Here is a 144,179-nt window from a genome sequence, read left to right as displayed (position 1 = left end):
CTTTTATAAATTTAAAGCGACACATGCAGAGTGCAGAGTGCTGAGTGTGGCTGCATGAAATCTGCCCAAGTTTATTTGTCTCATAAGAGGCGCGCTGCTGCTTTACTGATTACCTTTAACACCTGAGTAAGCTGCGCGCCTGCCTGCTGCAGGCCTCGACATTTTTCCCGGCACCTTTGCGGCGATCTTTGGATTTCAGATGGCTGACAGAGAAATTGAACCGTTTGAAACATAAATGGGATTAGATGATTTTTGTTCTTCAAAAAGACTCCGTGTCCATTCTCCTCTGCTGGCTCTGCGGTGATAAAATGTCATTGATATTGATCGTCTGATTATTTAATGATGTTACCTTACAGCCATGACGTGGTGAGTGTGCAGTTTTACATGCTTTTCAGTTAAGCAAGTAGAAAGAAAAGGTAACCAGTTTTACTATAAATTTAATCTATAAAGTTAGGCAGAAGAAATTCACTAGTAAGTAAATTCCTAAAAGTATTGTATGCTTATATTCTATTTAAAAATATATTTATTAATCTGTAAAAAAATACTTTTAATTTTGTTATAAATGTAAATAATCCAATAATGTCTGCATTTGTTATGCATTAATTGGAATCTATGATTACTGCTTTCTTGGGGTTTAATACTCAAAATTCTCAATCATTAACATGAACGTTACTCTGGATATACTTCACAGGACGACGCCGTATTGTATTCCATATTTAGACATTATAAACTTGCGTTGCTCTGACACACATTATGTAACGTTATCACACCATGTCAGAGAAATATTGGATCAGATATTCTACGACAAATCATCAAACGATTCCAAAAATACGTCACTCACATTGCACCCGTTTCCCTCGCAACTAAAGAGGCTAAGCGGCCCCGAAAAGCTACTGTAAGCCCTTTCTCGGCTCGACGGAGTTGAATCTCCATCTGTGGAGATGCTTTCTAAAATTAATGTGTGCATACATTAATAGGAATTCAACCTTTGTCAGAGGCATTATCTTTCTTCTATGTCAGACTTTGTTTATCTGTCGGTGTCTGAACTTGGTGAGTTGCTGCCGTTTCCTTCCTTGTTCTGCAATCTAAACAGGAGTGACTGAAAACAACTACTGAATGCATTTTATTTTCATACTTGGTCCCGTTTTGTGATGGAAGGATTTTTTCTGTTTGTATCATGACTTTTTATCCACTCACGATATTGACTACAACATTACAGTGCATGCAAAGAAGCTTTACATGCATGCTTCCTTATACTTAAAATCCACTGATCCCGCTCTCTCTCTCGACCTCCCTTGCACATTTTTTGGATACAATCTTAACTGACAAGCTCAGCTGTTTTGCATGCAGGGTGGAAACATTAAAGACCGAGTTAATCCTCTCTGATTCCCTGCTGCTGTCACTCACACAGTCTCAGTAAAAGCCACAAAATGTTCCAGAATCAAATAACACAGCATCATACCTTTGATCCGCGTGTAATTTAAGACTAAAATGCAGTAATACTGCATCCTTTGAAAGGATTTCAATTGTTTTTGTGGTAATCACTTGGCAGATTACAAGGGTGGAAAAAAAAGAGTGCATGAACGGGGATGCTTTAGCTGCCGCACATGAAAGATGATTCCATTACAGGTTGAGCTGCCCAAAACTTTAAAGAGACATTTTGGGGTTCAAAGATAAGGGGGAAAAGGAGGGAGAGGAAGGAGGAACAGAAAGAAGAAAGCAGAAAGTTGACATGATGCCACTCCTTGCTCAGCTCTGGATGTTTATGATCAAGGTGCTTTCCAAGGTGCATTTCAAAGTCCCACGCGATTATTGTTTTGGTCATTAATTTGATGATTAATCGTTTAAAATCAGTCGGGAGCCACTTCCAAATTAATTTGCCTGCAGCAGCTCTGTAGCCGCTCATTAGCATACTGTGTTCCACTCCTTGCCAAATAAACTTGTCCAATAAAAAGATAACACGCCTGTGGACATGCAAATACCCAAATGTGATTTTGGCACCAGTAGGAAAGCGGTGAAATAAAGCGTTTGTGTGTTTCGTGGCCCACCGCTCTAATCATAAGACAGTAATAAGTGCACTTAAGACCTGGATGGCATAATGGATCTAAATTAGCCAAATTTGATGCCCTGTATGGCAGTAACATCCCAATTTAAATGTCATGAAACACTTCTATGCATCTTTTTTTGCTATCAGATGGGTATGTGTGTGTGTGGTGTGCATGTCTGTGATTTCTGACTTAAGTGATTTAAACTAATGTTGAAGCTGAAATCTAAACACTGAGTCAGAATTTGCAGAAATCTCTGCAGAAACCTGATGCCTGTTGCTATTTTTGTAGTAGTCCTTTTGTTTTGTTCTGTTTTTCTCTTTGCATGATATTTCATAACCTGACTGCTGTGCTCAAATTCTCCTCAAAGTCATGCATTTAATGCCACATCAATAGGCTAAATCCACGCAGCTTTCACTTGTTTACAGATTGTCTCCTTGTTGATGTGCAAATAAATCAAAGTGAGAGATAATGTCAAAATGATGAACAGCACACGCTGCTCGATATATCTTTTAAACTTGATTATTTCACAGAAGATTAGAAAAGGACATAGATCCGTACATCAGAATGACATTTAAATATATCTCAAGGTGAATAAACATTTCTGCATCCCAGCCAAAATGTTTATGACATGCAATATATTCAATTTATTTTTACATTTAAAAATGACGTTTATTGTTTGTGTTCCTTTAAACAATGCTGAACTGAGTAAGCAAGCATTAAAGAATCACAAAAGTTCCTTTCATAGTGGAAATGCTAATGGCATCCTGTGTGCAATTAGAGTAATGGGACTGCAATCACTTTCTTTTTACTGTTCTTTATAGTAACATTTGTCTGGTTTAAAGATCCTCTGTGAACTGTTCAGAAAAGCCTTTTTAATAATGACTCTGGTAGATATTAGCAGTGTCTCGTGCATCAGCCAAACAGGATACGCAGGAGTTCACGACTAAACATGACTGACTGGCATCAAAACTGAAGCTACGCTGGTATTATGATTTGCTAATAATATATATTTGACTCAGTGCTAAAAAGAAGCGTGGAGATGGGCTTTCATATTTTTAGTGACATTTAAATTAAAACCTCTATTTCTAAGCTAACATTAGATAGTATTGAAAGTAGAGAGGATTGCAGGAAAGGCACTGTACCAAAGCACTCACTATATAACAGATTGGTAGAGTTACCAGTGTTTTCAATTCCTGTCTTGAAGCTTCTTCAGAATTTTGGCAGATCTAGATCTGATCGAAAAACCAGAAGGAAAAACAGCTCAGGACAATAAGCCACTATTTATAAAATGAACATTGTGTTGTATTTAATGAGCCTTGAAAGTAGAGACTGAGACAGTCATTCATCAGGAAAGTGTTGAATGAGATCTCAGATCAAGCGATCCAGTCTGTTGTTTTCTGCTAGACTTCTGCAGAATCTGATGTCTTTTTGCTGCAAGCACCACATTATCCCCCTGCTGGCCTTTTAGCTAGCAGCCTTACGTGAGCCTGAGACCAGATGAACTCATTGTGCATTGTTTATTTAGGGTGCGTCCTAAAATAGTGCTCAATTTGTTCTTTATCAAATAACCCAGGGTACTGAGCATAAATACATGAGAAAATAAAAAACACTGGGTTACTAATAAAAAAAAGTTGTTTTTTTAAAAAAAAAAAAAAGCATTTTCAAACCTGTCAGTATTTTACAGTCTTATGGAAAAGAAAACAGGACTCTATGCAGACTTAGCATCCTTACTGTTGCTGTAGGAATTAAGAGGATAAATATCAGCCTTGTGCTGTCAGTCAAGCCCACTTTGTTAACTGAACATCAGCAAGTGCGAGCGCCTCTATAAAAGCAGATGTTTCAGCAGTTTGCTGGTCTGCTGCATTTGAGTATGTGTTAACACAATACCGCAGCCTTTCCAGGAGTGGACGTACCAGCAAATTAACTCGAGGTCAGACCATGCCATGCTCAGAGAAACTGCAAAACTCCCAGGAGCTACATCTCAGACTGCACATGCCTCAGTTAGCATGTTAAAAGTTAACGAAAGTACGATTAGAAGGAGACTGGGAGCAGGAGAAAACCTCTTTTTCTATAAAAGGCAGCACAGCTCAGGTTTGCAAACCACAAGACTTCTGGAACAGTGTTTTTTGAACACATGAGATCCACATTTGAGATGTTTGGCCACAGAGGTAAGTTTGACAAAGACAAACATGTCAGCACAAACACTTGACGGTGGAGTGGTGATGATTTGAGCTAGTCTTCCAGACACAGGACCTGGGCACCTTGCATTCAATGATTTGACCATGAGCTCATCTGTATACCTAAATATTCTAGAGTCAAATGTGAAGCCCAGATGGCTTCACAGACAGACAGCTAAAGCTTGGCCTGACAAGGTTTACAAGGTTCAAGGTTCTTTATTTGTCACATGCATAGTTATACAAGTATAACACACAGTGAAATGTAGCCTGACACGCTCCTCGACATGTGCAAAAATGGGGGGGGGGGAGAGGAAGAACATTATATATATAAGAAGGCAAGAAGGCATCGGTGGGCAAGGGACGAAAACAGGGCGTTGTTGGAATGCTACTATGCAAGTAACCCCGGCGGAAGGGGCTACATGAATAGGATGAGGGACCTATGGATTCTTCGATACCCAACATCCACAATGACGGCGAAACAACTAGTAGCTCAGTGTTCCAACATTCGAAAGAAGGGACTGCTCTCACAGCTAGAGATTGACGAGGTACAACACAAATGCTACGGCAAGGAGGAGTCAGGACGCCAGGTCAGGGGGGAGATATCATCACCCCCACCCGAGATTGGGTACATAGCCCCAAGTGCGATAGGAGAAGGATCGTTGAGTGCGAGAGGAACTGACCTGAAAAATAGGATCATGGCCAAGCTTGAAACCTGGATCCCCCGTAGCCGGTTACCAAGATTACGTGAAGTACCCTCAGAAGGTCTGCTAGATGATGTTAATGCAGCACTACGGGCAATACCTACAACCACGATTACCGACACTAACAAGCTGATCTACAATACGGCAGCAGTGATCAGTGAGATGCTTGGCTACAAGTTGAACAGCCACAAGGGGCAGTACCCTCCATGGAGAAGGAGGCTAGAGGGCAAGATCAAAGTAGCACGGAGAGAGGTTAGCCAACTAACGGAGTTGCAGAAAGGTGCGACGAATAAGGTGCCTAAGAAATACAGCAAGCTGTCCATACCTGAGGCCTTGGAAACTGCCAAGCAAAGACTCACAGCCTTGGCCAGCCGCTTGAGGAGGTACACCAGAGAGATAGAAGGCAGGAGAATAAACCAGCTGTTCTCCACAGAACCAGCAAAGGTGTACTCTCAGTGGCAAGGGAACAATAAGAGAACAGCACCACCAAGGCTGGAGACGGAGCAATACTGGAAGAGCATATGGGAGAAGGATGCAACCCATAACGGCAATGCTCAGTGGCTAGAGGATCTGAGGGCAGACCACAGCGACCTCCCTGAACAGGGTCCAGTAACCATCACAGTGGCAGATATCCAAGAAAGGGTCTCCAGTATGAAGAGTTGGACAGCACCAGGGCCCGACATGGTTCACGCCTACTGGCTGAAGAAGCTGACTGCACTCCACGAGCGTCTGGCAGCACAAATGAACCAGCTGCTAGTTAACGAGAGACACCCGGAATGGCTAACTGAAGGCCGGACGGTCCTGATCCCCAAGGACCCCAAGAAGGGACCGGTCCCCTCCAACTACCGACCAATAACCTGCCTCAGTACTACATGGAAGCTCCTGTCAGGCATCATATCGGCTAAGATGAACAGGCACATGGGTCAATACATGAGCGGGACACAGAAAGGAATTGGCAAGAATACCAGAGGCGCAAAACACCAGCTACTGGTAGACAGAACAATCAGCCGAGACTGCAAGACCAGACTGACCAACCTGTGCACTGCCTGGATTGATTACAAGAAGGCCTATGACTCAATGCCCCACAGCTGGATACTGGAATGCCTAGAATTGTACAAGATCAATGGGACCCTAAGAGCCTTCATCAGGAACTCAATGGGGATGTGGCGTACAACACTAGAGGCCAACTCCAAGCCCATAGCACAAGTCACCATCAAGTGCGGGATCTACCAAGGAGATGCTCTGTCCCCACTGCTGTTCTGCATAGGCCTGAACCCCCTCAGTGAGATCATTAACAAGACTGGCTACGGATACCGACTACGGAACGGAGCAGTTGTCAGCCACCTCCTGTACATGGATGACATCAAGCTGTATGCCAAGAGTGAACGAGACATCGATTCACTGATCCACACTACCAGGCTATACAGCAATGACATTGGAATGTCGTTCGGACTGGAGAAGTGTAGTCGGATGGTAACAAAGAGAGGGAAGGTAGTCAGAACTGAGGGGATTGAACTACCAGAAGGCAACATTGCAGACATAGAGGACAGTTACAAGTACTTGGGGATCCCGCAGGCGAATGGGAACCATGAAGAGGCCGCTAGAAAAGCTGCAACCACCAAGTACCTGCAGAGGGTCAGGCAAGTCCTGAGGAGTCAGCTGAATGGTAAGAACAAGATCCGGGCCATCAACACGTACGCCCTGCCCGTGATCAGGTACCCTGCTGGGGTAATAGGCTGGCCAAAGGAGGAGATAGAAGCCACTGACATAAAGACAAGAAAGCTCCTTACCATGCATGGAGGGTTTCACCCCAAGTCCAGCACCCTGAGGCTGTACGCTAAACGGAAGGAAGGGGGCCGGGGACTGGTGAGTGTCAGCACCACAGTCCAGGATGAGACAACGAACATCCAAGAATACATTGGGAAGATGGCCCCAACTGACCGAGTGCTCAGTGAATACCTCAGGCAGCAGAAACCCAAGAAAGAGGAGGGAGACGAGGAACCATCATGGAAGGACAGGCCCCTGCACGGTATGTACCACCGGCAGATAGAGGAGGTGGCTGATATCCAGAAATCCTACCAGTGGCTGGACAAAGCTGGACTGAAAGACAGCACAGAAGCACTAATCATGGCAGCACAAGAACAAGCTCTGAGCACAAGATCCATAGAGGCTGGGGTCTATCACACCAGGCAAGACCCCAGGTGCAGGCTGTGTAAAGATGCCCCAGAGACAATCCAGCACATAACAGCAGGGTGCAAGATGCTAGCAGGCAAGGCATACATGGAACGCCATAACCAAGTGGCCGGCATAGTGTACAGGAACATCTGTGCCGAGTATAACCTGGAAGTCCCGAGGTCAAAATGGGAGATGCCCCCAAGGGTGGTGGAGAATGACCGAGCTAAGATCCTGTGGGACTTCCAGATACAGACGGACAAAATGGTGGTGGCTAACCAACCGGACATAGTGGTGGTAGACAAACAGAAGAAGACGGCCGTAGTGATCGATGTAGCGGTTCCGAATGACAGCAATATCAGGAAGAAGGAACACGAGAAGCTGGAGAAATACCAAGGGCTCAGAGAAGAGCTCGAGAGGATGTGGAGGGTGAAGGTAACGGTGGTCCCCGTGGTAATCGGAGCACTAGGTGCGGTGACTCCCAAGCTAGGCGAGTGGCTCCAGCAGATTCCGGGAACAACATCGGAGATCTCTGTCCAGAAGAGCGCAGTCCTGGGAACAGCTAAGATACTGCGCAGGACCCTCAAGCTCCCAGGCCTCTGGTAGAGGACCCGCGCTTGAAGGATAAACTGCCCGCAGGGGCGTGCTGGGTGTTTTTATATATAAATATATATATATATATATATATATATATATATAGTATATACATTGGGTGAATGTGCAGTAGTAGCAGCAAGCAGGTGAATTCTGTACATTAATATGAATAGACATCTGACTATTTTACAGGATAGACAATATAAACATATTTAAAATTAAAGGAATTGAAATGTACATTGTGCCTTGGTTTAGAGTGTCTGGAAGAGTCCTGTCTCAGTCAATTATAGATGATGTGAGAGGGCGGGTGTGTGTGTTTAGGGCACGGATGGCTTGGGGATAGAAGCTCCTCTTGAGTCTCTCTGTCCTTGCCCGGAAGATGTGGAACCTTCTACCACAATGCAGAAGTTGGAACAGTTTGTTGCCAGGATGGGACGGGTCCTTCAGTATCTGCGCTGCTCTAGTCCGGCATCTCCTGGTGTAGGTGTCCTGAAGCGGGGGGAGAGCAATCCTGCAGCAGCGTTCTGCTGTACGGATCACTCTCTGGAGAGCATTTTGGTCCTTCACACAGCTGTTCCCAAACCACGATATCATGTTCTGTGTGAGGATGCTCTCCACAGCACCTGTATAGATAATCCTGAGGATCTTTGGAGAGACCCTGAACTTCCTCAGTTGTCGTCGGTGATACAGGCGCTGCCTAGCCTTTTTGGTCTGGACCTGAATGTGGGCAGCCCATGTCAGGTCTGAGGAGATGTGGACACCAAGATACTTGAAGGACTGCACCCTCTCCACTGGAGCTCCATTGATGATAATGGGCTTGTAGTCTCTGTGCTGACTCCTTCTGAAGTCCACCACCAGCTCCTTGGTCTTGCTGACGTTCAGCTGGAGGTGGTTGTCCTGGCACCATGATGCCAGATTTTGTAAACCAACTCAGGCGCAGACCAAGAATCCTTTGCAAAAGTGCGTTTATTTACAGTGGTAACACCAGGTGATATATGCATAATTTGTTAGGGAAAAGGGTCCTGGGCTCCAGGGTCTGAGGGGAAAGGAAAAGGGCCCCTAAACACACTCCCACTCACTCCCACTCCAAGTCCAACTCCTCACCCGTTTCTCTCGCTCACATGCTCGTTCAATATCACGAGGACGGGTCCAGGGAAGAGCTACACACACACACAGAAAGTCCAGTTAGTAATAAATCACACAAAGACTCACAGATTCTGATTAGCAGACTGCAGAATGACTGACGCTGATGGCTCAACGATCCAGCGAAGAGTAGCGTAGGTCTGCCATCTCAAGAATCCCTCCTGATTTACTGGAATGAGCGGCAGGTGCGATGATGAGCACAGGTGCGTGGGCCAGGGGCGGGAGCTCCCAATGAGCACCGCCGCGGCAGAGGAGAGAGAGAGAACGAAAACAAAAACAAAACATGTTGCCTAAGACGGAGTCGGCCGGCGAGGCACGGGGACCATGACATGGCCAAAGTTGGCGCATGCAACAGTCCTGTGGAGCACACTGAAGACAGCTTTGAAGAAACAAATTCCCAAAACCTTCAATGAACTGAAGCAATGTTGCAAAAAAAAGATTAGGCCAAAATTTCTCCACAACAATGTGAGAGACTGATAGAGCGAAATAGAAAACAAGTATTTCAAGTTGTGGCTTCTAAAGGTGGCTCCACCAGCTGCTGAGTCAATTTCACAGGACCATGCATCTGGTCCACGTAGTTTTTTAAGACTTGGGAAACCTGGTGAAAAAACATTTTCTATATACTCTAATAACTATATATAAATCTCCAATAATTGTTTATATAATGAAATGTACCCTGATCTTTGTTTCCTTGTATAAAAGTAAAATAAAATCATTGCTTTCCATGTCAGAAATCTCAGAGTGAAAGTAAACCGCAAAATGATATTTTCCTTAAAGGTCTGCTACAGATGGTTAGCTAACACACAGTTACATCCAAAACCAGAAGCATTTAAAGGAAGACTTACTGACTGTATCTGGCATTTGTTTGGGTAAGGTCAGATCTATAATTCAATGACCTCACTTAACTGCCCAACCTATTTAGTGAAAGGCCAGTCTCTATTAGACAAAGACATGTATAGCACTGTGGACAAACGACATGTATTATTCAAAGGACTCCACTTTCTCCTCTGCCTCAGTAACACACAGACAAAATCTCTCCTTTCTGTCCCTGAAGTGTATCACATAAGGGGAATTTACACCAAACACACAACAAGTAACACAACTCCAATGGGATTTGCAAAATTTTAATTTTTTTAAAAAATGAGAAGAAAAGAAGAAGTTTTGTGGGGTAAAAAATGATCTCTCATTTGAATCTGCTTACTAACACGACTTGAACTATGAAACACAATCATGTCATCAGTGGATGGGTCTTTAAAAAACGGAATAAAAAAGACTGGGAAATTGTGCTGATAAAAACATTTTGTATTCCACTTCCTGCACTGACCCATTATTTATGTCTGCACAAAATATCAACTAGCTCGTCTAACTGTGCTGAACTGTACTGAAATAAACATTTGCAATAAGAAACTAAAAGCCTGGAAGTAAATATTACAATCTGCACTCTTGCCTGGCCTGAAATTTAATTAAAAAAAAAGAAGAAAAGACGAATAAAAAAGAAGTCAGGTGTTGCTCTGCCATGTATCCGTGGGACTAGTTTTGAAACCAGGAGAAAAGGCAGTGACAGAAATGTGAAAGTCCTCTAAACAAACCTTCTGTCTCATTTATCCATATAAGCAGAACTGCTGCCTTAAAAATGCATTCCCTCACCAACATATATTGAAGACTTTAATGGGATTTATTGGTTGGGCAGCAAAGGTTATATGGTCCGCAACTCTTCTGATTATGAATTGTGATGTTGACTATCATCTATCCATCCAGAGGAGTAGAGTACCCCCAGGACAGGTTACCGGCATATTGTAGGGCAAAGCCATGGAAAAGAACAACCAATCAGATTCACCTCCACTCCCACGACCAACTAACCTAGCATGCACGAGTTTGGTCTGTGGGAGAAAGCTGGAGTACTGGAACCCATTGCTGCCCAGGGAGATCATGCAAACTCCACACAAAAAGGCTTCAGGATCCTCTTGCTGTGAGGCGAGGGCGCTAACAAGCACAGCACCGTGCTCCTCACTAGGGATGGGTACCGGTATCCGGTGCCATAATGGCACCGGTTCTGACATAAACGGTAGTAACCAGACCGAAAAGCAGCGCACATTTCGGTGCTTTATTTCGGTGCTTTTTTTTCCTGAGATGTCATACACTTTAGATTCTAGCCAATCATTTTACATTTCCGAGGATAGTAGGCGGGTCCAGGTATGTACGTTCAGTTAGAGCAGAGCTACAGATTAAAAATGCCCAAGGCGAAGCGGTCAAAAGTCTGGCTGTACTTCACAGCAAAATATGCAAACTCAGCAGCCTGCAACAAGTGCTTTAAGCTGATACTGTGATACTGTCAAAGGAGGTAACACCTCAAATCCGATGAAACACCTGGCGACGCATAGCGTTTTTTTTAAAAGCCGAGAAATGCGCCGTATTTGATAGCTTGCTGCGAGACCTCACACGGTGCACATCTACTGCGGGTGTGGTGCCTATTATCGGACCCGGAGTCAGCAATATCCCACCAAAAACCCGAAGAGGAGAGTCCTGGCCCCTAGCCCTGCCAGTGTAGCAGAAATGATGACGGGTGATGATGGCACCAGCAGCCGTTCTTCTCTGCGTGAGTAGCTTAATGTTGTTCGTGTGTAATTTACGTTGAGTAGGCTAAGCACGTTATTACATTAATGCATGTAAGGTGAACTAGCAAACACCGTCGTAGTTACATGCTGCTGTCTTCTTGTTTGATGGCAGATACTCCCTTCACCCTGGCCAAAAAGGCTAAAATGACCAAAGAAAAAGTGGAAAACAGTTAAACATGAGAGGTTTTTGAACAAAGTTTGTGTTTTTTCCATTGTTTAAGCACTGCTTCCAGCCAAGAGTGATACCATATATGCCCCATAGCTGCAGAAAAGGCTAACATTGTTACCTTTTTACAAAAAAACAGCTGAACATGAGAGGTTTTTGGACCAATTTTGTGTTCTCCATTCTTTAAGCACCGGTTTGAGCACCATTTAAGCACCGGCACCGTTTCAAAAGTACCAGTTTGGCACCGGTATCGGATAAAACCTAAACGATACCCATCCCTACTCCTCACTTTAGATAACTTTATTTGTTTTTACTCTTATATTTGCTAAAAAATGTTTACCTATATATGTTTGTACAGTGCATTGCTCCTACATGCAAAAAAGAGAGTTTTCAAAGGACTCTCTGCAGTCCGGTGAAAACTGAGCGCACCGATTCACTAGTTGTAGAGCCACCTTCTAAAAGGTTTAATCAAAATTACAGACTGTAAACTTGATTAGCAGTGGCCAGTAATGAAAAAGAAGGTGATGGTGTGTGCATGCTGCTTCAAGACAAACAAGTGTACTCAGTCAGCATTCATGCAAATTAAAAAGTGCGATAACATACGGTCGCTTTCCAGGCTAACTTCTATCTAATTATTTCTCCACACTTATCTGTAAGAGCCTAACTTCCTCTCAGGGCCTGCGAAGTTTGGAGTAACTCTTTGAAATGTCTAAACGAAGACAAGACTAAACATGCATCATCTTCATTGACCTTTAAAGACAAATCCCTCCGTATCTTCGACGCCTAGAAGCGGTTCAATTGTCCCTTAGAGAGCGGGCCTCATGATGGGCAAAATCAATAACTGGTTTTCACACAACATTCATCTTGGTGTTTATGTTTGCCTGATCAGCAATAGAAAAATCACTGACACTCTGCTCAACTCTCACAGGCCCCACTCAGTAATAATGCTGTGTGCTAATGCTAATCTGTTATCTTGTGTGCTCTGGCATTTTCTGCTGTGGAGTGCCTGATAATTGGCTGCGCTGCCCTGATGTTTGCTTATTAAAGCTAGAGCTTTGGTCTTCTGTCTCTGCTTCATGTCTTTAATTCGCACAGACCCTCTAACACACTCTGTAATTAGGATATTCACATAGCACTGTTATGAGCCTTTTATGGAATCATCTCTGTATTTCTTTAAGGCATGGACACTGGGAATACCGGGGAATAACCGCATGTCTTCGTGCCATCACCTTAGCTTCACGTATATTCATGTGCTGGACGTTATTATCTTTCTAATTGTCCATGCTGAGATTAACGAGTTATGTATTTGGTAATTACTTCACGGAAAAACAATCCATGTGTATATTTCTTACATCCTCCTTGCTGCTATTACACTTCAGACATATGTTAAGGGCAAGTTTTGCTTAGCGCATATAAAATGTAGAGTAAAAACGCAGATGTTCTTGCATTTTAAAGTGTCAGAGAAGTCGGACCCAACTGAACTCGGTGACAACAAATGAAATTGAACAAGGTGGAAAAACATGATTGGAAGCGTCAAAGGTGCAGATGGGGAAAAAAATACATAATTTGAGGATGCTGTGCCACATTATTACTGAGTAGTTCCCGTCAAAGTCTGCATGACACACAGGAAGATTATTTGGTCTGACACTGAGACTCCAACATCTGCATAATAACTTAAAAGTGGGATTGAAGTTTTTGCTTCCACACATCTTGCCTTCTCATCTCTTTCCACAAGACTTTAGTTTTCAATTAACTCTCGCTCATTAACATTAGGAACTGGAACGCTGATCTATCTCCTGGAGAATCTCGAATGCTTCCCGGGCTCACAGAGCCTCACATGATTGATGCACCTTCCTCACTTTCAGTCACAGAGGCTGAGCAAAGGTAATAACCAGACCGTAACCTTCTCAAAGACATTTCCCTTTGTCTTGGACACCTTTCTAATGCCACAAACATTCAGACCCAAACGGGCATAGAGAAGAAATACAGCACATTCACAAACATACACCCCTGTCTTCTGGCAAATCACAGCTGTGAGTCAGCTATTGGAAATGTGGCGAGTAAGGCAAGCACTTGATATGCAGGCATCTGCTTTGTGGCTTATCTCCACTGCTCAACTGTGCAGAGCAGTTGCTGCTTGGCTGGCCCTGGAAAAAAGCTTTTTCTCGATTCTTTTTCTCTCCTCCTTTCGCCTCATTTTCTTTGCCTTCTTTCCCAGTTTTGGGGGTTTCTCTGGCTCCCCATGGCTCTTAATTGTTATTTTGGAAAAACATTATCGGAATAATTTCCAATTATGTCAACTGTCATCAAATGGATGATTCAACCTTAATGTGAAAGATGGTCCAGTGCCATCGCAAATTATGTTAGTGTTGAGGCAGTGTCACTGATAGGAGATAGAGGGTAGGACGGAAAGCATGCACGTCAGGCAAGGAAAATAAAACGTATCCTAAAGTACAAGACTGGTAACTAAGGTAAGTAAAAGCAGAAATTAATGCCAAATTAATCCTAATTAATCCCAGTGATTATCTCCACTCCATTTCATCTGGTCACAATCACTCTTTGGGTTTGATGGTCTTGACCTCGTCGATGTTTTCTCTCACCACTATCTGTAATTTGAAAGACGTTCTTCAAGCAGGCAATATTTTTCTTTCTGAATTGCTTTATTGTGAAGAGAGATAGAGAACATCAGCTTTTTTCAGTCATGATTAGACACAGACTGTATAACAATATTTCCTTAATATAACGGAGCCTGTCTTTTGTGACAACAGAAATATGCTAATTTCCGGTTCAGCTGTAGGTCAAACTCTGTTTACCCGAGTGAGCCACTTGAGTTCTCTGTGCACTACATTTCTGCAAACAAACCAAAGGTTTCATGTCGGTGCAGCCTCCTACATTTCATAAAATAAGAAAAAAAAGGTGCCGATTCAGCTGACTACTTGCTACCATCACTGGAATTTTCACCACAGTGTTCACACTGTGTTTATTTATTTTAAAAACACATAAATTATAGCCACTTAATTGGGAAAATGTTTATGCTGAATTACTGTGATTACCAAAAAATTGTCTGTTATTCATTTTGTCCCAATTCATTATAGCAATCTATCATATTGTTGTGATACAGCCACAGTATGTATTCCCTGGTATCTGGGAATGAAACTGGTCACAAAGAGGATGCTGCAGAAAAAACATTCTTGCAAATGCTTTGGTTGGTAGCAGGTTGTCGCAGTTGTCCATAGTTTGCATGGAAGATGCAAAGAGTGGTGAAACTGCAGTGAAAGCTTTGAGAAGTGCAACACAATCTGGAAATAGAAAATTAAATTTGCACCATCTGGAGCGTGTTGGTTGCGGTGCTGAAGCATGAGTTTTCTGGTTTTTGTTACACTTTTTTACCACTGCTTGGCTAGTAGTTAGTGTGTGTTTACAGACAAATCAGCAACTTCCATGCAAACTACAGGCAACTGTGGCAATCTACCAAAGACCAAAGCAATCACAACAAGGTTTTTCCTGCAGCATCCTACTTTGTGGCCTTTTTCACTTTGCAATCACTCAACAAGAAACCCTAGCAATCAGTGGTTGCCTTATGGTTGCTAAACTGTCTCTAGTTCTGTGTAAAAGCGGCTTTGTTCTATTGACCCTACTGCATCACACTTCCAAATTGGTAAAAAAGTTCAAGTCAAATGTTTAGTGATTGCGCAACTGCAAATATTCTGGAAGTAGATTGCTTTTGACCAAGAATAAGAAAAATAAGTGACATAAACAGGAGAATGAATTTAAACATGTATCTGCTTGCAGTCCAACCTGAGAAACTCTATAAAACAAAAGTTAGTTAATTAGAAGAACTTTGCATTGGTCCAGATCTTTGAATTCATCCGGTCCAAGAGTGTGACTTTGTGAATTGAAATGCTGGTTTCTCAAATGGTCCAAAACGGATTCATCATCCGTTGGCAGTACTAAAGCTGTTGTCATTGTTTTTTAGTGGTGATCAGAACCAGTAAACACACTTATACTGGAGACTGGAATATGAATGATTCATCACAGATTTATCACAAATGTCAAACTGCAAATGGAGGGGATTAAAAGATAGTGTTAGAATCAGGTTTATTTCATAAAAATACAAAGAAATATAACTTTAATGACCTAGTTAACATCACATACATTATGAAATCATGATCTGTGGATCAAACAAACGGCGAGTTATAACATCGATGGTTTAAGTCTTCTTGATACATTGTTGCCTTTAGACATTTAATTATTAGGAGAAAATAATAAAATTTGGGGTTTTTTTTGAGTGCATGTTTTCTTTAGCAGTTTGACTTTCCTTCTTTGAAGCATCAGAGCACCAGTTTTCTTCATCCCATGGAGCAGATCTGAAATGTCATGGAGAGCGTAAGGAATGATCCGGCTCAGGCAGCGGCTCAAATGAGAGATTAAAATATTAAAGTGAAGAAAAAAGTTTAAGATTTCCACTGAATGGGTGAGAATATCCAAAGTCAAATCCTTACCAGTTTTGAATATGGTATTATAATCTTCTTGTTCTTTAAAGGACACAAGAAATAAAAAATAAAGCAACATCTTTGGAAACGCATGGGGGCTTCTGTGCTTTTTAGATTTTTATCCTCCAATAACTGTGGACTTCTGCCATATCAGCTCCACTGGTGAGAGTAGACCCATTTTTGGGGTGCTCAAGTCTAACCTTACCGTTACCGTTTGCATTAGCAAGTTCAAATTCATCTGATAACACAGGATCATTAATGTGACTTAAAGAGTGTCTTTGGTCTTTAGATAGTGTCAGAAATGTTAGCTTACACCAGCTATATCATTATAAGTACAGTTTTTACTGAAACATATTCCGATTATAGTTATATAATGGACATAGACATAAAGTGTAGACTCTCAGTTTAAATTTAAGGGTATCTGTATTCAAATTGGATGAAAGGTTTAGGAGTTTTGGCTCCTTAACATGTGCCACCCTGTTTTTAAAGGGATCAAACGTAATTGACTCAAAGGCTATTTCACAGGCAGGTTTGGGTAATTCCTTCATTATTTCATTATCAATTAAGCAGATAAAAGGCCTGGAGTTGATTTGAGGTGTGTGGCTAAAGGAGCTCTCCGTGCAGGTGAGACAAGCCGTCTGCGAAAACAGAAAAAACCCGTCTGAGAAAACGCTACAGTGTTAGGAGTGGCAAAATCAGGTTGCTACATCCTGAGAAGTCTGTGATTATTCATTCTGAATTATTCTTAGATAGGACAATAAGTGATCTAATTAATTAAGTTGCTTTTGAAACTGCCATTGTAATGTAATGTGAAATCAGCATGTTTCATTGGCACTGTACGCATGACTTTACAATGCATATCTAAAAGTTTGATTCTAGCATCGCCTTTTATGAACTCAAATCTAACTCGATAAAATCAGGCTGACTGAGTTAGAAAAAAAGACATCAAATCCACAACAGGACAAAAATCCCCAAATAACTGTTTTTGACAGACTGACGGGAAACCGTGAGCCCTTTGGCATGAACTACAAAATGTAATTATTATGAAGGGACTCCAGCGATGTGGTGAAGAAATGGTCATGGTGAGGCAAAGATGAGCTTAATGTAGCTGCACATATGTTTTAATTCTAAATGTTTATGCATTGAGTTCCTGTGCCGTTTAATAATCTTTGCTATCATTCAATAATTCACCCTCAGGCGCGACTGAATCCATTCTGAAGTATAACTGAATAACGCTGATCATTATCATTAAATAGCACTGAATTGTTTTGTTGCTGCTTCCTCAGCTTAATTTCTACCCTGCCCGAGGTCTAGCTTTCTCTAAACCACAGAGTGCATGAATTTATTTTTTACCTGTGCATATTCTTTATATAACCTTTCAAACTCTCCCTCTTTCTTTTTTTTTTTTATCCCCAGGCCTGTGTAACAAGGAGAACGTAACAGACAAATGATAAGAACTGTTTGTCAGTTATTCCCAGTTCACAGCCATCCTATTACCTTTTTTATGATGGCTTCTGACACACTTCCTCGTGCCCACATCTATCACTTAAAGTTTTCTTATGCTCTCCAGCAATAATCAGGTTGCTTGTGCCGTCTTTATGTAGTTCATTCAATGTCGTCTAAGGACGGGACAAGATATTTGTAGTGTATTTATAAAGTGAAAGTGGTTGTTGAAGCTTTTGTCCCATATATTAATAAGAGAAACTCAAACATGGTGTTAAAATTGTGTATAGGTTCATAATATACAACATATACAGTACTGTGCAAAAGTCTTGAACCGCCCTCATTTCTGTATTTCTTAGCCTCAAAGGAGCCTTCCTTGAAATTTGTCTTGAGCTATAGTTCTCCAGGCTTTCTGAAAGGTTTTGGAAATAGGGAGAAAAAAGTTGAGGTATGCAAAATTACACAATGGGACAGAAAATCAGAGGTCTCATGTACAGAACAGCAGTAAGTGCCATCTGTAAAACACGGTGGAGGCTCTGTCATGGCTTAGGGATGCATTTCCACCAGCTGTGTTCTGTGGATCTTGCCAAAATGCAGGAAGATTACCATCTATAAACACAGCGTTGTATAGTGGATAATCATGATCCCAAGCAGACCGCCAGTGTAGTAAAAGCATACCAGGATAGAAAAATCCATGACTGACAGTGCAACACTGTCAGTCATGTATTGGCCTCCCCAGAGCCCAGACATCACATTATAGAAACAGTGCGGGTTTATCTTGACAGAGAACAGAACAAAAAGCAGCCAACATCCAAAGAAGAGCTCTGACTGTCCTTCAGAAAGCCTGGGAACTATTCCTGCAGACTCCTCACAGAAAGAAAGCTTGCCTAAAAGAGTTCAGGCTGTGCTGAAGAATAAAGGTGGCCATAGCAAATCTTGAGTTTCAAGTTCATTAAAATGGTACAAGCTCTTTTTTTTTTTTGCCTTATATACTATATTTCCATGTATGTTTGTATATGTTTAAGTAAATCACTGCACCTATTTCTCATTTTCCTGGCAAAATATAAAAAATTGAGGGGCGACTTAAGACGTGTTGCACTGCACTGTATACTGGACTTAAAATAAATAATATAATGCTACTGAATTTAATTAAATTTCCCTCTAACTCTGGTAGTAGGTCTCTTTTTCTCTTTCTGTGCCTCTTGTTTGATGCCTCTGATTGTTCACTCTGACTTCATTATGCATGTTTATTGAAGAAATAGATTCACAGACACCATTAACTTCTCATACACACCGAAATGTAAATGCTAATTGAAATAAGGCTCAAATTACACTATCTTGGAGTGGTAATTTACCCCAAAGTATTTTCCCCTCTCAGTGTTTGTAGTGAACTATAATATAGTTATTCACTGACTTAACAGTTGGTTGTGGAAGACAAGTGACACTGAGTACTTCTCTGGAGTCAGGCTGAGAGCCTTGGGGGAGACTTTTAAGTGCGAGCCTGGAACAGCGGCTGTCTGAAAATGTTTTTGGTGAGATGTGGTCAGTATAACTGATTGTGTTGTACTTAATGGATCACAAGACGTGTGTCAAATGACATCTGTCCATAAAAAGGATTTTTTTTTAATGCAAAGCTGCAAACTGCTATGATTTACATAAGGATGAATAAGACAATAACTGCAGGTTTTTATTGCATATCAATCCACCTGTGTGACTTTCATTACATTTGACAATGGTGGCATGAAATATGGGTGCAGTCCAGTGATTGATAATTGCTGTAGTGTGGCCGCCTGCCTGCCATCTCCACTGTAGCCTGCCAATTCATCAGGCATCAGAGGCAGATTGGCCTGATGACTGATGTCTGGGTCTGTCTGTGACAAACCATGGCTGTTTGCGCGCTGCTGCAACTAGACACCACTCACCTCGCAAATCTGCCTTATTAGTTGAGGCTCTCGAACCTTGCTTCAAATAATAACACAAAAGGGTTAGAATTAGTTTGAAGTGCCTAACCCTTCTAAAACTTCAAAATTAAATGTAGTTCAAACTATAGTCTCAAAGTTTCAGCTTCTTTGTGTGCTATTAGCATTTTTAGCCCTTTTAGCAATATATAAGCAGGTCCTAACAACTGCGTTCTACACACTGCACCTCTGTAAATAAGGCAAGGATTAAAGCAACCCTCTCTGTTATTTGCTGACTGACTTCCTCTTTCAATCCATCATCCTCAGGTAGCGACTGGTATTAAACAAATTAACTGCTGCTCCAGTGAGCTTTGCTATCAGATAGCCATGACTGAAGGTTAATGACGTTGTTGTGCAATTGGGAAATTAGAATTCAGGGAGGACATCACCTAGCATGATGCCCTGTTATGAACACGTGCCCTTTGACCGGCTCTCACTTGTGTCACGCTCTGGAAGCCTGACTCTTACGGGCACGCGGTCTGTTAGAACAGGTGGCGCCAGATGCTCCATGCTAAACAGAAACAACATCATTAATCAGGGCAGGGAAAGGTGTTGTTAGTTTACTTTTCACTTGAATTGTTTATTACAGTAATGTTCACTGAGCAGCCAGGGTGGCTGTCATACAATAAATTAGCTGGCAGTCAAAGCAAAGGCAAGCAAGATTCAGAGGCTGACTTGAGTGTGCCTAAGGTGGCTTCAAACTGAACACCTGGCTAGAGTGTAATTTGCTGCACAGTTTCACACTGTATAGTAGGTCCCAGGATTGTACTTCTCATTATTTTGTTATGTTTGGAGTAATATTTGTGTGTGAGGATACTTTGCTGCTGGCAAAATGGTACTTACAGGACTCCTGACCTCAGAGCCACTCTTCAGCATCTCAAATTAATTGCTTTCCCTGCTTGATTTACTTTTACACCCTGAATAACATTCCCTCTTGTGCTACCATGTTGCTTAACTCTACACAAGTCTTGTGCATTGTTAAAGCCCTTTGCAGCAGCTCTATAATTAGGTTTTCTGTATTTCTCCGTCAAAGTGAACCAAGCAAAAAAAAAAAAAAAAAGCAACTAAGGAGCTTCTCCTTTTGACAAATCCATAACTGCACCAAAACATTTTTTGCCGCAGGTTAATTGCTGCATTTGAAAAGTCGACCTCCTTTGCCGGTCTTGAATGGATCCTTTCTTTGTCTCCTGTGTGCCAAACATGAAAAGAAGAAAAATAAATAGCTAGAATCCTAAGGGTTGGCAATGCCAACAGACATTGTGCTTGGCTCGGTGCCTGGTTTCAAGAGAGAACTCTTTCATTTGCAGCAGGCTTTCCTCACTCAACAGGAGGATAGAGGTGGATTTTCCTCTAAAGCTCCAGAAAATCACTCCTTTAATTTGAAATCTGGGTGATTTTGTCACTTAAGACTTTAGTGAAGAAATGTTACAACTTTTCTCACATCAGCAGCTTGGTGTGCACCATATTTAATTTGGGATCTTAGTATAATACAGCACTGCAGCGGATTCAAGTGGGTGTTCATGTATCATTAACCCTCTTTATAACTCCATTACTCCCTGTTATTTAAGGAGTTATGGAAACAACTCATAGGGAACAAAAATTCTGGTTTAAAAAAAATAACAACTGCAAAAAGATCTTTCATTGTGGTGATTACTGCTTGTAATGCAATATAGTGCTTTAGACTCCATTTCTGAGTACATAAACTATGCCTTAGGCAGGCGTATGCAGAAACCTTTAAACAGAAAAAGAAGGCTCCATCAAAAACAATTCTCCCGTTCACCGATGATACGTGGATTACATAAAACCTTCTGATGCAAGTCTTTGATAAACTTGAATGAATTTGCATTGAAATGTAGAATAAAAACTACAGAAGGCTGTCGACTCGAACCATCCACTGAATAGTTTGCAGGAAGCACGATCAGAGACTTTATAGTAGTTGTGTATTCAATACAATATATTGAATTTGCACCATATTCACAGCAGTATCAGTTCGGGAAGATTCTGTGAAAGCCTGGAAGACAGAAAAAAGAAAAATGATTTTGCACAGGGATTTTAAACATGCGTTACCATTTCTCCAAACTGACTGTGGGAAAATAGCTCAATTTTAACCTCATCTGTCTGCACTTGTTTCCAGAATAGTTCAAAGATTTTACTTTTTTACTACTTCAAACTTTGATTTTTGTGATGAGTTTCTAGGTGAAATTTTCTGCTGATGACTCCTCTGTGTAGACCCTTTTGTGTATCGGTGCTGCACAATGGTGGACGCCTCCTCTTTGCCAGCTAAAACCTTCCTGCAGCTCCTTTGGAGGCACAAGCAGTTTGTTTTCTGCCTAGAAGGTGTGTGCGTGTGTCTTATGTGAAAGTTGTGTGGGGATTTGCAAAAGTTGTTAAGACTCTTTACCCTGAATAGCGCTTTGTACAATGTGATTCCAACTATACTATGATACAAAGCAAAAATACAGTTAGGCACACGATTTTTGTACTTCTGTTTCTGTACACCACCAAAGTGCATTTTAAATGAAACAATGAATATGTGATTAAAATGCTGCCTTTGGACTTTAATCCAAAGGGTTTAACAAAATATTTACACAAATTTTTAGGAATTGGCTCAAAATTAATTTGACAAATAGCAGTTGGTAATAGTGTTACTCATTCAGACTACATCCAGGAAACTTCAAGCTCAGTGGAGCAGGAGTTTGAAGCTGTGATTGGCGCATGCAGGGACATTATCAGCTGCATTTCCTTTGCATTCTATTGGTGAAACATTCAGTTCGAAGATCAGTTGATCATGATCATTTAAATGTGATTAAGATTAGAATTCAATGAACTGCGCAGCCCTACTTCTAAATAAGATATGAAATAAATCCATCCAGAGAAATGGCAAAAACTCTAGGGGTGGCCCGATCAACAGTCTGGTACAATGAATGCACTGCAACAGCAACCCCAAAAGGTCTGAAAGAACACAGACGGCAACTAAAGCAAATGACAGCAGAGAACAGAGTTTGTTCTGCGGTTAAGAAAAACAACTTTACAGCATCTAACTAAATCAAGAACGCTCTCAGGGAAGTAGGTGTATCAGAGACACCATCATGAATGCTAATACAGAGAGTTTACATCAAGGTGCAAACAACCGGTTATACACAAAATCAACTGACTTTGCCAGAAAATATGTAAAAAAAAAAGACGCGGCTCGTGATCTGAAGCGCACCACGCTTTGTGTCAAACATGATGGAGCCAATGTTATGGCATGGGCATGTTTGGCTGCCAGCTGAACCACTGGTGTTTATTGATGATGTGACTGGTGATAGAAGTAGCAAGATGTATTATGAAGTGTACAGGGCTATACTCTTTGCTCAGTTTCAGACAAAATGCTGCAGCACTGACTGGTCAGATGGTTAATGACGCAAAACATAACTGCAAAAGCAACCCATTTGAGATATTCAGTGATGTTAACCCAATAGAGCACATGCTTTTCAGGAGTTACGTACAAAATTTAAGGCAGGTCTTTGTCCATGAAATTATGGTGCTAGCTGTAACCTAAGTATTTGTAGGTTAGCACTACCTACAATTAGGTTTGATGAAAAAGGCTTAAAAGAGCTTCAAATAACGCAATACATGTTCTACAGGATACAAAAGGACAACTGAAAGTGTAGCTACATGCACATGTGACAGTTTTGATGGTGGGATGAGCAGGTTAGTGTGTGTCTGTGGAAGGCTGGGTGATCAGAGTACTGTGGGAACAACACTGCTGCAATTGCAGGTGGTGCTGCTGACACTAAAGCACTGGAAAATGGCTTCAGTGGCTGAGAAGCAGTTTTTTGTGCTTTAAGGGGTCAAAAGGAGCCCTCTTTTGGCTTTTGGCTTGCCTTCACACTGAACAGAGCCATCAACTAACAACCATCACCGTCAGTCAAATGACATGTTGCAGCTTTTCTTTTGCGGCGGGAGAAGGGAGATGAGGAGGAAAATCTTCTGCTGGGCCTTGAAAGATCGACAATACTGTGTTCAGCGCAAGGAGACATTGATTGCCAGTCAGCGATGAGCCTGCCAGTCAGTCTTCATCTCCATACTCTTGAGAATGTTGACGTCTCTAGCTCGATGGCGGTGTTTGCTTATTTTTAACGTTCGGTTGCTTTCACTCTGCAGATGATGCTTTTATCCGGCAGGCAGGGCAAAGTTTGCCAGTCACATTATTAATTCTTTGAACACTGGATAATTACAACAGATTAAAAGGTATATAAAACAATTCACAGTGTGATTAAGTGCATTTCCACATGGCACAATCAATAAAGCAGCTAATAAACACAATTAGCAAAACATTGATTAACTAATCACTCAATTAATTATTCATTATTCTCGCTGTGAACACTGAATAAATTTCACAATCTATGAAAAGTAATTAGTTTTGCAGACTAATATTGTCATTCTAATTCACCGTTGCAAAACACAGTCTGCAGTTACAACATTGGCTTTATTGGCTGGGTTAGAAATGTCCTCAAGTGTTTTTCTATGGCATCAAGACAGAAGCTCTTTATTATACAGGCTGCATCTAAAACCATGTAAAACTTTCTATTGCCTTTTTCAGGCTTGCATCTTTTTGTTTAATTGGAAATTCAGGGGAAAAACATAATCATTGCAGGTTGTCGGATGATGCAGCTATCAAGTAATGGAGGGAGGGGTACGATGCTGACACATCAGGGTCACTTGGTGATCATCTAGTTTTAACCTTAAGCTCATACACGGCCTTTGTATAGCCAAAAAAGAAAACACCCCCCCCAGCTCTGGTGCTCACTTACCTTTTATTTCCAATTGGATTATTGATCATTGGTTTGTTGTCTTGATAGCATTAAATAGACACAGAGTGAGGTTTCTGAGAAAGAAAAGCCAGAGAGTAATGATTATGCCACAAGTTACTGCTCTTTCTTCTTTTTCTTATGGCCTTTTCAAGCTGAACTGAGTTTGCCAGCACAACATCAGTGCTTTGGCCCACAATTTCAAACATTTTATCTCCCAGTGAGGAAGAGGAGCAAGCAATTAGACCCATAAATAAGAGAGAAGCCCTAAACCAAAGGATGCCAGCTAGCTTGTTTTGTCATTGCACCAAGTTCACAGCAAGGTCGATTGTTAAATGTGGCCTAAAAAAGCTGGACTGTGGTGAGGATATCACGGTTGCACGATTCAGTTTCTGTATTGAACAACTGCGTCAGAACATACATGCCACACTGTCAGTTTTAATGATTCATGTTATTCCTATGACAGCAGATTTCTTGCTGCTGGAGTTGGCCTATTTATCACTCCCACTGTAGGCAGTAAATGATGTCTTGCATACTTTATCCAAAGGACAATTGTCACCCGTTGTAGCCCACCATGGAGCGTTGTTCCAAATGCATAATTAATGTTCTGCAATTAAGTAGGATCAAGCAAGCTAGCTTGGCTTTTCATTATGCCTGATAGTTTGGTCTGCTCCCTCTGTGTAGAACAAATATCAACAAATGTGATAATCTGGTATGAGATGTTACTTGAAATCATCATGTTTTAACTGGTCAGTGTGGAAATTATAAAGTTGTACTCACTGCTTATACTATTTTTAATTTATTTTACAACTTTCAATACTAATCAGCTGGTCTTTTGTAGTTAATTTTTAGGTATTCGGAATCAATAAGTTTCAGCACATGAAACTATTATTCCCTCAGACTAGTATGACAGTTTGGATGCTTAAAAAACACCAAGGTGGACTGAAGTAAAAAGTTAAGGCAGAGCACCACGTTTGGGCAGAGTTACACTTACAGTAAGACTAAGAATGAACTCACAGTTATTCACAATTATTAATCATAAAAGTAAAATGATTACATAGTTATAAAGATATACTTATAAAGATTACTTAATATGAAAACTTTAAACACATAGTTTTTACAGCCATATGTTGCCGTGCAATCACTACAAAGTGCACCATCATTTTAGGAAAGCACAGTTTGCTGCACATGCTGTTCCACCTGTGTCGGTCTAATCCTACCCTGCAAAAAAGATACAAACAGAAGATGCAAAACTTTTTACCTGTGACCCAGGTGGCCTCTGAAGTAAGATCCTTGCTACTTCTTAACTTTAGATTACAACTGGATATATTTACATTAAGTCCAAAACAGCTTTAAAGTATCTAACAAAGATAATAATATGCTGGCCTCCAAACTCATAAAGGGGGTTTTTGCTTGGAAATACACACTATAAGGACAAACGTACTGAGCCACCTACACATTATACCTACAAGAGCTGCTCAACAGATGTTAAACAGATGGTAGAAAATTTGTTTTCATTAGCTCGCAGCATGAAGTTTACCACAAAATCAAATGAGATGGATACCAGTGCAGTTTTACATGGACCTAATTATACAGTGGCTAGAAGTTGCATAATAATAATAATAATAATAAAAACTTTAGCAGCTTTCACAGATTTCAAGACCACTTTCAATCGGCCTATGAGCTAGATCTTTTCTCTTCATGTTTTCTCCTCATTGGATTATTTCCAATTTGTCAGCCATAAGAGCAGAGTCAGCAGGAAAAGCTGCTAAAACCAGGAGGCACAGCAGATACAATTCAGCAGTACGTTTACACACATTTTTAGTTTTTAAAAAAAGTCTTGTCATACTATCATCTGATGGTAATTTTGCATTCATTTTGGAAACCCTTAGATATTGCCTTTGCCTGTAGTGTCATCAAACTGTAGCCGATGGGTTCCTTAATTAGGTGGATACATACCTGCACGTGGCTAGCATAATAACTACCTCCTACAATCAATTATCATTGTTTCCATTATCAGTTTGATAATACAATTCTTATTCTGTAATATATAGATGCAGGAATGTATTCCTCTGCAATAATTTAGACAGTGGAAGACATGAGGAGATGCACGTAAATAAGATAAAAGCAGAAGATAAACTGTTGAGGAAAGAAATGGTCCAATAGAAAGGAGCAGCTTAGAAAAGTGCCAAACAACAATTCTTAGGAAAATAAAACCTTGCAGGAGAAGCTGTCTGTCTGTCAGTGAACATGAGAGCAGAAAGCTAAAGTGTGGCCTCCACAAGGCAAATGAGAATATTAGCTTTCTTATCCACCATCTCTCTTCTCTGGAGAAAGTTGACAGTTGAGCAGGTCACCTCTCTTCAACTGAGCGGGGCAAGAGCCTCTGCTCTTGAATACAAAGATCCCAGCGTGTGAAAGGTGGGTGGCAGAAACAAAAAAGGCAGCCAACTTGAAGATCTCCTCAGCAAAAAGGACAAGCTGATCAGTAGGGCCAGAGAACAACAGAAAACAAATAGCATGGTGATACTGAAGGAAAGATGGGCAGAGGGAGTTCCTTCAGAAAGAAGATGATGTTCTCTGAGCTTCCAGATGAAGCTCTCTGACAAACTGCAACAGAGGTGAACAAGATCCCAGCAGCTGGAGAGGAGGCAAGATGCTGCTGGTCAAACATGTTTTGGATCCACAAGGATACACAGAGAAATTTATTAAATTAATTAATCAAAAGTCAAATCTTACAGTTACTTATGATATTTCTCCAGCCCAAAATGTATCTTGATTTGAATTTTCAGCATTTGGTCTATTACTTTTCTGCTTTTGCATTTTGTCAGCCATACTGTGCAACCATAAGTGATATTGTGCACATCATAAAACAGTATTACCTGTGATGCTTTTACACAATCTTTAACCTGGTAACCTCAGGATCAGTTTTGAGGAGATTGCAGAAACACGTGGCAATTCCATTTTCAGTGTAAGGAAGATGACTCCCTTACTACTATGTATATTATAATTTGTATAGTACCTTATGAGGACCTTTCACTTTACTAAAAGCACCTTTTTTAGCATCGCACTTTAAGCATAGATTTGCACTTGAAGAACATTTGCACACAAAAAGTTTAATTATTTATTGAATATTTATTGTGTATTTTAAAATCAGTTGGTAGCCTTTGTTCCAGGTCCTGCACAGTTGCTCCTCATCAAGAAATGTGGTGGTTGTCTGTGAAAGGGAGAGGTTGTGGTTGAGAGCAAATAAGGTCTATCAGTAAGGAGAATTAATGCAAGTGTGTGTGAAAATCTAGAAATAAAGGTGGTGCAAAATGACTGTAAGATGTGATCAGTTACCTTTCTTTCCTGTGTCCTCTCCAGGGTGTTTCTCACCTGTTAATTGAATTATGGTTTAGCCTGTGACAGCTGAAAGTATGTAGTTGTCGTTAGATGAGTGAATGGTTTTGTGAGGACAGCTATATTGTGAATAAATGCCTCATTCCACTATACTTGTCTTGGTCTGCCTCACTGTAAATCCAGCCTCAAAAGCCCACCCTGTTACATTCGGTAAAGGTACATTTAACTAGAAATCATATGAGACTGAACAATAACAAGGCATGAAAGTGTTTAATTAGCACTTAGGAGTAAATCAATAACAAAATACTTATAAGCCTCTTTATTCACTTTTGATAGTGAAATGTTGTAAAACTGTTGTCATTTTCCCAGTGAATAATAAGAATTTATGTGCCTCCACTTTATTAGTTTTAGCAACTCAAAAACAACACATGTGCCTTGGGACATGAGCTAAATGGGAAAGAGGGGGCTGCAGAGTTTATAGTATGGTGGAGCTGTATGCTGTTGCGTGTGCTGAGTGATGAATTCTATTAGGGAGCCAATTAGAGCAACATCTGAGTGAGAAGCATGAGGATGAAGAAAGCTATTCATCACTAGACCTACAACAACTCTGTAGGTAATCATAGAAATACTCATTCATCTTCAAACTTACTGAAAAGGGTAACTTGTGTTGCTTTTTTTTTTAGCCCATTGTCACCTCTGATTTAACAGTGGTGTTAACAAGGACTGTAGTCAATGACAGAGTGAGCTGGCACAGAGTATTGCTATAATGGGATGCCATACAATATGGAAGAAGGCTTTTTCTTTATTATCAGTTTAATCCTTCTCTTCTGCCCATTTCTTTGGCTCCCCAGTTTCTGCAAATATTTCTCCTATTGATTTTTCATTATACAAAAATATTACCAGGATCCTGCATTTCTTCCTCTGTCTGATGGAAGTTCAGTAAAATGTTAAAGAGAGGTAAAATAGTGGCTCACCAAGAAAAGTTTTACATTTCCGCTTTGATTTAGTCACGTAACAGACCGCCTTTCTTTATGAAAGCGAGAGCGAAAGCAAGAGAGGATGTATGATTTGTGTGTGTGTGTGTGTGTGTGTGTGTGTGTGTGTGTGTGTGTGTGTGTGTGTGTGTGTGTGTGTGTGTGTGTGTGTGTGTGTGTGTGTGTGTGTAAAATATTTAGTGAAAGGAGGCTGCAACAAAAGTTACCACAGGCGTCTCAGTTGTGAGTGAGCCATCATAATGACTACAGCTTGCTGATGCTTGTTTGTGACACTGGTAGCATATCAGATGTTAGATCCTCAGATGTTAGTAAACAATTAAGCAAATACAAGTAATCTGCAATAAATTACAGGTAGTAATAAAATAAACTACTAACTCTGTTACGCTACGTCCGCACCTACACGGGTAATTTTGAAAACGCAGCTGTTTCGTCCACACGTAAACGGCGTTTCGAATCACCGAAAACTGAGATTTTTTTTAAAACTCCTTTTTTGCGTTTAGGTGTGGACGAGGAATACAGAGTTCGTCATGCAACGTCAAAGGTATGTGCCCTTTTTCACGTCACGCTGTGCACCACCTTATTGTTTACATGACATGAATTGCAGAATGGCAGATAGAGACAAAATGCTGTTACTGTTAATCTGACTATCTTCAGTTTTTACACGCTTACATACACACACAGTTACTGTCCCTCCATTTACAAAGGCAGAGGCATCATGGTGTGATTATTTTAAGTGTAGTTGTTTTTTTCCTGTGTAATAATATTCAACATTGCTATCAATACATTTGTCAAAAAATGCCTCTCTGTGCAAAATGGGTTCAAAAACATAAACAGCTGTGGGATACTGTTTGTCTGTGATTTGAACAGGGGGAACAAATCGTGGCAGGATCCGCCTGATGTTATATGTATCCCGCTGTACTTTTACTGTATAAAGAGCTAACATCTCCAAAATGTCAGGAGTAGTTAGTCATTATGAGAAGTGTTTGTGAACTAAAAATCAAGAATGTGGGATACTGTTTGTCCGTGATTTGAAGAGCCCAGCGCTGCTCCCGAGGAAGGGAAAACCAATTATGCAGGGGAGACCTACCTCTGCACTTGTGCCGGTGAAATCAAAGGGCAGATATGCTTCACCATATTTTCTAGTCTGTGGCTTAGAATGAGGTTGGTTTGGAAACATATTCAGCTATGCTTCATCTCCTGATTTGCGCTAGTGGAGGCGCCCCGTGCTAGCAGTGTCGAAGCGTTGTTTTTTTTGTTTTGTTTTTTCCTTTTTTCCTTCCTTCTGTATGTAAATTATAAGTGCCTCTACACCAGGTCCTTTGACCCCAAAAGATGCTATTTGATTATGTGTACATGAAAGTCAGCAGAGTTAAGAAATATTTGAAGAAAATATTTGAAGAAAACACAGTTGGACACTTACACACTGAAAGATGAAACCACTGACAGCTCAATTCCAGTTTTAATTTATTTCCCACATGTGGCTTTGACTAAAATGCTACATCAATGGTCTCCTATACAGTCAAGCAATTTTATTAGTAACAAGCAACTTAATTTGAAAAGCATCAAGTCAAACGAAGCGTCTTCATTTTCTGCATATTACGGGCCAGCGTATCTGTATAACAAACTAACACACAGACCCATGAATCTGTGTGCCTGGCTTCTTTTTTGCATAAATAAAAATGCAGTTTTTAAATGATGATTTAATTTATTAAGAGGAAAAAAGTTTTCCAAAGCTACCTGGCCCTGTGTGAAAATGTAATTACCTCCTAAACATAATAACTGGTTGTGCAACCCTTGGCAGCAAGAACTACAAACAAGCCTTTGTTATAACTGGCAACGAGTCTTTCACATCATTGAAGAGGAAATTTGGTCCACTTTTCTTTGCGGAATTGGTTTAATTCAGCCACACTGGAGGGTTTTCGCCAAAGCCTCTCAATCAGTGTCACAGGTTGGCAGTGTAGCAGGCAGGCCGTGGATCCAAATTTAGCTTTAATGCTGAACTCTTTCGTAAACACAATCTCTGGAAAACATGGGACAAGGAAACACACTACCTAGAAGGAGGATGTGACTAAGGACGAGGGGAGACTCTGACAATAAATAAATAGAGTCGAGAGGAACAAGTGGGAAAGACTGTGGGAACAAATCAAGGATAACAAGACAAAGGAAGTTAAACTCACCAGACAAGAGACTCCCAAAATAAGACAGGAAACAACATGTGCTAAGACAAAAACTCAAACATAAGGACTAGACACAGAAAACAACCATGAAGACCTGCCTGGAGGAACAGAATGAGATCACAAATAGGAAGCTAACAAACGTATAACCATCCTAAACAAATATCTGCAGGCACAAATAATAAAGAGACTCAAATGTACTAGAATTACACAATAAACAGAAGATTAAATAGAACTAGAACATAATCCCTTCTCAAAACCCCAAAGAAATCCTAAACCCACAAACTCAAAACTCTGGGCTCAAGACCTGGGGACCATAAATATCAAATATAAATCGTTACTTTGACTAGACCACTCCAAAACCTTATATTAAAAAAAATGTTTTATTTATTTTTCAATCCATTCAAAGGTGGGCACAAACTGATGGCTTGACGTTCTCCTTCGGGATTTTCTGGTAGAGAGCAGAATTCGTGGCTCCATCAATTACCGCATGTCGTCCAGGTCCTGAAGCAGAAACCGTCACACTAGCACGACCATGTGTAACTGTTGGTTTGATGTTCTTATTATGAAATGCTGTGTTAGTTTTACACCAGATGTAACAGGTCTGGCAGTAACCACATCTGGGTGTTGCTAGTGAACTTTAACTGGTTAATCAGTATAAATTGATGATTTAACAAAGAGGGTTGTTACTTTTTCACACAGAGCAGGCAGGTTTTCAGATTTTTTTCTCTTAATAAGGGACTGTAAAGCACTGTACCATATATGATTGCTGTTTCAGTAGTCCAGTCGTCTTCTCTTTAAAATCCTCGCTGGTACTTGGTGGAATAAATTTTTCTTCTCCTTTGAATGTTGCTATAATTGAATCTTCTGCATCACAGATTAAGTGTGGGGAGTGGTGGAGATCCCAACAGATTTTTGGTAGCACAATGCTCTGGGGCGCTATCTGTAACCTTCCAGACAGTAACTTAATGGTGGCAAGTGACAACTGAGCACTGTTATTCAAGGCTGTCAGAGCTGGAGATGCAGGGTGCTGTTTAATATGCATGGACTCACTAATTACAGCCCTCTTACTCTAATGATATGGCCTTGAGACCGCCATGCTGAGGAATGGGCTCAAATCTGCATTCCTTTGACACACACGAGCCACTAAAACACACAACAGAACACCAGTTTGAATCGATGTGAGAAAGCCCTGGAGCAAATCAGCATGAAAATGGAAATTTGAGAAGGTGCCGGTTGTGTAGATTGGCACAACACATATGCCACAATAGATACATTATAATAAAGCCTATAAACTAGAATTAAAAGACCAAAATGTAATAAAGAGACTGTCTGGCTACATGTGGGGATAGGAGCAGAAGACCAGAGATGACTAAAAACCACAATACATGAACATGCCCAGAGAAAATTATAATGTCAACTGGCAGATCAGTTGGGTAATTGGGGTACACGAGGTGCTCATGCCGTTTCTGATCCAAAGCTGACAGCAGGACATAAACCTGGGATGCTGCCTAGCACACTGTCACCCAGTGTCAGCGAGAAATCTGAAGTCCTCTCTTCTCCCATCCATCTCTCTGCTTTCTTCAGCTCCCAAGAGAACACTGCCACAGCTCCCAAGTGCTCCCTCTCTGTACACACACAATTATCACCTCTTCCCAATATGTTTCCATTCACATGAAACATTTGCTTCTGTTGCTCTTTCGCTCTCATATGCGTACACCCGCCGGCACTTTCCAAAGGCATTTTGGGACCTTGTTGCGGCAGAAACTTTAAACATGTGGAAGCAAAATATCCTTTATGAGCCGGGGCAGACTGACACAACAATGCGGTGACACTCTTTGATAAATACCCAGCCAAAATTTCGAAAATACATTTCAGCGGAAAACGCTGCACATTCAGAAGCTGCCCGGTGTCGTGGGAGGTGACTGCATTGTGTTTGTGAAATGCAAATTCATAATTCACACAAGTATTGCAGTTCCCACGGTGTGTTTGTATAGCCACAGATTGTGTTGGATTAATTTATGAAGGGGTGAGTTTTTACATATTTAGTTTTTTATTTTATTTTTTATTTTTTTGTATTAGAAGTCTTATATCAAATCACTTTTTATTGTCACATCACATGTGCAGGTACATTGGTACAGCACATGTGAGTGAAATTCTTGTGTGCGAGCTTCACAAGCAACAGAGTTGTGCAAAATACAATAATGTAAACAAGCAAAATACAAGAATGGCTACATCTGAAACTAATAAATATATGTACAATATATAATAGTATATGCATTTCTGGATGTGTATACTAAATATTTTCCTACGTGTGTGTGTGTGTGTGTGTGTGTGTGTGTGTGTGTGTGTATACACATATTTTACAAATTAAATAGAGTAAACAATAAATAAAATATATAAAATAAAATATACAGAGTTGAGACATGTGCAAAACAGTGGCATTACTGTACAGTATGGAGTGCATAATGTTAAAGTTCCAGTAGTGAAGCTGAGGTGTCTATGACGTGTTCAGCAGTCTGATGGCCTGATGGAAGAAGCTGTCTCTCAGTCTGCTGGTACAGGACCGGATGCTGCAGAACCTCCTTCCTGATGGAAGTAGTCTGAACAGTTTATGGCTGGGGTGACTGGAGTCCTTGATGATCCTCCCCGCTTTCCTCAGGCACCGCTTCCTGTAGATGTCTTGGAGGGAGGGAAGCTCACCTCCAATTATCCGTTCAGAGCACCGCACTACTCGCTGGAGAGCTTTGCAGTTGTAGGCGGTGCTGTTGCCATACCAGGTGGTGATGCATCCAGTGAGGATGCTCTCAATGGCACAGTGATAGAAGGTCCTGAGGATGCGGGGGCTCATGCCGAATCTTTTCAGTCTCCTGAGAAAGAAGAGGCGCTGCTGCGCCTTCTTCACTGTTTTGTTTGTGTGTACTGACCACGTAAGATCCTCAGCCAGGTGTACGCCAAGGAACCGGAAGCTGCTCACTCTCTCCACAGCAGCGCTGTTGATGGTGATGGGGGTGTGTACTTCTCTGCACCTCCGGAAGTCCACTATCAACTCCTTTGTCTTCGCGACGTTGAGGGTGAGATGCTTGTGCTGTTCTGCTGGAAACTCCAGCAGAACAGCATGAGAGAGGTGTGGAGGGGCATGAAGACCATCACTGGATTCAGGCCAACCAACAGCAGGGGAGCTGAGGGAGGTGAGAATAGAGCCAATGAGTTGAATCTGTTTTTCAATAGATTCAACACCACAGTGTCTGCTCCCACCCCCACAACCTCACCTGTAGTCAGCCTGGAATCCAGAGCCACACCACTGTGCCAGCCTCTCTCTTCACATGTTGCCTCCTGTGAGATTCCTGACACCCCTCCCCCACCCATCACCTTCACTCAATACCAGGTTGAGATGCAAATGAGGAGACTTCACTCAGGCAAGTCTGCTGGACCAGACGGAGTGAGTCCCCTTGTCCTCAAGACCTGTGCCCCCCAGCTGTGTGGAGTCTTTCATAAACTGTTTATGCTGAGTCTGAGTCTGCAGAGGGTCCCGGTGATGTGGAAGACATCATGCCTCGTCCCTGTACCAAAGACGCCATGTCCCAGTGGCCCCCAGGATTACAGGCCCGTGGCATTGACCTCCCACATCATGAAAACCCTGGAAAGGCTCATCCTGGACCAGCTGCGACCCATAGTAAGACCACACCTGGATCCCCTTCAGTTCGCTTATCAGCCTCGTCTCGGAACAGAGGACGCCATCATCTACCTGCTCAATCGTGTCTACACCCATCTGGACCAGCCGGCGAGCACTGTGAGGGTCATGTTTTTTGACTTTTCTAGTGCTTTCAACACCATCAGGCCGACCCTCCTGGATGATAAGTTAGCAGCGATGCAGGTGGATGCTTCTCTGGTGTCCTGGATTGTTGATTACCTGACAGGAAGACCACAATATGTACGTCTCCCACAGTGTCAAATCAAATCAAATCAAATCACTTTTTATTGTCACATCACATGTGCAGGCACACTGGCACAGCACATGCGAGTGAAATTCTTGTGTGCGAGCCCCACAAGCAACAGAGATGTGCAAACACAACAACACAAACGAGCAAAATACAAGAATGGCCAACCTGAAACTAATAAATATATGTACAATATATAATAGTGTATGCATTTCTGGATGTGTATACTAAATATTTTCCTACGTGTGTGTGTGTGTGTGTGTGTGTGTGTGTGTGTGTGTGTGTGTGTGTGTGTATACACATTTTTACAAATTAAATAGTAAAAAAATAAAATAAAATAATAATAATAATAAAATATATAAAATATACAGAGTTGAATATGTGCAAAACAAGTGGCATTTATATACAGTGTGGAGTGCATAATGTTGAAGTTCCAGTAGTGAAGCTGAGGTGTCTATGAAGTGTTCAGCAGTCTGATGGCCTGATGGAAGAAGCTGTCTCTCAGTCTGCTGGTACGGGACCGGATGCTGCAGAACCTCCTTCCTGATGGAAGCAGTCTGAACAGTTTATGGCTGGGGTGACTGGAGTCCTTGATGATCCTCCCCGCTTTCCTCAGGCAGCGCTTCCTGTAGATGTCTTGGAGGGAGGGAAGCTCACCTCCAATTATCCGTTCAGAGCACCGCACTACTCGCTGGAGAGCTTTGCAGTTGTAGGCGGTGCTGTTGCCATACCAGGTGGTGATGCATCCAGTGAGGATGCTCTCAATGGCACAGTGATAGAAGGTCCTGAGGATGCGGGGGCTCATGCCGAATCTTTTCAGTCTCCTGAGAAAGAAGAGGCGCTGCTGCGCCTTCTTCACTGTTTTGTTTGTGTGTACTGACCACGTAAGATCCTCAGCCAGGTGTACGCCAAGGAACCGGAAGCTGCTCACTCTCTCCACAGCAGCGCCGTTGATGGTGATGGGGGTGTGTACTTCTCTGCACCTCCGGAAGTCCACTATCAACTCCTTTGTCTTTGCGACGTTGAGGGTGAGATGGTTGTCTTGACACCAGTGGGTCAGGGCGCTGACCTCCTCCCTGTAAGCTGTCTCATCACCGTTGGTGATAAGACCCACCACTGTAGTGTCGTCCGCAAACTTCACAATGATGTTGGAGCTGTTAGTGGCTGTGCAGTCGTAGGTGTAGAGTGAGTACAGGAGAGGGCTCAGTACACACCCCTGTGGAGCACCAGTGTTCAGTGTGATGGGGGATGAGGTGATGCTGCCAAGTCTGACCACCTGGCGTCTGTCAGACAGGAAGCTAAGGATCCAGCTGCAGAGGGAGCTGCTCAGTCCTAGATCCTGCAGTTTCCTGTCCAGCTTCGAGGGAACGATGGTATTGAATGCTGAGCTGTAATCTACAAACAGCATCCTCACATACGTGTCTCTCTTCTCCAGGTGTGACAGGGCAGTATGTAGTGTCAGGGCTATGGCATCATCAGTGGACCTGTTGTGGCGGTATGCAAACTGTAGAGGGTCCAGTGAGTCGGGTAGTGCAGAGCAGATGAAGTCCCTGACCAGCTTCTCGAAGCATTTGCTCACGATGGGGGTCAGGGCTACAGGTCGCCAGTCGTTCAATGAGGAGATGGTGGAGGATTTGGGTACAGGGACGATGGTGGCCATTTTGAAGCAGGCTGGGACTACAGACAGAGAGAGGGAAAGGTTGAAGATGTGCGTGAACACTCCAGCCAGCTGAGCCGCGTACATCTTATATGAAGATGTACTGGCAATTCCATTGAGACAGTTCTGACTGAAATTGAAAGCAATGCATCCAAATTGTTCCCCAGCCCTCAGCAGGGATTCAGCTCCTGGAATTCCGCAGCTCCGTGCTGCACCGTGGTTAGCAGCGGGGGAGGATACAGCATTGTGAATGCTTTCTGAAGCCATATCTTCACCCTGCTCTGCGGGTGGTTTTCACACCCACAAAATGGATCAATTATCCAATCTACAGGCACCCATCCACACCACTCTCACACAATTAACTCAGCCAGACACACGTCAAGAGGACTAGATGATTTGGGAAAGGCTTCCTCGCTCATAAAAATCGATCGAAAATGCATACCCTCTAAACCTTTTCTAAAAATAGCACAAAAAAAATTCAATTTTACTCTAGCGCTCCTTCAGATCCCATCTTTGTTCCCCTCAGCACACGCAGTGATCCCTAAAATCTGGCAAATATACCAAGTCCAAACAGTTTGGCCTAAGACACCACTAAAGCTCCCAGACTGCAGTTGTTTTTACAATCACAGCAATGAGCCACTCGGCAAAGTCATATCTGTGACAAAGCGATACGCTGTAAATGTGAAAGCCCCCTACTGTTCTTCTCATGTGGCTGTCATAAAACATGGTGTTGCTTTAATTGCTTTTTGTGCTGAGATGTAAGGGACATGAAGGAGGGGAGATAATTATAATAAAATGAATAGATAATTAATGATTATGCTGCATAGATAATGTCATTACTTTTGGTTAATTTCCAGCTTAGCCTAACACATGCAGGGACAATCCTTGGACTTTGTTTTTAAATGGAGTAGGACACACCCTTTAGGTTTATGTGCAGTGGCTTCTGCTTTAATAATACAGGTTGTATTGCATGAAAAATGACACCGCACTAAAGTGGGGAAGGGCAGCTTTGGAAACTAAAAAATGTTGGCTCCATATTGTAACCTCAGATTCTAAGAGCTGTTTTGCATCTGTATGTATGACAAGTGTGTTCAGAGCAACATATTATGCAATTTTTAAATAGCTATTTTTACAGTGATACACTGAAGCAGACAACTATCTATTATTTATTTATTTATTGTTTTGTTTTCTCAAAAGAGAAGTCAGTCATATTAACAAACTACTTGTAAGTTTAACCTAAACCTAACTTTATTTTTTTCTAATAAAGACCTCCCCCACAGCCATTTATACCACAACAAAGCAAAAGAGTTCGTGTTTTTCACTACCACATTTGTTTCCAGGTAAAAGTGGAGTGAAGTTTCCTTTAATATGTTAAAAATATGTTATTAAATAGAAACAGGTGGTTTTGCATTTTGCAGCTCTGTTTCGTGCTCATTACAAATAAACTACCACAGGTAATTGAGTGGTAATAACCATGTTATTGCGTTCTTGGTTCTGCCTTGTTACCCTACTATTACCACTTTACCAAAGAAAGTGCTACCAAAAATTTGGTTAAAAAATGTTTGTTAAGAACAATTATGTGTCCCTGTATATGTACCTCCATGTAAATTGAGTTTGACATCCCTGCTCTACACCAACAGAAGCCACACATTTGATATTCAAAGTGTGCTTTAACACGCAGCCAACATATATTCTTAAAAAGTATTTACAATCCTCAAGCCTGACAGAAATACACCACATGTGTTGTTCCACAGCGACAGTGGCAGTCTAGTGAATACCTCATTGCTTGCAAGCTTTGTGCTTTGCTTGTATAAGCTGACATGCAACTGGTCAGGTTGTGTATGACGTGTGCTTGATTCACAGCGGAAAAACTTGGCACACACTTGACACCTGCTTTTTGCTCTGTTCAGAGTTAACATATAAACCTGTGTCAGAGCTCCGAGTGATGACATCATCTTTATGCTTGATTTAAACCGCTACATGTGCATAAACCTGCATGACGGTAATCTTTAATAAAGCATGACTCGTTTCAAAGCTATTTCTTCAAAGCTGGGACATTAACTAAAATGTAAATAAAAACAGAGTGCAATTATTTGCAAATCTCATAAACCCCTATTTTATTCACAACTTTATATAGAAAAGCCAAATGTTAAAATGAGAACATTTTAAGAAAAATATTGGCTCAACATATCTTAAAAAAGTTGGAACAGCAGTTTGTAAACATGGGGGAACTAAGGAGAGCAGCTGCTGAACCGTTGGGAGAGGAATGTAGTCCCATTCTTGTTTAATATAGGGTAATATAATACCCTACATCCTAATAATGCAGCTGCTCAACAGTCCTGGATATTCTCTGCTATATTTTTTGTTTCATGATGCTCTAAATGATTTCCATTGGTGAAAGCTCTGCACTGCAGGCAGTCGGTTTATCTCCTGGACTTTTCTACTACACAATCATGCTGTTGTAATAGATGCAATATGCAGTTTAGTACTGTCTTGCTGAAATATGTAAGGCTGACCCTGATAAAGATGTCATCTAAACTGCACCACCTGTTGCATATACCTTTAAGCATTAACAGCGCTTTTCCAGATGCTTTTCTCAATGCACGGCCCATGCAGCGATTTTGGGCATCCAATAATGATTTTCGCCTGTGTCCCTCACGCACAGGGATTGTCTGAATCTGTTGACGACGTTATGTATTGTAACTGAAAAGATATTTAATGTCTTCAAAACAGTATGTTGATGAACATTATTCTGAAATTATTCCACACTTTGTAATTGCAGTTTTTGGCAGATCCTTCAACCTCTGTCCATCTTTACTTCAAGAAACTCTGGCTCTCTTTTTAGAAACAAGAGCTGGAGAACCCCACAGCTTAAATATGGCTAAAATTAATTTTTTGTTGAAAAATGCCTACAAAATATAGTTTGGCTGCCTATTAAAACATAGCAATAATTTTCTTTTAATACAGAAATGTAGCATGATATTTGTAAAGGATTTAGTGGGTATGAAGACACCTTTAAATGGTCCCGATTACTTTAGAAAGGTAACATAACATGTCCTCACTGTTGATTAGTGATTATGGTTATTTCGTCTCTCCAAGCACAGATAACTATACACACAAACTCAATGAACAAATACAAAGCTGTGACAAACCACTGGACCTTTCAGCCCTGATTTTATAGGCAAAGGTGGACACTGTGCGTGAACTTGTGTGTTTGTGGCTGTGTGAAGGTAATGAAAAGAACAAGAAGTACTGCAGGAGAGAGCAAGATGGGGGGTGGGTGGAGGTGGGTGGAATCCTGGGTGAAGGACAGAACTGCCTTAGCACTCTGTCACTCCAACAGCCAGGTAAGCTCATCATGCTCTGAGATGATCATCAAACTGCAAACATGGAATAACAATATCAGCTGGGCTACATTCAGTGATCCTTACAAGAATTTATAAATGACATAGTTACATTGCGGCAATTACTTTGAGACAAACTTTTCAGAACAACTCACATTTCCATTAACATATGTTCAGCCAGACATTTTATTGCCTCCCTCGATTTTTTTTATTGCTCCAGCAGATGTTCTAGTGGCTATCATCAAAGAGATTTATGCAAGCTGATTACAGCCAAAGAGTCCCTAGAACTGAATAAACATATTCAGGCCGGAAATGGACCCAGGCTCCTTCTGTAGCTAAATAAGGTCTGGTCTCCTTTGGTCTATACAGCTTAACCCACATGTACTGAGACACTGGGAAAGGTGTGACACACAGGACTTGAAAATATAAAAAGTTGTGCTCAAAAACTGAGTGAACTGACCTTGAAAAGTAAATATTGTGTTCGTAAAGTCATCTCTAACACACAGGCAGTAAGTGCAGGAAAAGTGGCTTCATATTAAGACTTGCTTTTCTCTTCCTTTCTCTTCTTTTCTCTTCACTTTGACTTTGCAGCACATTGCAGAAATTTGCTTTCTTGCCATCTCTGCTACCATCTTTTATGCATTATTTACAAAAGCATATGTTTTTGCTCTGCAATTACAATCGCCTGTCTTCATATTCTGCGTCACTGTTGTTAAGAAGACTCCTAATTATTCAGCTTTGCTTGGTTTTGCTTACACTGAACTAAACAAACCCGGCACAAGTGTTTGGGATTTTAGGCAGCAATGAAGAGTTATGGCATGAAATGTAGCACAATGGATTTGAAGTTTAATATGATGCATAAAACAGGCACTGGAAATATCAATACCCCAACCAAAGGGGTTGCTTTCAACACTTGAATCACTCTCTCACCAGTTTGCAGAAATTTTCAACCGTAACATTTTGGTTCCTGAAGGTTAGCTACTAATTTTCAAAAAGCCCAGTAGAACTTTATATACATATTAAAATGTCTTCACACAGACCTAGATCAAACTGTTTCTGCTGCTGACTTAACCGCAGACTAAAAATGCCGTCCTCTTTCCATGTTTGAATATTCTGACCACCAATAAAGAAGAATTGTAACGACATACCGCCCTGAACACATTGTATGAAAGGGGGTCATATTCCTATGAGAAAAACGAAACACATTCAGTTACTGTATGAAAATTATCATTATCAAGTAAATTTAACTGTGACTGTGCTTACTTAGAAACTGGTAAGGCCTCAATCACATAGGCCCGGTGATCGACTGGCGACACCATGGCAACCACTGGTCACTAGAGAAAAATATCTATTGCCTGACCGATTGATGAGTTGTTGCTGGAGGTTGCTGTATGTTGCTAAGTCAAATTGGTCGTAAATATGAATACAGTGCTGCACCAGAAATGTTCTTGCGATTGCTTTGGAAGTTTGCTGTGATTGCATACAGTTTGCATGGAAGACATCAACTTATCTGCAAATGCTCGCCAACTACTTCCTGGGTGGTAGTGAAACTGTCTCCTTTCCTTTCCTGTCTCCTTTGTTTGCCTTTAACATAAAGGCTAAAAGGAAGAGCTTTTATTTTGAACACTCTTTAGCAAGTGTCTGCAAACAAGTCAGTCTTCCATGTAAACTAGGAGCTACTGTGGCAATCTGCTATGATCCAAAACAATTGCAAGAAGGGTTATGGTTCAGCACCATGTACCTCTTTGTGACCAGTGTCACCTAGGGACTGTCAGCAACCACTCAAATTCAAATTCAAATTCAAATTCAAATTCAAATTTTATTTGTCACGTACACAGTCATACACAGTACAATATGTAGTGAAATGCTTGGACAACTGCTCGTGACCTAAAGAGAACAAAAAAGGAAAAGGCTATGAATAAGATAGGAAATAAATATGAAAAATTAAAAAGGGTAAATTTAACTAGGAAGGAATAAAATATAAATTAAGGTTAAAAATGAAATAACTGTACAACACAAATTAGAATGAAGGGTAAATTTAACTGGGAAGAATAAGATAAAGATAAATATATAAATTAAAGTTGAAAATAAAATAACTGTACAACAAAATACACAATACACAATATAGAACTATATAAGAATGTATGAAGAAATCTAAATATAAATAAATATATACACAATAACAGCAGCTGTACAAGTATTAACTGGAAATGAAGAATATAGTGACCAGTGTTGTGCAAAACCAAAGTCCAGAAAGTCCAGTGTGTGTGTAAGAACCATATGTGTGGGTCAGTACTGTGTGGTGGTGTGATTGAGAGACCGTATCGCCTGCGGGAAGAAGCTCCTCCTCAGTCTCTCTGTGTTGGTCTTCAGGGAGCGGAATCGCTTTCCTGACCTCAACAGAGAGAACAGTCTGTTGTTGGGATGGCTGAGGTCCTTCACGATCTTCCTGGCCTTGGTCCAGCACCGCCTGCTGTAGATTGAGTGCAGGTCAGGGAGCTCGGAGCGGATGGTGCGCTCAGCTGACCGCACAACCCTCTGTAGAGCTCGTCTGTCCTGCATGGTGCTGTTCCCGAACCAGGTTAAGATGTTTCCCGCCAGGATGCTCTCTATGGTGCACGAGTAAAAGTTCCTGAGCACCTTGGAGGGCAGTTGGAAGTCTCTCAAGCGTCTGATGTGGTAGAGACGCTGACGGGCCTTTTTCACCACGGTGTTGATGTGACAGGACCATGACAGGTCCTGCGTGATGTGAACTCCGAGGTATTTGAAGCTGTCCACTCTCTCCACTGGGCACTCGTTGATGACGGGGGTCTGGTAGTTCCTCTCCTGCTTAGTGCTGAAGTCCACTATCAGCTCCTTTGTCTTACTGACGTTTAGAAGGAGGTTGTTCCTCTGGCACCAGTTCTCCAGATTCCTAATTTCCTTCAGGTAGGCCGTCTCGTTGTTATCAGAGATCAGGCCCACCACGACGGTGTCGTCAGCAAACTTGATGATGGTGGTGGAGCTGGTAGTGGCCACACAGTCATATGTGTACAAAGAGTACAGCAGGGGGCTCAGAACACACCCCTGGGGGGCTCCAGTGCTGAAAGTGGTGGAGGCTGAGACATGTCCGCCCATCCTTACTGCCTGTGGTCTGCCAGTTAGGAAGTTGGAGATCCACTGACACATAGATGAGCTGAGTCCCAGATGCTCCAGCTTGGTGGTGAGTGTGGAGGGAATTATGGTGTTAAATGCAGAGCTGTAGTCTATGAAGAGCATTTTAACATAATTCCCCCTTCTAGTGTCCAAGTGAGTGAGTGATGTGTGGAGGAGATGAGAGATGGCATCGTCTGTGGAACGATTTGGACGGTAAGCGAACTGTAGTGGGTCCAGTGTGTCTGGTAGTGAAGAAATGATGAAGTCTCTGACCAGGCGTTCAAAGCACTTCATCACTACTGAGGTGAGGGCTACAGGGCGATAGTCATTGAGAGAAGCAGGGTGGGGTTTCTTCGGGACAGGAACAATGATGGACTCTTTGAAACATGTGGGGATCACCGACTGAGATAAAGAGATGTTGAATATCTCAGTGAACACAGGAGCTAGCTGGTATGCGCAGTCTCTTAGGATACAACCTGGGATGCCGTCTGGTCCTGCTGCTTTCCTGGTGTTCACTCTCTTGAAGGCTCTCCTTACTTCATGCTCGGAGATGACGAGCACGTTTCCGGTGCTGGCAGTATCTTCCTGTCTGCAGCCGTTAGCGCCGCTAACACTAGCATTGTTGGAGACCTTAGCTGCAGCCTCGAAGCGAGCATAGAAAGTGTTCAGCTCGTCTGCCAGAGTCACGGCCGCGTTCGTCATACCGGTTGTTGGTGCTTTATAGTCCGTTATTGTCCTTAGTCCCCGCCACAGGCTCCTAGAGTCACTCTGTTGGAGTTGTGACTCTAGTTTCCTCCCGTAGCGCTGCTTCGCCTCTTTCACCGCCCTCCGCACGTTATATGACGCGGCTTTGTACGGGTCCATGTCCCCCGTCATGAGTCCCGTGTTGTAGGCAGCGGTGCGGGATCTCAGAGCGTCGCGGATGGTTTTATCCACCCACGGCTTCTGGTTGGGAAACGTTGTGATAGTCTTTGTCTCCACGGTATCATCCGCTAGTTTCCCGATGAATCCCACAACCGCTTCCGTAAACACGTTGACGTCATCGTCGGAGCTGTTTCTGAACATGCCCCAGTCTGCGTCATCGAGTGCGTCCTGTAACGCGGCCACCGATTGATCCGTCCAGCGCGCGACCTTCCTCTGAACCGGAACTTCCTGTTTCAGCCTTTGTTTGTATTTTGGCATGAGGAAGATGGCGGCGTGATCACTGACCACTGACCACTCACTAACTGGTCAGTGAATACACATCTTTCCCTAGTGACCAATAGTTGCCAGGGAGTTGATAGCTGGTCTCTAGGCTTGTGTGACTGAGAGCTAACTTAAAAGCCTTTTTATTCTCTTTTGTCACTTAAAGCAGGCTTCTCAGGCAGATGTTTATCTACAAATGCTTCCAAATTTTAATTTTCATTTATGACACTTATTGGGAACAGGCTTAAAATTTATAAAGCACTTAATTTAATTTAGTTTAGCACCTAAAAAAACCAGTTGTAAGTTATTTCATAGTCACCAAAACACTTCCCAAAATCATTCATCACTGACTAAGAAGGTAATTGTAACTGGAAGCAAATTCATTTCCTACACACATTAAACCACAGAATGGTGAATTTCAAAGTTTAAAAAAAATATTAGTTCAGTTTTAACTGAGCAACGAAACTCAGAAAGGTCAAGGCTGGTTTATTGCTGTGTGCGCTTGTCTCTTTATTTCCACATGTTCTCCTGTGTCCTCATGTACCTGCTGCCAGTGTTGGGAGTCTTTAGTGACTGTGAACAGCTCAGGCCAAGAGTAACAGCTGACAATGTTATGTGCTTGTTCCCACTTTGTGCCTGCACCGCTGAAGGCTGCGAATTAAGCAGTAAACAGGCTGTTTGTCTACAAGTGAACATTTAATTAGAAACTTTTGACTGCATGTCTTGAAATAAACACACAGTCCCAGGTGGCCTGTGCGGGCCTGTGGCATGACCTGTCTATCAGCATTCAACTCCTGGAAGCACTCACTCTTAAACGACTCAAATTCATTATATAGACAGACAGCGCTAGGGACCACCAGGTGTACTGCTGTTGTCTTCTGGGTTCTGAGTTGGAAACATAAAGCACAGAGAAACAGAAACAACACAAATCAGCTACCAACAAACAACCTTGTGCATTAATTTAAGGCCATCTCTTGACTGGGATACCTGTGGTTCCTATCGCAGTCCAAACGCATGTTTATTAGGTTATCTTAATGATTCTAAATTGACAGCAGGTCCAAATGTATGTGTGTCTGTGTGTGTGTTTTGTTTCTATGTCTCTCTGTCTTGCCCTTGTACAGTACTAAAGACCTGTCCAGGGCGTACCACATCACCCATGCTATAGCCTTAACATGTGAGCAAGCGCTCTGTCAAGAAATACTGCTTCTGCATGTTGTTCAGCTGTAGCGCTTACTTTGAAATATATCTCAGTTTTTTCCACAGAGTTTATATTTAGACATTTTTGAAAAAGGCATTGCTTACCAGAGAAGAGTCATGCATAATAGGATTTCATTTTATTTATTTTTTCATTAAAAGCTTGACTAAAAATAGTTTCCGTGTAACTGCACGGATGTTCAACAACAAATGTTTTTGTTCCAACATCACAGTGTCCTCTGAGTAATTATTGTCTCCTGTTAGCAAGCAAAAATCTTATCTCTTACTGACACAACACTATCCTTACCAGTCCACAGGGAGTCAGCTGCTTTCGTGATTAGCATTCATTGAATACAGAAAGGACTGATTAAAAACACTAGAATTATGTCTCCCGCAGCACGGTTGAAATAATTGATTTTCTGGGGGGAGTTTAAAGGGGATTTTTGTCCTCGATGATTGTTTAACCAACAATGATTGATTATTTCAACTGGTCTGAACCTGTAGAGAATAATAACGCTTTTTTTTTTGTTGTTTGCAAAACCAAAGACATGTGAGGTTAAGTGGGTTTTAGTGTAAGAAATATTTAAACTATCTATGATACATCAGCACTTCCTAACTGAGATGATTTCTTTTGAAGACAAGGAGGATGTTGTTAGGTAATAACATTATTATGTGCGCTGGGACTTCATTGTATCGTGTCACCCTCTGATACCAGTTCTGGATGCTTTATCAGAATTTATTATTACTCAACAAACCCGAGCCTTCAAGCAAGCATTGCCAGTTTAAGATATCAGAATTATGAATAACACCTAGTAAATCTAGCACGCACTTATCTATGAGTTGGGTCTGAGCTGGTGTGGGTCTGTGAAGCACCTTCTGCTCCCTGTGGTCTGCTGCTGGCTAAGCCTTTGTTCATTTCACGAGCCACCTTGGCCACACCATCATCATTTATCATCTTTCGCTCCTCTTTTCCTTTCCTCTTGTCTCCTCCACCCTTCCCCCACATCCTCCCATTGTATTTTTCTACCTTGCTTTATCGCCACTCTTCGGCTACCTGGTGCTCCAGTGTTTGTTAAGAGCTGATGTAAGAAGATATCAACAATAACTAATGGCAAGAATTCAATAAAGCTGACAAATAATCTAGCGGATACCAACAGATAATCCTGCACTGCACTGTTATGGGCCACAGTCAACAAGAATGTGCTATAAACTACAAAAAACAACAAAAAAATAGACTCATACCAACTCACCAATCTAAGCCTCCAGCCCCTTCTAACTGATTAAATACAAAACACAATAACATCACATTTAATATTCAACCACCCAGTTTCTTCCAGTTATCCAGTTACTCAATTTAGTGTCATGGTGGGAGAGCTGGAGTCTATCCCAGCTGCCATTGGGTTATAGGTGGGGGACACCCTGGATAGGACACCAATCTGCCACAGGGCGGATACACAGAGAGGCAGACAGTCATAAACACTCATGTTCACACCTGAGCATCACCAGTTAGCCAGTGCATGGTTTTAGACCTGGAGAGAACCTATGCAGACATGGGGAGAACATCCAAACTCTGCAGAGAAAGACCCCAGACTGAATTCGAACTCTGTGAGGTGACACTGCTAAACACAGCATCGCCGTGCCGCCCATTTGCTTTTCCTATATTCCTTTTAGTGGCAATGAAAGTGAATGACAAACGAGTTGCACTCAATTAGCTAACAAAAAGATGGGCTCGAGTATAGAAACTAAAGAGGAATTATTGATATGAAAGAAAAGAAAAATGACTCTTTGTCAGCATCACAAATCTACATGGTTCAAGATTTCAGCAATGGCAAGAGCCTCCCTCTGAGATTAATTATCAAGCTGCCATATTGCAACATTTGGACAAGACTATGATTCACACATAGATCCATATGCTGCAATGTCTTTGTTTTTTGTTTTTTTAAGAAATCCCGTTGAAAGTACCTCTGTGGAAATATCTATTGTTGACTCGTCCTGGGGTTCACTGTTATATTGCATTTTTTCTTGCCACCTGACTGCTGGGATTTGGAAATCGCACTAATATAATAAGGATAATACTAGCAAGAAAGTTTCATTGCAGTTTTATCCATCATTTTATCTGACCTTTGCCCAGATACTGACAATACTGACTTTAAACCCATTGTAAACAGCTTTGGGGGGAAACTAGCTTTCATTGAGCTGTTTGATTTATAGAATGTAATTTATTGATCTGTTTTTCTTTCTTTGATCAGCTTACTGCTACCCTACTGACACCACTGAGACCCACAGCCAATGACAATTAAGCAAATATTTGGGTAGTCAAGGAAGCCAAAGTACTTTACCAGTAACAAAAACGCACAAAAAGAGAAAGTCCACAGAAAGGGAAAGCCACAGCCGGCTGCTGCACCACCCTGTGAGTCTGAGCCTGTATGCCCCCTGAAATTTTTACATCTTTGGTAAAAGGCAAACATAGAATTTAGCGTTCAGTAGCCGAAAGAATGTGTTTTTGTGCTTTCATGTCAAATGTGAAGTGAAGTTTGCAAAAGGCACAATTAGATACAAAGTCTATACAATTAAGCCAAATGAGATGAGGTCGTCCCAACAATCCAGCGGCACAAACACTCAGAAATGGATCGCATGCTAACTGATGCTGTTTCAGGGCAGCTAAAGATGTAGGAACTTGAGATGATAGGTCTGTACTGTAAGTTTGCTGCTGTGATGCTTTTTTGTAATGTTGCCTCTTTACACCACCACAGTGGATGTGTAACCGGTGAATGTGTCTCTTCATTTGACAACGATGTACCTTCTCAAGAGCGTTCTTGTCTTGGCTAGATATCGTGAACCAAGAAAAGCATGATGCAATTATCCACTTTAGTTATCTTCTGTGGTCTTTGAGGCCTGTGAGCTTGTCAGTGCAGTCCTTTTTAAAGAATTTATCAAATTATTGATTTGGCCACCCCTGAAGGCTTTACTAGCATCTCTAGCCTAGTTTATGATCAGTGTGACGTCATCATCGCTTCTTCGCTGGTTTTGGTGCCTGAGGGCACGCCAGACTCGGTGCAGCCTTTGGATAAATGATAGGTATTGCCACTCAGAAAAATAGGTCTGCATCGGTGCGGGTATAGGAGCAGAATAAGTCAAAACAGAAAGCAAAGAAACTGTAACCTTTTTACTTATTTATTTTTGAGTTTTCTTCAGAAAGTCTCATCTTTTCACATTTTGTGATGGCATTTTTGGCTCATGCCAGCTCCACTTAGCACGATAATGACAAGCATAAACTATTTGTAGTGATGAAATTCTTCATTTGTGTCAATATTTCTTTGGACCACATACAGTAATGAGAATTCCAGTCAAAAACTAACAAATTCTGGTTCAGCACTAACTCCACATCATTTATCTGCGTAATATTTCATAAATAGAAAGGTAACAGACCTCACATAAAAGTGTTTGAAAATGGGAAACTTTGTATAAAAATGGCTGTAATTCCTAAACAGTTACAAACAATGCAAAACTTCAGTAAACAACCCTTTGAAAAAAAGCTGAAAATCTGCTGTTCGAGCCCATATTAAATGTATGAATTTAAACCCATTGGTCTACATGTGATTCTACTTAACTCTAGACAGACAACACTTGGGAAAAGTAATTGAAATTGTGGAACATCATAGTAGTTTTGAAAATTTGCTTCTGTGACTTTTTTGCCTAACGGTGGGATCATCCCTAACACGATTAAGTACAAGTTAAGGCTAGGGAGAAATTGTGTCATAATATGTGAAATAAAGCACGAGATAGGACATGTTTGTTAACATTTTGCCTGCCTGTTGCAAAAACCATGTAGGACTGCAAGTTCCAGAAGAGATTGCATTTGCCTCTAATTATACTTTTGCAGTAAGTTAATCAATCAGTTAATTGGTAAGACAAAATTGAAAATTAACATTTTACCGTGATATTAAAAATCTCAGCACCTTCCACTGTTTGACTTCAGATATACAACCTCAAAGTTGGCATAAAGCTTTCTCTCCTCTTTCATTTAGACAAAATTATTATTATAGGCATCAACTGGTGCACTCTGCCCCAGAAAACTGAATTTGTCACACACCAGTGGTACAACTACACAAATCAATGAGTAGGTCAAGACTTTTTCACATCACACAGCTTCTAGACCAACACTGCCTGCAAGGGAGATGAGAAAGCTAATATTGGAGAGTCGTGTAATGTTATGTAACAATTTTTTTCTCCTTTCACAGATGAAATTAAGATGTCAAAATGTATCATTCTTAAATACAGAATTTGATGATAGCTGGTGTAATTATATTTAATTTAGATTATTTTATATAACTGGATTTTTATTGGATTTTACCCTGATTAACTTTTTTAAAGAAAATACATGCTTCTCTGTGACATTTTCCACTGCACTGTCACTGAGTGCAGTGTAACTGCTAACTGAGTGAAATGTACCATGAGCAAACACGGTGGTTAGTCACAATGTGAAAACTGTGCAGGCATGTTTAAGGGTGAGATGATCTTAGCAGTTATGCTTTATCTTTAAACACTGGGTCAAATATAAAAGGTCATCTCTCTCCACTCCACGGAGCTCACCTGGCGTTTCAGCGGAAATGATCTCTGTCCATGCCAGCTTACAGTGGGGCATCACTGAGCACAGGATGAGGGCGGATAACATTTTTACACTTCCACAGTTGGTGAGGAAGTGAAAATTAAAAACCAAAATACATATTTATAACAGTTATAACCTGAATGACCTCAACATGTTATTTCAGCTGACACGACACTTCAGTTTTTCAGTTTCTTTTCATAAAATTTGCAGATTAACTACTTACAATTTGTTATTTTTTAAGGACAAAATGCATCTTTTATTTTACAGCAAGTGATCACTGATTCTGTATCATGTGGACCTTATGATTTACAACTTTATAATTTAAAGATTAACGTCACTAAATAGACCCTGTGCACAAGAAAATGCTAACTTCCTGGTTTGAGACGGGATGTAGGGTTGTACATTTCCGGTAGCTTTACTTTGCGGTCAATCGCTACTGCGAAGATATACTCCAAAATCATGTCCAAAACTCGAAAACAGAAAGATCATGTTAAGTTACAAAGAGCAGAAGGTGGGAACACTCACCACTGTTGTGTCATAAAAAATCTAATGATCAATTTTGACGTTTAAAGAGTTTAGAGCGATCAGTTGTTTACATCACTCAACACAAGCAGAACTGCATTATTGCAGCAGAAGACACATCGACCACATTCAGAAGCACATCTCTGTATAGTGACTGGTCTTATGATTTAAACAGGCAAATGTTCAGCATTCAAACTACAGGTGAAGAATAGTCAAACCAGATGTTTCCCCGTTATGTGATATCAGCTAGTCAAGTACACACCTACACAGCATGTTAACAAACCCTGAAAAAAAGCCACACAAAAAAATGAATGATTGCTGGTAAGGGTTTCTATACATTAGTATTTACGAAGGGTATGTTGTGACTTACCTTCACAATTACAGTGGTCCCTCGCTATAACGTGGTTCACCTTTCACCTTTCACATTGTGTCCTGCGTCCTGATCGCTGCAGACGATCTCCTCTGTGACGTCTCTCCTGTACAGTACAGAATCGCTGCATCAATCGCCTGCAGTGTGCAGGCGATCAATGCATGCGAACAGCATGTGGAACCTGCAGAAATCAAATTGGCTCGTGATCTGACATATGTCAGACTGACCCAGTCAGTCACCGGTGAGGGCGGGAAAATGGTCCCTAGCTGGTCGATTGTTGCGTCTCTTCAGTAAATACAGAAACAAATTTTCGTCCAAGTATTAAGTGTTTTGTTTAATATCTTACTCTTTTTTGCATGACGAAATATTTTGATGTCATGTGGATATTAAATTTTTTATCTTTTAAATATAGCATATTTCCTCAAAAATAATATTATTAGCTAATGACATCTCCCTTACCTTTCAAAATACATGTAAGCTGTGATTCTTGCATCATTCCCCATACAGTATATCAATCTAAAATAACCCCCTTTTTAGGCGGTGGTATGACATTGGTGACTCTTACTCCTGCGCTGGTGTTATTACCCGCAGAGTGCCAGTCCACAGTGTCCGTGGCACCCCCCCCCCCTTCAACGTGGCTAATGAGGTCAAATGACGAATTACACAGTCGGTTAAACAAAGGGGCTCGGGACTTCATCCACAGAACAGATTGCAGAGGGTATGTTAGTGCAAATGCTGTGAAACAGCAAGCCATTGCTTGCTTCATGCTTGAGTGTATGGGAAGAATGAAGGAATGAAAGGCATGTGGAGGAAACACTGAAAAAGAATTTGCTGAAAAGTGGTTAAAATAAAGGACTACACGCAGATGTAATTCCTCTCAATCCTGTAACTAGAGCAGAAATCTGCAGACCAGGCGTAGCAATTCAGCAGACATTTAGGTTCATAGACAGTACAGCTGCCCCTCTTGGGCTGAGATTAATTGCTGGATGGATAAAGCTACAGTGATTGACAGATGAGGAGAAACACTGAAGGGACTGAGAGAGATGAATGTGGAGCAGTTCGGAGGGAAATTAGTGCTGAGTGTTTAAAGTTTCTCAGATTATGGTTCGCTGGAACCAAATGTTTGGAGTTCATCATGCAAAATATGATTGAAGGTCATTAGAAGTTATCAATTAACACAATCAGTGGATGAGTTGTAGTCATTGTAGGTGGGGTTTTTATTTCCTGTCCTACTGACGCTGTTAACCCCCAAATACGTATCCTGAGAGTGATGCTAGGAGTGTGCGCTGCACAATATTGTGTCCGGTGTCCTTATATTTTAAAATATTCACCCCAAGGGCAGGTAGCTCACGTTGCATCCATCTTTAAATCTAATAGTGTGCCAAGGTAACAAATCATGTTTGACCCCGAATGTTCTATAAACAGCATCATGTATGCGCTGTGAAGCAAAATAAGAACAAAGTCAGGCATCAATTGCACTCAATTTTACAGCTTTGTTGAATGGATTACAGCCTTGGCATCGACTCGTCACCTCTAAGACTGTCAGGTATTTTTATTTGGTAAAATTTATGTTACCTTCATAAAACACTTTTGGTAATTTCCAAACTTTTCTGTAATAGTTAGTGCACCAGTATGAACAAGCTCTTTGACCAAAATGATATTTTTAATGCTAAAGTGTAGTTATTGTTGTTATCCATGAATTTTCAAATTTACTGTTTTACAAAAGAGCAGGAAAAAATTGCAAAGCACGTCATTATTTTTTGATTACGATGCCAAATTACAGTTATTTACTCCCATTCCTGAACAGAAAAATTTGTCTTAGTCATTGAATGTTATGATTAATTAATGTCTGACTTCTCCGACCTGTTTGACGACTCAAATTTGGGTAAAAGGATATGAAGTCAGTTTGCTGACAAACAGATAAAAAGTGCAGAAAAACAAAAAAAAAAGTCTTATTTCTTTACAAATTCAGCAACATGAAAACAAAGATTCCTTGAAACCTTACTTACTGACTGTTAAAGAGAAAATGATTCATTGGTTAATCCAGAAAATTGGCATCAGATTAACATTTAATGAAACTTATTTACAGGATAACTTTAAATCTCCTCTATATTAGAATTTATCTTCTGCAAAAGTGGTGAGTGTTATTCGTTTCTCCCGTTTTGTTTGTGTTGTATGTCAAATATAATTTGCCTTCAATCTGATTTTTCACACCGCACCCTATTTGCATAACTCAAGATGCTCTTTTTCTTTTTTTTTTGACGAAGAGCCCAGGACCTAAAATGACATGCTGTATTGCCAACAAACATAAAACCACGAGTAGTTTATGGGTTATCATCTCGTGGAATTATTTTCTTACTAGCTCCAGGTGCAGGGCCAGGATAAAGGCAGCCTATTGCCAGAGACCCAGACAGCTAATGTAGCATAAAGAGCAGCTCAAAATTTGCCCGTGGACGGAGCAACCCTTTCTTGTAACTGGGTCTTGCTTAATGAACTACAAGGCGCCTCAAATGACAAATAAATTGTGTTTTTTTTAAGCCAACACGCTGCTCAATGCATCACTAATAAGGTTAATTTGAGTCCCAGTGGGCAAGAGGCATTAGCCTAAGTGTTTATCCGCTTTAGCACTGTCCCCTGTTAGAATGACAAAAAGAAAGTGTGCTGGCAGTGTCATTATAATGACAGTAAGTAGAAGGTGAATGCCTAATTTGCACATGAGGTCTGAGCCAAATGAACAGGAAGCAATCGTGAATTACTCTCTGTTTTGCGTATGCAGCAGAGTAATATACTTGTTGTGAGTGCATTTTTGCATGTTTTAAATGAAACTCATGCGCCTTGATGGGGTTTTTTTGTTTTGTTTTTGGGGGGTTGAGGGCACAGACTGTAGGAGTTAAATTGCCTCTAGACAATGAGCAATCGTGAAATTTAACTGAAGATGAAACAGCAAACAGAGCAGAACATGTGTAATGAACGACTTCATTGAACTGGCTGTTTAGTTATGTGCGTGCTGTTAGTAAAATGTATAGTTCCAGACCTGAATGTTCCCAATTCCCCAAACTGATTACAATTACAAATGTAGGTAAAGCCGACACAGCGCAATACTTATCTTCAGCCAAATGATAGACTTCCTTAATTAAAAATGGCAGACTTTGAGACTGCTGTTGAATGAATTATTTCTCTGATATTCTCCCACTGCCTCTGTGCTACTGAGTCAAAGAGGCGGTTTATGTAGCTAAACTGGAGGCTGCTGTTAAATTCGCTAAGGCTACTCTTGCATACAGTAGGCTAGATAAGCCTCATTTGAATAATACCCATGTAGCTCTGCTGCTTTATCTCCGAGTTTACCCATCAGAAATGTGTGCCGTTGTGTTTATGAAGTTGTCAGATGGCACAGCATCACTGCTGATCAATAACAAGCTTTGGGCACTGCATTGTATGATATTATTGACATCCCTTCAGACTCGAAGATCTATAATAAGCTTTGCCTTTGCTGAGAAATTGACATTTTAAAAAATTTTTCAGCATTTTTGTGTGTTTGTGAGATTTTGGAGGGAGCAGAGCGAGCTACACTGTGTAGCGGGTTACAAGTTTCATGGGAGTTTTTTGTACAGTAGCAAGAAAGTGAGTGGCTAAGCTTTGGTTCGTGTGTGGGGGTCCAAATCCCAAGTCCATTAAATCACTCTATAACAGATTAGCGGGAGCCTATTAGTTGAAAAGAGTTGTGAGATTTTCCACTCCCACATGTATTCTTGAAGTCAGCGTGGCACCTTCAGAGTCTACATTACCTGCTATAAAACCAAACAGTTTTAGAGTGAAGAGTAACAAGCCAATCTCTGGAACAGGATGTAATTAAGAGAAGGACGTTGGAGGCGATAGTGAATCTTTATCTTACAAATCTCAGGTGGGTTTGTGACCTAGAAAGACACACAGAGGAAGAGGGAGACAGGAAAGGAAACAAAGTTGTACAGGAGTATGTCATGCTGCAAAAGATGAGACATAAATGTCCACTATCGCGAACAGTTCTGTTGAAGCTGATCGCAGTTGCGGGGCAAATGCAAACCAGTAACAATAACAAATGCACAGAGAAACCGAGTCCAAGTTTGCCACTGCAGTAGGAGTATCTGAAGATGGATATTGTCTGATGGGAGCCAAAAACTATTTTGGGAGCCTGAGCCCCTGAGTTGTCCCTGGGCACCCTCTGATCAGCTTTGTCATCAGGTGTGAGAGTGACTACACAGTCAGTAGAAGAGTGCAGATGCATCCTGACACTCACACTACAGGAAAGTCGCTGGCACGGTTTTAGAAAAAAAGAAAGAAAAGTGGAGTTTTCTCTGTGTCCTCTTATCGCTCCAATTTCTGTAGAAACTGGAAACATGAAGTGCAGAATTTCTAAAGATGCCATCCTTGGTCACTTGTTTGTGGATGACAGGTGTGTTGTTGTTCTATATAAACTACGTTAGCCTACTTATGCATTTTAGGATAGCTCCCAAACACAGCAGAAACAAATGGGTGGATTCTTAATCTGATAAAAGAAGGCGATGTGCATTTTTTTCGACCATTGAAATATGACTTGAGATTCCTTTATGCTTAACAGTGCATTTTCCGTTTGTTTAACCTCGCTCCTTCGCGTTCCTCGACTGTTTATTTCATTTCCAATCCCCTTTGCCTTTTCTGCTTACCTTTCCCTTTTTATGTTGCGCGGTGGATCTAGTGAAAATGAATTCTGCAGCGCGTGCTTTATTGTTCAAACACGTGCGCGTGTCGTGTGTGTGATGAAGTCGTGTCCTGGAGAACTTTTCGATGCGTGCGTCAAAAGTACGTGAGGACTGTGGCGCATTGGACGGCCGTAGTCGGTGGTGAATGAACGGGAGGAGGAAGAAGATCTTACATTAGCTCCTGCCGGCTGCGGGGACTCAGGCAGTTGACAGAAACCCAGGCAGAGGGACTCAGTGAGAACAACACTGACAGCTTTTTTGGGGAAACACGGGGCGACAAATGAAAGCCAAACAAAAAATCAATTAATTATTATTATTTTTTGTATCTGTTTGGCAACCTCTTGTTTTCCAGAAGATTTTTACGCAGCGCAAAAGAGTACAGAAAACGCCGCAGAGATGAGTGTTGCGTGGTTTTACGTGCTCTTGAAGGATCATCTCTCTTGATAAAGGGACCAAAGCGGACAAAACAAGGTTGCCCGTGATATTTTCTAAAAGAAGATTGCAAAGGTGGAGCGATTAGAGAAGGGCTGATGAAGGGACTATTAATCCTTTCAGTGCATCAAACGTGCCAAGGGGTACTAGAAACGTTTGGATGGAAATCGGGCGAGTGTTTGGAACTGTTTTTGGTTTTATATGAAACTGGTGATTAGTAGTTGTTGTGACACATCTGGAAGGATTTTTTTCTCTCTCTGAGATTTTAATAAGGAGTAAAATTTCGCTTTTTTTTAACCCACCACCGAAAGGTTTGATAACATGAGCGATATCTCTGCGTGAATACTCAGAAACTTACATCTCTATCTTTTTTCTCTCTTCAAGTATTCCTAATCTAAATGGAATTAGTTGAGCCTAAAGCCGTTTGTGAAAGGAACAGACATGCTACATGGGCACAGCTTCCATCACGGTAAGACATCCGTATTCACCAACTGAAGCACACTTGCTGAAAAGCTCTTAATGTTTGTCCTACCCAAGCGCAAAAGCGGCATGATAATCTTTTAATCAGTTTAGACGGACTGTAAATATCAGAGCAACAGATCGAAATCAACATAGGAACAAAATGGTGATTCAGTAGGGATAAACAAATATGAGATGAAAAACGGATGCACCGCATCCTGCAACCTGTAAACTCACAGTGAAGGTCACAGTCTTAAGTTTTTTTTTAACCTCCAGTTTTATTTATGGCAGGAAATAGTCATATTGAGATTGTTGCAGTTTGTGATGTGGGCCTATCGTTTAAAAAAATATATAATTTTGAAGCCTTTGGCTAAAAGGGGCTTTATATAGGTGTAGTCTTTGTTGGAAGAGACTTTTAGTAGCAGCCTGTAGGTTATGTTCTTACGTGACCTATAGGTTGCGTGATCTATATTATTATTATTATTATTATTATTATTATTATTATTATTATTATTATTATTATTATTGGAGGTATTGTGTGTTTTTTTAATTCCTTTAGGTCGGGACCAGGTTGTTACATTACGTACATAAATACAGTATTAATACCTTTGTTCCAACCTAAATGAAAAAAACAAACAAAACAAAGACAAAAACTAGTGTAATTAAAAAAAAACAAAAACACCCCCCAAAAAACCCCCAATATGAATTCATCTTTCTTTCCTTACAGTTGTTGCAAGTCTACTCATACTTGGGTTGTGTGGGGCAACAAAGAAGGATACAGCAGGTAATAGCCATCACCAGCTTGTCTTTTTGGTGTCCAAATGTCCTCTGTTCAAATTTTTATGTATATGCTTAACACTATCAAATACATAATGTATGTGTGTGTATATTTCAGTGAAAAACAATTCTGGAGTGAAGCCTGCAGGTCAGTGTGGAACGTGGGTAAAGGAAGCAGAAGGAGGGCTCTTCACTTCTCCCAATTACCCAAACAAATACCCCCCAGACACAGAGTGTGTTTACATCCTTGAAGGTAAATCATCTCTTTAAACACAGCAGTAGTGAAGAAAAAAAGCCAACGCGATCTAGCTGTTTATTCTCAACTAAAGCACTACTGAGGCTATCCTCAGTGAGTGATGATACACATTGGACTGATTGGCAAGCCTAGAAAGCCTTTTTTAAATATAAAAACATGTTTTTTGTGTGTCAGTGCACATAGCCTCATTAATGTAGTACCAAAGTGAATGTGGAAATAACATCTCTCGTTATTTAGAGATGACTTGACTAACAGCCAGAATTTGAGTTGAGCGCTGATAATGAAAGAAGCTGAATGTTCATCGATGAAAGCATGACTAATAGTTTACGCCATTCTTTGTGCTAGGTAGTAATTATTTCCATTGTGTCTTGCAGCTCCCCCAAGGCAGTGTATCGACCTACACTTTGACGAGAATTATTCAATCGAGTCCTCTTGGGAATGTAAATTTGACAACATTGAGGTACGAGATGGACCGTTTGGCTTCTCCCCGATTCTCGGACGGTACTGCGGTCAGCACAGCCCGCCTGACATCAGGAGTAGCGGCAGATATCTGTGGATAAAATTTGTTACGGATGGTGAACTGGAAGCAGTGGGATTTTCGGCAAGTTACAACTTTACTGCAGGTATGATTGTTTTTGTAGCTTTTTAGGCTTTTTTTTAGACTTCCTTTATAAGCATATTCAGAGTTTATAGCTCTAACAGCAGGTTCCCAAGTGAATAACGAACATCATCTGGGGAGCTCGGCCTTGATATTTGTGGAAGCCTCTTAGAGTGTTATTGATTGTCTGTCTGCACACGCTCACTGTTACCATTGGCATTATGCTGTCATTGGCTGGGACACTCTTGTGACTGGTTGGCTCGCTCTTGTTTTTCTCTCTATATGTGTAGAGACATGGAACGGTTTCATCAACACTGATTCACAGGGAGAAGCTAACCTATCTGTAGTGTCGAACACAAACCTTGGCGTTTTTTAATTTACCTCATCTTTGGTCGTGATAGCATTACTGAAGCAGCATGAGGATTGGTGACAAGGAATCAGGGCATAAGAATGATTTAATATTCACTCACCCACACTTGACTGGGTTTAATAACACTGTCAACTTTTTTTTTTTAGTGAGTCAAAGGCTTGAAAGACATAGTGCCAGGAAATGCATAGAGTATGCCAATTTGTCTCCAAACCTTCTGGGGCATTTTACCATCGGATATTTGAGCGTGTCACTGTTTAAATAATGAACACATGCAGTACATGAACCTTTCATCTGAAAAACACGCTATTAGCTGCAGGCAGTTGAAAAGAAAGCTATTGGGGTGAAAAGGGAGAGAGCTGCAGATTTATCTCCGATTGCTTTGTGGAAATCCGAATGGTGAAGCTGTTCATAGGAAATTGCGGGTTTCTACTGTATATTGACAAAGCAGCCTGGGGATAAACCCAACTTTTACCTCAGGGAAGGGTTTCAATTTCATGCTGTTCATACTGACTCCTCTTCACCTCAGCGCACACTGCAGTACCATAGCCTTGCCCATCGTGTCATTCTGTTCTGTTGGCTTTGGTTTATCTGAGTAGGAGCACACCATTAAGCTCGCTCATTTACACAAAGATTCTTTTGTATTTATGTTCGATTAGCTTTACCAATATTCTTCAAAGGCAGATGTCAACTCTTGACCAAAATTAATAATTATATATGAGATAAGCACTGTTTCCAAAATGTTAAAGGTGATCATAAAATGTCAAAATAGTAGCATTTTCTGAGTTTTTACCCTGACTAAGTCTGCATAGCTTTGTTTCCTAATGGGTGTGAATAAGAATTCACATGCGGTAATTGCAATTAACATCTGTACTGTAATTTTTCAAAATTGCTCTGAAAAAGAGTTGCACATAAAGGATGTTTTTTTCATCCCTGATAGTTAAAGACCCCTCTTTTTTCCCAGCGGTGTGTAATTCAAGTATTGTTTCTCCTTCCTGCTTCTTATGGGAGTCCTATTGAAAATTTGCTTAGAGAACAGTGAAAAGCTTTGCCTCTTGACTTGATAGGACATATCTGAGGCATATGATTTCCATAATTAATGAAGATAAAAGTCTTGAATTCACTCGACTCGATACTCTGAAATATGGCAGTGTGAATAGTGTCTCACATCTGCAGCTGCTCTGCTAACCATGCTAATTTACACAGCCCTCCTCTCATGAATGGAAGCAAAAGAAAAAAAGATGTGGCAACAAAGCTGACATGAATCATCTCCTCTCACTCTCTTTCCTCAGTCATTTTAGCAGCTGCCAGATAAAGAAAAAATTGTGCCTCTCCTTCACATTCTGCTACTGTCCTTTCAGAGCTCTTGATGACTAATTCGGTTAATACAGCAGCCAGTGAATGAATAACCAATGACTGGAATCTCCAGTATCTAATGTCCTATCATAGATCTTGAGGTACTTGAAGTCTGAAGGTGCTATGTATTAAATTTTTATATTTATATAAGAGATTTAGCAGACAGTAGAGATCCAAATATAATAGTCTTTGATGCACTTAATGTTCCTGTTGATGTGACTCACAATTTAGTTGTCAAACACGTTACACCAAGATTCTTCATACTCAGTGTATTGTGTCACAGAACTTGTACAGCATTCTTTTTTCCCCTCTTCAAACTGTGCTGTAACTTGTTTTTTGCAAAGAAATCAAAGTTACGTTGGGATTTGACAGATATTTTGGAGGTATATGTACAGTAGCTTCCGACTCAATTACTTACAGTCACTCAGACACATTTTTAATTACAAGATTGCCTGGCACTTTTGCAGGATTTATAATGGAAGCTTACCAGGCCATGGCAAGCTGCCTGTGTGACTCACAAGCGAGCCACCTGACTGAATTAGAACACCTGACACATATAGAGGTTCCTCACATGACATCACTCATACCTTGCACGAGAGTTGTCCGCCATATTGGATGTGATACAACTACCAGTTATGAGGAAGAACTGTGTATTCCACATGAGCTGTTACTGGATGCTCCTGGCTATCACTAAGCACAATCAGTTGAAAAGAGAGGGCTGCACCAAAAACCTTTTTGGGATAGGTGAGACTGGGTCAATTAGCAAAAACAAAGTACTAAAAATTGAAAAAGTGTGATGCAAAGAGGAAATGGAAAGCATTTGTAAAGTCAAGTAGGTATGTGAAAAAAGAAACCACAAGGAGATTAATGGCAACACATTTTTCTTTCACGTTGACTGCCATCAACCTCCAGCAACCACTTGCCAACCAGTTTGGGAGCATGCGTATTTTTCTTGCAACGGGTGGTTGGTAGATTGGCCCAGTCCAGTCTCGAGGCCTGTCTGACTTGGACCTAATTTACTTGGCCTTACATTCTCATACATCCAACATGGCTGATAAGTTAACTTCACCTACTTAGCTGTCACGTAAATGCAAAACCTCATTAGGTTCCCCAGCTCCCCAATTGCAGCCATTTGAGACATGGCCTGTATAACACATAAGTCACTTAAAGTAACATTAAGAAAAGGATCTATGTGTGTTTGTGTGTACTGCATGCAGAAACCTTGACTTCCACGCAGGCTCTGTAAAAAGAAACTGCTTCTGAAGAGGGAACAGTGACAATGAGTTACAGACAAATTTCTTAATCTCACTTTGAATTAGAGGCAGAGTTGATGATGCATATGTCTTGCTGTTTATGCAAAAGAATGAAGTTCAGACTTGCTAGTCATGCTATTATCTACTGGCACCCACAGTGCAAGAAGTAACCATTTTGCAGCCTTCACACTAAGCTAAAAGGTTATTGGTCATACTGGCAGTAGCTTAAAGACATGTGAGTGGCTTCAGTCTTGGCAGCGAACTCTTTGCAAGAGAGCAATTTCACCAGCGTATTTGTTAAAATGTCACACTAGTTTCTCAAAAACACCAAAATGCTGTACACTTAGTCTTGACATGTAATCTTAATACCACTTTGAAACAGCACGCAAACCTCAGTGTATCTCAGAATTGATCACATATTGCTCAGTAATCAAGTGAATATATAAAAAAGCCTGTTTAGCCAGAGGGGATTGAGACTAAATAGTGATCAGCAAATATTCCAAAACAAAACTATTTTAAGAAAGAAGAATAAGGCCTGAGGCTTCCTGCGTTATAACTTATGGTTTTATTTTTGTGTTAACCTGCCTTTTTCATTACAGTGCCTGATTATACATGTATTCATGGCAGAACCATAATGTAATTGTGAACTAGTGACGAAATGTAAAAGTGTGATACTGAGCCATTGTGTGCAAAAGCCCGTTGTGTGGTGCTATGAAAGAAACTATAATGAGCGCAATTTAGTTGTCTGTCATAAAAGCCAGCACAGTAATAAGCTTGTTATATTTTAAAAGCACACGTGAAGTTGTGGCCAACAGATTTGCATCATCCGTGGAGGTCAGCGAGAGAGCTAATGCATTAGGTTGACGGGCAGCCTTCTAGTAATATTGTGTAATATAAAAGTACAACGTGTGCAGCAGGGGAAATTACTCAGTGGAGGAGCTGTGGTATGTGTGTTTCTGTGTGTATGTGTGCATTCAAGACTGCTGGGGGATTTCAGCAGCATTCTGCTATTCAGGTTGTCCTAGGGCGCCGTGACCTTGGACCCTTGTGGACTGGTAGATTAAGTGGTGTTTCAGCACCTTAAGCGAAAGCCAGAGCAAATAAAAGCTGCAAGTTCTCCCGCCTCTTGCTCCCTGCACTCGGCTGTTTGCAGAGCCAAGACCTGGAACTGAGACAGATGCTGTGTGGTTTGTGATAAAATATGGAGACTGTGGTGCTCCATGAAAAGCGACCATACATTTATAATGTTGACTGTTTTAATGGTTTTCGTTCGATCTTTTTGAAATGTGCCGCACACAATCTAATATTCCTCATCGTTTAAATTCCACAGGAAACCTCAGATGTTAATCGAACATCTTCTTAATGTTTTCTTCTATTTAAAATTTTAACCGTGCCTGGTAATCAAGATGACACTGAGCGATCACAGTGCTTCAGAGCCAACCGCGCTCTAACTGGGCTGAGAATTATTTTGAAATGAGTCAAATGGCATTTAGTATTATATCTGGAATAGGATGTATGGGCCCATCACAAAGGAGGCAGGGTCATGAGATTGAACCTAGATGGGCTCAAACAGGAAAATTGGAAATTGAACCACAGAGATCGACTTGTCTCTCTTGGAAGCGGCTGAGTACAGCGACACCATCGCTGGGGCTGGGTAGAAAGTTCAGTAACTTCCCAGTAACACATCTCTTTCCAAAGCCATTTGCCAGCAACTGACATTTAAATGTTTGAGTCACATTTTATTTAATTGCATCCACCAAACTCTCAGAGTGAACTTTCTAAAGACACTGACATTCAACAGACAGGCAAAGAGAGGTAAATAATCATTCATAATAGTTGTAATTTATGGTATTGTGTGTGGAAAGCGAAGTCACATAGGTGTTTTAGGCTGTAATAAGGACAGTTTTAGGGGAGTTTGTTCAAAGTTTGCCTGTAGAGAGAAGTACAGGTCTGGAGCATATTCTACATTTGTCTGCAAAAACTCACAATATGTCATGAAAGTGTAAAAGAAAGACAAAAGTGGGAGTCATGGAGTATCTATCAGGATCGTATTATTATGTAGCACTTCTGTGATATTCAGTAGTTTGCAACACAGTTATTTGCCATCCATCACAATATCTGTGTAACCGGAGAGGGAAAAATAACCCTCAAGTGACCTGAAGTGTGTATTTATCCACTGCACCATAGCAACTGATCTACTGTTTCAACCATTCAGTTATGTGTCAGTTTAGTTAACCAACACCCCCTATTGGGTCCCACTGGGTAACCTTCTTATTTCTCCTTCTCCACTGTTCACTTTCTTCACATTTATTTGATAAGCCCCACCACAGGAAGTCATAATGCAGTGACTCTAGTAAGTCTGAATCCATTTGAGTAGCTCCATAGTTTGTGCCAATAATTAGCACGATGAAGCAGTACAATGTTTTGCTGTATCGAGGTATTGAATGTAATTGTTGTCTGGACTGCTCTCTCCTGATAAGCATTTTCTTCCCCGACTGCAAACTATTGTTAGCTACTGCAATTGTTCCTCGTAGCTCTTTTCTCCCGAAAGACAAAAAGATGATGCTTTTCACGCTACAAAATCTTTTTCAAGTACTAAACATGTATCCAGTTGTTGGCTGATAACACTTAGTTCAAACACATTTCAGTCTTGTAGTGTGTGCATGTGAGATGCGGTCCACTTGCCATCATAAATCTAATAAAAACATTGTCAAAGTGGTATAGCACCTAAGGTAGTGGGAGTTAAATTTCATTTTCCTCGGCCCAGCAGTGGTAGGGTTTCAAATTCAGTGGAGCACAGAGAACAGGTAGAAATGGAGAGAGAAATCTCCCATGGTACACTTTTGGGTGTTCCCTTAAGACCTCAGTGTGTTTGCCTGAATAAGATTCTTGCATGTAGTCATTACTAATAAATCACAAAGCCACCACCAACAACAAAATGATCTCCCTCCTTATGTTTTGCTCCAGTGCTTATTGCCATTAGCGCTGCCTACAGTGCAGGACACATTCTCTGGGAGTTTCTTTTCTGATTGTTCAGGGCTGCCTGCTGTTTCTCTGATTATTATGGGTCTTTCTTTTCTTTACTGGAAACACATGTAGGTGTACTTTTTTTTAACACACTCCCCATGTGTTATATTGTTTCACCAAAGGAACGCTATCAGGCTAAAGGCTTTAGCAAATAGAAAATAACCTGTGTTAAGAGAATAGGCTCTCCTGCGTATTTTCTTTTCTAACTTTTTGTTTTTGAGTGGTGGCTGCCAAACAAAAATCTAATTTCAAGAGGAATCTCATGCGCTCGCATCAGGTGAAATACGTCAAACGACAGGTGGTACGTCCGAGCTCAGCTAAAGACTCCCTTCTCTCTGCGCTGAGCAAAATGAGACGGATTGAGCGAGTTAGCATTACAGGCACACCTCTTGCAGCTGTGGATGAGGTCAGCCGTGCCCTCGCTCCCCTCATCTCATCTCTCTCTGTTTTCAGCTAGCACACTACCTCTTTTCTTCTCTCCTATTTTCTCTCATGCTATGCATGGTTCACACCAAGTTTATGAAAGGGAACAGCACACAATTCTTGCGCTTTCTGTGATGTGAAAATTGCAAATTTACATGCAATTAAAAGGTAAGTCTCAAATATTAAAACCCCGTTTCTATCATTCCGATTTATGATATTTACACCATATTGCTTAAATAAGATACTAACTTGGATTTTTCCCTTTAATTACTCCCTTTGTAGAATTACGGTTGGTAACTAGCTGGTTTGTTAGTGGTTTTCTCACCAGCTAGATATATAAGCTATCTTGTAAAACTACATATGTTGGAAAAAAGTGATTGAACTTAGCTGTGCCGCTTTCTTGTGTGACTGTTCATCTGCCCCACTCAACTCCTCTCACATCCTTTGCTCTGATATTACACCTTGCTCCTTCCTGCTCAGCAGTGGAATCTCAGCACAGAGTGTTCCCCAGCTTATCAGACAACAAGCCTTCACTCAGGGGACAACCAGTCAGAGTTTATCGCTCTTGTGGAACTTAACTCACTGTCCAGCGGGATGGCTGATATTTACGTCCTCTGGCTGTTTCAGCCACTCCTAGCCAATTACGCTGCAGATCAATCAGCAGCTCAGCCTGCCTCCTGCTTCTATCCTCTGTGGCGGTTTGTTAGCCAGGCCTGCTGTTCAGCTACAGATGCTTCTGGGGTCAGGGCATCTCTCTGTTGTAGCTGGAAGTCTGCAGTAATGTAAAGCATGCTTGGTGTGGGGGTTTATTTGTGGTGTGGTGTGGGGATTGGAGTGGGGTGTTTGTGTGTGTGTGTGTGTGTGTGTGTGTGTGTGTGTGTGTGTGTGTGTGTGTGTGTGTGTGTGTGTGTGTGTGTGTGTGTGTGTGTGTGTGTGTGTACATGTGTTTTTCTACACCATGCAACTCTCCAATCTGTACCAAAATCTTGGCTGCCTTCCTGTTCAAACCCCTGTGTCCTTCCTGTGCGACATCCACAATAGAGTGCTCTATTGTGTATGCACGCTGTGTTTGCTACATTGTGCACATGATGCATATGGTCTCCACTGCATTGGAAATTAGCTCGAGTGTTGTAAGGCTTTTTTTTTTTTTTGCATTCTTCCTACCTCTGTAGGTATAACAGCTTGCCTAGGGCTCTTTGTTTCATTAGCCTATCGCTGTGGTGGATCCATGGCTGTCATGCCGAGAGCCCGACTCTCTCCATTATGCTGTATTAGGCAGGAATGAGATTGAGCTCTGTGTTTTATCTCTGTACACATTAAGGCCTCAACCCATCGAAAACGTCTAAGAGAGTTATTCCCTTAAGAGCAGATTGAAAAGGTCTTTTGATTGTTGGAAGGTGAAGGAATTTTGTTTGTTCATCACTCCTGATTTGCACCTCTGATTCCATATGGCATCACAGAGCAGACTGCTTTGCGTGCTTGATGGATTTTACTTTTATTTTCATCTTCTCATCAGTAGGACGCTTCCTCAGGGATGAATGATGAACGTTCTGTTTTCATTATCTACACTTTTGCTCCCCCATTTTCTTACATCCAGTTTGGCAGCGGCTTGGACTTTAAATTCCCAGCTTATCATCTAAGAGCAAATGTCCGATTCCAAAGGGACCTAAATCACATTTGGCTTCTGGGTAATCTAATAGGTAATGGCAGGCTTTTGTTTGGCTACTGGAAGAATGATGTCAACAATGAAGGAGGGCATCCATGATGGGATTATGAAATGTGGAATGTCAGTAATCCTCGTAATATTGCAGAATAATAAAATAGTTGCGGATTCAAGCAGATGGCCACACCAGTATATAATATTCCCTTATAGAAAATGACAATAAAACGAGTTAATGGTACATTTCATGAACTAATAGTGCAGCTTGGGCCATATACCAGCTACTCTACTTCATACACTGCTGAGACCGTGATGGAGGTTTAATGTATATCATTACCATCTGTTAGGCTTACGGGCAAACCGTGACAAGTGGTTTATGGTTTACAACTGAATGAGTTTCCTCCTATTTCAGCTTATTTCATGTATTCTTCTTTTCAAGGTTCAACCAAGGAACAAATACTCAACATGATTATAATGGAACAAAATGTTTACACAAAGCAGAGCGCAAAAGATAGACTGTATTATGTTCAACAAAACTTGAGTTTGCCCGCTTAGTTCAGCTGCCTCATCCTGCCTTTTCTTATGTGTGCAGAGGGTTACTATGGCGCCCAGAGGATCCATTAAGTGAGCTTGCAGGGTCCTAAACTGTTCCTATAAGAAAGGCCAGTTTAAATTGGACCGCTTGTCGTCCTAAAGGTGCATGTGACATTTGGTTTCATAGAGGTGTAAACCAGATTGCACGATGTTCCGTGTTATTTTGTCTCAGTTCACTTTTTGCTTGAGCTGCCAAGCATTTTTCTCGCTCTGCATCCTCGAGTCGCACACCTTGACAAAACTGTCAAAATGACAAACACGAATCTCCTTTTACCCTCGTCAAAGCTCGAATTGCTCATTCGTCTACGATTTTTGAGGTTCACGCAAGAGAATTTTATTTCCTTCTCAGACCATTGACTGTACACCGGCGTGCTCCAGCAGCTCATTTAAAGCCATCTTCTTTCAGTGAGCGACTGAAGTCTTTCTGGCAGAATGGAAGGACGTGGAAAAGTCAGGAAGTCAATCGTGTGTGTTCGTCTGCGTTTCTTTCTCAAACTAACACTAACAGTGTGTTGACGGCATGGCCTTGCTGGCATTTTCCAATTGGCAAGCTCGATTAATCACGGCACTCCTATACAATGCGACGCACATGGCCACCCACTGTTGCTGGCTCTCATTATTCCCCAACACGGGAAAATGTACAGCACGGAAAATGGAGGCAGAGAAAGAGCAAGACTATACAGGAAGGGTATATATGAGTGATAAAAGTAACAGGGAGAAGAGAACAAGAGACAAAGATGGAAGAAATTAAAGGAGGATTCAGTGATACAGAGAAAGATTTGGATTGCTGTGAATAGGTTGTGGCTGCGCTGTGAGGAAGACTGATAAAAGACTGGGGCTGCTCCATGTCCCCTCAAGGCTTCTGCTTCTATCTGAATATTCATTGAGCTGACAGTGGCTTTTCTCGCCACCATCTATAAAAGGATGCCAATTGGCTTTTACCTTGTGGCTTCTAATAAGCCCGTGTGCCTAACATGCATACAAATGACTCTTCGTAATACACAAATGCACATGCTCGTTCCTGTAACCTTCTCACGAGCAGCCTCAAAACAACTTAAAGTACCATGACGGTTTACTCTCAGTAAGTTTCAATTGCTGTGCATTAAAGATATTACATTTTTTTTAAATGCCACTTGTTTGGCTGAATATCTCCGGGATTGAAATTGAGACTTGCTGACTTTATCTGCTTTCCTGCATGCAGTGTGATTGCTTATTCTTTCTTAATAATGAAATATCTGATCTGCTGCAGGGGTTGGGGGGGGATTGTTTCAGGAAATCCTTCAGTTTGTCAAAAAGCAGATTATTCATCCATTCAGCACATTTATATAATTTTTATTCAGATATGATCCAGGATAGTCAGGTTTGCAGTGATTTTTTGTAATCACATTGCATCACTTTGCTCGGGGTTGCAGATATCTTTGTGAGAATAAATGAGTTCGCTGGAGAATCTGTACTCTGCAGGTACAAGATCTTTCCTGTGTAAACGTAATTTTTAAGGCTGGCTGTCACTGTCCACGTATATGGCCGTAGACATACAATCTTGTTCTTGTAGCGTGTGTGTGTGTTTGTGTGCAGAGGATATTTCTCATCCAAGAGTTGAGTCAATCTGGATTTTGGTTGGGCGAAACTGCTCAAATCTGTATGCTGCTCCTAATCCCTGTGCACAAACACAGACATACACTCTGGACCTCCGCTGAGCAGCTACATCTGAACCCTCAGATCTAAAAATCCTTTTCATTTTGTCCTCCAGTTTATTTGTAGGGGTAGTGTTGGTCCTGGGTTTGTGTGCTGGCAGCAAAAAAAAAAATCTCCATGTTCGTAAGGAGGAAAGCCGTGAAGAATAAAATGATGGGAAGTAGCTGAGCAGCAGGGCTCTATCTTCAAGTGGAATACACACACAGCACAATGCTGCACACATTTTGTCCGTTTTATACACCGGACAATCTTAAATATTCAGACGTAATCCGTTTTGGGGCTCTGCTGGTAAAATGTAGAATTCAAGTGCGATTTGAATCATAGTCCTTTCCCTAGATAACTGGGTGCCACAAGGACATAATTTCCTTTTTCTTAAATTAGAAAAGATGAGGTTGAATCTGCAGAGCTCGGCTGAAAATTTTGTCTCCCTCTGGGCAACACTGTATTTCCTGGTATTTCAAAAGTCTGCCAGCTTTTACCTTCTGACTTAGTAGATATTTCACACTCTGTCTCTGTTGTAGAAAGGGAGATTATGTGTGTAGGTTGCTGTACCTGTGGGAAATTACTTCACCTACCACTTCAGAGACATTTGACTAATGTTTTTGTTGCTTGACATGAACTGAACCACGCCACATGTAATGAAAACACCAGAGCACAGCGAGGTAAGAGGGCTGGAAACAGCATTATAGGGTCACGCGTCAGAAGGAGAAATAAAGAAGAGTGGGAGGTAGAAGATGAGATTAGATTTAAAACCTCCCTTACAAAAACTCCTTGTGTGTTTGTAGCTTATAGGAGAGATTGACTGTGATCAAGAAGAAAGTCTGAGTCATTGATTTTATCGTGCTCTGCCTCTGAAGAGCAGGGCTTTGTGGAAACTTATATTGTAGTAGAAAAAGCTCAGTGAAAATGCCTAAATTGAGTGCTTGGAGAGGAGGGCTTTGGTGTGGCTTAAATATTCATTTGCTAGTGGCAGTAGCTCTGGAGTAAGGTTTTAGCTCCAAGCAGTGGATCTCTTGACACACTATTTGTCAAACATCAGTGATTTTTGCCCGATGGGCTGATGCAAAGCTGATTTCAAAAGCATGGGGTTTGAATGTTGAGTTACACGAGCATTTATTGTCCTCCTGTGGAGAAAGGTGCTTTTGTGTCTTAATAAAGAGGTTTGCTTTAGCAGTTTAGAAATGATAAGTGGTTTGTTAATGGCTGGGTATGCTATTTCTGAAAATCCGTCATCCTATAGCACTGCATCGTCTGTGCAATTGTTCTGTTTGATTGTTTGTTTGTTTTTTGGATAAAGTTTATTGTTGTGTCTCAAATTGTGTACTTCCACTCCCAAAGCGTAACATTTTACACTAGGTGACAAATCGTCGGTATATTACGCTGTCGGCCACCCAACACGTCCCTAATGAGGAAACATGGGAAGCATTTGGAATGAATCTTCACGTGTGTTTATTTTACTTAAATCGCTTTGGAAAAACTATCTAACATGATTAAGGTGGTGGTTAACGTTAGGGATAAGGTTGTGGTTAGGGCTGGAATACACGGCTGGAACGTGTATTACCGAGGTAGCATCATTCTATTCGATTTCATCGACAATCTGGCGTGTAACATTGGAACACGGAAGGTCACCTTTTGTGTTCCCATGGGACGTCTCGGGACATGAGACGTTAGCCCTCAATGGATGTCGTGTCTTGGCAATGCAGAGTAAAGGGAGGGACCACCAAACATGCAGCAGGAGGACTCTATTTAGCCAATACTGATGTTGTCATTGCAAACCAGGAAGCTAACAATAGAACAAGGTTGTTATAGTTAACTAAACTAAAACCTAAAACTAGATTATTATGGCAGAAATAGCCTTAGTTTTGTATTTGTTAATCTGATAAAAAAAAAATTAAAAAAAAGATTGTCACAAACTACCTGATATTGTTTTTATGGACATGTTTATTGAGGCTTTGTATGTCTTCTGTTTACGTTGGAATATCTATCATATAAATGTGCTAATAATTTAAAAAACACTAAAAATTAACATTAAAACTAATAAAAAGTAAACTGAAAACCACTCTGGAAACTAACCGAAACTAAGCTGAATTTAAAATAAAAAGTAAAAATGAAATAAAATAAAAACTAATTAAAGAAAAATCCAACATGCAATAACTCTGCAGTGGAAGGCTGCAGACCTAACACAAACACTACATTACAGAATTAAGAGGCCTACAACAATAAGTAGATACATAATGACAACAGACAGAACAACAAATGAGGGATTCATGAGTTGGAACGGGCAAAGTGTAAAAGTGGATTTTGAGCTTCGATTTAAAAGCAGAGATTGAAGATGCTCTTTAAAATAAATGTAAAGATCCAAATGTATCACATGAACAAAATATTTTCAGTCTTTGTTGGCAGGCATGTTATTTAGGGGAGACTAATTCATATTCACGACTGCAGTCTACACAACACCCAGCTTTGTTGCCGTAACACATGTGAGTAATTAGATAATGTATTCAGTGCGCCACATGAAAATATCCAGAGAGAAATATTATATGAAGGCATCGACTCAGAATGCATCCTGAGCTGTCAAATACTGGTTTATCTGGTTTTTTTCCCCAGTTTGGCAAGACACCAAGTAAGCATTTGGACATTAAGTAGCTGCTGGCTGTCCGTCAACTTTTCCTGATGTCAAATCATTGTTGGAAAATACTTCCAAAAGGAAAGTTCAGGAACATTACCATGACATCAGTTTGAAGTACTTCTTAAGCATCGCCTAGACTTCCCTTTTTAGACTTTTTAGCAAGAGACGCTTTGTTTTTTATCAACTACAATAAAGTGACGTAAACATTTAAGTTTCTCGATAGAAAAGAAGAGAAAGGAAAAAGCACACCAACTCACAATGTCATCTGACTGAGTTAACTCACTTCACATATGCATCATAGGATTGCTGATGTCATAAGTGTAGACATCTGTAGAAAGATGTTCATTTCACCAATGAAATTCAATTTAGGTGTAAAAAAAAAAACATAAACAGCTTAAAAGTTTTTATTTATCAAAAGAAAAAGTGGGAACAAACATGGTCAGGTAAAATATTGTGTGGACTCCATATGAATTTTTCTTTAAAAAAATATGTTGCTTTTTTGCAATTGTTACACACTGAAGGACGACAGGGTTCATTCAGGTGCACATGAAGATTTATTGCGCTGAAACACAGCAAAACAATTCAGTGTTACTGGCGGCTTCCATTGTAATAACTGGCCTGCGTTACTTTTGTAGCATTATGTGTAATGGCCACGTATTAATCAGCCCTTAACACACAGAGAAAATGACCAGTAAACAATAGACAACATAACATGTACTGGCTGGTCTATTTCCTATAACTTTAACTGAAACCAGCTAACAGTTTCCTTTCACATTACTGATGGAACAACACGGTTACAGAGATTAATGCAGGAGGCTAACATGACTTAGCTAGCGCACAAATGTTACTAGCATTACCCACAGATAACGTGAAACAACTCCCTTATTAGCTCACATTAAACACCATATAAACAAGAATTACACTCCAAACATGTTAAATAAGTATCAACTTTACATAAATGTATGTAGTTCTCGTATATTGCTCTCACCTGAAACACAGCAAAACAATTCAGTGTTACTGGCGGCTTCCATTGTAATAACTGGCCTGCGTTACTTTTGTGAAGGATTATTTTGCCAGTTACCCGTTTGGCTGAGCCGCCACTGCCACCTACTGGCGAAACTAAATATCGCCCTAACATCACATCAGGTGGGAGCAAATGAGCTTTTCGCTCTGTGTTATGATGCAAACTATTGTCACAACAAATAGCAAAAAAAGATGATGGGGGGTGGGCACGAACACATAAGGAACACATCTGAGACTTGTTCTTAATGCTCAAAATACTCAGGGCGCCACACAATAATTAGATCCCTATTTTTCACTTTGTAACAGCCTGTTTGAATTTACCTCAGTTCTGCGTAGGACCACCGTTGGCATTCGTCCTTTTAAGCTTCAGTTTTTGCTCATGAGGATGTTGGGACTTCAAGCATGTTTTCTGCGTAACTCTTGTTAGTGTGAATGCTTGAAAAGCATTCACAGTATTGTTCTTCGAATCTTTATTCTATTTTATTATATTTTATTATTATGGATTCCGTACGTTTTTTGTACTCTATCTCCTTCAAAACCGTTCAACTTAGAAAAACCATTCAAACACCATTAGATTCCTATTCTTTTGGACATGACTGCTTCTATTTTTCTCATTTATAACATTTATATTTTTAATTTTATTCAACTTTTTTCAACAAAAATTTCCCATGTATTTCAATGGGGAGACCCTTCAAATTCTCATTCAACTTACTCATTTTTAAACTGTATCTACTTCCACATACGTTGACATAGAGCCACCATTCAAACTTTAAAACGAAGACAAGACATTCAACTATTCAACTTGTATTTATCTTTTCAATATCTATTATACTTTTTCTTCAGTTCCAGTTTAAGTTTCATGATGTTTTTTCACCCGTTTCAGAGTTTATAATGGGTGTGTATGGGACGGAATGTTGGGGCTAGAGTGAGGCAGCTCAACTGCTAGAGTGAGAGGAGCAAAAAAATTAATCTTAAAATCTTTTTTAAAACTGCTGCTGTGTCCGCAGCGTTTGCTCTACAGGTATGATTTTACCCTCAAAACGTAGCCATGGCTGTCCTCTTTCATCCAATGTGTTTACTATTGTACTAGGTGTTATGGTTCTTTCATAAATGTCACCAATGCACAGCCTCCTCCCTCCAACTCTTCCATAGACTCTAATGTTAAAATGGCTCAGAAGGTTCGTTTGAAAATCAGAAGAGCATGGTGTCTTTCCACTGTCACCACGTCCATATAATAAACTCCACAGGCATGAAAACTGAGAATTAGGTAGACTAGACATGGCTGTCGCTCACAGTGAAAGAATTTTGTCAATACGACATGTACTTTTCATTTGGGAGCGATTTGTTTGGGCCTGACTTTTCTGTTCATTTTAAGCAGCAAAAGTGAGGCGCATGTCTGTGTACGTGTGTATGGAGCCATTGGGTGCGGTCACTATAGCAACCAGGCTCACACCTGCCTGCTTAACGAGCTCTCTCTCTCTCTCTGCCAAGATTCATCTTAAACACTTCTCTTTCAACTGCTGCTGTGTCCACAGTGTTAAAGCCATCATTTTACCCTCAAAACGTCGCCATCGTTGTTCTTTTTCCAACATCTTGTCTTTCAAAGCTCAGAGATGTAAACTTTTTAAACTGTGTGGGTCCAAGTGGAGGGATCACATTTTAGTCATTCAGTGATTCAAAGAATATGACCTTTTAATATTCATTCAGATGTTTTCTGACTCTAAATGTTCTTTTCTCATTTCTTAGGTTTTTCTAATTTACAATTAAAACATTTTCAGCTTTTTTCCAACTTCTTCTGTGTAACCTTCAGCTTTTAGCAGTTCAGCACCTTTGTTTTCAGGTTAAATTCGTTTTTTTTTTTTTTTTGTTTTTTTTAAATCTCATTCAATATTTTTAACTCAAAATTCAGCAATTAATTCATTTCAGTGCATACATTCAGATTCAAGCATTCACACTGCAGTTTCTTCAGAAAATGCACTTTCTAGTTATTATTATTATTATATTTTATTCTGTATTCCGTACGTTTTTTGTAATCCTATAACTTCAAAACCGTTCAACTTAGAAAAACCATTCAAACACCGTTAGATTCCTATTCTTTTGGACAACACTGCTTCTATTTTTCATATTTTTAACATTTATATTTTTAATTTTATTCAACTTTATTCAACAAAAATTTATAATGTATTTCAATGGGGAGACCCTTCAAATCCTCATTCAACTTACTCATTTTTAAACTCTTACTACTTCCACATACATTGACATAGAGCCACCATTCAAACTTTAAAACGAAGACAAGACATTCAACTATTCAACTTGTATTTATCTTTTCAATATCTATTATACTTTTTCTTCAGTTCCAGTTTAAGTTTCATGATGTTTTTTCACCCGTTTCAGAGTTTATAATGGGTGTGTATGGGACGGAATGTTGGGGCTAGAGTGAGGCAGCTCAACTGCTAGAGTGAGAGGAGCAAAAAAATTAATCTTAAAATCTTTTTTAAAACTGCTGCTGTGTCCGCAGCGTTTGCTCTACAGGTATGATTTTACCCTCAAAACGTAGCCATGGCTGTCCTCTTTCATCCAATGTGTTTACTATTGTCCTAGGTGTTATGGTTCTTTCGTAAATGTCACCAATGCACAGCCTCCTCCCTCCAACTCTTCCATAGACTCTAATGTTAAAACGGCTCAGAAGGTTGGTTTGAAAATCAGAAGAGCATGGTGTTTTTACACTGTCACCACATCCATATAATAAACTCCACAGGCATGAAAACTGAGAATTAGGTAGACTAGACATTGCTGCCGCTCACGGTGAAAGAATTTCGTCAATACGACCTATACTTTTCATTTGGGAACGATTTGTTTCGGCCTGACTTTTCTGTTCATTTTAAGCAGCAAAAGTGAGGTGCATGTCTGTGTCCGTGTGTATGGAGCCATTGGGTGCGGTCACTATAGCAACCAGGCTCACACCTGCCTGCTTAACGAGCTCTCTCTCTCACTCTGCCAAAATTCATCTTAAACACTTCTCTTTCAACTGCTGCTGTGTCCACAGTGTTAAAGCCATCATTTTACCCTCAAAACGTCGCCATCGTTGTTCTTTTTCCAACATCTTGTCTTTCAAAGCTCAGAGATGTAAACTTTTTAAACTGTGTGGGTCCAAGTGGAGGGATCACATTTTAGTCATTCAGTGATTCAAAGAATATGACCTTTTAATATTCTTTCAGATGTTTTCTGACTCTAAATGTTCTTTTCTCATTTCTTAGGTTTTTCTAATTTACAATTAAAACATTTTCAGCTTTTTTCCAACTTCTTCTTCTGTGTAACCTTCAGCTTTTAGCAGTTCAGCACCTTTGTTTTCAGGTTAAATTTGGTTGTTTTTTTTTTTAATTTCATTCAATATTTTTAACTCAAAATTCAGCAATTAATTCATTTCAGTGCATACATTCAGATTCAAGCATTCACACTGCAGTTTCTTCAGAAAATGCACTTTCTAGTTTACAATTGTGCTGCTCTCAGTTCTGATTGGACAGATGTTTCTGTTACCATTGCCACTATACTGCTGCGCATAACAGCTTTTCTTTCTTCTTCTTTCATCTACTACCTGAAGGGGATTATCTGCCTCCATTCGTACTTCAGCATCCCGTAAAAAATTGCATTACAGAATTATTCAGATCCACGTACTGTCTTTGATTAGGCAGCTATGTTAATATGTTACTTGGCTACAGATATGCCTTCTTGACACAAACCTGCCCATTTATTGGAGAACACTGGCTAACACGAGTGCTACAGTTTGCTGCGGCGTGCTGGAAACAGTGTTTTGAAGTTCCACCTTTCTTGGTGTTGGCAAATGTTGAGTCTTAGATGTTCTTTGGTTCCATTCAATAAAGGAAACACGTGCACATCACATTGCGTTTGTTAAAACACCAAGCTTCAGGTATCACTGCTTTGAACGGTACTCTGAGTGTCTGTTGGTAGAGAAGAGATAATTCCTTCCCTCTGCTGCCAGCGCACCACCTCATGAAGCTTTATTTGAAGATTAAATCCGCAATTTTCAACCCATAAATGGCTCCTTCCTAAATGGCTTCCTCCTAATGGAAGAAGCCATTTGTGTCATGCCATTTACGCCAATGGCATGACTTACAGCGACAAAGGCGGGTGTTGTTGGTTAGACAGTTGTGAATATAAATTAGTCTCCTCTAAAGAATATGCCTGTTAAAAACGAGTGAAGATGCTACGCTCACGTGATGAATTTTGAAGCATTGATTTCATTTTTACCAACTTAAATTTGCCCTTTTGATGCCAACCATACAACTATATTGATAATGTTAATTAAACAGCCTCGCAGAGGTTAGCCCTTAAGGTTTGGCATTTCTCAAAGATTGGAAACTGTTGTAATGTTTTTACAATTTCTTTTAGCACAGCTTGTGTTTTGTCAGTGCACTTGGAAATCTCTTTTGGGTTTTCTCAGTGCAATCCTGATCAGGACTTTTCTTTTCATTAAACGCGACAGGGATTTCATCACCTGGAGGCAACAGCTTGCCTGAGGTTTAGATGTGTGAAGCAGCCGCAACTTTAGTAATTTCCTAAACTAGCAGATGGGATTATAAGATCGGCATTATGAGTGACAAAAGAGTTTACATGAGGGCAGGATATGTAAACGAGTAAGCGCTTCCTCTGTAGGGTGGGTGGTGAGTCCTTATTTAGGCATATCCGATTCCCACCTCTGTCACTGGACTTTAACAAAAAAAAATCGCTGCGAGCAATCGCTGCTGCACCGCGGCCGGCATAATTAGCCAGCGCACCAAAGAGCAGTGTTTCATTACGCTGGAGTGAGATCTTTATTTGATCTTTCTCTTTTAGAACATTTCCCTGTTAATACCCCTTCTGATGCCTGATTAAAACTCACAGTAATGTGCATACAACACCCCCCCTACACACACAGAGACATGCAAACACACACACACACCCTCTATCAGACACAAAAAGCCAATTTAAGAAAATTAAAAATCTTTTAAAAGGATGTAGTTATCTCGCTTTTTTTTTTCCAGCGGACATCTTTATGTAACTCAATTGATGCATGACTGTTTCCATTAACTTCTGAACCCTAAGTTGGTATAAATATTCTTTTCAATTTAGATAGCGGTGAGTGGTGAATGGGGCGTTACGTTAGCATGCATGTAGCGCGTCGACCTCCACGACAATTCTTGACGAATCCTTCATTCTTTTTATTGCATTAAGCCGATGTTGCTCTCTGCTCTGTCTGCGAGCCCGGACGACCAGCTGTCTGTGGCGACGCACAGATATACAACGCAGCTCTTAATTGCGGATTGTGATATTGCATGTGCAAATCCTTCGCAACAGTGTGTCATTTATTTTTTCCCCCACTCATTCTGAGTCATCTCGGGCAATTTGCCTTCCCCTTTCTGAAAGCATCTTCTCCTTTATCCACGTTTTATACAGCATCTGAGCAACCTTGTATTTTTGCCCTCAAACTGGTTCCTCTGAGGCTTATAGCATGTAAGCACTTGCGAGAAAGAGAGAGGGGGAGATAACGACAGTCTAATAGGGTTTATCAAAGTCAACCTGAATACTCTAACAGTCTGGGCCTGGACATCAAAGCCTACTCTCCACTCCACTGCCAACTACTCTGGGCATCCGTCAAATAGCCAAGCAGGGGAAAGCCTAAATTGACTTAACTGGACAACGGAAATGTTTGTATTGTAGGGACAGATACTCTGATGAAGGTGTAATCCCAGCCTGTCAGTGTGACTGTGAATAAACCTGACATTTTGAAGAATTAACTCGCAGGTGTCGCAAGAAGCTCTGTCCTATTTGAAACTGTGTGAAAGAGTCAGGAAGCAGCCGTGCTCATCAGTAGAAAATGCCAGAATGCCGCAAGGTCAGCCCCAACATACTTTACGACATGGTATCGATTCAAGAGGAGATGAAAGGAAATGCTGTGTGATTTGATTTCTCATTCATTGGTCTTAATTCCCCCTGACACACACTGAGAAACACACGGTCCTTTTGATTGCAGTGAATCTGACCAACAGGGTTATTCTCTCTAGGAGATCAGAGTGTTTCTTCCCATTTTTATGAGACTTCAAAGGTTACATGCAGAAATAAATGCAGCTCATATACAGTATGAATATATATATATATACATATATTCATCCTCTGGTAGCTGTGGATACACCATAATCCATCATGAATCTGCATATTCGTGTGAGTCATGCAGAGCAATGTTTGCATACTTTCCTGGCAATAAAAATTAAACAAGATTCTGAAAACAAACACAGAGGCTTTGCATAGTAAACCCATCTAAGGGATGAAAATCCATTATGTGAACTGTACTTTGTACTCTCCACAGGTCACAGAAACAGATATTTACATACGGCTGATCCTGCTTCAATTTGAATCTGTAGTATCGCTTTATATTTTGCCACTCGTAACTGCGGCTTTCTGGTCAGGATTGACTTCTAATTATAAGTGGATGTAATGTCTAATGTCTGGAAAGTCGAGGTTATTGATGAGATAAGGTGACCACATTGACTGTGTGTTACAGTTTGTGGTGACGTAGTGCTGGCACAATGGGATCTGTCTTAATTGTTTTAAGTTGTTTCCATTAAGTTGTTTCAAATGAACACAATTTACAGTCTGTCTGCGCTGAAGCCATTGTCTGTGTGATGCTAGCTTGTGTTTTACATGTGCTCTAAACCCATAAACACACCCAGAAGAGCGTATTTGCTCTTCAGAAAAAGACACAAAGTGTACAATATTTTTTATACTACTGCTACATTTTATTCCCTGTGAAACAGGTTACTGAACTGCAATATGTTAACTAGCAGGATTAGCAAATTAACAAAAACTACAAAGTACACTGGAGGTTGATTGGATTTCCATTATTTATTTGTTTTATTTATTTTTTAAATGTTTTTTGTCATAAGTATTGAACAGGTAAAAAATTGTCCTACATAATGTACGCTCGACAGTCATGTAGCGGATTTCATTAATCAAATTTCATTCCGGTTGATGAAAGTTTACAATTGAAACCACCACACTGATCCTTGCAGGATCACCAGAGTCAGAATAAATCATCACAGATCCACCAACGCCTGCACAAAATCCAGTGGCAGTTCATAGTGTAATAGTGGAGATGTTTCAGTTTGTTAGAGCCAAGTAAATATGGGGCCAATGCTGCATGTGTGGACCACAAGCACCAAAAAATCAAAGTCAAACTGGGTCAACGCGAATACACAGGAAGTCCACCAGGTAACAGTGAAAGTCAAAATCTGAGGAATCTAAGGGATTGTTTGTTTTTAGAAGGAAGCAAAAAATGACTAACCCTGTTATAGACTGATGACTTGTGTCGTATGACAGACGGAATAAGCTCTAAACCATGAAACCCTGAAGTGTATATGCAGTTAAGAAAATGGATGGACTTTTAGCCCAAACACTGCGACTAAATTTTCTTAAACTAGTATTAATACTGCCATCAGTATCAATTCCAAAACTCGAGTGTCAGTCAGGTTATCTCCATCACGAAGATTTATCAAGTGGCAGGCAGACCAACACTGCCGTCCCCAGAGTGCGGCTGCGAGCAGATGTTAAAAATCATAAACAGTCATTTTACATGTCATCCACATATCATACATTTCTGTCATAGTGCAGCTACATAGATGCAGTGTAAGCACAACTACAACGGCCAGTGCAGGCGTAGCTCACACACGCAGTGCACCCACACCTTAACTGTATAGTTATTGATTGCTCCTCTCTATTTTGCTGAGACAGATGCTGTTTCTCCCAGGATGGTGCTAGACCACTTGGCTGGTGGCTGGTTTCCTGCTAGAAAGCTATCCTTCATCAACAGCCATATGCAGACTCACGCACACACACACCCATACCTCGAGTCATCACATCACTACTAATGACCTGCCTCTCTCATCTGAATGTAGACAGCTCGCAAACCTTTTTTCCCTTTTTTTCGGTCTCTCTTTGCTTCTGTCAGGCGCTGTTTTACCCACTCCCCATCACTAGCTTTTCCCATTTCTCGATACTCTTTAATAGCCTGGATTTCTCTTTTTTATCTCTTCCCTACTCTCTAGCTCCCACTGTTTCCCAACACTCTGCTGTTTCCATCTCCTCTTTCTACTCCAAACCCCTCTGTGTCTCTGTTTCTCACTTTATGTTTCTCGACAGCCAAGGCCATTTTTTTCTGCCCTCGTCAGTTTTTGTGTGTCAGTCTGTTTTTTATTTTACAGGTGGACAGGTGCTACCCTGGCTGTGTCTCTTAGTATCACATTGGGCAGCTCACTATGTCACAGTAGATGATTTAGTAAGCGTAATGCTTGTCTCCCTTTATCTACAGCACTAGAAATGCATCATTTCAGTTTAGAGCACAACTAATTTCTATATATCATCATGTAGCATCACAATTATGTTTCACTATTGATTAATATGTTTCATTAGCAACTCATTCATTATTTTAGTATAAAAATTACAGAAAATGTAGAAAAGTAGTTCCAAGACCCAAGAGAGATAATTTCAATCATCAGCGTGATTTTTTTTCTCTCTGAAAAATCTGATGTATACAGTCAGACACATGCAGTGCTACTGTGAGCAATTAATTGCACATAAATGGAATTTTTAAAAAAATATTTAATGAATTTTATTTATTAATTTACATTTGTCAGAATGTTTAATAAACACTCCAAAATTAGGATTTATAACAATTATTTCCTGGTTCAGGCATTACAGGGTTAATGTAAAGAGCCAGCTAGCTAGCTAGCTAGATAGCTATCACCTGTATATAGAACTTATATAGGTGCCTGACAACAGACCCAACAGACTCCCCATGCAGACTGATGACGTTAACATTCCTCTGCACTGCCCTCTTAGTCTCCTTGCTAACACCTTGGCTTAAAAAACATGTTTGATCATTCTCAGGGTTTAATCCTGACCAGAAAACCTTCAGCAATATACAGGGAGTGCAGAATTATTAGGCAAATGAGTATTTTGTCCACATCATCCTCTTTATGCATGTTGTCTTACTCCAAGCTGTATAGGCTCGAAAGCCTACTACCAATTAAGCATATTAGGTGATGTGCATCTCTGTAATGAGAAGGGGTGTGGTCTAATGACATCAACACCCTATATCAGGTGTGCATAATTCTTAGGCAACGTCCTTTCCTTTGGCAAAATGGGTCAAAAGAAGGACTTGACAGGCTCAGAAAAGTCAAAAATAGTGAGATATCTTGCAGAGGGATGCAGCAGTCTCAAAATTGCAAAGCTTCTGGAGCGTGATCATCGAACAATCAAGCCTTTCATTCAAAATAGTCAACAGGGTCGCAAGAAGCGTGTGGAAAAACCAAGGCGCAAAATAACTGCCCATGAACTGAGAAAAGTCAAGCGTGCAGCTGCCAAGATGCCACTTGCCACCAGTTTGGCCATATTTCAGAGCTGCAACATCACTGGAGTGCCCAAAAGCACAAGGTGTGCAATACTCAGAGACATGGCCAAGGTAAGAAAGGCTGAAAGACGACCACCACTGAACAAGACACACAAGCTGAAACGTCACGACTGGGCCAAGAAATATCTCAAGACTGATTTTTCTGAGGTTTTATGGACTGATGAAATGAGAGTGAGTCTTGATGGGCCAGATGGATGGGCCCGTGGCTGGATTGGTAAAGGGCAGAGAGCTCCAGTCCCACTCAGACGCCAGCAAGGTGGAGGTGGAGTACTGGTTTGGGCTGGTATCATCAAAGATGAGCTTGTGGGGCCTTTTCGGGTTGAGGATGGAGTCGAGCTCAACTCCCAGTCCTACTGCCAGTTTCTGGAAGACACCTTCTTCAAGCAGTGGTACAGGAAGAAGTCTGCATCCTTCAAGAAAACATGATTTTCATGCAGGACAATGCTCCATCACACGCGTCCAAGTACTCCACAGCGTGGCTGGCAAGAAAGGGTATAAAAGAAGAAAAACTAATGACATGGCCTCCTTGTTCACCTGATCTGAACCCCATTGAGAACCTGTGGTCCATCATCAAATGTGAGATTTACAAGGAGGGAAAACAGTACACCTCTCTGAACAGTGTCTGGGAGGCTGTGGTTGCTGCTGCACGCAATGTTGATGGTGAACAGATCAAAACACTGACAGAATCCATGGATGGCAGGCTTTTGAGTGTCCTTGCAAAGAAAGGTGGCTATATTGGTCGCTGATTTGTTTTTGTTTTGTTTTTGAATGTCAGAAATGTATATTTGTGAATGTGGAGATGTTATATTGGTTTCACTGGTAAAAATAAATAATTGAAATGGGTATATATTTGTTTTTTGTTAAGTTGCCTAATAATTATGCACAGTAATAGTCACCTGCACACACAGATATCCCCCTAAAATAGCTAAAACTAAAAACAAACTAAAAACTACTTCCAAAAACATTCAGCTTTGATATTAATGAGTTTTTTGGGTTCATTGAGAACATGGTTGTTGTTCAATAATAAAATTATTCCTCAAAAATACAACTTGCCTAATAATTCTGCACTCCCTGTAATATCAGTCAATAAATCTGCTTATAAAGGGGGACACTGACTTGATACAGTCCAAAGTAGATCATTAGCAACTGTGATAAAAGTAATTTATGCTCCATTTGTATTTTTATTATGTTCATAATCATTTTTTGCCATTATTATTGGCTCGCTGCAGAAACTGGATTTCTGTCAGTGCTTCAAGCAAATATGAATCAGTTGTGGAAATCGAAACCCTGACACAATCAATCCCAGTGGTCAGTCTCTCTCACCTCAGATTAGTTATTTTGTAAACTGGCATTAAGGGTGACCTGAGCAAGGCTCAAATCTATTTGGCTTGTTTTGAGTGGACAATTTGACGAACAGTTTGTAATACTAAGAGTAGTAAGAGTAAGATGATTTATGTTGAATCACAAACACTTATCGCTCGCCTCAAACCCGGTATACAGGTTTAGACTCAGAAATAAAATCAAACTCATCAAAACCATCTTTGTTTCTGATTCCACTGATCTAATAGCCTCAAATTCTGGTTTGTTCAAAATAAAACCTTCAGTAGCTTACTCTACTGAGTTAGATGTGAAAACATCAGGGGAAAATGAGAATCAAAGCAGGTAATCAGAAAGATAGGAAATGAAACAGCAGGTAGAGCCTGATTGTGTTTTTTTTCTTCAATGTTTTTTAATTTAATACTGCAAAATCTATTGAGGGCTTAGCCACTTGTGGCTTACACTAAACAAGGTAGCTAGAAAATTACTGTCTGGAGACTGACTGACTGACTGCCTGACTGACTGCCTAATATTACGTTCCCATTCAGAGCTAAATCACTTAATGCTATTAATTAAAGAGATCAAATATGTTTGGTTTAATTTCTCCCCTACACGTACATGTTGCTGTCTCATCGTGCCTCCCATGTGCAGATGTGCACCTGCACGGCTCTGCAGCTTTGTCACACAATTAGCAGTTTGCATCATAGTGGATGAGTAGTGCCACATGTACGATATGGAAAGTAGTGGCGCTGCGCTGCTCTACACATTCTGTGCTGTATGTCTGAGTAGTTCTTGTGAAAGATATCCCACTAGGATGTGAATCGCTGATTGCTTGGCATGCTTTTGACAAGTACAGACAGACTCGACTGTGGCTTTCGCTCGGTTCAGCAAGGTGCTACTGAGCACCGCTGTGTCTCTGACTTCTTTTTGTGTGCTATGTTCAGCTTAACCAGCCGCACGATTCATGACAGATCTAAGGAATGTGGAGCATTTTGCAGAAAAGGGAATTGAGCTCGAGTCCAATTGATCTCATTAATTCTGAATTTCTAAAACTGATTTCTGTCCTTTGCAAATTGCAGTGAAGTACAAAAATCTTCCTAATGCAGGCAAAGTTGTCCTTTCAGTTTGCACATGCTCCAACAAAATGTTGAAAACATCCAAATACTAAAAATCTTTGTTAAATTTCACCACTGCTCAGCCCCTAAATGATGCTTTGGGCTGCCTTCTTATCCACAGAAGGCTCCCTTGTTTTCTAACAAGTGAACTGTGACCTGTTGAGTAATTTGGTTGTGGGAACCACAGTGGGAACAGCTTAACCAGCAGTAATCTCCTCATCTGGCACTATGTGGTCTGTCAAACACAAGTGGGGCTTCATTTCACTTACTCGTTGGCATCCATCAAAAATGGATAGAACTATTTTTAACTTGGCATATGCGAAATAATGCATGTGAGGAAAGGATAATGAATGATCATAGCAGGTGTCAGAAGTATTCTGGTATAAAGCCTTGGGGCTAAGGGAAAATTGGACTGATCTTGCTGTATTTATTTATTCATGCTCAAATCTGGCAGACATGTAGCAAAAGCTATGTTGCAGAACAGCTTCCCTGCTGCTTAGAACCTTACAGCTAGTGCTGAGAGCTAGTGCTTGGCTAGCTTCCTGTTGCCTTCTTATTGTGCCGGTGGCAGGCGAGAGTCCCACTGCCAAGTAGGCCTTATCCTTCCTTAAAGCTGCATTTATTATTTTTCGGAGAAAAAAGTATCACTGCTGCTGCATGAGGCTTTTTAACTGCTTCTAAATCAAACTGGATATACATATGAACTTCCAAAGTAGTTTTGCATGTTAAAAATCCAGCAAAAATGAAATTTTTATGTCTGTGTATTCCTCTATTCTGTGATAAAATCTAATTTAAAGTAATTCGTAGGAAATCAGCACCTCTAATGTTGTGATTGATCTGAAATGTCTACGCTAGCTGGAGGAAGGTAAGCCTAATTTTTGAATTGGTGAAAAGTTCAGGAAAAGCCTGAGAAATCAAATGAATTCAGTTGATCTGCCATGTTTCAACAGGCAGAGAGCTGCACTTTCTTATTTTGCACATCCTACACCTATAAACAAGCGCACACTACCTGTCACGGAAACTGTCAGAATCAGCACTGACAGACAGCTGACATGTTTTCATTCCAGTATTATTAAACTATTTTAAGTATTAATGTCAGTCCCGATATGCACAAGCGGTTCCTCTGTGTGTCTTCAGCAAAATCAGGAAACCTTAAACTGAAATCTATTTTTTAATCTCCCGTGCGGCTGCAAAGGGCGCTGAGGATACTGGTAATGGATACTATAAATTATGTAGCACAGTGCAAGTATTTACTGTACCTTTGTGTGCACAGCTACTGTGCATACATATGCATATCCACTACACTCACAATCCTTAGACAAACCCACCCACACACACAACCCACATAAGTTAATCCACTTCCACTTTCAAATTTGCCCTCATAAAGCTTGTGATGCAAACTCATAAAGTGGCACTTATATGACTTATGAAGCTGCTGATTTAAAAAAAACAAAGTGCCAATCTGTGATAAAAGTTTTACGAAGTGGAAGAACACTCATATCTTTGTCATATCTCTGTATTCTGTTGCGCTTTATTGGTGTGTGAGAAGTTTGTGGAACAGTTATGCACCTACTGGCGCCGTAAACTACACGATCTGAACTGCTGAGCATGTTGATGTTTGACATTTCAGGTAACGTAAGACGGTACTTCAGCACATGCTGTCAGTATGGAAAGTGTGACATGGAGATATGCAGAGGGCAATGGAGAAGAGCTTGAGTGGTTTTAGAGTTCATTTAGGAACCTTGTTATCAACATTATGTGCTCTGCAGCTTTGATTCAGCTTTACTGGTCATCACCATACTCATATATCTGACAGTGAGAAGTATGTGACTTGAATTAAAATGGCTGGCTGCAAATATCTTGCAAATGAAACTCACTCTGCTGGCTGAGATTGGCAGACTGAACGGTGTAAGACAGTTAAGATGCAATTTGCTCACACGGGCAAAAAACCTGTGAACAATCTGAGGTGCATAATTATTACATGCGAAATGCCATCACGGAAAGAAAGAAAGAATAAAATAGATGAGATGTTGATCATTTTTTCCCCACTTTTTTTATCGTGTGAGTAATTAAAATTTCTTCATTTTCAGCAAATTGCAAACAGCTTAATTATCATTGCCAGCAACTGCCACTTGTCATCATGAAACGATGCTGACTGTCTTGCAATATTAAATTAAAGCTGCCCTCTGGAGTTTTTGACCACTATTAGCACACAGTAGTTTTTTTATGAGTGAGTCCTTATTTGATTTCAGCTGTGCACGTGCACGAGGGCAAACATGCGGCTTTTCTTATCAATTACTGACTAACTATGTAGGAAATGCACCCGCACGGGCAGTGCAAATAGGAAATCGGCACATCCATTTTCTTCCATGTATCCAATTCAGGGTTGCACCGGGGCTAGAGCCTGCAAACAGAAAATAATATAATGACCACCTTTGTTTTGGTTAATTAATGAGAAAATCCTACAGGAGATCTTCAAGTTACATATTTTAGTGCGTGCTGTGCAATTGATCTATAAATGAAAACTAACAATCACTGATAGATGATGAGAGCGTTTTATGTTAATTTATGTTTGTAATTGACGCTTGCATCCTTTTCTCTTGAAACTTTTGCAGGAGCTGCACATTTGAGTGTAAATAAGGGAAATAGAAGCTGAAGTGCTCATAATATCATAGTGAAAGTCGGATTCACATGGCTGCCCATCAAGTTGGGTGTCTCGACAGAGATGTCACACTGCTAACAGGCCGGCATCCCTGCTGCAAAGCGATGCGAGGCATGTGTGTGTGACACGTTGAAATGATGCAAACCTCTGGGCCTCAGTCTGGTGTCTTTGTTTCTGGGCTGTCATCATTCTCATGAGTCCAAGGCTGCTGACCTTAGACCTTCACAGTGACAGCAGGACTTTGAAACAACAGACCTAGAAGCCCATACTAAAACTGGAGATGTCAGACACATGAACTCCAGGATATGGAGCTCGGATGTCAAATAGTAACAGAATACGATGCCTGCATGGGACACTCAATTTGATGGGGGGGGGGGGGGGGGGGGGGGAATGTTGACAGTGTGACGTATAATGGTGCAAAGACTGTCGGTTTGACATTTGCAACTCAAAAATGACGGGCAAAGGCAGGAAGATGAAGGAGGGGAGGGGAGGGGAAGAGAGGCTTTCCTAACCCCTCTCTGTTCTGCACCATGGGATAGAGAGCACAAGCAGAGAGAGGTTGACGGGACAGGAAGGAGAAAGGCTGGCATGTTGACAGCTGAATTCTCTCTTTCACACACACACACACACACTCACACACATTCTCACAGGTATGCATTTGATTACATAAACTGAGTAGAGCTGATTTTAATACACAAGAGGTGTTTACTGTATATATTAGGCCTCACTGCTGACTTCTGTCAGAGGTCTGGCATATGGCTCTTCCCAACATAATTTGTTGTAAAGAAAAGTAGGTGCCCTGTCAACACTATCACCTTGACGAGTGAACTATGAAGCGAGCTTTTAGAATGCAGAGTGCGCCAGCAGCTCCCCAAAGAGCGCTGCTAAAATATTTCAGCAGGATATTATTAAAAGTGTACTGTGGGAGACGAGAGAAAGAAAAGCTATCAAAACAAAAAGTGCAGAGCCCATAGAAAGGACCCAGCAAAGATTACAAAAAAACGATAAAACTCTGGAAGTTTTATAGATTGAAACAAACTAAACCTTTACTGTAACGTTTTGGATGATGAAGGAGAAACTTGGCCCAAGCTTGCATATAAAGCAAAGTACAGCTGAAAGGGGGAGGATGCATTGTTCTATTATGCACTGCCTCCGCTGAGAGTGCTATGATCAAAATTCTGCAATTTCACTTTGTCTGCGAGAAATGAAAATTATTGTATCAATATCCACTGAAACCATTTCTCTCCTTTTATCTCCCCGAGACAGAGAGATATTTCAGTATCCATGGGGTTCAGTCCAGTGGCTCACAATAGAGATTGGAAATAGACAGGTACTAAAGAAAGGTTCATGGGGGGAAAAAAACTGAAACAGGATATGAACACGGTCCAAAAAAGAAGCAGATCCACATTCAGTAATTAGACCTTTCACCCCTACTCCCAAGCCTCCAAGTCCCCTGGGTTTCCAGGCTTGGCATCACTACATTTCACGGACACTGTAAGCACCAGGGACACATATAGATTAGCCCTCAAGGGTAGTCTCACACTGAGGCTATTGCTCCTGACTGATTACAGATTCAGCTCGAATGTTCCGCTCCCGCTTCAACAAAAGATATCAGCACCAGGGGTTAACTCCACTGGATTCATTTCTTTCTACAGTCACAGCGAAGATTATTGTAAATACTCACCAAATGCCATCACAGGTGTCTCGCAAACCTTATTTACCCCATTCGACAACTCTATTTTACGTTCATATGCGGTTCTAAACTTTTTTTTTCTCCTCGTTTGGAGCCAGGAGTTTAAAATGTGCAGCTGCAGTTCGAGTTCAATAAGTTTCAGCAATTCATGCTCATCTCTCAGATTTGTAACACTGTCAGCCTCCATTTTTTTCACTTTGTCTTCACAGGGACATGATTTTCACGGGAGTATAAAAATTGAGGGGTTCTACTCCAAACTCAAGTATGAGCCGCTTTGTGGCTCTAGAAGACGAGCGATCTCGGAGACATCAGAACATGCTAACAGGCTGAGAAAACCAAGTGTTCAAGAACGCTGTGAATGTTTGTGTTGCGGGTGCTGATCAGTTTGTAAGGAACACTGAAAAGAGATGGATGTGCTTGTGCATCGGAGCTTCCAGTGTGAAATCTGGCAGCAGTCCAGTCTTAGTAAAATGCATGTCAGTGGCCTTTGCCGACTGAATGATGAGCCCGTCACTAATGATGTGTCCATATGGGAGCATGGGATGAGCAGTCATGAAAGCAATGACAGAACACAATACAACAAAGTGGAACATCTGGATGCTCAAAGCTGGAGACACGCACCAATCTTGAGAGCGCATGTGCAGCCATGTAATTGGATAAAGGATCCCTATATATAAAACACATTCCTACATCCTCACATTGAGAGATGGGGGGAAAAACCTGCTTGAACGCTCCCTGCAGGAGCTCCCGAGTACGGTTTGATCAACCACAACATTATAACGATCTCAGTGAGATCCATCAGCGCTGACAGTGATCACTCATGCCCGCTGTGATGAGGGTATGTGACGCTCAGCCATCTCTGCCCTGTAGCACAATGATGGTGAGAATGGTGTGTGAGGAGAAGATATGGACAGAGTGCTATGTGGGTGGCTTTTAGATGACAGTTCATCAGTAGCTCTGTGTGCATGTAGATATTTGTTGCTGTGCCAACAGGGACTTAATCAAGTGTCACTACAGTAAGTGGAGCCGGAGGTATATTTATGTGTGCGAACCTATTTGTGCCTGTTTGATAAAGTGGAGGGATTAAACACCTTGTTCCGTTGTAGTGTGTAAATCTCAAGTCTTTTCCACTGTGCAGGTGTTGATTTAATGGAACAGTTCGACATTTTGGAAAATAAACTTGTTCAGTTTCTTGTCAGCACAGTAAATATGAAGCTTCAGCGAGCAGCCAGTCATCTTACGGGTAGATCTTTGTTAGCGTTGGACAGAGCAGGACAGCTTTCACCCCCTGCACTTACGCTGTGTAGGATTTTCTAACACTAACAGACTATTAGTGGTAGCTTCATGTAGATAGACACACGGTACAGTGCAAAAGTCTGAGCCAAAGGCAAGTATTCTTCAGGAGTAGTTCTCCAGGCTTCTCAAAACATATTTAAAGCTCTTCTTTGGATGTTTCTGCCTTTTGTTCTGTTCTCTGTCACGGTGATCCCACACTGCTCGAGTAATGTTGAGGTCTGGGCTCTGCAGGGCCCAATCCATGACTGTGTTCCCTTGTGTGTTTTTCTATTCAGTTGTGTTTCCTGCTGTCAATGGTTTTTAGGACTGACAGTTTTTCTTTTGTCCTCCACTTTTGTTAAGCACACATTGCATACCATGCAGATAGATGGCAATTTTTCAGCTAATAGCTCTTTGGTACGCATAGGCAGACTTTGTGCAGACTTTTTAAACACTCATTAGGTGAGTGTGTAAAACCTCAGCTAAAGAAATGGAAAGAATGCATGTGTCTTTGTGACAGGCTGCTGGTAATACAGTGTTTAAAGATACAGTTTTAAACCGGTTCTTTGCTAAGTTCTCTGTTATGTGTAGACCAATAGCTAGTTCATCACTTGAGTTAGGGGCCTTTATGTTTGAATTATTCATAAGTCAGTGTTAAGTGGTCGAATACAATGAATGGACTAAAAATGAGGGGCAAAATAGCCAATGTCCAAAGAAAAACTTTGAAAGACCTTCAGAAAGCCAGAGAACCATTGCTCAAGACTCACTCCTTAGAGGGTGACCTCTAAGGAGTGAGTCTTAAGGTCATCCGAGAGGTAAGCCATGAGGTAACACCATTAACGTTATATTTTTAACATGAGTAATTGACATTGTGCATGAATATTTCCAAACCTTAATCTTTTCCTAAACTCTGCGTGATACCCTGGTATTGTGCACTGAGGATATTTTTTAAGCTATACCTTTAAACTTCTTGGCAATCAGTCTTTTTTTTTTTTTTTTTTTTTTTTTTTTGCCTGTCCCGTTTGGCTCTTTTGCCATCAGAATTATTGTCTAAAGGCAAAGAAAGATGCCCAACGGATTTACTTTACCAAATTGACCATCCCAGCCTTGCCGTAATGGTCCATTTGATTCACCTTTTATTGTTTGTTTGTTTTTTCACTTACTGAATACGGGACAGACTTCACTGGAGGAAAGAAGGGGAGAAAGAAAGAGGGAAAGAGAAACAGCTGAGAAGAGGGACGGGGGAGAAGGGCAAAAAACAAAAACCAACAGAATGAGCAGAAAAAAAAAGGGGGGAAAAATGCATATATCAATCACCTGGGTCACCTGCTGAGAAAGAAAAAAGAAAGCAAGCAGAAGAGAACAAGAGTAATAGAATAAACAACATCACAATGATATATGGGAATATGACAGTAAATACTAAATGTTAAACATTATTGTGCAGCACATAAGATCAACAGAACACAGTGTGCTTTGAGGTAGGAGCCAAAAAGGGTGTAGTTTGTGGGTGTGATCACCCGTGTGTACACCTGTGAGCATGGACGCGCTTGTTTTTTTGGGTTTTTTTTTAAAAGGTTCCTTCATGTAATGACCTGCTAGAGGGTGTGGGGGGGCCACAGCCCCGTCCTCCAGGGCATGAAGCAGGTATAAGGGAGATCAAAACTCCAGACATCCAGAGGCCCCCAGAACACAAGAGACCAAGGAAGACCAACAGAGGGGCAGCCGCGCCACTGTCCCAGAAAGAGCTGAGGAGAGTCCCAGATGAGGGCTCACTCAGCAGCCGCGGAGCAGAAGCCAGGGGGAGTTGCACTGACGCGCCCATGAGCTCCGCCGGCAGCCAGCCGTGCCTGAGTGACCGAGCCCCAGGCTGAGAGGCCGGGGGCACCCCGCCTCCGAAGTGGCCCGAGCGAGCCCCAGGCTCCAGGCCCCGATAAGCGGCCGCCAAGGAGTGAGCCGGTGTGTACCTGGACGCCCACCCCCGGACACAAAGAACCACCAACGCACCGATGTCTGAGGGAGTCCGCCACTGGCAGGGGAAGTGGTGGTGGGGGGAGATAGGCCTCCAAACCTTGGAGGGCCTGGGATGTCCCCAGAGAGGTGCCGTCTGATACCCAACCTGACATATAGACACAGACATACAGGCACACACAGATACAAACATCCATTCCCACCCTCATGCTCTCATATGCACTTACTCCACACTCAACCAACGTGGAGACAGACATAAAGAGACGCTGTACACACGATCACACTCCCCAAGCGTACTCTACGAACCGGGTCTAGGTACCCTTGCCCCTGGAGGGGGGAACTGCACCCAGACCCAGGTGGTGTTACCCTTTTCCCTGCAGTGGGGGGAGGCAGACCGCCCCGACTCCGCAGCAGCAGGGAGGCCCCACACTCCAGACCGCAGTCGGACGGCCAACTCCTCCTCCTAGCCCCCCTGCTCCAGCAGGTCGCAGAGAATGGGGGTGAGAGAAGACTCCAAACCTCCCTCCACCCGCTCATAGCTTAAAGCTATGCTGTTTGTTATCGATTGTTGTCTTCCACTGAGATTGCAATTAAGGTGAACAGTGCGAACCTGCGGAAGTGCTGAGCTTTTAGACCCTGAACAGTATGAGAAGAATTGACGAATAATCAAACATCCTAACCTGGTCTGCTTCACTGAGTCCAGCAGGAATGCTTCTGTCAGCTTTTTTATACAGTGTGGTAGCTGCTGTGAAAGACATCCACCTCTGTATGGATTTTTTACTTGCAGCACACTAACAAGATTTTCCCAACAGGTCATCATTAGGATAAAATGCGAGACTTTGGCAGAGGTTTCTGGGTTAGAAAAATTAGCTCTCAGTTGACATTCAGCACATCCAGAATTTATCCCAAACAACCTGGGTGAATTTATAATGTGACAGATGCATGTCGAAACCTGCCATTATGGGCACAGGTCAGACATCCTTGGCTTCATCTTTCACACAAACCCTGATTATCAGTTCATTGTTCGACCTTTATTACTATTACTACCATTAAAAAGGGATAAAAGGCAAATAAGGTATGGGTTCAGAGTGCTGAACTATGTAATAGAATGAACATCTAAAGCAAGTCACATTTCAGTTCACATTTCAGGCACTGCAGTTTCTTCATTGTTCCCAAATTACTGGCAATATGAAGTCAAACACGTGGGTCACCCATTACTCTCTCGTCCACACTGCTGAGAGCTGTTTGAAACGCTTTCAGTGCGCACATAGAAATTTAAATTCTATTAGTATGTAACTATGGTACCACTCCACCCTCCAACGGCATCCCCCTCTCTATCACTGTTGATTGCATTTACTTATTTGGGTGTAATGGAACTGGCTTGAAAATATGCCATGCTGCATGGAATAGCTCTCTGCCTGGAAATATGCCATCATTATGCTTAACCACTCTGGGTGATTACCTACCTGCCAATTTCATCTGATTCCATACTTCATGCGACATATTGGGGAAGAAGTGACAGTCTATGATGTATAAAAGTGAATTTTCACTAAACAGCATCCTGTGAAATGACGGTCACGATGGACGTGGAGTCGGATTTGGCAGTTCGCTGCCAGTCACTGAATACGCTCTACAAGAATAAATTGCTGACTGGCATAAATATTTTTTGACTGTTGTGGCCTTAATGCGCAGTCATGGTTGGATGGGTGCTATATTTTAACAGGCTGGGGTGTGTTGGAAATAGACTGTGTGGAGAAAGTCAAGGAGGGTGAGCAAGATAAGGCCAAGTAGTTTAGCCCAGAAACAGCGAGTGTGTTACATTATTTCTATTACAAACCCAGTGAGACCAAATGAATGCAATTAAAACCAATCAAACCTGCCTGTTTTTTTATGAAATGATAATTATGTAGAACCATAGGAAATTAACCTTTTTTTAATCAAATGGCCAGTGATTTAATTAGAGGGTAAAATGTCTGTATGTGACCCAAGCACTGGGTGAAGAAAGCTCAGCACTGTTATCCTGCAGGCTCAGTTGGGATAGACTCATACAGGTCTCATGCAAGCAGCCCACCATATAAACTAACCACACAGATAGCAGCGTGCTAAGATATCAGAGCATTTGTGACAAAAAGAGTGAATAATGGACTCTGGATATTACTCAGCTGCATAGAATTACAGGTCAAAACGAGAATAAATGCAGAGCACCATCTTCTGGATGTGTAAAAAAAGGTTTGCTGGTAAATTTGCCACATACACTGTTAAAAGTAGAAATACACTTTTTTGTTTTTTATTCCTTTGGTAAACACCGGATGCTACATTTTCCAAAAAGCTACTTTATAGCTATTTTCCAGGAAAGAAGAAAAACACATTTCCATTCCAGCTTCTCAAGCTCGACAAAGCTCCTTCTGAGTATATTACATAACAGTTTGCCTCCATGAAGCCCTTTGATGTGTACAGTCAGCGGAGAATCCCTTAAAACTTCATAAATGATGTGTGTTTTTAGACAGATTCCTCTGTTGGTCTCCATAATTGATTCAAAATATTCATCAATTTATTCACCACTGGTGTAAAATCCTAACAGTAATCCAGCACTTAGGGCCATAAAAGTGGATTTTAGCTGCTGTTCACCAAAGTCACTTCCTAATTAAATTACCTCATTCTTTATTGTTAAAAAAATCAATCAATTTCATCAAGCTCAAAGTTTATAGCCTCAAAAACATGTCATTCTCTCTGTATTCTGACTGTAAACTGTACTCCACCCTGCCAGCCGTGTTTCCAGAAACAGATTTTAGAAGTAGCTTGGGTAAGTAGCCCATATGTTGTTGGGATTATGTTCTCAAAGGGAACATGAATGTCGGAAATGTATCAGCATGGCTGACAGTTGTGACTGTTACCAGAGCTGTAGATTTTATAGCTTGTTCTGCCTTTGTTCTAATGACCAGATCCCTTAAGAGCTCTTGTTGTGCTACTCGGCTGCACTGGTGGTGTAATATTCTTAATGCAGCTGTCAATCCTATTATGGTCCGTCACTTTTGTGATGGAAAAGTGTAAGCAGCAGTCTGGGAGACAAAGTCTCAATCTGCGTCTTTCTCTCAGTTTCTTAATCTCTCGCTCATAATCCCTCATCCACTGTTAGTCCTCTCACTCTCTCCGTAATTAAAGATTCAGCTGTCAGATTGCAGTTTTACTGTTTCCACCCTCATTCTTCTTAGGTTTCACCCTTCTAACCAACTGACGGTTTGTTTAAGAGCTAATGCTGCACACAGTTTAACCCTGTAATTCTGACTAATCTTAAACCTGTTACCGAGCTAACGTGGAAAAAATAAATGCTTAGCAATCCCCCTTTCATGTTTTTGCATTGGCTACTAGTTGAAGTATGTTAGCCTGTAGTTTATCGCCCCGCTGGGTCAAATTGCAGCCTGTTGTTGGTATAGAAATGTCTGTGAGCCATCGATCGCCTCCCCGGGCCCTCTGGAACAGATGCACAGCGGCAGTGAAAATTGAAACAGGAGTCTGCTACCACTCATAATTCCATGACAGTGAAATGAAACACATCTCAAGAAAGCAATCAGACTCTTAAATTACCTTTCTTGAGGGGGGCATTGTTTGCAGATCAGCAGAACTATCCTTGCTCTGTCCCTTTATGTCACTGTATCGCTCGCTCAGTCTCTCTCCCTGCCTCTCAGACACTCTGCGTGCAGTAATGAGTGGCAGAGTGGCGATGTTGTGTTGATTTATTGCATGGTTGCCCAAGTGGAACCTGGATGGAATTTGTCTGTCATTGGGGTGTCACTTAGATGGAAACACCTGTGATGCCTAGGGACAACTAACCGCTCCATCAGGAATGGGTTCCCGACTGAGCTATCAGCCTATCCTAGATGCATGCACACAAATTTACACAGGTACACAATCGCGTGCGCTAGGACTGAAAACAAAATGCACTCTGTACTGACAAAGCTACACAGTCTTTACTGTGAATAAAATATTGATTTATTACCATTCTATTTTTATTTTTATGTTACGAAGCAGCCCAGCTTTTTCAGAATTGGGTTCACAACATGAACCAAAGTGCTTTAGCTGCCCAAATCTAACAACAACAGGCTGTATATAAGAAATAAATATGGCCTCCAGGTCTGAAACGTGAAGCCAGCTCTGCAATTCTTTCTAAAGACCAAAGGAGGGAATGACTCGTCTGCTTGAAAAAACTGATTATACAGAAATCTGCTTACTTAATCTATATTTCTAAGCACTTTTCTATTTAGATTATGATTGCAATTGTATAACATATAGTGAGCCACTGATAAAGAAAAACTGCTAAAGCAATTTAGTTGTATGGAAATCTCCTTTTCACTCCATGAAAAGATCAGTTTTGTTACTTTAATAGAATATTTTGCATAGATCCAGTTATAAAAGATGATTTTATAAGTTAAGCTACCCCAGAGTAAAATAGTTCAAGCTCTTCCTACCAATATACCACTCCAACACTGCAGCATGCCGTTTCTTAACAACACATGCACACATACCTAAACAGGATGGGGGACATTGTTGGCAAGATGCAGGAGTAGCGTTGTATCAGCTTTGTGTCCTTGTCATTGTTCCCCGGGGTATTCTGGAAAGAAAGAGGAGGAGAGAAGGAGGAGAGCAGTTAACAGTTTGATCAATGGGAGAGATGGAAGCACATGCACACACACGCACATAGAGCTATGGGCACACACAACCATAAACAGATTTCTCAAATCCATCAGTGTAAACAAGAAAGGAAAATAAAGTAAAAATCCATCCCAGTGACTGAATTCCCCCAGAAATCTGGATGGACACATTTATTCAATGCGGCATATACACTGTGAGTTTCTGTAACAAACTCCTCACACTAGCAATGTTAAAGGAGCATACTACACTCCAGAGGATATGGGGGCAGAAAGATGGATGAATGGACCATTGAGCATATTTATTAATAAATATGATTTTTTTTCTCTTCAATGCCGATGTGCTTAATGGTCTGTAGCGAACAAAGACATTTCAGCCTGTGAAACCAAAACTAATTAAGACAGTAAATGAACAAAACACATAATTAAAGACATTGCAACACTTCAGTATATTTTCATAATGCGATTCTGATTGAAGAGATTTCGAGCTGTAATCTGCCAGAGGTGCTTCTGCGATATGTCTACATTTGCTCATACATGGAAAGGTTGCAGAGTAGATTATAAAAGACACCCCTTATGGTATTTTTGGCTGTGTGATTTTCTTAGGAGCTATGTCTCACCATGCCTGGATGGAAGGGTAGTGACCAAAGTTATCAGCTGAACCAATCTAGCTTGGTTACTACAGTGCACAGGTACCTGCTAATAAGAGCTAAAATGTGAAGAAAATTATACTGGAATGTTATTAGCTGAAATAATCTAACTGCACACTTCTTAGGCTGTCTGTTATTTTAAAAATAAGTGCACAGCAAGTCATGAATTTGTGAGATAATTACAGTTAAAGCACTAAAACACATTCTACTTGAGTAATTTGAACTAGCTAATGTACCCCAATGGACTATAACACCTTGTGTTGGTACCGTCTGTACCAACAGAGCTGTTACTCAAAGTAGCCACGGCCCTTTTCATGCAAACTTTAAGCCTTAATACAGTTTAAAGTGGTAATTTATCATACAGGGGGTTGAAGTAGTATGCAAACATTGTTTTTTTGTACTGAAGTTCAACATTTTGTAGGAACTGCCTCATTTTTGGAGCTAAACTCAAGTGGCCACTCTTGGAACAGCAGTTTTTGGTTCTAGTGGAGCGGTCCCCAACCTTTTTTGTGCCACGGTCCGGCCTTTAAGGTGTCACGGATAAATACAACAAAATAAAATCAGTACCGGCACCAAAAAAAAGAAGATTTATTCATAACACATGGGAAAAGATCCAGGGAAACTGAGTTAATGATAAAAACGATTAAAAAAATAATGCTAAAAACCAATAAAAACCCTGAAAACCATAAATTTCACACCCGAGCCTCAACTATCGCAGCCTGGTACCAAACAACTCACGGACCGCTACCAGTCCGTGGCCCGAGGGTTGGAGACCGCTCTTCTAGTGGACTGTCTTGATATGAGGAATAAGTTGTTACAATTAAGTCCACATGTGTGAGTCGTCTTAACTGAACACTAACTTTTGAATACTGAAAAGATAACAGCTTATGATCCAAATGCAACATGGTGAATGGTCTCAATCAAGGGAGAGGACTATGGGACAAAAAGAAGCCTTTAGAGGTTAGAAACAAACGAGATGACCCTGAGTGTCATGTTTTCCCTGCTGAAGTGTCCTTGACCAAGACACTGTATCTCTGTCTGCTTAAAGAGCTTTTCTATAGTGGTTTTCCTTATGGAGATCAATAATGTATCGCATGAATCATAAATTCAACCACAAGGACAGAGATTCCCCACCTCTTGTAATTTATATCTCTCTGAAAACGATGTAACAGTCAGTTCTGCTGACACAGGATTTTTCTTTTTAAAAAAAGACACATTTCTGGATACTGATCACCTCCACTAGGAAATACTGAGGGTTAAGTGCTTTGCTCAAGGGCACTTGAAGTAGAGGTGGTAGTCACTAGCTGCTTTGACCTGTATGGATTTTATTTTCTCAGCTACAAGCTCATCCTACTCCTTTAAAGAGTATAATTTTACATTTGCAGGTCAGTGACATCCTAGCCTATCATTTTGTGCACCATAAGCACAAGTTGAACTCTTTCCATCTGTCTTTTTTCCCCTTTGCAGACTAGCTCAATACAGTTCTTAGCAGGCACATTGATGTGTGGCACTGGGATACACATCAGTGCTAATCACTGTTTGGGGCAAAGACCCAGCTCACTGGCCGTGTCACCAGGGTGTGGTGAATCCTATCAGTCCCCAGCAGATATTGCCCCCCACTTTTTCTCAGCTACTCCTCTGTATAGTTGGGTTGTCATCCACAGGGTCAACAAAGCACTGTTGAGTGTGTATTAGCTATATGGCTAATCTTTACAGCTCCGTTTCATTGAAAGAGGCTTTCACAATAGGCTTTTGTTTGCTCAGGGAAACAGTCCAGCATGTATTTTGCCTTTATAGTTGAAAGCTGGTCAAACTGCAAGAACGAAAAGTGCACTCAAAACAGGAAGCCGTGAAATAACGACACCGGCAATCGTCTCTGCCAGAATTGTTCTTCAGATTGAACTGATTGAACGGGCCAGACTGTGGAAAATCTTTTGTTTTCAGGCCCTGACTTTCTCACTCTGCCTCTTCCTCTGCTTGTCTTTTGAACTCAATCCTCAGCTACGGCTGGTGTGATTAATGGCAGCCATTCATTAACTTGATCAACCACTTTAGCAGAGATTATTAATCAGATGCTTATTTAAATGTCACCACCGAGCAGCTGAGAGGAAATGAGGCCACTGGGAAATGGAGTTTTTGTGTGTGGGCTGCTTGTCTGTGTGTGTGTGTGTGTGTGTGTGTGTGTGTGTGTGTGTGTGTGTGTGTGTGTGTGTGTGTGTGTGTGTGTGTGTGTGTGTGTGCGTTTGCGCACTGTGCATGTTTACTTGCTGGAATATTTCCTCACACTGCTAACCTTGAACTCATTCATATGCTGTTATACATGCATTTGTGGGAGCAGCTAATACTGAAGGGATATGTAGCAATGGAGCCTAATGTTCAATTCCAAATGAGACGCATTGTGTCTCATTAATAAAACATTTTGTTGTGCCTGCATTATGAAGAGCATTACAATACTTATGGGATTGTTCAGTTATTAGAAATTCACACCTCCTGACAGCTTTGCAGGGCTCTGCTTCATTTCTATGTGTGGGCCTAAAGTATAGGCTATATGTGCTGTATATAGAAGATTTATAACATTTATCACTAAACATGCTGCCAAATAGGGATAATCAGGACCTACGTATCATTTGTTTCAGAAAGTTTTACCACAGCAAATTCGTAATGATTGTTTTCGTGTCCAGAGTTGCCACTGCCAAACTGCTAGTACAAACATGTTTTGAAGAAATGTAATGAGCAAATTTGAGCTGGCATTTGCAAGCTGCTCATGTTTGCTTTCACATACAGTCCAGACCGTGTGTATTTTCACAGCTACGTTTTTTTTCCCGCTCATTGGGGGCTGTGCTTCAGCGCATTCAGTTTGAAATGAAATATTGGATATTACACTGAAGTCCCTGGTCTTTGCTAAAATTTGAGCAGGATTATGCCAATATTGAGAGAACTGTGTGGGAGGTATTTTCACACATAAGGGCCAGATTTTTAGGGATCTAAGTGACATGAAGTCAGAAAAAAATTTAATATTCTGTGGAGAAAAAAAAAGAGCAAAAACTTCAATGACAGCCTGAAGTCTTTGACACACAAACCAGGCCCTTTTATCTTCCCTGGTGTTGCTCACACAGACCTTCAGCTATTGCTTATTGTGGGGAAGTTTTTTCCATGCATGCTTTTTTTATACAATGAACTCATCTATTTGTGGATTTTAAAGTCGTATTCCTTTACACGGTCACATTGTTACTCCTCACAGTCAGAATAAGTTTTCTGTGGAAGCTGTTATCACAACCTTTAGTTACTTTTTAAAAAATAAATGACAACTAAACACCACGTGAATATTTGCAAGTAAAATGTGTGGCTTTGTGTGACCTTTAGATGTGCTTTTTTAAAAATCTGATGGTTAACAGTGTACTTTAACCCAAACGAAGATCTAACCCTAATCAAGTAGTTTCTGTGGCTGTGTGAACAAATAGTTCTAGCGCCTGACTTTCTTCTTGTGGCTGCTCCTTTTAGGGGTCGCCACATCTACTTTTATCTCACCCTATCGTTAACATCCTAATTGTTGTATGCCTAAACGTAACTAAACCAGGAATAAAAATGAAAGCAAATAGAAAGTGTAAGCAGAAATTAAAAATACTCCCAGACTGGAGTCTCCCAAGTGAATGTCTGGTATGCTTGTGCCACCTTCAGCCTTCCTGCCTTTAATGAAGAAGCTTATGCTTGGCTGCTAGTCTATTCGTTGCCTCACTTCCTCTTTTCCACTCTGTAAAGCCGACATCATTGCTGCAGTCCAATGATCTATCTGCCCGCCTTCTTTAAGCCAGTCAGCCTCCACTCTGTATACTTTAACTTGCGCTGCTCCTCTTTCATTCTCCCTTGCAGACTCCTTCGTCCAAACCACCCCCTCCCCATCTCCGGGGGGTCTGCCCTAATTCCCATCACCACTAGGATTTCATTCTGCCGTGATGGGCCATCAGAGTCAAATCACAGAATACCATAATTGTGCAGAGTTCCTCAAATATTCAAAGACTCAAACTGAAGTTGAGACCTGGCACTTTGTTGTAGTACTTTTTTAAGTAGCCAACTTAGCATGCAGATTATAGCTTCTGTGAATTCTGCTCTGTCTCTGGGAATTGCAGTGGTTGTGCTACCTTCTCTTTTTTTAACCATACCTGTTGTACATATAATAATATGCAAAAAAGCTGTTTGTGTGGTTAAGATTAAACTGTACGCTGGAGGTGTTTTTCTCTTTAAGTTGCCTGTGAATGAAGAGCACATATAGGACTTAAAGTCTGCATCCCAGGCTTTAAAGTGAGCAGTTCTGTGCTGCAAAGGGTAAACGCAGTAAGTCCCAGATTACACTTAGACGAGCTTTATGAAGGGAGGAGAGGGTGTGGCCAAGTGTGGATGTGCTCTGAATCCAGCTTGCTTCGAAAGCATTTATACGATAAAGCAGGGCCTTTAAAGACACTGCAGCGAATACGTCTGCAGAGAACGCACAGATCCCACATGTCAGCTGTCTGAGCTGAAATCTCTATTTTATGATATTTACCTTCAGTGTAGCAACACACAGAAAGAGCCTTCTGAAATGTCCCATTCACAGTGTAATCAGTATTAATAGTACTGGTGAGCTGATGCATCCAATTTAACAGGGTTAAATCAGCTGCTGTGGAAGGAGTACACTTCTTCTGTATATGCTTCATGAATCATTCCATCAATCCATGTAATTGATTAAATTGATTAATCAGCGAGGGCAGAGAAGGTGATGGATGGCGAGAGGGATGGGACCCATCAGAATAAAATTCAAGAGCTGAAGTTTAAAAAGGTCAAAGGTCACACAAGTGACATTTATAGGCATAGCACCCTCTTCGTTCTTGATGTTAGGAATAACCTTTATCAAAGGTTCATGAATGTGTGTGTGTTTGCCCGAATGTGTGCGTGCATCGCCATAGATACATTCCACTTAGGTTTCTTGCCCCTGTGATCGTGTTTGGGTAAGTGATGCCAAAGCCCAATAATAAATCTGTGCCGCAACTATCATCGATGACCTGAAGGTTACAGTTTCATTAAGTGTCTTCCACTTTGATTTTCTCATCCCTCATGCCCTTCTGCTCTCCTGCCTGCCTAACTCCCCACTACACCTAGTAAAGATGCTCTGAGAGGCAATGTAGACACGGATAATGAGAAGGGGGGGGGGCTTTCATAAGTGGTGCAGTCAGCAGGCTTTGAGGAATGCATTGACATTTAAGGAAATATACTGATTACCTTTCTGATCAGCCTAGTTTGTTATTGATCCTTGCCTAGTACACGTCTGCGTGTTTGCAGATGCAGCGCCCAGATGAGATAACAGTTTAACTCTGTTAATGCCTCTTATTACTTGATAAATGTTGATATCTATCATAACATAGTTTTATATTTCAGAGTCTATAATTACTCCATCTTTAAGGTGATCACGAGTTAAATATACTTGCCGTACTAATTAACATCAGACCTTTGCAAGTTGGCTGATATCCACACCAAGGCTGCCTCAAAGTCAGTCCACAAGAAGAAGAATCAATGCATCATATTTTGTTTATTTCAAACTCCCGTGTATGAATAAACAATACCTGCTTGTGTGTGTGTGGATAGAGAGCGAGATCCTCCTTTTACATTCTTGTTTTTCATTATTTATAGTATATGTAAAGATAAAATGAGCTTAAACGATCAATGGAATAAAGATGCTGAATGGGCTCTAAATGTGTGGTTTTTAACCGTATACAAAAACTAGGCCACACCGCTTTCATTTGCAAATTTAACAAATGTTATATTACATTACAGCAAATTCACATGTTTTTCTTGTAAAAGGAAAAAAAATCACTCATAATATTGAAGCATATGGCATCTTTCACCACTTCTCCAGATGGAAAGACGACAAGTGGGTGGATTTGTTTGAAATGTACAAGCAAAGCATTGCTTTCTCCAAAAGACAAAAAACATGTTTACTACCACTTAGCTGTCCAAGGCCAGAGGAGCCACTTTTAAAATTGCGTGGTATTCCCCATTCAGCTTTTTAGAGATTGAATCATTGAGCCTAAGTTGAAAGCAACAATTAATCAGGAGGGAAGTGTAGTAAAAGCCTCAGGAGAAACTCTTGAGTACACTCTAAGCACGTCTCCTGACTGCTTTTGTGCTCACATGAATGTTTTACTGTCCCAGACGGTGTTAAAGTGCCAAAGAGAGAAGGGGTTTCGGCAGCCTTGCTACATTTGTCACAGGTATTCAACAGGCTCGTCTTCTCACCATTTGGGGAGGTTCCCATCTTCTGAATCTGTGAGAACAAAGCAGAAATTGAGCCAAGAGTGCCTATCTGAATCCTATCTGTTCCATCATTTGACTCCCTTTTTTTATATCACCGCAGCACAGGCGTCGGTGCAATGTTTTTCCGAGTCCGAAGTGCTCACACTCAAGTACCGACTCATGTCTAGACAGAAAAATTAGGGCATACATACAGACAAAAAAAAACTTTGACATTTAGACAAGGTGTTCACGCTGTGCAATCAGACCTCATTTTCCACACAGAGCTCAGTCAATGGTAGCCATGTCTCGATTTGGCAAGGAACAATCAGATTTAATGTGAAGCCTTTTTTTGTGTTTCTTGTTTCTGCAGGCTCTATCCTCAAAAGAATGCAGCCCGAAGATCACAGCTAACGGCATATCTTTGAAAGCCCAACCGCTCTGTTACTAGGCTGGAATAAAATGGGGTCTCTGGGAATGTATTGTAATTCTGTGGAGGTTTTACATCAAAGAGAATGCTGTATTTCAGGGCAGGTGACATGCAGTGGTGTAATAGTGGAATGCTGCATCAGAAAAGTAGCCTAATAACTTCATTGCTCTTTCCTTTTATTGAGAAACAATCATAAATAATCACACATCGCATGAATTTTAGACGCGTTTAAGCTTCACCGGTTTGTGCTTATGAAATTCTGATAGACTGAAAAAACACACACAAACCTCCTTGACAAGATACACACACTGAAATGATGATGTGAAAGACTAGTGAGAGTGTTCAAGAGTCAATTTCTGTCTTCTGTGAAGTCATCTGAAGAGTGATATTGAGTCTTTGGGGATAAGAGATGAGACTGTGATGTTGCGCTAGCAGGAGGAGGGAACACAGCTCAGAAAGGCTGGCCTTGTTGATGTAATTTATTGCAACATTATTCAGGAAAAACTGCTAAAAAGCTCTCACTTGAAGCTGACTTTTTAAACTTTGCGTGACACGTTTCTTATCACGTACAGCTGGGAAGTTGAGTTTGATTTTTGTTCTGAATATGTAAAAGTTTGGTGGAGGATTACCGTCACAGCCTCGCAGTCTGCTAAAATTTTAAAACCTTTCTTTAGGACACATTTAATGTTTCTTCTCTTCCGTTTAGGTCTGTTAAGCCTCAGTTATGCTTTGTTCTGGCACTGCTAAATGGAACAAAAATGAGACTTATGTGGTGAGCTCAGGGGAGCCGAGCCCAAGAAATGTTATCTTTGCTATATACTTTCCAGAGGCTTACAGCGTCATCTGCACAGGAAGCATTCATCTGAATGTCATGAATTACTGGATACGCATTCATCCACTGATTTGCAAAAAATGTAATCTAACCTGAATTGCTTTGAAATATAGCTAAAATAAGTGATGTTGTGTGTTAGCTAATGAGCTATGCTAGTGCTACCATTATCCATGCAAGCTATCTGATGGTTAAAACAAAATTCCAACCCGAATGAACATTTTTTTAAACACTGGCTATCTAACTGAGAAAGATTCTTCAGCTCTGACATGTTTGTGCATTTAGCTATTTGTGTTCCAGTAGTAAAATTAGAAAAGTGAGGATTTGTTATGCTTCCTAGCAAGGTGGAGTCATTCATCTACCACTAGCAATACAGCGCAGTACCAGTTTTCAGAATCAGAATCAGAATACTGTATTGATCCCTAGGGGAAATTATTTAAAAACAAATGCTTTATGCTTTTAAAAACACTTCTGCAACCCGTCGTGGGTAGAGACTGGTCAGGGCTCTTTATATGGCTTATTTAGCAGGTCACAGATCATAACAGATTACAGGTTTCGCAGTTTTGCTAACATTTGCATGCAATGCTGCCATCGTGGATTGTAAAGTCAGGACTCTCAAAAGTCAGGATTACCAACATGGACCTTGAAATGCACCCCCAAGCAGGACATTTTTTAAGAAACGCAAACATCTTCATCATAAGTTACTAAACACAATTGGTCACCAATTTAAAAACAATTTTTGCCTTTTAAGGGTGTACTTACGATGTGATTAATAATCGTTGATGATCTATAATCGAACAGATTTTTTTTTATCACAGTTAATTTTGATTTTTGTTTCTTTAAAGAATAATATTACATGATGCTGGTTGCATGTGATCTGTCGCTACCCAACCCTGATTGTGAGTAAATACTGACTTGACGGTGACCTCATGTTGGCATCAATAAGTTGGCTGCTACACTTCACAAAATCATCACCTGTCTTGGTTTAAAGCCAATTACTGTAAAATACAGCTGCAATGTCCTGATAACAATATTGAATTGAAGCACAAGCGTGCATTTGCCTCAATCCTCCAAATCGTTTGATTTTATTCAGAGCAATATCTGACAAACATATTAAGAGGTTGTTTTATTGTACTGCAGGACTTTGCATGTGGGTGGAGTAGATTTCTTTTTGTAATTTTATCAAACTACTCTAAGGAAACAAAAAAGCGTTTTTCAAATACTCCACAGATTAAAAAAAAAGAAAAAAAAGAATTGCCACTCAGTTTGGTTTATTCATCCTGCTTTATCAGTTTCTAAAACGTTGGTCCTTTGGTTCAATGATTTCAGCTAGACTCGTTATCATGCATGCCCTGCAACGGTTTGTGAGCTCACACTTTCCAATGTTGTAGATGTGAACGTGCTAAAATGACAAACTAAACAACTGTATAGTAATTAAAATGCTAGCATGGTGATGTTAGCATATAGCTTAGTGCGGGTTCAGATAGACAAATAGATACTGGAGCACTTCCCAGTTTAAAACATTAATGGCACAGCTGCCTTAACAGTGTTGGTACCTGTAGTTAAAAAAATATTTTTTATGTTGCTTTAATGCTTAATCCACCAGTGCAAAGTGCAAAAGTCACACATAACCAGATGTTATATGGAGAATATCTGGAGAACTTCCTGTTGGTGACTTCAAAGAGGAAAAAGCAGCAAAGCATTCAGAGACGCTGAAATAATTTATACGTGAGGACAGCAGTTTGTTGTCTTTGCAGGAAGTTCCTCAGTACATAGATAAACCTTGTTGTGTTTTCCTCTGTAATGATTTTGATTTTGTAATCATATATTAAAAAATAATTTCCCCCTTCCTCTATTCTGCTCTCTCCTCAGATCCAGACTTTGGAGACATGGGAATACCCCCACCTCTGCCCTGTAGGTACACTCCCTCTCTCTCCCGCTTTCTGCTTTCTTTCTCTCTCTATAGCCATTCTTCTTCTCTTGTCTCTCTAAAGTGTATTTATGCTGTTTTACTATCACTTATATACATACTGTGTGTTGGTGCATGTGTTATACCTCTTAATCATCGGTGTTTGTCTGCATGAACCACACATGTGTGCATGCATTTGTTTTGGGTGTGTTTATACATATGCGTGTGTTTCAGCCTGTCAGTATGACATGGTTGGCCCAGAAGGTATCGTCGAGTCTCATCAGATCACCAGAGACGGAAAGGCCGGTGCCACAGAGGCCGTCGACTGTAAATGGTACATCCGTGCCCCGCCGCGCTCCAAGGTCAGTGACGTAAACTACGCTCCCATCAAACTGTGAATTTGATTTGAAGCCAAATTTTGAAATGTCACATGAAATAAAATGGAAATGAAATTGTGTCCCCATTAGCTGAGCTGATGACAGCACAACATAGTTACATCAGAAAGACTAATGTTCAGCTGACAAATCCTGGATGTATTCCTTGTGAAATTTCCGGCTTCTGTTGAGATATTGAGGATATTTTTTCTTAATAATTATCTGTTTCCTTTCTATATTTCGCCACACAGGCAGTAAGATCAGGGGTTGCATCAGGAAGCTTTGATATTACATGTCAGTTTGTCTGCAGCTGTCAGCAGTATCCCGACGAGAGTGTTTGTGGCTGGGGGGAGGACTTGTTTCCCCGCTAGGGTCAGACAGATAGGCAGAAGGGTTTATTTGGGGTCAGGCCCATTTTTTTAATCAGTGAGCTGTTGCCAAGAGGAATAGAGGGAGGGAAGAAAAAAAAGAGAGCGCTGCAGAAGGAGAGAGGACTGAACAAACAAAGAGAGGCAGGAAGCGTTACCATTGATAAAATAGTGTTGGGTTGCAGTTTGACCCTGAGGCCTGCAACAGCCTGCATTTGTTTTCCTCGCCTGTGTTTTGCATATACAAATACAGGACATGCATATACATGCACACCTTTGCTCCAACCCCTAATACACACTAGACATGCTTCCTTATCTACTAGAGGTACCTGTGCTGCATTAATGCATGGGATTAAGTGTTTCCTAAGGGCAGAGCAGCAGTGCAGGAAAAGGCTATATTTTACAAATGCTACCACCTCTCATATGATTCTATATGGTTTGATCCTGTACATCCATGACTGCAGTAAATCTGCTGCTCAAATAGTGTTGGCCCTCTTCTGAGTGCATTTGGGGGGTTTGATTTGATAGCATAAGGCCACAATTTTACTTTGACTTTCATGGTTAGAACAATTCTTTGAAGGGCAGGAAGGAATTATGGTGTCTGCATAGTTAAAATGTTAAAATATTTGATCTCCCTTGTAATACTAAAACTATAAATCGTGACCTTAAATAAACCCATGTTTTATATTACAGTGTCTTTTGGATCTGCGCGTGTCTGGCTTGTACGTATGTGAGAATGTATTTATAACTTTGGTCATGACGGGCTTCTTTAACTATGACTCACTTATGGCACAGACATGTGGTTCATTTATATTTATCTTCATTATGCCACTGTAGAAAGTCAGATGACCAAAAGGACTGGTTGTATGTAAACACTTAAAAACAAAATGTATATACATTTAATAAATATATATACATTTATTTGTCTTCTTTGCGAGCTACATAGAAATCTGTTCAGTTTTAAAGACAAACAAAACCTAACCTGTAAGCTTTGGGTTTGATGTTTACCTGGAATACAGTAATGTTAGGTGTGGCTGGTGATGATCACCAAAAACCATACGCATTTAAATTGTTATTTAAAAAGAGACATTTAAGGCATTTAAGGGACATAGTACATGTTTGATTTCTTTGGTCAATAATTTAAGATCCCAGTTGTAATGCACATTTGTAACCTACTGGATTCACATCTTGGCTTTCGATCTAAATTTACCCGGAGGCTCATTAGTTAGATGGAGCCACTCTCCTAGCTTGGGAGTCACGGCACCAAGTGCTCTGATTACCACTGCACCGCTGTTACCTTCACCCTCCACATCTTCTCGAGCTCTTCTCTGAGCCCTTGGTACTTCTCCAGCCTCTCGTGTTCCTTCTTCCTGATGTTGCTGTCATTCGGTATCGCTAGATCGATCACTACAGCCGTCTTCTTTCGCTTGTCTACCACCGCTATATCCGGTTGGTTAGCCAGCACCATTTTGTTCATCTGTGTCTCGAAGTCCCACAGGATCTTAGCTCGGTCATTCTCCACCACACTAGGGGGGGTCTCCCATTTTGCCTTCGGGACTTCCAAGCCATACTCAGCACAGATGTTTCTGTATACTATGCTGGCCACTTGGTTATGGCGTTCCACGTATGCCCTGCCTGCTACCATCAGGGCCATCTTTAAACAGCTTGCACCTGGGGTCTTGCCTGGTGTGGTAGACCCCAGCCTCTATGGATCTTGTGCCTAGAGCTTACTCCTGTGCTGCCATGATTAGTGCCTCTGTTCTGCCTTTCAGTCCAGCTTTGTCCAGCCACTGGTAGGATTTCTTGATGTTAGCCACTTCCTCTATCTGGCGGTCGTACATACCGTGCAGGGGCCTGTCCTTCCATGACGCTTCCTCCTCTTCCTCCTCTTTCTTAGGTTTCTGCTGCCATCGTCTCTCAGTTGGCAAGAGATGATATGCTATGATCATTATAATAAGATACGACAGCAGGATATGAAATAGTGACTTGCTCTGACTTAATGTTAATAGGAATCAATTACGTACATGCATTGTTCAGTTATTCCAGGGGGTGAGGTAAGGTAGCTGTATTGTCAGCTTTACTGTGTCACTATTAGTTTCACTAATTCAGTGCTTATTAGTGATGCCATGCTATTATGGTTACTGTAGAGATCTTTTAAGATTTATAGAGTACACATTAGAGAAGCTATTAAGGCATAGTTTATATCAGATGGAAGCTTTGATTAGGTTCACAGTATTTTTTTCTACACAGGCTTTTCATACTGAACTGCAGGCTCTCTGTACTGTACACACACACACACACACACACACACTGGCTTATGCTATGACTGGCTGATAATGGTTCGACTGTTATTCATGGGCACAGTATTTGTTCTTATCTGGCATATTCCTCGGGTCGCATATTTCCTGCTAATGCTCTGGTTTCCCTTCAGAAATGACCTTCGGATTCAGCTGTTTTGAAAACTCAAGGCCACGGGAGTTATACAACTGCATCAATCAGGAGACTTACTCTTAGTCGTCACATGGAAGCTTACAATAAGTGTTAAATTGAAACAGCTATTAGCAGGGAGTCTTGCCAGGGTTAAAGGTTATGCTTGATTTTTTTTTCTTTTTTTAAAAAAATCAATTGATGCATTGCCAGTGAGCCATCAAAACAGACAAGTCAAGTTTGTGTGCATCACATGCATCCTCCGTTTGTGAGTGAATATGTTAGTTATGTGCATGAAAGAGTAACAAAGCAAGCAAGCCTGGCAGTATGATGTATTAGTTTGAATAAGTGTCACATTTCGTACTGCAGAAATGCCTCCGAGGCCAAGTCATGGGCCAGAGGCTGACAGTCATTGGCACTGATGGACAAGGCAGCAAATCACATTTTTAGTACAACTCTATCTTCTGTAAATCACAGTCCTGAAGCTCCCACCTGCACTGCAACTATTCGCACTCAGTTACACATAAAATATAAAAAACCTACAGTTTCTCTCTTTGGTTCCTCACTACCTCTGTCAAGTAGACGCATGCATGCTCACATGCTGCTGCAGAGAGGGGGACTACATTACTGTGTGTACGCATGCATGGAGGTCGCACAGTGTGTAAGGCAAGGTGTTCATCTCCCTATGCTTATACACTACTGCACTACACCCAGTGTGCCAGAAACAGCAGAGATAATGACATCCTATACCGGAGGCTCTAATTAGACTGCACCGGAGCACTCCAGAGAGAAGCCGGGAGAAGGAGGTAGGAGAGGACGTGGAAGCATGAGAAAGGAGGGAATAAGGGAAAGCAATGCTTAATAATGCGTTTTACTGAAGATCTTAAATATATAGGGATGGAGTTTTGGGGGTGAGATGGCACATGGCAGATGGCAGAGAGAGGGATGGAGTAAAAAGGAAAGAAAGGTGGAGACTGACTGAAAAACATACCTGCAAGTAAGCAGTAATGACCATGTGTTGTTGCCAGAAGTCACAGCAATGCACCAAATTTAATACCATCACGTTACTTTACACCACCATTCATCCTCCACTTCAGAATAGATTACCCTTCACTAGGATTCACAGTGATATACATGTCTAATAAGAGTAATTTACAAAAACTTTGAACTGAAACTTATATTTAAATTTATAAACTCTTCCTATCACCACTGCTCTGTTTTTTTAGGTTCTTTGGGCTATTTTGGACAGCTGTCCAAATTCAGCGCAAACTTATTAGCTGTACTGAGGGATACATTCAGTTACCTCATCAGTTTCTCTGTTTTCCACAGAGCATCTCTGTCCCGTCTGTTTTACACAGTCTGGATTTTTCTTGCCCGCGCTGTCTGACACCTTCTACATCCTTTCATGATAATGGTCAAAATATGGACATTCATTCTGACTGTAATGAACAGCACGCGCTGTTACAGACACCCTTTAGCAACAGAGAGAGCATATTCTTCCCCGGTCAATGATGGATTCGGCGTCATTATTGGGCGCTGCAATCAATGAAGAAGCAGCCTATTTCCCTGCTGGAGCCAATCTCTCACCGTACAAATTGGTGATTGTATCTATCTTATCCGTTGCTGTCATTCTGTGTTGTGATGCCATCTGCACTCAGAATTTTTCTTCATCATCGGCCTGTTAGGGCTTAGGAGCCACAGAAAAACAACATCAGAAGCTTTTATTTGTGAATTTGTTAGTAAATGTTATATATTTGTCACATAATGAGGCCGTCCTGTTCACCTTCCAGTCAGTGCTCACAGTAACTACATCGGTCAGATAATGAGTTTGTGTATGCAACGCCTGATCAAAGACAATACTGAAAGGATTTTTTTTTCACAGACATGCACATCCTTATGGCCTGCCATACAAAAGTACTCGAGTTAAGCATGTTAGAATGCTACAATATTAGAAACTCTCACCCTAGAAAGCCATCGGCCAGTCTGAGGGCCAATTTTTCAGCTTAACTGGTTAGTGTGCAGGTCACTGGTTAGTCTTTCATAAGGGTTATATATTTAAAATTAAAAGCTACATTTTCACACGATAACTGACAATTTTGAGATATCAGCAAAGGAACTGATTGATTAAAAGAAATTGAACCAAAAACAGGTGAAACGGAAAACCAGAATGCCTCCAGTATCAAAGGTTTTGAACCTTGCCACAGCTCCAAGACTCTGTACACAATTTTGTGACAGTGCATCCGTTCAGATATTCTAACGTGATCAATGTGGAGAAGCCCCCTTCTTCAACACCATCACTGTCATGCTTCCATCCAGAAACAGTCATGATGGTCAAGACTGGGAATTATGCTATTTAATGGCTGTAGTTTTATTGCTTTAATTAGCCATTAGCACCAATTGAAGTCTATGCCAAAATCCTAATTTGTTCATTATATCAACATTGTTTTGCATTAGCAATTAGTCTCCGCTTGCTGAAAAAGTACTTTTATCGGTTACAGATGGCTGAATTTAGTGCATTCTTTGTGCTGTAGGTGGAAAACTTCATGTCTAATTCTCCCACCATTCGCTGACGATGAAACGACGGGGCCAAGTGTCCTAATTAACATGCTCATTGGTGCTTTTACCAATTATTTGCCTCTTCAACTCTAGAACAGACAAAGAAAAAATTGGCAGAGAGTCCCTAACTGTAACCTTAACCTTCACTATAACCTTAAAATTTTTGCATTAAATCTGTCGTCTTTGGTAATCTGCCATATGGAAAGGAGCCATCATCCACGTATTATAAATTCTTTGTTCTTAGTCAAAGTCATTTCTGGCAGTTTTCCCTTAATCCAAAGTTTTCCTTGTTCTTAAAAACTTAGAACTTCTAAACTTAGAAACCTTTTTATATTGTACTACAATGTCAAGTGACATTCGTCTCAGATCACTAACTTAATCACAGCATTATCCCAACTGCTGAGAAACCAAATTTTAGGCACTTACTGCATGTATCTCCAGTCTAAAGCTTTCAGTCATATTTTATGCTCTGTACTGGAAATCATTGTAATATTGACAAGAACACAACAGCACTCAGTGGCGTCAGCTTAAGTGTATTTTCAGAGTATCCCCCCCTCTCCCAGTGTAGAGCCATTAATATGAATGTAATCTATACACTCCCTGGGACAAATCACTTTTAGTCACATGCTTCCTATGTGATTGAGTTTATAACTGGATACATCTTTGCATCAGAAAGCCTGCAATGAATTTGACAGTATTTAATTCCACAATCGCAGTATAGGAGAGAAAACGCTTCCCCCATCCCTGTGACAGTATAGCTGAATATGATTGTTTTTTATTAGACTGATTATTGACATCAGTGTGATACCTCGAGAGAGCTAGCTTGTTTTCCCCCCTCTAGTCCATTTCGCTTGTCATGTTGTTGAAGCCAAGTTGACATTGCAGGGTCCATTATCCTGCTCCATCTGCAGCTTTTGTCTTTGGGTATTTAAAGCGTCAAATTTTCCTGTCACAGTCCAGGAGCCGTCCGCTCATTAACCGTAATGATGGCAAGTGCTGTGAGCGGCCGACCAGAACCATAGCTGTGATTGGGGGATCTCAGCCTGATGAATGAGTGACAGAAAATGGTGCGGAGACAGTTAGGAAGTGCAGAATAGCTACTATGAAGAGTCAAGGTGGATAGCAAGGTGGATATTTTACTCAACGAGCGATTGTTAGGATATTAAAACAGAGCATGTGTTGTATCTGTCTTAGTTGCTTCATGAATAGTTAGACATAAGGTAAGTCTGTTTAAATACCAAATATGTCCTTTGGTGTATAAGTTCTTTGCATTTTAATTTTAAATGATGACATCTTTTTTTCGCTTAAATATCCAAAACTGGTGGCAAAACGTCCAACATGTCCTTAAAGTTTAACAAGGTTGTAGGTTTTATGTAATTCTTTATCTCAACAGATATGGATAATGAGTGCAAAGCTAATAGACTCCGTCTGTCTTTGAGTCTTCATTTGAAATGCGTATGTAATGACTTTGTGCTAGCTGCTGTCTGTCAGTCTTATTTCATTACAGGGCTGCTATATCAGGCACTTGGATAATGACTGAGATGCCCGGGCAGTAATAGGAAAGAGCTGAAATCTTTTCTCTCACTTGTCTCTCCTCTCCGCTGTTTGCTTCACATCTTTCTTCTGTCACCTCCAAATCTTACTGTGTCCTTTGATTTTCCTCGCCTGATCGCTTCTTTTTCTTTCTCTTCTCTTTGTTGTTTTTCCCTCCTCTCTGCCTCCTCGGACAGATCTACCTGCGTTTTCTCGACTATGAGATGGCAAATTCCAATGAATGCAAGCGCAACTTTGTGGCAGTGTATGATGGCGGCAGGTGTGATTTTTTTTTTTGTACATCTTTAATGTGACATGCTCTTGTTGCACAAGAGGGCTTTGTTTTAAATCTTCAATTGTATAAATCACTTCACTCACTTTACTTTATCCTCATATAACAACTTTGTGCTGTTCATGAGCTTCTGATCTGAAAACATGAAATTGAAGTCGCCTAAAAAAAAACTATTTTAATTTAAGGAAAACTGTTTAAATATTTTAGCTGAGTTAAAGGGTAATCACATATTGGCTTTGTTGATGAAAGCTAGATAAAAAGAATGATGCTACTCATGTCTATATGGGAAATACAGATGAACTGAGCTGAATGACTGGAAAGGGTCAAGTTACAGCATATGTAACATCACAACTTCATAATTTCCATTTATGCAGTCAAAAGTGGGAGTCTTCTCCCTCAATAAACATGAAGCAATAATTTTGAGTAACATGCAATGGAAATATTTTAAAAGGTTAATTTATTCAAATAATTCTTTACTAAGGGAATTGTGCTTGCTCTAAACTGAATGTATACCAATCGAGTTAATCAAATTTGATTAAATGTAAAATTTTTAAATTGTAAAAAAAATTACATGGAAAATTTACATGCAATTAAATTATTTAAATTCAGGAATTTGGGCAGGATTTCTTTTCAAGTTTAGGCAGCAAGCTTTAAAGCAGGGGTGTCAAACTCGTTTTATGTCGAGGGCCACATACAGCCCACTCTGATCACGAGTGGGCCGGACTTTTACTACAGGTTTAATAGAGATATTTCATTATAAGAGAAAGAAGGTCAGTTCCAACAGTACGTCTCAGTCTTTCTACATGATATATAAATGCTGCTGTAGCAAATGAAAGAAATGTGTCAGCATGACTGTTTGGGCTTTAGCTGTAAGAAATAAATGTGTACAGTTCAAAAACTGTCCTGTAATTATAACACTGAGCTTACAGACAATGTCAAAATGTCTAAAACTTATTAAAATACACTTAATTGTCCAAAAATGTAAGACCTCTTTCACATTTTCTAAAGCTATCCATTAGGCCCGACTGGGCGATTCTGGCCCCTTGGCTTTATGTTCGACACCCCTGCTTTAGAGGATCTGGATGCTGGATTTTATTAGCTGTGGGTAGAACCAGGTCAGGCTATCCATTCCAGTCCTCATGATAAGCTACACTAACCAACTGCTGACTGTAGATTTGCAGTTTAAGGACAGATATGAGAGCGGTATTGATCTTCTTATCTAACTCACAGCATGCAAGCTGCACACTTGCTTCTCGCGCACTTCTCACAAACAAGTCTATTAATATAAAGTAACCTGTTTTTAATCTCCAAATAATGAGATTTTGAAATCCAGATTAAAGAAAACAATATTTGATACACTGAGATAAGGATATAATTGAATCACTATCTACTACACACTTGAGCTCAGCGGCAGTTTATTATCTTGAGAGATTCAGAATATTTAGCAGTGATCAGACGATAACAGCCCAGAAAAAACAAAACCAAACATTAAAGTACCACGACTGCTCTTTCCAACTCTGTGGATTATTAAGATGCACAGTGACTGCCTATGTTACTGGATAATAAAGTATGCATGCTTATCTCATCCCGTCATGTCTCAGTTCAGTGGAAGACCTGAAGAGCAAGTTCTGCTCCACGGTGGCCAACGACATCATGCTGGTTTCCACGCTGGGAGTCATCAGGATGTGGGCAGACGAGGCCAGCCGCAAAAGTCGCTTCCGCATCCTTTTCACAACCTACCAAGAACGTAAGCTGATCTTTACTGCAGTGTGATCTTCCTGCTTAGGCAGCTTTCTTCGTCTGGTCTTTGCTTAATTGCAGTCGCCAAAATAAAAGCACGTCCAAACTGTGAGATTTCTGCACTCTTATAAGTTTATGTAAACCTAAGAAACTTGAGTACAAGATCACGTTTGGTCTGTGCAGACAGTGCAATGCAAATACCTGCTGAAACACACACACACATGATACATTATTACGTCCTCTGATATTTGTTTTTCATGCTAAACCCCCCGCGGTGCAGTCATAATAACAGCTGGTCGACACATCGTGCAAACAAGGCTTTTGCCTCAACTAGATTTTCTTCTTAATTGAGTGTCGATCAGTGTGTAATTTCATGCTGCATTCCCGTTGGTTGCCTAGTAATCGCAGGTTATAGAGGCATTTACATTTTCCCACATTTACATTTTCCCACACTGTTCAGTTGCAGAATTATTCCAATAACGAGTTTTAAAACACAATCAGAGATATCACTGTGATTCTTGCACATTGGTCATATTTCATCTGGAATCTTTCGTCATAGGAAATGGTCTATAATGAGTTTCCATTAAGATTCATAACAATGTAAACAGCAGCAAGCAGGAAACCACCGAACACCATTTCCATCACAGGGAATCTTGCCTGTGGGTAAATGTGAAGATGACAGCACAGGTGGATTTGAGTTCAGCTCTGCTGCATTAACACAGGTGGAGCATCTGCACCAGCTAATTCCTTTGTTTAAAATATGTAGAGACTGTGACTGCACCAAACCTACAATATGTTCACATCTACCTGTCTTGTTTCAGAAAAAAATCAGTTTGAAATTCACACAAGCACACTCAAAGTCTGTCTATTTCTCATTCAGCGGATTTTCATTGATAGAGATAGTCGTGTGGAGAGGCCATTCTTTGTACTAGCGACATGAAGGAAGAGGGTCTGGGGCCCATTAGTCTACACCGTGTCAGCATCAGTCGGTGCCTTTTAATGACAAGGACACGAGGAAATAGGTGCACGTAGCTGCACACTATTGAGCGATTTCAGAAACTGAATGGAGCTTCTTTCTGAATGTAGATAGGATAAGAAAAAAATCTTAGAATATTATTTTCAAACTGTTTACATGAAAGACTTACTGCATTTTAAAGTTATTTTAATGCTTTTTGCTGCCATTTCAAAAGGACTGGAACCACTGACATTATCATTTGTGAGAAGAACCATTAACTCATAAAAAGAGAGGTTTAATAAAAGACTGAACTGCAATCTGTTTATCACTTTACACACCTGCACCTTGTCTTCATTGGCTGTTTATTGTGTGCTTGTGCTTAGCTTAATCAGTAAGCAACTGCAATAGCGACAGAGTTGTTTACGTTGTGAAGTCAGTGTCCCCTTTGTGAGGCCCTTTCACCAAGCAGAGCCAGGATGTGCTGTTGCCGGGGCAACGCCTCTGCCTAAGTCACTCAGGCGATCCCCGGCCAGACCTCAGCCTTTAGAGCAGCATCCACCACAGCTCAGCAGCACTGCAGCAACCCTGTCAACAGTGAATGCACTAATGTACCAGAGCTGCGAAAAACGCAAACAATTAAACAATTCAGACTTTGCTTGTTTTACACTCTCAGGACAGATGTATTTGCTTCTATTTGATGTGTATAAAGTGGTGTTCTGTGTTGGGAAACGTACTATATTGTTTTTTATTAAGATGCCAAAGCACAGTTAATAACATGTATTCCTGAAGAGAAGAGTTTGTTTTAGCAGTTAATTGTTCCCCTTGACAATAACATTTTTGGTTTTAGCAGATTTCTAAAAAGTTTGTGGGTTTTTTTATGACAGGTGGTCTGATAAATTTGAAAAGCACTGTATTTGATATTGTTAGACACATTTACTGAACAGGTGCCCTCGGGTCTATTGTTTCAGTTACATGAACAAAACATTGATTTTTCTGCTGTTTGTTTTTGATGAACTCATCATATATTCCGACTATTTAAATCAGTCATTGAACATTTATGTGAGATAAAAGATCCCCCGTTAAACAGCCAAATGCAAGCTTAGAAAAAGCAATGTCAAAATATAGTTTAGATTTAGTTTTAACGAATAAAATTACTTTTTATTGCACAGAAATGTAACAAAAAGAAAAATGAAAGCTCAGAACGGCAAAAACCAGCTGATATGAAAACAAAAATAATGGCTTTCATGCCCTATGTGATCACTGCAGATGAGTGACTCTGCTGTGCGCGCATGCAGCTGCTTATAGCCCAATTGTTACCATAAGTGCTCCCCAGCCATGGAGATCCTAAACCATTGGATGTTTGTTCCCAGCCATTGGTTCCCAGTGGAACCAGCGGCTCTTAGAGTACCGTTCAGACCTGCTGACACCCGGCAAACTGCTCATGTGGGAAACGCAATGTTCTCAAACACAAACATGCAGCTTTACCATCTGTGAAGAGTTTACACCTGCTGACACTAGCACTGAACTTTACTGCTTCCATCCTCTCTCTCACATACACACACATGCACGCACACACACAAACGCATAAACAGCCCTGCTATGAAGGTAGTATATAGTTACAAATGTGAAGCATAAGTGATACCTACCTCTACCCAAGAACCAATTATGTCTTAGGTGATAAATGTACGCTTGCGACATCTCAGCTGTCAGCATTGTTACGGCTCATCTGCAACACGTCTCCCGGGTTGCAGATGGAAATTTGCTCTGGCTTCACTACACATGTCACTTTTTACCTATAGGAAAGCTTCTTTACTGTGTGCATGAAAGAGTTTGAGACCAACACAATATGCTAATGCCTGTCAGCGTGCTTGGTCTTAGATTAGATTATATCAACTGTAGGCACTCTGTTGCTTTGCAGTTAGAATGCTTTGGGAGGATTGTGGAGAGACTGTAGTGCTGGACATTGTAAAAAATCAGTACCAGATGCACTCTGCTGGGTAGTGTTACTGTATTTATTATCAGCAGTATTGAAATCTAGATAATCATAGCAGAAAATAAAAAATAAGCATCAAAAAGGCCGTAGAGTAACAGAAAATAACTCTATGGGTAAAAAAAAACAAGACTCAGGTAGGAGCTGACTATCCCAAATCATAACACGTGAGAGCTTGCATTATTGCAGGTGTTACCATGTACCAAACAAAAAAGATCTTTATTAAAAAATCACTTATGACAAAAAACAGAGACTCATCAAACTCATCTCATAGAAATATTATAACTGCACTTTAAATCAAAACCCCACGAAGCAGACATCTACAGTAGATTGAATTTAAAGATTCATGATAACCAGGTGTTGCTTATAGCACTTCACTGCAGACACCTCTTTGCTCTTAGACCCCGCTCTGCAGAGACACCCAGACTATTTTCATCAGCCACTCATTTACGACTTAATTTATGCTTCCAGCAGCGACTGTGGACATTTCTGTGTGGGCAAAAGAGCACTTTTATTACAGAATGTCTTGAAATTAATTTAGCAGGAGATTAGTGTGGATCACGCTCTTTATAACATCTGGTCTCACCCTGCCTTGAGTGGAAAACGAGAAGGCGTGGGCTCCCTCTGGTGGCTGTTAGCAAAAACAAACTGTCACAGCTTTGGTGTGGAGTGTACTACATGACATAAAGGATTAGAAAAACAGACTGAGACTGGGGGCAGAAAATGAGAAGAGGAGTATTAGAACACACACAGAGAGCCAATATGACTCAGGAAATGCTGGCAAAGGCCCAGACAGGATGGGTTACAGAGAGATACAGATAAGTCACTCTAATTTGGTGTGTTATTATTCACTTGGGATGAGAGCTGGGATGAAAACAGCCATACATCACAGCGGTAACGCTGTCAAATAGTCCCCAGTTCTGCCATACCACTGGCAAGCTGCTTTAGCACCAGTGCCAGTGTTGTGTGTGAGTGGGGAGAAGGTGAGAGATAAAGACAGAAAGTAAGAGACATGCAAGAGACCAGGGAAGGACAGCTCCTCTGCAACAAAACAGCCAGCAGCTAAACAGAGCCATTCTGTTCACATGTCACTCACTTTTAAAACACAGAGAAACTGAAAGCGATCCTGCATTACTTCTGCTTTCTGCATCCTTTTCACATAAAGCTGCATGGAGCAGACATATTCAGCTTTGTATGCTTTAGGGATACTTTTGCAAAATAACAGGAGGGTCAGGTGATACATATATAGGTGATCTATCAGAAGACATCTATCAGTTACAATGAATAAATAGTAAAAAGGTCAATATCTTATCTTTTAATTAACTTGTTTATTTTTTAATTTCCAAGTAACACAGTTACAAAATTACAACCATGTGTGTAAATGCTTTAGACTGGTAGAATGGCATCAAATAGTTTATACAGTGTTAAACAGAAACCTCTTACTTAACACCCAGAAAATGGTCCGTTTAGATTTCCAGGTTCTTTTTAGAGAAAAGAGACTTTCTCCTAGCAACCCAAACTTGCCATACTTTGCCCTGGCAAGCCTGAGATGTAGATGTTGTTTTTCTGAACATCCCAAGGTCTCATCTTGGGATGATTTTGCCAAGACATCAATTGGGAAGACTGCAGCATTGTCCTAACACTCAACTGAATGTTGCACATCTGCTTTTATAGAGGTGCTCAAATTTGCTCGTGATCATTTAATCAAACGTGTCTGATTAGCAGCACCTGGCTGCTACTTACCCTCTTAAATCATAGGGAAGCAAGAAGGGTGTACTCAGCTTTTCATCTAACTACATACAGTAATCTTTTTCACGTGAACGTGAAAATACAGTGTATAATAGCTTGCAACATCAGCACATTGATTTGATGAATTTCTGAAGAATGGCTCTTCTTCCTCACACTGAGACAAAACACGTGAATGTTGTGTCTCCGACAGGTCACACCATGGGGGCGGGTGTCACGGTGAACAAATAAACAACATGCAGTATAAATAGAAAGGATTTGTTTTGGGTGTGTGTGTGCAAATGGTTGTAAAATGTCATGACTTTTTCTCCAGACACCCCGCACACTCACCCGCATACAGCTCGCACACATACGCACACATACGCACACATAACAAGAAATTCATTCATATCCACAAGTTGTTTGAAGAGGAGGGTGAGAATGAAAATTCATGAAGAACAGATGGGTTCAGGGGAAGCAGGTTTGAACTGAGTCTGAAAATCTGCCACGCTGGACTTCTGCTCTACTTCTTATAATGATCAGTACAGTAGCGCATGTAATTGTCCTTTGTGTTTGCTATTTTTAGAGATGGTAAATATACTAAAAATTGCATTGAACTTGTCCCGTGAACTGAATGTGCAAATATAAATAAACTTCTTTAATGTCTTAATTGCTCATTGTGCTCTCTCCCCTTCCAGCTCCATGTGATGCAGATGCCTTCTTCTGTCACAGTAACATGTGCATAAATAACACACTTGTGTGTAATGGCATGCAGAACTGTGTCTACCCCTGGGATGAGAACCAGTGTAAAGGTGAGATGTTACGTGTAGTTATCTGACCTCTCATGTCACAGCTTTAGCAGATCTCCAACAGCTAGTCACAGCAACACACAAAGATAGGAGTGGATGTTTAATGTTTCAGCACCATGGAGAGTGACACACAGAGAAACCTGCCACTTCTTGCTATATGCCACCCCCTTTCTTCCTTCTCCCTCTCCTCCCTCACCCAAATTTGAACCCATCGTCAAACTGATCCAAGCTGATGCCCCTCCACTGTCCTTTGTAGTCCCGTATTTTGAGCTAATGCCCATTTTTTTCATTTCCTCTGTCGCTCAGTCCTTCACTCCTCTCAGAATTGTAATGCCACCAAATCCATACATTGATCCCAAACATCTTATTACTGGCTGTTCATAATTTATAATGAGGAGGTTTGCTGATTGCAGTGTCCTTGATCTTATTCAGTAATTTAAGAAAGTGGAGTAAGAATTGACTAGTTCAGGTTTTTTTTTCTTTTTATAATGCAGCATCCTTCTTATTCAATACATGTATTTTTTAGACTATTAAAGTGTTTTGCCTGGTTTGCAAGTAAGATGTGTTCTTGCTATATTATTTTTTGTATATATTTTCTCCCTCAGATCGAAAAGTTGCACAGAAAAGATGCTTGCGTATTCTGAATGTGCACTCTAACCCTCTGAAGCTTTAAGCAGAACCGCTGACAAATTTTATCAATTAGGTAAATCCTGCGTGACCTATTACTCACTCAGACTACCAGATACCTTTCCAGCCTACAGTCTGAGTTTGAAATTGTGCAGAAATCAGCAAGAAGAGGGCTTGTCTCTCAGACTCCTACTCTGCTCTGGTAGAGTGTTGGCCCCACATTTGTCCTCATTAGCAGTAAAATGTCAAGTTTCATTTCTTTCTCCTTTACATGTCTGAATGTAACCATTTGCTGTCATTGAAGCTCAGTCCACTGCACTACAAGTTCATAAAGCATTTAAATGTCACCCTGATTGGCTCTCTGTACTGTGTGTGTGCGTGTGCGTGTCTTTATAGTAGCCCGTGTTATAAATAGACTAAAGCTGTGATCCTGTAATAAAATATATGTCCATCTGTTTGATAATTCATGGAAGTCACTTAATCTTAAGCTTAAGCTCTTTTAAAGGACATACCAGACCATTTGCTCATCCCATCACTAATTCCCATTTAGAAATTCTTCTAATGTTATGTATAATTGGTCCTTAAATTCAGACAAAAGCATGCTTCCAATTTCAGTGTAAGCGGCAGCTTTCATGTTGCTATCTAGCTAGGCAATTAAGGCAATAACCACTAAAAAGTTTCATTAATTGGTTGACGATGCACATCTCTAACTGATGTTATAATGTTGTAAGACAGCTTAAGTTAAAATAAAAACTCAAGTCTAAAGTAAAGCATGGCAAAATCTCTTCATCAGACATTTTTGTTTTGTGGTTTAGAGATTTTTTTTTCTTCTAGCGTCTACAAATTTGTGCTGACCTGGTTAATGGTTCAGTTTGGTTGGACTCGGATAGTTAGAAGTGGATACTGTAAGCAGAAAATCCTATAGAGCAGGACTGAGCTGTGTTAGTTCACACTGTTCCCCCACAAAATAACCAGTATGAAATCCTCAGAGTGATGCAAAATGTGCTGGTTATCAAGGCTTGTGCTGTACTACAGTAAACAAGGCATGCTAACTAACTTGTATTATGCTTCATTCCCTTTCTCTTAGAAAGGCTTAAAAAGCATTCAGTTGTGTTTGTCTTATTTGCACTTGGTTTTAAAATGTTACCACAACCTTTGTATCCAGTGTCAATCACATGTCCCCAAAGTGTCAAGCTGACTTTTGAAGATTTCTGCTCTGTCTGCGTGACTTCTACTAAGTCATTTAACCATTATTTTTTTTCATCCACCTGTCAACAGTCAAGTGCAGCATTTGTTAGGATTGGCTTGCAAAGAAATGAAGTGTTTCAAGAATCAATATGGCTGTACGGGCTGTTCTAGTGGTTGAGCTGGCAGGACGAAAGTCATTTGTAAAAGGGCATGTGATGAAATAAAAAGGAAACAACAAACAAAGTTTTATTTTCATTTTTTTTTCCTTAAAGACCAAACAGATACAGTGATGTGAAAACGTGTTTGCCCCCTTCCTGATTTCCTATTTTTGTATGTTAGTCGCACTTAATTGTTTCAGATTATCAAATATTAGACAAAGATCGCACAAGTAAACACAAAATGCCGTTTCTAAATTAAGGTGTTTATTTTTAAAATCCCCAAAAGATAGACCAAAAAGTAGGCCACACATCATGCCACGGTCCAAGAAGCTCAGGAACAAGTGAGAAACAAAGTAATTGCGATCTCTCAGTCTGGAGAAGGTTATAAAGCCATTTCTAAAGCTGTGGGACTCCAGTGAAGACAGAGAGCCATTATCCACAAATGCCAAAACCATGGACCAGTAATGAACCTTCCCAGGAGTGGCTGGCTGACCAGCACAGAAATGACTCATCCAGGAGGTCACAAAAGACCTCAAAACAACATCCAAAGAACCGAGGGCCTTACTTGCCTCAGTTAAGGTCAGTGTTCATGACTCTACTATAACAAAGAGACTCGGCAAAAATGGCCTGCATGGCAGAGTTCCAAGACGAAAACCACCGCTGAGCAAAAGAAACTTAAAGGCTCGCCTCAGTTTTGCCAGAAAATATCTTGACGATCCCCAAGACTTATGGGAAAATACTTTGTGGACTGACGAAGCAAAAGTTAAACTTTCTGGAAGGTGTGTGTCCCATTACATCTGGTGTAAAAGTAAGACAGCATTTCAGGAAAGCAACATCATACCAACAGTAAAATATGGTGGTGGTAGTGTGATGGCCTGGGGCTGTTTTGCTGCATGGAGGACTTCTGCTGTCTCCTAAAACATCCTGAAGGAGAATGTCCAGCCATCTGTTTGTGAACTCAAGCTGAAGCGCACTTGAGTTTGCAGCAGAGCAATTATCCAAAACACACCAGCAAGTCCACCTCTAAATGGCTTAAGAAAAACAAAATGAAGACTTTGGAGTGGCCTAGTCAAAGTCCTGACCTGTCCAGTCCTGTCCGATTGAGGATTGAGATGCTGTGGCATGACCTTAGAACAGCGGTTCATTCTCGAAAACCCTCCAGTTGTTACTGCTATGGGTGGCTTAGTTTAGAGAGAAGGTGAGGGTTTATTTACAGTGTGGCACCAAGTGAGAATATCTACTTAAATACAGTGAGACAGATAACACGGGGCTCCAGGGGGTGGAGGGGGGCCCGAGGGGAAGGTCCAAGGCGGGGTACATACACTCCTCTTCAACTTAATCCACAACTCACTCTGAATGTCCACTCCAAAATGCTCACGCTCACTCACACACATCCACAGAAATCCAGACGGCAGGGAATCTAGAAGGCGAGGCGCTAGGTAATGTGACGATCCAGCGAGGAAGCAGCCTCTCTTGCCAACTTAAGTAGTCTGCCAGGATCAGTGTGAATGAGCCACAGGTGTGTGTTCAGGGGGGGTTCAGAGGCGGGGAATCAAGGTCCAGTTCCACCCTGGTGGGAGAGGCGAAGACAAAAACCACACACACCACGACCTCTCCAGATCTTGAGAACCATGACAGTTTTTCTCTTTTTCACACAGGGCTACGTAGGTTTGTACTTTTTCCCCCATTATATTAAACACCTTCATTTAGAAACTGCATTTGTATTTACTTTTGTTGTCTTTTTCTAAATTTTGTTGATGATCTGAAACATTTAAGTGTGACAAACATAGAAAAAACAGGAAATCAGGAAGGGGGAAAAGACACCTTTTTACAGCACTGTATGTATGTAAATATGTGGCCTACAAAAGACATGTGGCCAAATGTGTGAAGTGGTTAAATGTTTGAATCACAGCAGGTCTTGGCGGTTGTTTTAACTTATAATCATTGCTGACCACTTCTGGTCTAATTGCCCGAGATACATTTTAAAAGTAAGTTAAATCAGGCTCTTAGTGTTAACACTGTACACTGTTTCCTGGAGGGGTTTATCTTAGTAAATCCCTCAGGATTATATTGCATTCACATAAAAAAAAACTTTACCTTTTTTGTTTTGCTGTTTTTCTCCCACACTACAGAAAAGAGGAAAGCCAACATCCTGGACAACCTGAACAACACTAATGGGACCATAATTGGCGTCACCTGTTGCATTGTCTTCATTCTCCTCATCATCTCTGTTATTGTCCAGATCAAGCAGCCACGCAAAAAGTATATCTTGCGACGTGAGGACTTTGACCCCACCATGTTCCAGGAGGTCTTTGAGCCACCTCACTATGAGCTGTGTACGTTACGGAGCGCCACCACACCCACAGCGGCCTCAGCAGACTTAGTCGACCTGGCTGAAGACTTTGAGAACTACCACGCCCTTCGCCGTGCCTCTTCCCGCTGCGTTCACGATCACCACTGTGGCTCCTCCTCCAACCCCGGCTCCGCGCACATATCCCAGCTGTCACTCAGTGCACGAGAGAGCCGGGGCAACTTGAGCGCCCGTGATGCTGCGGCTGCCACTCTGCTCACAGACCTTCCGCAGCCTTCCATGGCAGTGCGGCCGTTGTTGCCGGCCACGGGAAATCGCAGGAGCATCTTGGTCATGAAGCACAGCTACTCACAAGAGGCAGCAGACAATGGATGTGACCTGGACGACGACCTGGAAGAAGTTCCCACCACCAGCCACCGGCTTTCACGCCACGAAAAGGCAGTACAGCGGTCAGTATCCATAGATTTCTGATCAGGGAAGAGCAACAACCCCAGAGTTAACTATGGGGATGTTTTGAGATATATGTGGGATATTTACATTTATTTTTTGCATTCCTTTCATTTTAGCTTCCTATTTTCGTTTATTATTTTGATATTACAATAACCTTTATTTTTGCATTGATCCTTGTTATTTCCCCTTTTTCCTACATTAAAAACATTTTCTCAAAGGGCTGCAATACAAAGGACAAATATGTCTTTGTCCCGTCTTGCATGTTAATCCTTGAAAATGTAAAAAAAAAAAAAAAAAAAAACCCTCTTCCGGCTAGCTTTTTATGAATGTTGATTCACAGCTTTCCTACTCTAAACTCTACTGTGCTTTGAGGTTTGTCAGAGATCTTTAAGAAGACACAGACCTCAATTTAGCAGATGATAACTCTGTAATCGTCTGGTTTGACAGTTTTCCACAAGGGCTTGAATCGGTGCCTCACAGAGATATTTAATTCACTGACATCTATTCAAATGAATGCAGTTTGCTATAAAATACGCATTTGTATTTCTAACTGTGATAACTGAAAAAAAAAAGATAACTTGTAATCTCTATCCAGTAGCACATTATTTTGGCATGAGCAAGATTTTCTATAGAAAAAAGATTTTACTCTGTACTTGTACCGTGACTGCTTGAAAAGCAACTGTATATGTTTACAAAATCACTATGTGAATCAGAGTACATTTGTTTTTGGGTTTTTTGGAGGAAAAACTTTAAAAATGCAAGGTTTTCCTGCATGCACTTTCTATGTGCTCTGTGCAGAGTGTTTCCAACTGAATTAATTTTCTACCAAGTCTGCATGCCTGGCTCTCAGACGCCATCAAAGCACTAATGACGTTTATTGCTGTTTTGTAGCACATTATGCATTTTGATCTCTCTATGCAAAAGGAGTTTGATATTAAATGAAAGAGCCATGATATTTCAGGTTCTGCCTCATTGGCTCTTTGAGCAAACATGAATCAGAGTACAACACCACTAGGGTCTAAGAGACAATCTCAAGGTAAGCACCCTTATCCAACAATCAACATCTTTATATGTTGTTGTGTATCCATCGTTTGCCCAGTTAATATATACTTTTATGTATTTTATTTTTCTGTGATTTTTGTTTTGTTTTGCGCAGGTTTATATTTTATTTTATTTTTTTATGTTTATGTTTGAATTGTTCATTTTCACCAAGATGGTTTTCTTGCTTGCAGCCATCTTGGCCGTGTTGAGTTTGTTTGAAGTCTTTGTGATGCTCAAGTTTACTGTATGTCCTCTTCCCCTTGAAGGCATACATTAAGTCACTCAGTGGATATTCATTAGCATGGACTTCTCCAATTTCATCTTTAGTTGGTGCTGGTATCAGTTAATATGTCTAACCCCTTCCCAGCTCTCCTTAGTTAGCCTACGGAAAATCATACTTCACTTAAGTTCACATAAAGGCCCAAAAGGGAAAAGCACACACTCAAATGTTTTTATTACAACATCACATTACATGCTTTAAAGGAGGCACATTGAGATGATGTAAATATCCTGTTAGTCTTTACTTATCACACACTCATAAAGAAGTCCTCTGTAGATTTGCATGATCAGTGGTAGTATTTGATTTTGTGTTTGGTTAATTGCGAAGCGTAGTGTTTATAGCTGTGTGTAACATTTGATGTGCGTATGCTCCTTAAATGTGCTTTCATGAAGTTGCAAAAAGCACCATATGAAACAACGATAGCAATGCATACATTTGAAATGTATGTAACTTTTCTGATTCATATTTGAATTTAATTGACAATTAAAGTTTCATTTGGTTTAAATGTGACTCAGCGATATATAAGATCATGCTTGCAGCTTCATGCCTGCGTAAGATGGAGTAGCCACATAAAATGCTACCCACTGTTTTGTCTTCTACTGTGAAAAAATGTGCTGTCCTGATATACATATGCGTGTTTGTGTGTGTGTGTGTGTCTGCTTATGTTCTGCATTATGTTGCATTGTCTCCATCATGTAGACTTCTTGAGAATAGTGCAATCCTGGATCAGTACGAACGGGCGTCACTGACATATGAAAAAACGGAGCGGAGATTTACACCAGCATGATGCTGCTGCTGCTGCTGATGATGATGATGAAGGGACAATTTGATGAAACAAACTAAATGTGCAAAGATGAACATGAAGACTAGATGAAACTGCTGCAGATGCAAAGTTTTGAAAATCGTCTCTTTGCTCTACGTTCGGTAGCCAGTGCAGATGTCTCACTGCAGAAGCTTTGGACCTTTACAACAAACATCATTCCTGAACTTTAGATTTGGGACATTTAGAAACATATGTGTCATCGTAGATTCTCAAGTGATCAGGAAATTTCAAGTTTATTTTAAGCATGTATTTTTTTGTAGCATACATGAGTTTGATAGCCAATTATAGGTGCTTGCGGTTTGTCAAATCTAGAAAGATTTACATTAGTCAAAATTGGAATTAAACTAATTACTAACCTAATTGAATTTAATTCTATTGGACAACTGTTTATTTGGTTAACAGCTCAAAGTCCAGTTTTATGACTCCTGCATGCTTCTTCTATACCCATTAAAGCATTAACATACTAACAACTGAGTATGAAAATAACGCATCTACTAACAATACTTAAGTCATACAGGAATAAGATGTGGGTTAAAAGGTGTTTTCAAAATAGATTAATTACACTGCATGTTATTGTGTGGCTGAATCATTACAAAGCAGAGCTCCAATTTCCAACATAATAAGTTCAACTTCTTAAATGTGCTAACTTTCCAATAAGCATTTTTCTTTAATTAATTTTTATTTATTTTTGGCAACTTTGATTCCTTCAAATCTGTTTAACTCCTAATTCTCTTACTTACTGTAGAAGCTTCATATCTTTGTATTAAAACAGGATTTTATACTAAGGCAAATTGAAAAAGTGAATGTTTTTACAGTTACTCGAGTTATCTTTCAGGGCTGATTTTACTGATGCTTTATAAAATAAATAACACTGAAGCTTCACCTTTCCTTTCCCTTTGTTTTATTGGCCTTTGGTCAGTAGTTCCTCTGTCCATTAAGCGTGTCCTCAATCTGTCAGCACACCTCGTTCTCCTCTCACAACCAATTAAATGTTGCTCCTTTTTTTTTCTGCCTGACTTGCTTCTGAGGAAGCGCAGACTCAAACCGGAAGGATTTATTTCACCAAGCAGTACACTTCTTTTCAATCTCTGAGAGTTTAAATAATTCCGGGTAATCAAGGTATCTGACAGGCAAGTTAATTGACTTTTTGTGATGCGTTTATCCAACTCGATCAGAAGTGAAGGATTAGCCTTGCACTCGGATAACACTTGCTACTGGCAGGCTGGTTAATATAAGACGACGTGCACTATGTGGAGAGTAAAATAAGTGGATCTGAGCACAGTGACACATGCAACACATTTCTTACTCACTGTCATTGTGTCCTTACCTGTATTTGTGGGAATTTGAATTTACCATCTATGTGTTCATTATTTTTCTGTGTTTAGTGTCATTACTTACATTCATACTCTCCACTATTTTTTTTCCTTCCGCATACACACAGCCATGCACATAAATATTCCTGCAAATAGCGAATAAAATGCTTTTCTTTTCTGTACACACATTTGCACTGCCTGGTCTGTGTGTTGTCTCTCTGCTTCACACGTCTGTCAACAGACATGTTCAGCACAGGTACCATATCCATGCTCTCTCTGTTTTGTGTCTTCTTTACTCTTTCTTTCTCTGAAAATGGACACACACACAAACACACACAGTCTCAAACTCATCCGCCGGTTTATAGATGGAGGCGGACACGCCGCTAATTAAGTAAGTCTGAATCAATTCGATCAAGCAGCAGCAGGAAGCAGATGAGAAAAGTGAAGGGCCCAGAGCGGACTTAAAGTAATAGTGTTTTCATTTCTCTGCAGATACATCAGACAGATGCATCATTCCTCTGCATCTTGCCAAGTTTGACAGCATTTGGAGCTAAGGTTTCTCTCCCATGTGCATCTTGAGTGAACTGTTGTTAAAGAGCAACTTTACCAATGTAGAGTGATGTTATGAGAAAATTCCTTAAATCAAGAAAAAAGAAAAAAAGAAAAAGGTTTGTGATGTATGAATCAAGTTTTTTTTTTCTTCTTTGCTTTGGACTAGAGGTGCATTTGCTCCCCGCCGGTCTTGGATTGAGCCGCCACGGAGCGCTGATAACTTCAGATATGAGACTGAAAGTTTTTTTTTGTTTGTTTGTTTTTTTAAATTTAGAGTACCTTTAATGTAAAGTGATTCATGGAGGCAAAGAAAAAATGCAGAATCAGGTTTTTACATCATTTTAATGTAACCATGAAAATATAAAATTGCATATTTCAGCTGCTGATTTCACATATTTTCCTATTTTGGTGCCGTGTCTTTACAGTAGATAATCAGGTTGTTTGGTGGGGGGGATGTGGTGAAGTGAAGAAGTGACTAATGTTAAACTGCATATATGGGTGCATACATGGTTGTCCCTGCCTTTCATCTAACATCCATTTCGTCTCACTTTTACTGATACTTTTACCGATTCGTTTTCAGTCTCCTGGTCAAAATTCATAGCATTGTGGTATTTTGTTTTTGTTTTTTGTTTTTTTATTCATGTGCATTTTTAACTGAAGACACATTAAGAAAATGCTGGACTGAATGTTTTCAATAAACTCATGTTTACTGATTTTTTTTTGTGATGACTTATTTAATAAATGAGTACAAACTGAATTAAGTATTATGTTTAGCATGATGTCATTATATATTTTTTGATACATTCTTATGATATTGATAATGGTATCCCATCAGATGTAGGGATGTTGTTTTTGTGTCTCCAGATGGTTGTTTATTGCACTGGATTTATGCTTGGGGTTGTTGTCAGGCATATTGTTTGAGTGATCACACACCTATATGATGATATTGCACAGTGTGGCAACCTGAGCCTTTAAAGTTTAGACAACAATTAGACAACATGCAGAAACTGCAAGGAAGTTCAACTACATCTTCAAACATTTTGAAGGACACACCCTACAATTTTATTTGTTGACACATTTGTTGGACATTTTAAGAACAGGTATCGGTTAGAAGATGAAATAAGCACATACGATACTCAATGAATAGTGTAATGGTGTAACTGTCTGGGAGCAGCAGATGCACCAAGGCCAGTAAGAGCCATTACGAATTTCAGTACTAAACTTTGGGACAAAAGTTTAAACCATCAAAGATTAACAGTGTCATTTGTACCATCGCCTATCAACCTTTTTAATTTGTATGGATGAAATTTAAGTTATATTTAGTTGTTTTTTGTATATATTGTTTGTTTAATGCTTTTTGTGTTTTGTTTTTAATCAAACAAGCTGCTGCACCACAAGTTTTCTCACTTCGGACAATAAAAGTAGGGGAAAATCTATGACTACAAAGCTACAATCAGTGATCTGTTCGTAGTATAAGTAATAATTGTTAGTAGTTAGCATGTGGTGTTTAAATGGGAGGCTGTAGTTCAGGAAGTAGAGGGCGCTGTCTGCGATACACACCCAGGGCTCAGTGTGTACATCTCCCTCTTATCCTATGGCACTTATGGTAGGCACTAACCTTTATATATAAGCTGCATAGGATGTATATATATATATATATATATATATATATATATATAAATATAAAAACACCCAGCACGCCCCTGCGGGCGGTTTATCCTTCAAGCTCGGGTCCTCTACCAGAGGCCTGGGAGCTTGAGGGTCCTGCGCAGTATCTTAGCTGTTCCCAGGACTGCGCTCTTCTGGACAGAGATCTCCGATGTTGTTCCCGGGATCTGCTGGAGCCACTCGCCTAGCTTGGGAATCACCGCAACTTGTGCTCCGATTAACACGGGGACCACCGTTACCTTCACCCTCCACATCCTCTCGAGCTCTTCTCTGAGCCCTTGGTATTTCTCCAGCTTCTCGTGTTCCTTCTTCCTGATATTGCTGTCATTCGGAACCGCTACATCGATCACTACGGCCGTCTTCTTCTGTTTGTCTACCACCACTATGTCCGGTTGGTTAGCCACCACCATTTTGTCCGTCTGTATCTGGAAGTCCCACAGGATCTTAGCTCGGTCATTCTCCACCACCCTTGGGGGCATCTCCCATTTTGACCTCGGGACTTCCAGGTTATACTCGGCACAGATGTTCCTGTACACTATGCCGGCCACTTGGTTATGGCGTTCCATGTATGCCTTGCCTGCTAGCATCTTGCACCCTGCTGTTATGTGCTGGATTGTCTCTGGGGCATCTTTACACAGCCTGCACCTGGGGTCTTGCCTGGTGTGATAGACCCCAGCCTCTATGGATCTTGTGCTCAGAGCTTGTTCTTGTGCTGCCATGATTAGTACCTCTGTGCTGTCTTTCAGTCCAGCTTTGTCCAGCCACTGGTAGGATTTCTGGATATCAGCCACCTCCTCTATCTGCCGGTGGTACATACCGTGCAGGGGCCTGTCCTTCCATGATGGTTCCTCGTCTCCCTCCTCTTTCTTGGGTTTCTGCTGCCTGAGGTATTCACTGAGCACTCGGTCAGTTGGGGCCATCTTCCCAATGTATTCTTGAATGTTCGTTGTCTCATCCTGGACTGTGGTGCTGACACTCACCAGTCCCCGGCCCCCTTCCTTCCGCTTAGCGTACAGCCTCAGGGTGCTGGACTTGGGGTGAAACCCTCCATGCATGGTAAGGAGCTTTCTTGTCTTTATGTCAGTGGCTTCTATCTCCTCCTTTGGCCAGCCTATTACCCCAGCAGGGTACCTGATCACGGGCAGGGCGTACGTGTTGATGGCCCAGATCTTGTTCTTACCATTCAGCTGACTCCTCAGGACTTGCCTGACCCTCTGCAGGTACTTGGTGGTTGCAGCTTTTCTAGCGGTCTCTTCATGGTTCCCATTCGCCTGCGGGATCCCCAAGTACTTGTAACTGTCCTCTATGTCTGCAATGTTGCCTTCTGGTAGTTCAATCCCCTCAGTTCTGACTACCTTCCCTCTCTTTGTTACCATCCGACTACACTTCTCCAGTCCGAACGACATTCCAATGTCATTGCTGTATAGCCTGGTAGTGTGGATCAGTGAATCGATGTCTCGTTCACTCTTGGCATACAGCTTGATGTCATCCATGTACAGGAGGTGGCTGACAACTGCTCCGTTCCGTAGTCGGTATCCGTAGCCAGTCTTGTTAATGATCTCACTGAGGGGGTTCAGGCCTATGCAGAACAGCAGTGGGGACAGAGCATCTCCTTGGTAGATCCCGCACTTGATGGTGACTTGTGCTATGGGCTTGGAGTTGGCCTCTAGTGTTGTACGCCACATCCCCATTGAGTTCCTGATGAAGGCTCTTAGGGTCCCATTGATCTTGTACAATTCTAGGCATTCCAGTATCCAGCTGTGGGGCATTGAGTCATAGGCCTTCTTGTAATCAATCCAGGCAGTGCACAGGTTGGTCAGTCTGGTCTTGCAGTCTCGGCTGATTGTTCTGTCTACCAGTAGCTGGTGTTTTGCGCCTCTGGTATTCTTGCCAATTCCTTTCTGTGTCCCGCTCATGTATTGACCCATGTGCCTGCTCATCTTAGCCGATATGATGCCTGACAGGAGCTTCCATGTAGTACTGAGGCAGGTTATTGGTCGGTAGTTGGAGGGGACCGGTCCCTTCTTGGGGTCCTTGGGGATCAGGACCGTCCGGCCTTCAGTTAGCCATTCCGGGTGTCTCTCGTTAACTAGCAGCTGGTTCATTTGTGCTGCCAGACGCTCGTGGAGTGCAGTCAGCTTCTTCAGCCAGTAGGCGTGAACCATGTCGGGCCCTGGTGCTGTCCAACTCTTCATACTGGAGACCCTTTCTTGGATATCTGCCACTGTGATGGTTACTGGACCCTGTTCAGGGAGGTCGCTGTGGTCTGCCCTCAGATCCTCTAGCCACTGAGCATTGCCGTTATGGGTTGCATCCTTCTCCCATATGCTCTTCCAGTATTGCTCCGTCTCCAGCCTTGGTGGTGCTGTCCTCTTATTGTTCCCTTGCCACTGAGAGTACACCTTTGCTGGTTCTGTGGAGAACAGCTGGTTTATTCTCCTGCCTTCTATCTCTCTGGTGTACCTCCTCAAGCGGCTGGCCAAGGCTGTGAGTCTTTGCTTGGCAGTTTCCAAGGCCTCAGGTATGGACAGCTTGCTGTATTTCTTAGGCACCTTATTTGTCGCACCTTTCTGCAACTCCGTTTGTTGGCTAACCTCCCTCCGTGCTACTTTGATCTTGCCCTCTAGCCTCCTTCTCCATGGAGGGTACTGCCCCTTGTGGCTGTTCAACTTGTAGCCAAGCATCTCACTGATCACTGCTGCCGTATTGTAGATCAGCTTGTTAGTGTCGGTAATCGTGGTTGTAGGTATTGCCCATAGTGCTGCATTAACATCATCTAGCAGACCTTCTGAGGGTACTTCACGTAATCTTAGTAACCGGCTACGGGGGATCCAGGTTTCAAGCTTGGCCATGATCCTATTTTTCAGGTCAGTTCCTCTCGCACTCAACGATCCTTCTCCTATCGCACTTGGGGCTATGTACCCAATCTCGGGTGGGGGTGATGATATCGCCCCCCTGTCCTGGCGTCCTGACTCCTCCTTGCCGTAGCATTTGTGTTGTACCTCGTCAATCTCTAGCTGTGAGAGCAGTCCCTTCTTTCGAATGTTGGAACACTGAGCTACTAGTTGTTTCGCCGTCATTGTGGATGTTGGGTATCGAAGAATCCATAGGTCCCTCATCCTATTCATGTAGCCCCTTCCGCCGGGGTTACTTGCGTAGTAGCATTCCAAAAACGCCCTGTTTTCGTCTCTTGCCCACCGATGCCTTCTTGTTCCAGTAGCCCATTTTTCGTCAGGGTGCCCTGGTTCCTCAAAACCTGACGCGGACCTTGTTGATCCGGGCGATCAACAATATACCATCTTCATCCGCTTTGTCCGGGGCCGGGTCGCGGGGGCAGCAGCCTAAGCAAAGAGGCCCAGACCTCCCTCTCCCCAGCCACCTCCTCCAGCTTATCCGGGGGAATACCAAGGCGTTCCCAGGCCAGCCGAGAGATATAATCTCTCCAGCGTGTCCTGGGTCCGCCCCGGGGCCTCCTCCCGGTGGGACATGCCTGGAACACCTCACCCAGGAGGTGCCCAGGGGGCATCCTTGTCAGATGCCCGAACCACCTCAGCTGGCTCCTTTCGATGTGGAGCAGCAGCTGCTCTACTCTGAGCCCCTCCCGGATGGCCGAACTTCTCACCCTATCTCTAAGGGAGAGGCCAGCCACCCTTCGGAGGAAGCTCATTTCTGCCGCTTGTATCCGCGATCTCATTCTTTCGGTCACTACCCACAGCTGGTGGCCATAGGTGAGGGTAGGGACGTAGATCGACCGGTAAATTGAGAGCTTCGCTTTTACACTCAGCTCCCTCTTCACCACGACGGACCGGTGCAGCGTCCGCATTACTGCAGCTGCAGCCCCAATCCGTCTGTCGATCTCCGGCTCCCTTCTCCCATCACTCGCGAACAAGACCCCGAGATACTTGAACTCCTCCACTTGGGGCAGGAACTCATCCCCGACCCGGAGTGGGCACTCTACCCTTTTCCGGCTGAGAACCATGGCCTCAGATTTGGAGGTGCTGATCCTCATTCCCGCTGCTTCACACTCGGCTGCGAACCGTTCCAGTGCGAGCTGGAGGCCCTCACCCGATGAAGCCAACAGAACCACATCATCTGCAAAAATCAGAGATGAGATTCTGAGGCCACCAAAGCGAAAGCCCTCCGCCACTTGGCTGCGCCTAGAAATCCTGTCCATAAAAATTATGAACAGAACCGGAGACAAAGGGCAGCCCTGGCGGAGCCCATCACCCACCGGGAACGAGTCCGACTTATTGCCGGCAATGCGAACCAAGCTCTTGCAACGGTTGTATAGGGATCGAATGGCCCGTAGCAATGGGCCAGACACCCCATATTCCCGCAACACCTCCCACAGGACACCCCGAGGGACACGGTCGAATGCCTTCTCCAAGTCCACAAAACACATGTAGACTGGTTGGGCAAACTCCCATGCACCCTCAAGTATCCTGGAGAGGATAAAGAGCTGGTCCAGTGTTCCGCGACCAGGACGAAAACCGCATTGTTCCTCCTGTATCCGAGGTTCGACTAATGGACGAACTCTCCTTTCCAGCACCCTGGCATAGACTTTCCCAGGGAGGCTGAGGAGTGTGATCCCCCTGTAGTTGGAACACACCCTCCGGTCCCCTTTCTTAAAGATGGGGACCACCACCCCGGTCTGCCAGTCCACAGGTACTGCCCTGATCTCCATTGCAGAGGCGTGTCAACCAGGACAGCCCTACAACGTCCAGAGCCTTCAGGAACTCGGGGCGGACCTCATCAACACCAGGGGCTCTGCCACCAAGGAGTTGTTTAACTGCCTCAGTGACCTCGCCCCCGGAAATTGGCGGGTCATTCCCCTCATCCCCAGACTCTGCTTCCTCCTCGGAAGACGTGTCAGTGGGATTAAGGAGGTCCTAGAAGTATTCCTTCCACCGCCTGACAATTTTCTCAGTCGACGTCAGCAGCGCTCCGCCAGCACTATACACAGTGCAGGTAGAGCACCGCTTTCACCTCCTGAGACGTCTGACGGTTTGCCAGAATCTCTTCGAGGCAGTCCGAAAGTCTTTTTCCATGGCCTCTCCAAACTCCTCCCACACCCGAGTTTTTGCTTCAGCCACTGCCCGAGCCGCATTCCGCTTGGCCTGTCGATACCTGTCGACTGCCTCCGGAGTCCCACAGGCTAACCAAGCCCGATAGGACTCCTTCTTCAGCCTGGTGGCTCCCTTCACCTCTGGTGTCCACCATTTGGTTCAGGGATTACCACCACGGCAGGCACCAACCACCTTGCGGCCGCAGCTCAATGCAGCAGCTTCAGCAATGGAGACGCTGAACATGGTCCATTCGGACTCAATGTCCCCAGTCTCCCTCGGAATGCTGTTGAAGCTCTGCCGGAGGTGTGCGTTGAAGATCTCGCGGACTGGGGCCTCTGCTAGACATTCCCAGCACACCCTCTCATATATATATATATATATATATATATATATATATATATATATATATATATATATATATATATATATATATATATATATATATATATATATATATATATATAAAAACACCCAGCACGCCCCTGCGGGCGGTTTATCCTTCAAGCTCGGGTCCTCTACCAGAGGCCTGGGAGCTTGAGGGTCCTGCGCAGTATCTTAGCTGTTCCCAGGACTGCGCTCTTCTGGACAGAGATCTCCGATGTTGTTCCCGGGATCTGCTGGAGCCACTCGCCTAGCTTGGGAGTCACCGCACCTAGTGCTCCGATTACCACGGGGACCACCGTTACCTTCACCCTCCACATCCTCTCGAGCTCTTCTCTGAGCCCTTGGTATTTCTCCAGCTTCTCGTGTTCCTTCTTCCTGATATTGCTGTCATTCGGAACCGCTACATCGATCACTACGGCCGTCTTCTTCTGTTTGTCTACCACCACTATGTCCGGTTGGTTAGCCACCACCATTTTGTCCGTCTGTATCTGGAAGTCCCACAGGATCTTAGCTCGGTCATTCTCCACCACCCTTGGGGGCATCTCCCATTTTGACCTCGGGACTTCCAGGTTATACTCGGCACAGATGTTCCTGTACACTATGCCGGCCACTTGGTTATGGCGTTCCATGTATGCCTTGCCTGCTAGCATCTTGCACCCTGCTGTTATGTGCTGGATTGTTTCTGGGGCATATATATATATATATATATATATATATATATATGTTTCATATATATATGAAACAGTGTTTGGTGAAGCAGTGTTTGGGTCATTACTCAAAAAGAAGTAATGTATTACACTTTATTTGTCACTTTTCATAAAAGTAATGGAGTACATTAATTAAATACTTGCCAGAGAACGTAATTTGTTACACTACTTATTACATAACTTTCTCAGTACTCTCTCAAATGACCTGAAAAGCATGGTCACATAATTACCGGTTAACACACGCACTATCTTTCTTTTAGTTTTTAGGTGTAAACAAAGCCAAAAATACAAAGAAAAGATGAAAACCAGCACAGAGAGACTTCAAAAGGATCTTCCCTGTAATTGTACTGTAAAATATGAACAGGAAGAAACTGAGGCTACTAGGCAGAATGCACATCACTACTTTGTTACCTGTAGAAGTTTAGGGTCTGGGTGCTGGGCCGGGTTTAGCAAACACTCAGTTTCAAAATCTTTCTGGGTTCTTGGGTTCTGGTCTTTGCGTTATCATGTTGTCTGTTCAGATGCTTCTAAAGAGCCAAAGTTGTATTAGCAGTATATTGCTCTTGTTTCTATCTTGGATGCAGTTTGCACTTTACCATCACACACTTGTCCTTTTGAAAATGAAAGTAATGTCCACATCTCCACTCCTTAAAAGCTGTATTGCTATATTGCTCCACAACTTTGTCCTCTCACATGAACTGAAATCGCCTGATTGTAGCCAGAGTGTGGCGAAAGATAAAAGCATGTTTGATTGATGTTAATTTTTTCTTTCTATCTGCCCGATGTGAACTGAAGAACCTTTTTTAACATAAGTAACGACACAATTAGTGCTGATTAAGCATTGACAGTATTGAGATGCTATTCAGCTTTTAATTATCTTTTCAATATCTTTTATAGTTTTTCTTCACTTCCAGTTTAAGATCCATGCTTTCTTCACCAGTTTCATATTTTTTAATGGGTGTCTTTGTTTCAGTGAGTAGACCAACTGCCACAGTGGCAGAAACCTATGACATTATTTTTGTGCCTCGATTCTGAGCGCACGTTAAAAAAAAATTGTAAGTGCAAATGTTGGATTTTGAGGAGAACGTTTTTTTAAGAGAAGAAAAGTTTAATTTGAGCTAACAAAATTCATTTCTGCGTGCAAGAAATGTATTTCAGTGTTTGCTATTATCCATATACACACACAATAACAGCCCCTCTTGCTCAGTTGTTGGCATTTGCTCTTGCTCCTTCCGGAAACACGGTCCAGAATGTAGCTAAATCCAGTGGAGTGGTTTGGTTTAAACTAGATTAAAACCAACAATGGTCTTAAAATATATATATTAAAATAAAATAATAAAAAATACTAACCGAAAATGGACTTAGCTACATTCTGGACCGTGTTTCCGGAATGCAGTAGCTAGCGAGCTGATTGGAGACTGTAACAGCCAATCAGAATTTTTGCATCCAAGTCTGTGATTGGTTCTGTGGCACACTTATAACGGTATGCACGGAGCAGAGATGTTGTGAGCGCGAATGACACACTGAGAGCAGATGTCTGTCAGCACACAGAGCAGAGATCTGAGCAAGAGCAAATGCCAACAACTGAACGAGATGAGTCAATGTCCCTGACATGGATCCTGGAATGGCTAGAACTGTACAAGATCAACAGGACCGAAAGAACCTTCATCACAAAATCAGTGGGGGGTGCAGGGAACAACACTAGAGGCTAATTTAACGCCAGGAGAACAGTCGCCATCAACTGCAGGATCTACCGAGGAGATGTTCTGTTCCAACTGCTGTTTTTCATTGGCCTCAACCCACTCAGTAAAATCATTAACAAGACAGGCTACACACACGAGCCAACTTTTAGGAAAAAGATTTGAAATGTTCAGTGTATGCAACGAAACCCAAACCCTGATCGAATAGAAGACACTTTATTGGACATTGTAAGACCAAAGACAAGAAGAATGCAATGTATGCAGCAAAACCTTGATCCCCAGGAAGGGACCTCATTGGCCGCTGTCCGCCCTAACTCAAGAGCGATGCAGCAAACCCAAACCTAAGAGGGAAAAACCGGGCACCAAATGAGGTGATTCCATCTGACGCTGCCAAGCCAAAGGGTGAAAATAAGAAGAAAATGCAGAAAAATGCAAAACCAAACCCCAGAGCCAGAAGCCCTAGACCCAATCAAGGGCCTTGGCCACATCAGTCCAATGCCCACTTTAAACCCAATAATGGGCCTGGGCAACATTGACGCAATCCACGGTTTTTACCAAATCAAGGGCCTGTGCAACATCAGCCCAATCCTGACCTTAGAACCAATGATGGGCCGTCTCAACCACAGCCTAAACCTCACTTAATACCAAACGATGGCAGTCGTCCATATAATGACACTGATGAACTGGGTGCGCTGAGATTCCTCCTGCAGGAGGCTCAGCACATGTGTAAAACCAATCTTTACAAAATGACAGCTGCAAACCACAAACCTAAAACACAGAATGATTGGCTTCGCCTGCAGCTACAGTCCTGCAGAGAAAATGCTGAAAAAAAACCATCCTTGAGCTCCAACAAGAACTGGAACAGGCTTGCAGAAACAGACCCGAGGAGAACTTCACCCCTGTGGTGAATGCAGCTCCTGTTAAAGACGACAACACAGCTGTGACAGCTGCAGAGCTGAGTGTGGACGCTTCAACACAAATTACAGAAGTTCCACACACAGACTCTACAGACATGAAAACCGTTCGAGTAGCTGATTTGGAGGCCCAAGTAAAAAACAGCAGGAAGAGATCGAACAACTCCGTGAGAAAATCCTCAAAACTCAGAAAACTCTAGAAGAGGAAGTTGCAAAGCGCAAATAACAGGAACAAAGAACCCACTGTGAGTACGCCAAACTCAAAGCCAAACTCAAAGCCAAATAGAGACAACACATCAGTCAAGTTCAGAAAAAGAGGCCAGCGTTAACAATCCAGAAAATTCTCCAGCCCAAGCCGAGACACTCCAGGAGAATCAGCAAGAAAAAGAGGAGGCCAGATCTACCAAACGAGAAAATCCAGAGGCCCGAGATGACAACATGCCAGAAGAAAAACTAAAAAAGAAAAAGAAGTGCAACTGGTTTTTGAGACCATTCACTTAATTGACTTCACAGTAATATACAACAAAATATTAACAGTTACTTAAAGTGCCTAAACATGCATTTTAAGCATATTTGCTTAAATATTTTGTTGTGTACAAAGTTTTCATCGGCTCCACCCCCAAACCAGCCACGGCAGATGGCCGCCCCTCCCTGAACCTTTTAAAAGGTCGTTTTTCCTCCCTACTGCCGCCACGTGCTTGCTCATAGGGGATTGTTGGTTTTTTTTCTTTAATTCAGTTCAGTTTAATCCATTTATATGTAAATACCGTTGAATTGAATTGAACTGAATTAAAGATTTTTAGGAGACAGAGTCACTGAGTGAACCAGGGTATTATAACATCTTACGCATAAATAATTACGATCAACCCATTAAATAAATAATTGGATTTACCAAAACATCTGAAGTGTGAACATTTAATTTTGTTTCATTTAAAACATATGAAAATGTCAAATTACAACAATCATAATAATAACAACATATTAACAGCAGAAATAAAAATGTTTACATTCTGCTTGAAAGCATTGTTCTTTGAATGATATCCACTGTATCTATGCTGTTGATGCCTTTTGAAAGCATTTCTAATAGCATCTATTAAGTAATATGCCTTGCTCAGTGGTTCATGGAAGTATTAACAGTTTTGGTAACTTCTTTGTAAATAGAAATTCTACAGCCTTATACTAGTAATCGCTTGTGCTACATGCGGGAGGCAGGTAGAGTCAGCTCAGTGTCCAGCCATTATTATGAAAGTTCTCTCTTTGGCCTCCACAGACGCAACAGCTCATAATAAAATGGTGCAAACAGAGGTGAATCCACATAAATATACTTTTTATATCTGAAAGTCCTGAAGAGCACAGTGTTATGTAAAAAAGTAGGAAATTAGTTTTTGATTTATAATTTCTTTGTTGTAACAATTCTTTGTGGCAATAAATCTTACACCATTGGGAAGCCTGTTTATTTCCCTTTCAATAGTGACAAGTTTACAAGTAAAATGTTTTTATGGATTTGAAAGACAGACTTTGAAAAGGAAGCTCTTCAACTGGTGGAACATCAGGCATTGACAGGCTTTCAGAAGGAGGTTCTTCACTGGGAGGAACATCAGACATTGGTGGAAGCTCAGAAGGGGGCTTGAAGTTCTTGCATATGTGGTTCTTTGCTACATCAGCAATTGTAGTGAGCAGCTCTGATGCAAAGTTTGCAAGGTTGGTAAGTAGAATTTCTGGAGGATGTTTCTGTCTGATCTCCCTCAGAATGCTCTGGACTATGTTATCTCTGACAGAGCGGGACAGGTGGCCTGCTATCCATCGCTGTAAGAGTTTTGGTGACACAATCCAAAGTGGCCTTTGTGACACTGGTGGAGAGTATGCTCAAACTCTAGGAGGCCATGTTCAAGAGGGGGCAAGTAGGAAGCTCCCAGAAGCCCTGCAAGGTGTGGGGAACTACCTCTATAACCACTTGCAGTGAGCAGATTGGAGCTATGCTCTTCCTGCTGCTTCTCTTTAAGAATCTCAATGTAATTTCTCACCATGCTGAGGAGTTTAGTTGTTCTGTAGAAAAATGTTATGATAATGATATTTTAAACATATTTAAAGCATCACAGAAACTGTAGCTGGACTGTTAATAATTGTCAGATGTAACTCACTGAAATTTAGGAGGAATGAACTCTGGAAATTTAAGGAGCATCCAGGCAAGAAATTCCTTGTCCCTCATTTTATTAACGACATTTACTGCCCACACCTGAAACACAAAACACATTTACAGTGTAGTTTTGTTTAGATGTTATGTGAACAAAATAAATAAACCTCCAAGTTACAAGTCTTGTGAGTTTTCTAGTCTCACCAGTTTCAGAAGAGGTTTGGCTTCTTTGTCTCCAAAATCCCCCAATTCAAACTCCCAAAGCCTTCAAAGGAAAATAAACAGAGGCTTTCTCTCAGCATTTACACTTCATCACAAACAGACTGTCAGGTTTGAGGTGGATGGTCGGTATCACAATAACTCACTGCTCTCTGAGTGTCTGTTTGCTCTTCTCCACCAGAAAAATCTCTCAGGTCTTCAGCAGTGATGTGTGGGATTTTGCTTTCCTGCTGAAGACTGAGGAACTCCATCATTGCAATCTAAAAATAAAAGGAGACATTTAAACATCACCACTCTCAGGTCCTGAGAAATCACCTGATATTTTACATGAGCTTTGGTTTGGATGGATCTCAGTCTTAACTGAGCCCTGTAGCCTGGAAGATGCCAGCAGTGTTGTTCGACATGAACAGCACCTGTCAAAGAAATAAGAAGTTACCGATTGTTACTTAAGTTGATTCTCAGTCTGTCAGCTTTTAAAACTACGTCAAATTCTTTAAACTGCTAAAATGCAGAAGAAGGAAAAAACCTGTCATATACCCTGATGGGTTTGTAGATTCCTCTACTTGCTTCAGTTGAAATGTAGTTCTTGTGTCACAGTCGGGAACACAAACTGTCAAATACCGTCCAAATTGTGTAAATTGTGTAATGCGAAATGCAGAAATGAAAAAACTCTGAGCTCGATGGTTTCTGTTGTACAGATGAGCTGTTTTTAAAGTCTGATTAAATTAAATTAAATTAAAGTCAGATTTATTTTTATTTTATTTCATTTATTTAATATTTATTTAATGCAGAATTCTAGAACGGTCACCATGGAAATACTTGATGCAAGTTTCATGTTATAAAATTAAAAGAAAACACTTTATCTACATTACACTAAACTTTATTATCATATAAGTAGATAAGTGAAGGCTACAGGCGTCCTTAAGTCACTCCTGTGAAAAGATGCAACATGGTGAATCAGAAAAGACAGAAAGTTACTCTGCAGCATCGTGTCCTTTTATATTATTTGCCTGCTTATCTCCATTTTCTTACTGTAGATGTGAACATGAGCAGTAAAACAATGGTGGAGGGGACTAATGCATACATTTGAAGGCTGACAGCATGTAAACTGGCCCTTTAAACAGTCCAGAGGGAGAAATCTCTGTGTAATCTGTAGAGTCTAAAGCACAATAATAATAGCACCCTAAATAATGAGGTCATTAATTACTAGGATACCTACTGTTGGAGTCAAATTGTTAAATGTTGTCATTGTGTTACTTAAATTTGTAAGTCTTAGTTCAAACTATAGGATCAAAGACATTCCTTTGTCTCATACCAGCTCTCCAGCCACTCTGTTGGTGGGGGAGGCTGAGGTGTTTTATTATAGGCGCATCCTATCTGGAAGTTCTGTTTCTTGTGTGGTAAGCTTCCTGCTTTTATTACCCTTTTGGTGAGCAGGAGGTCACACAAACGCACCCCGAAACACATTCTCACACTCACATACCTATACACACACACAAACACATTCTCACACATACATGCATACACACACACTCTCGCACATGCATACACATTCACACACGTGCTTACACGTACACACACAGTGCCTTGTCTTTTGTAACCATAGGGGGGTTTTACAATGG

The 144,179-nt window shown here is 41.2% G+C and overlaps 1 protein-coding gene and 1 long non-coding RNA gene across 6 annotated transcripts; one reads left to right on the top strand and one right to left on the bottom strand.

The window, feature by feature from the left end:
* Positions 1-55,185: 55,185 nt before the first annotated feature.
* On the top strand, positions 55,186-130,461 carry neto1l (neuropilin (NRP) and tolloid (TLL)-like 1, like). Of its 5 annotated transcripts, none has more exons than XM_026179452.1 (12): positions 55,186-55,200; positions 56,303-56,387; positions 57,105-57,161; positions 57,273-57,407; positions 57,785-58,033; positions 106,217-106,258; positions 106,488-106,615; positions 113,709-113,791; positions 115,405-115,550; positions 120,912-121,025; positions 125,128-125,755; positions 127,777-129,397. In XM_026179452.1, exons 2-12 carry the CDS (start codon positions 56,360-56,362, stop codon positions 127,862-127,864), a joined length of 1,698 nt encoding a protein of 565 aa, XP_026035237.1. In that variant the 5' UTR covers positions 55,186-55,200; positions 56,303-56,359; the 3' UTR covers positions 127,865-129,397. The 5 variants fall into 5 exon arrangements, 4 of the variants coding, with proteins under 4 accessions (XP_026035237.1, XP_026035240.1, XP_026035239.1 ...); XR_003273315.1 differs by lacking the exons at positions 55,186-55,200; positions 127,777-129,397 and adding exons at positions 129,706-129,824; positions 129,932-130,461 and having other exon boundaries at positions 55,590-56,387; XM_026179454.1 differs by lacking the exons at positions 55,186-55,200; positions 127,777-129,397 and adding exons at positions 126,718-126,792; positions 129,706-129,766 and having other exon boundaries at positions 55,591-56,387.
* An 11,141-nt stretch (positions 130,462-141,602) lies between these two features.
* Positions 141,603-143,195, bottom strand: LOC113029300 (uncharacterized). The gene is made up of 3 exons (XR_003273382.1): positions 142,704-143,195; positions 142,543-142,603; positions 141,603-142,440 (listed from the first exon to the last, which is right to left on the bottom strand). It is a non-coding gene; the product is annotated as an uncharacterized LOC113029300 (long non-coding RNA).
* Between the last annotated feature and the right edge of the window lie 984 nt (positions 143,196-144,179).

The sequence above is a fragment of the Astatotilapia calliptera genome, chromosome 9 (genome assembly GCF_900246225.1).
Source record: "Astatotilapia calliptera chromosome 9, fAstCal1.2, whole genome shotgun sequence".
NCBI classification, from domain to species: domain Eukaryota; kingdom Metazoa; phylum Chordata; class Actinopteri; order Cichliformes; family Cichlidae; genus Astatotilapia; species Astatotilapia calliptera.
This window is presented reverse-complemented; position numbering and strand designations above follow the sequence as displayed.

Coding starts and splice junctions, on each gene's coding strand:
- neto1l (XM_026179452.1), top strand. CDS start 56,360: ATGCTACATGGGCACAGCTTCCATCACG. Junction 57,408..57,784: donor GTGTGTTTACATCCTTGAAG/GTAAATCATCTC, acceptor TGTGTCTTGCAG/CTCCCCCAAGGCAGTGTATC. Junction 115,551..120,911: donor TTTCACAACCTACCAAGAAC/GTAAGCTGATCT, acceptor CTCCCCTTCCAG/CTCCATGTGATGCAGATGCC.